The sequence below is a fragment of the Orcinus orca genome, chromosome 6, assembly GCF_937001465.1.
Source record: "Orcinus orca chromosome 6, mOrcOrc1.1, whole genome shotgun sequence".
Lineage (NCBI taxonomy): Eukaryota > Metazoa > Chordata > Mammalia > Artiodactyla > Delphinidae > Orcinus > Orcinus orca.
The window spans coordinates 16,456,293-16,600,471 of NC_064564.1; the positions used below are offsets into that span (position 1 = coordinate 16,456,293).

Sequence of the window (144,179 nt, forward strand, 5' to 3'; positions counted from 1 at the left end):
CTACATCTGTTCCTGTAAAGGCAAAGAGTTATGAAGTGACTTGCTCTAGTTTGCAAGCTGACTCTGGGGTGTTTACCTTCTTTGGACTGAGCTGCAAATCCCTCTGCTATTGGGTAACTGTGGTATGTTTCAGGGAGCAGAGAGGTTGAAAATCCCAGGAAAGGCGTCTATGGTTCTCACTGAACTCCACAAAGATTAGCTCAAAGAATGTCCTCAGAAGACAGCCCACTTTCCTCAATGCATTTTGATTCATCCCTTTCCCATATTCATCTTGAAAGTATGTAATAGACAAGCCTCGCCTTACATTGACAGCCTGCCATAAAAATGAGTTGGGATAGGGCTTCCCTGGTGGCGCAGTGGTTGAGAGTCCGCCTGCTGATGCAGGGGACACGGGTTCGTGCCCCGGTCTAGGAAGATCCCACATGCCGCGGAGCGGCTGGACCCGTGAGCCATGGCCACTCCTGTGCGTCCGGAGCCCGTGCTCCGCAACGGGAGAGGCCACAACAGTGAAAGGCCCGCGTACCGCAAAACAAAACAAAAAACAAACAAACAAAAAATGAGTTGGGTTAAGTTGACTTGAGTTGGACATAATAAAAAAGCAAAGGGGATTTTTCACTTGTACCTCTGAATTTTTTCCTCTTCAATAACCCTACACCTGAAATCATGGTTCCTCTGTCAACAGCCATCACTGTGTCTCCCCACAAGTACAAGCTGTTTGCAGCACAGCATGGGGATAAGCTTTCTCACAAACTGGGATTGGAACCTATTTGCGTTTCTCCCTACAAATATGAAAATTCCAAAATGTCTTTGATTAGTTTTGCTTTTACCTTTGAAATAGAGTCCACTTACTTTTCCAGCTCACTTAGTTCCATGTGGTCTTCCTTGCAGTGGAGGACATTCTCAGTGGGTACATGCTGCACCCAGGGTTTGCACCCAGTAAATATTTGTTGGGTGATACAGTGAAGGAAACCTTCCTCTAAATGCTTCACATAAACCTAAGTTTTCATTGGCCTAAAAGGAGAATGACTATTTCCATTTGAACTTGGCCTGGCATCAATACTTTCGGCTTCTCTGGTTTTGATACCACTGCTCCCTCTGCCAATTTCTCATAGTTCATCTGGAAGCCTGGGACAACTCAAAATGCCTTGATAGCCAAAGAAACTCCAGAGCGTGAGAGAGTAATTCTGTGAGCACCAGTCAACAACATCTAGGGACTTGAGGCCAGTTTAGATTGAAGCAATGCTCCTTTTGGAATCTCTGAGTACAGAGGGGAAAAAAATTGCCATGGGTAGGTTTCGTTTTGGTGATTCTTTTGCTCCAGTGTAAAGTAGAAGCCGTGACATCTGAAAGGGAGAAAGCAAAACTGGGAAGTGAAAAAGCAGAGCCAGTCTGCAATGGCAGCAGATAAAGCTTATATGTGCATGGGATTCAAAACACTGAGAACAGAGCCTGCCCAAGTAGCTGTCATGTAGCACATGTATCCATGGGTCAATGCCTCAGCCATTCCCTCTGCCAAACCCTCTCACTTTCCCAAACTCGCTTTGATTGCTAGATGTGAATTACCACTGGTTTCCTTAGAACTTTCTCAGGTTGACACAGCAAACAGATTTTGTTGCTGCCAGCGCCTATCTGAGTTGCCATTCGGCAGTGGTGGGATTCCTGGTTCCATACTTCCCTGGAAGCTTAAGTGGTTTTTGGTGTTGGTGCTACTTGCCATTTTATTTGTAGAACTTTCTTAGGTGGAAGGACAAAAAGCCTTCCTGGTATACAGTATGTTCCTAGTAAATGTTTGCAAAATGTCCTGGACTTCCACTTCCTAGTCATTGATATAAGGCTATCTCTAAATTTCATTTTAGCAGTAAAAAGCTATGGGTATTGTCAAGATCCAGGCATATTGGATATTAAAAATGCATTTATCTGCTTCATTGAATTTCTCTTTAATACTTACTATAATGTGTTAATGCAGTTATTTACACGTCTAACTCCTTCTCCTGTCCGTGAAGTCCCGAGGGCAGGTATAGCTGTTATTCATCTTCATACTCCTAGCTTTGGGTACAGTGCCCTTCCATACTAGGTACTCAATAAAAGTCTGTGGAAAAGCCATCTTTAGAAACTACCTTTCTCAATTATGAGTCCCATGTTAAATATTTTAAATGATATATAAAAGGGGGAGGGGGCTTCCCTGGTGGCACAGTGGTTGAGGGTCTGCCTGCTGGTGCAGGGGACACGGGTTCGAGCCCTGGTCTGGGAGGATCCCACATGCCGCGGAGCGGCTGGGCCTGTGAGCCACAATTACTGAGCCTGCGCGTCTGGAGCCTGTGCTCCGCAACAAGAGAGGCCGCGATAGTGAGGGCCCCGCGCACCGCGATGAAGAGTGGCCCCCGCTCGCCACAGCTGGAGAAAGCCCTCGCACAGAAATGAAGACCCAACACAGCCATAAATAGATAAATAAATAAATTTTAAAAAAAATTAAAATTAAAAAAGGGGGAGGGATAAATTGGGAGATTGGGATTGACATATACACACTACTATACATATAAGATAGATAACAAATAAGGATGTACTGTATAGCACAGGGAACTCTACTCAATACTCTGTAATGACCTATATGGGAAAAGTATCTAAAAAAGAGTGGATATATGTATATGTATAACTGATTCACTTTGCTGTACAGCAGACACTAAAACAACATTGTAAATCAACTATACTCCAATAAAAATTTTAAAATAAAAAAAGATTCAAATAGAAGGAAACCTTTTCAACCTCTTTATCGCCCCCCTAGTATGAGAATGGGAAAACTACCCTGTTTTTGTGCTCATTATTGGAAAATACTCCTTAGGCTACCACCTTCATGTAGGGTTCTAAGCCAGACGTTCCAGAATATCATTGGATAGTTTGAAATATAGAATGACTCGAAAATTGCTCCTATCCTCACCAAAGGTGGACAGCCAGCCTGCCCTTGAGGCAAAAGCCTAGGGAAAAGCCAGGCCCTTTTCCACTGGGGACCAGTTCCTTATCTTCAGAAGTCACACAGGTCAGTTCCTAGAGACTTTCTGAGAAGTACAGGCCAGAGGTGCCCTGAAAACCCCTAAGACTATCCTCCTCCCAAAGTCTTCAGGCTAGAGGAGCATTTGCAGTCCTAATACCAACCATGCCATAAAGCAGGGATCAGTAAAATTTCTCTGCAAAGGATCAAATTTTAAGTATTTTAGGCTTTGCAGGTCACATACATATCAGTTGCATATTCTTCTCTGTATGCTTGTTTTCACAAACCTTAAAAATATAAAAACATTCTTAGCTGGAGGACATCTACAAAAAATTTTAAGGAGCCAGACGTGGCTCATGGGTTCACCAACCCTGCAAAACGCCAAATGGATATGCTTGATGTTAGCACTATTCTTTCACTTTGTTGATACCTCCAAACCAACAATAAGTTCATTTTCTTTTGGACCTTTTCTTATTTAAATGTGTTAAGGATTTAGGTTCTGAAAACCTAGGTTTCTATCTCTAAGACACTGTGTGATTGGGCCAGCTCATATGACTTCTTAAGCTTCAGTAACCTCATCTTAAAAATATGAGTAATAAGTGAGTATCATATAGGGCCGTTCAAACCATACGTGACAAACCCAGTGACAAATCATACGTCAAAGTTCTTTGTAAACTATAAACTTTATTTAAATTTTAGCTATTATTACTCTTAATGTTATTGAACTCTTAGGAAGTAGAATCACTCTGATGACATTATGGTTTAGTTTGTATATATATAGTTCCAATGATAGAGTGTGGGAAAAATCCCAAAGAAATATTTGGTTTGAATCATAAATTATTCAAAAGCTTCAAACTTTTCTTAGAAGCTATTATTTGGTTTATGTGGGAAATTACTTGCATGGAAAAGAAATTGTGGTTTTTTAACCTTTCACACTCAAAGTAGAAAAACCACAAAAGAAAAAAATATATTTTTCCGAAAACTATTTGTAGAGATTTGTTTTCAAATGCCAAAGCGTCTATCCTCCTGAAGTTAAAATGAGTGAAGACTCATTTCTTTAGAAAAAGAGAAATTCAAAATTTTGCTGCAAATTAATATGATACGTTTGGTAAGGAGAAAAAGCACATTCAAGTAAATGCTGCTGGCTGCTTGTGACCACAATGCTACCTTGTCTAATACATTCAGGAATTGAAGAGCTTTTAAATGTCACCAAACTTGGCAACAAACAAACAAAACAGTGAAATTATATTCCACCCATGAGCCTCTTAAGGTATTTCTGCCTCCTCAAAAGTTAACAAATTGTGGTAAATGGTGATAGCAAATAGTGTGTCCATTTCCAAAATGTGTATAATAAATTATCTCTAATGCCTCAGTCTTTCCTTTTGAGCCTTAGCATTTGACATCAGATCATGCTTTTTTTAAAAAGCCTGAAATTTTTGATATTTTATTCTCCCAGCTTTTTATTTTTCCCTGGCTCCGCTTCCTTACTGCACCCTGAAAACTTGAGTATTTGCCAACATTTTTTGATTGACCCAATTGTCTCCTCAGCTGCGTCCTCCAGAAAACAAAATCACTCATACTTATAAATAGTTGTCTAATGCACCTATTCCCGTTAGATTTTTTTTTTTTTTTTTTTACGGTACGTGGGCCTCTCACTGTTGTGGCCTCTCCCGTTGCAGAGCACGGGCTCCGGACGCGCAGGCTCAGCGGCCATGGCTCACGGGCCCAGCCACTCCGCGGCATGTGGGATCTTCCCGGACCGGGGCACGAACCCGTGTCCCCTGCATCGGCAGGTGGACTCTCAACCACTGTGCCACCAGGGAAGCCCCCCATTAGATTTTAAGCTCCATGAGAACAGGAACTTTGTTTTCCTTCCTGCTAAATCCCTATGTAAGAAACATGGAAGGTGGCTCACAGTAACAACACCCAGTGTTTTAATCACCACTGTTACCCAGCATTCTCTGTAGAACTGTATTCTGCCCCATAGCTCACTAGCAACCTCAAACTCATCATATTCAAGCCACACTTATCAGCCACCTCCTAAATCTTCTCCTCCTGACTTCCTTCATAAATGTCACCAGCTATTTTCTCAGTCACTTAGAGGTATTTCCTTTTATCAAACAGCAATTTAATTTCTAAGTTACTGTCAATTCTGTCTTCTGAAGGGGGGGAGCTTCTAATATGGGTAGAGAGACCAAATAGTGCCACATATACACTAGGACAATGTTGAGAGTAGAAAGGAGTGCTAACTAGTTGGACCATCAGGACGACAGCAAAAACATGGGCTGTCCTGAGAAAATGAAGCATGTGATCACCTTAGCTATGGACGAAGAACTATACTAGAAATCATACATAATACAAAGCTGTATACAATACAAATAGTTCCCGCCTCACAGACTATAAGCCTTATTACAGGAGATAAACACAAGTAACTCTGAAATTAAGTACAAAGTGATAACTACCAAAATTCTGGAAGTTTAAGAGCAAGATTAATTTTGGCTGGGTTTATTAGGGGAAGGGTCATAGAAGATGTAACATTTGAGTTTTGAAATACAGAGCTGATTTGCCCATGTAGATATGGCAGCAAATAAGGCTGAATGAACACTGAAAACAAAACTTTGTGATTGGCAAGTAATTCAACACAGCTGATGAGAAAAGGGCAAGAGTGAGAATTAGGGCAGGGAAAACATATTGTAGATTTCTAGTCAGACTGGCACTGTGAGTTTCAGCTTTTATTTGCCCTTCCTCTTCCCCACTGGTATAAACAGCAACAATATACAAAACATTAAACATTTTAAAAGGCTAAAAATAAAAAGCCATACTCTAAGAGAAATACCTTTATGGATCTAAAAAACAGATATGGTCAAAGTAGTAAGTAAGCTTTAAACAGGTTTGTTGAACCCAGATTTTAGAGACATGGAAAGGCAAAGCTTTTATTACGCTAAAGAATAAGGAACAAAATGCACCAGAGCCAAGTTTACCACTTGAGTTTTTTTGTTTTGTTTTGTTGTGTGTGTGTGTGTGTTTGTTTTTTACGTTTTTTCCCCAGAAATTAGCAAGGGATTCCAAAGTCTATATGGAAGTGTGAAGGGGCCAAATGTAGTTAACACAATAATGAAAGACAAGATCATAGAACTTTCACTATCAAAGTTACTGGAAAGATGCAGGAATTAACCAGTTTGATATGGTGCAATGATAAACAAATAGACCAGTAAAACAGAAGAAGACCAGATGCTAGCCTTACATACTCAATTTATTTAAGACCAAAATGACACTACAGAGTAGTAGAGAAAGGATGATCTTTTCAATAAATGCTTCCGGGACACTGAAAAATAAAAAAATAATTTGGCTCACATGAAAAATAAGTCACCTTGATCCATACCTCACACCAAACACAAAACCTATTTCAGGTGGATTAAAGACCCAAATTTGAAAGGCAGGTAATATAGCTTCAAAAGATAAGATGAGATAATATTTCCACAGCTTTGGGGTATAAAATATATGAAACATAAAGGAAAAGACAGATACATATGTTAACATTAAAAAAGGAACCTCTGTCCATCAAATGACACCATTAAGAAAGTAAAAAGACAAGCCATACCTCAGGAGAAGCGATCTGCAATACATATAACTGCTGAAACACAGATATTCAGAATATATAAAGAACTCCCACAAATCAATAAGAAAAATACAACCCATTAGAAAAATGGATAAGAGATTTCCAAAATTAGGATATTCCAAATAATTAAAAAGCATTTTTAAAGATGTTCAACCTCATTATGCACTAATTAAATGCAAATTAAAGTTGCTGTGAGAGACAATACACATCCACTAGAACGACTAAAATGATAAAGATATTTGAGGAGGTGAAGGAACTAGAATTCTCATATTCTGACCTATGAGAATAAATTAGTATGAGCTACTTTTGAAAACCATTTGACATTTATCCACTAAAGCTTAATATACATGTATGCTAAGATTCAGCAATTTCATTCCTAGGTATATACTCAACAAAATGTGTACATAGGTGTGCCAAGAGACTTATGCAAAAATGTTGCCGGCAACTTTTTCGTTAAAGTAATCCTTACATCCATAAACAGTAGAACTGATAAATAATTTGTAGCATATTCATACAAGGGATTATTTTAGAGATGTGCTAGATATGGTAGCCACTACCACATGTGGCTATTTAAATTTAATTATTTAAAATTAAATAAAATTTTAAAATTCAACTACTCAGTCACGCTAACCACATTTCAAGTGTTCAGTAGCTATATGTGGCTAGTGGCTTCCGAATTGGACAGCACAGAATATAAAAAAAATTTCTATCATTACAGAGGCTTATTGGAAAGCAAAATATATATAATATATCCATATATTATATATATATATGCTTGGGACTCCAATCATATAAATATTAAAAAAAAATAGGGAAAGTAACCTCTGGTCTTAGAAGTTAGTATAGTTGTTAACTTTGGGAAGGACAGAGATAATAATAATTGGGAGTGAGCAGGAAAGATCCTACTGGGATTCTAGTAAGAAAGTATTTCTTAATCAGAATGTTTACCTTGTGAATATCTAGCTAGCTGTACACTAACGATTCTACTGGGTTTTTTTCACATGTTATCCCTCAATAAAAATTTTATTTAAAAAATAAAATCTCATAAGAAAAGAAAATTAGATAACTCAATAGAAATTTCAGAAAGAGACCTGAACAAACACTGCACAAAAAAGAGAGTCGACCAATAAACATATGAAAAGTTTCTCAAATTCATTAGTAATCAGGAAGACGCAAACTAAAGCCACAATAAGCTATTTCTACATACACACCAAGATGGTTAAAATTAAGAAGACCGACAACAGAGACTCTTGTTCCTATGTTAGGAGTGTAACTGGTACAACTATGATGGAAAAGTATGTGTCAATATCTACTAAAGTAGAACATCTAGGAATTACACTTTGCCCTATGATCCACTGATTCTATTTCTAGGAAATATACCCAATGGAAATTCTGGCCCATGTGCACCAAGAATCTTTACACAAAGTTCATAACAACATTATCCATAATAGCTAAACAGTGGACAAAGAAAGGATAAATAAATATTGGCTTATTTATATATTGACATACTATAAAACAGCATCAATAAATGATCTACGTGATTTATGCGAAAAGCATGATTGAATCCCACAAATGTAATTTTGAACTAAAGAAGCTAGATATGATTGAATATGTACTGTATGATCTACATAAAATTCAAAAATAGACATAAGTATAAAGTTAGACATCAAGATAGTGGTTACCTTTAGGGAAGAAGATAATTGCCTATGAAAGAGGCGTCTAGGGAATTGGCACTGTTTTTGTTTACAACCCGGGTCACTGTGATAATCCGTCAAGTTGCACATTTACAATTGGTGCATTTTTCTGCATATGTGTTTTATTTCAATTTTAAAAGTTTAAACAAAGAATAATAGATAAGAATTGTCCAGAAATGATTACATGAATCTTCACTTTGAAAAGACAAAATAGTACCCAACAGAATAGAAACAAATTCACATTTTTATGAAACTGCAGAATATAAAAGCTAAAAATAAAAACTACTAAAGAGATAAAAGATTACATACAAATGCCAATTAGACTGATAGCAAAATTATCAGCAGCAAAAATGAATAACAGCATAAAAAGTATTAATCTTCTAAATACTAAAGAGAAAATAAATGTTGACTTAGAATTTTATCACCAATGAAACTATCTTTCAAGAGTAAATATGAAATAAAAATATATAGTTTTATATACACAGATATACACACATGAAGAAAGTTTTATGTCATTACAAAACTTCTGTGAAAGAACTATTAGAGATAATATTTTAACAAGAATTTAAAAATCTATAGAAGAGGGACTTCCCTGGTGGCACAGTGGTTAAGAATCTGTCTGCCAATGCAGGGGACACGGGTTCAAGCCCAGGTCTGGGAAGGTCTTACATGCCGCAGAGCAACTAAGCCTGTGAGCCACAACTACTGAGCCCACGTGCCACAACTACTGAAGCCTGCGTGCCTAGAGCCCATGCTCTGCAACAAGAGAAGCCACCACAATGAGAAGCCTGCTCACCGCAACAAAGACCACAATGCAGCCAAAAATAAATAAATAAAATAAAATAAATGTTTTTAAATCTATAGAAGAGATTTTTGTCTCCTTTGATCATTGATATTTTTCAACTGCCTAAAATAATGCATGGTACAGAGGAAATTCTCAATAAATATTTACTGAATGAGGAAGAAAAATGGACAGGAAAGAAAATAGATAGCGATAAAGTGAGGAAAAATTAGGAAATATGCTGGTAAGTTCAATTATAATATTGTTAATTTTTATTTGTAAAATGTGGAATTAAATTCTAATTGGCAAGAATGCAGAATTGGGAAGTGTAGTTCAATGGGTAATTAAAGCACAGAAAATGGTTAGTTTTAGGGGAGGAAGAGAAACACAGCATAACTCTAGCTTTTGCTTGAAAAACATATATTTAATTACAAATAACAAAAATTTGATAGTAACTACTAACAGAATAGGAAAAAATATACCAAAAAAATTAAAAAAAAATTAAATGAAGGAAAGAATAAAGAATAACTTTATTAATGCAGTAGAAAGAGGGAAAACTGGGGAGGAAATAGAAGTGATGATAATCAGAGAGCAAAATGATATGATGGAAATAAATCCAATTTTGAAAACAGATAAAATAATCCAAACAATCTATAATCATAATGCATGTGAACAGATGAAACTTACCTATTAAAATACAGAACTGTCAAATTATATTTAGAAAAAAAGTAAAGAATTATAGCATCTGCACAATTAAAATACCTGTACAGAATAGTCCAATAACAAAATGACTCAAAAAGCTGAAAATAAAGGTCTTGAAAAACATAAACCAGAAATAAGCTGCTTAAAACAAACGCTGTGTTATAATATTAATATCAGACCAAATAAAATTTCAGGTAAAGCTCCTTAATAGGAAAAATAAAGGGGCATTACATTATGATGTGGCAGGGAATTTTTCTTGCTCTACCCCTCAATACTATGAATATTATGGAATGAATAATCATGAATTGGATGAACCTGGCTACAATATCAACATACACAGTGTAACAACTGTCAGAATTATGAGACAATATTATATCCATAATCATAGTGGAAGACATTAAGTCACTTACATCAGAAACTTTTAGACCGAGTAGACCTAAAATTAGTAAGGGTCAGTAGAATTTTCATAACAAAATTAATGTGTTTGGGATTCCTGTGCCCAAGAAATAGAGAATATACATGCTTTTCAAGCACATATGAAACCTTTCAAAACTGATCATATGCTAAGTTACAAAGTTAGTCTGAGGAATTTCAAAGATTCAGTATCATATATATTTATTTTCCTAGGTATCATGTAATCAAATTAGGTATCAACATTAAAACAGTAGCTTAAAATTTTGATACAAAGAAAAATCACACTCCTAATTAATTCACGGGATAAGAAAAAAAAATGTATTGGAAAGTGTGAAATGTTTCAAACTAGATGACTATGAAATCACTATAAAACAAGTCAAACCTTGTGGGAGTGTTAAGTGGAATTGAGAGGTAAATTTCTTACTGTAATGGTGTTTGGTTTGAAAAGAAACTAACAAAATGTCCAATTTGTGTATGTCCAATGTGACAGAAAAAATAACATCAGAATAAAACCAAATGAAGTAGAAAAAGAAAAAGGAAAGGAAAGAGCAGAAATTATTGGAACAGTAAGCACAGTAACATGTGTTATGATTCCAAAGCAATTAAATTTGAAATCAACAATATAAAGATAAGTTTCTTTAAAGAGACAAAACCAATACTAATGGAAACTAAAAGCGTGATGTTTAAAAACTGAGTTAAAACTATGAAACTTTTAGAAAAAAAAAAAAACATAGGAAAGCATCTCTGGGCTAGGCAGAGTTCTCAGACTTGATGACAAGGGAAAGTTGACATAGCGGATTTTATCATTAAGAAGAACTTTTGCTTTTGTTAAAAAGTAAAGCTAAAGACTGAGGAAATTCAGAATGGATCAAAGATTTAAGACCTGAAACCATAAAACTCCTAGAAGAAAACATAAGGAAGAAGTTCCTGGACATTGGTCTTGGCAATGATATTTTGGATATGACACCAAAAGCACAAACCACAAAAATCAAAAAGTGGGATTATACCAAATTTCTTTTTTTGGGGGGGTGGATTATACCAAATTTAAATGCTTCTGTACTGCAAAAGAAACAGTCGACAAAATTAAAAGGCATCCTATGAAATAGGAGAAAAAAATTGCAAATCATGTATTGAATAAAGGGCTAATAATCAAAATTTATAAAGAATTCATACAACTTAATAACAACAAAAAAAATCTGATTGTAAAATCGGCAGAAGAACTATACAGGCATTTTTTTCCCAAAGAAAACATCCAAATGGACAATAGGTGCATGAAAAGATGCTCAACATCACTAATCACCAGGGAAATGTCAATTAGAACCACAGTGATATATCACTAACACACCTACCAGGATGGCTAAAATAAAAGAGAGTGACAATACTAGTAAGGAGGCAGAAAAACTGGATCACTCATACATTGCTGTCGGTAATGTAAAATGGTACTGCCACCCTGGAAAAAGAGCTTGGTGGTTTTTTATAAAACTAAACATATACTTACCATACAAACCAGCAATTGCACTTTTTGACATTTATCTCGGAAACGTGCAAACTCGTGTTCACATAAAAACCTGCACACAAATGTTGATAGCACCTTTATTTGTAATAGCCCAGAACTGAAAACAATGCATATGTCCTTCAAAAGGTGAATAGTTAAACTAATGGTGGTACATCTATACCTTGAAATACTGTTCAGCAATAAAGAGGAATGAACTATTGTTACATGCAACCACTTAGATGAATATTTAGGGTATTATGCTGAGACATAATAATCAACCCAAAAAGGTCACAAACTGCATGATAATATTTTGAAATGACATATTTTAGAGATTAGTTATTGTCAGGGGAATGGGACAGGTGAGGTGGGAAAGGGAATCTGAGCAGCTATAAAAGGGCAACATGAGGGATCTTTGTGGGGTGAGGCTATTCTGTATCTTGACTCTGTCAGGGTCAACATCCTGATTGTAATATTGTGCTATGACTTTGTAAGACTTTATCAACGTGGAAACTGGGTGAAGACTGCATGAGATCTCTCTGTATTATTTCTTACAATGGCATGTGATCTACAACTATCTAAAAGTAAAAAGTTTAACTGAAAAAACTAATTAAAGAAAATTCCGGATGATATTAAAGTATAACTAGAACTTAATAAAAAAGTAAGGACATCAAACCTCTAGAATATAGCTAAAGTGACATTTAGAAATAAATTTATATTCTTAAATACATGTCAAAATATAAAGATTAAAATTAGTTATTCAACACCAAAAAACTAAGGTATTAATTGCAGTGTAAAACCAAAGGTGGTAGAAAGAAGGAAGGAAAGAATGAAGATAATGGCAGAAATTAATAGACTACAAATAAGCAAAACAACAAAAGAGATGAACAACAAAATCAAAACCGGTGTTTCAGAAAAAAAAAAACCAAACTAAAAAACACTAAAAATAGGCTTCCCTGGTGGCGCAGTGCTGAGAGTCCGCCTGACGATGCAGGGGACACGAGTTCGTGCCCCAGTCTGGGAAGATCCCACATGCCGCGGAGCGGCTGGGCCCGTGAGCCATGGCCACTGAGCCTGCGCGTCCGGAGCCTGTGCTCCGCAATGGGAGAGGCCACGACAGTGAGAGGCCCGCATACCACACACACACCAAAAAAAAACACTAAAAATAGAACTACCATACAACCCAGCAATCCTACTACTGGGCAAATACCCTGAGAAAACCATAATTCAAAAAAAGTCATGTACCATAATGTTCATTGCAGCTCTATTTACAATAGCCAGGACATGGAAGCAACCTAAGTGTCCATTGACAGATGAATGGATAAAGAAGTTGTGGCACATATATACAATGGAATATTACTCAGCCATAAAAAGAAATGAAATTGAGCTATTTGTAGTGAGGTGGATGGACTTAGAGTCTGTCATACACAGTGAAGTAAGTCAGAAAGAGAAAAATAAATACCGTACGCTAACACATATATATGGAATGTAAAAAAAACCAAAACAAATGGTTCTGAAGAACCTAGGGACAGGACAGTAATAAAGACGCAGACATAGAGAGTGGACTTGAGGACACAGGGAGGGGGAAGGGTAAGCTGGGATGAAGTGAGAAAGTGGCATGGACGTATATACACTACCAAATGTAAAATCGATAGCTAGTGGGAAGCAGCCACATAGCACAGGGAGATCAGCTCAGTGCTTTGTGACCACCTAGAGGGGTGGGAGGGAGATGCAAGAGGGAGGAGATGTGAGGATATATGTATATGTATAGCTGATTCACTTTGTTATAAAGCACAAACTAACACCATTGTAAAGCAATTATACTCTAATAAAGAGGTAAAAAAAAAGAAAAGCTTTCCTGAAAGACTGATTATGAAATAGGACAGAAAGAGTATTTAAACAATATTAGGAATAAAAAGACATAAATAGAAATAAAATAGAATAAATATTTTAAAAGTTGTATGACAATATCATGAAAATGCATATTGTCATAAAAAGTTAAATTAAAATATAATTTAAAAAAGTTAAAACCAGAGTAAACTATAAACTAGTAAAGAAATAGAAATAGACAAAGCTTTCCCCTCTAAAAAGATATTAAGTCAAGTGTTTTGTACCTGAATTAGCACAACCTTCAAATAACAGAAGTTCTAATTTGTTTGTACTGTCTCAGAGAACAGAAAAAGAGGGAGAACCAGGTATCATTTTCTGCGAGTACAATTATAATTTCAAAGCAGAACAAAGAAAACATAAGAAAAGGAAATCATAGTCCAATCTTACTGGTAAATATCCCTAGAAAAAAGTATAAATAAATTACAGAAAATGAAACAAAAAGTATATAAAAGAAAATACTATATTAAGACCAAGCAGCGTTTATATCAAGAGCAGAAAAAAATATTCAATATAAAAAAATCAATCCATATAATTCACCATACTAATAAATTATAAGTGAAAAATCATATGATCATCTTAAGAGCGAGAAGAATTTTTAAAAGCCTCTTAACAAATTAGAAATATATGGGAACCAATTTAACAAATTATTAGCAAAAGATATATACACATCATACTAAACATTGCAGTCTAAAAGCATTCCCATTAAAGTAAGGATTAAGGCAAGAATGTCTATAATTATCCCTAAAATTCAACATTATACTGGGGCTATAATTAAATATAAAAGGACTAAGAATAGGTATAAACATTTGAAAGAAAGGCATAAAATTGTTACTAAATATAGATAATTGTCTCTGTAGGAAATCCAAGATGATCCAGAAATTTTAAAAATCAATAATAATTTTTTGAAAAGGAAAAGAAATAGAAGAAATTCAGCAAATAAGATCAGTGTACAAAAATTAATGCCATTCCCATATGTCAGCAAAATCTAATAGGGAAAAGACACTGTTTATAATAGGAACAAGAAACATAAGATATCTAAAAATTACTAACCAAAATCAGGCCAGATGCTTACGAAAAATTGTTTAAAAATTATTAAAGAATATATTTTGAGTAAAAGGAGAAATAGACCAATGTAGCTGATAGGACTATCATAAATTCTCATTCTCCACAGTCTAACTCTTGCAATTACAATTAAAATTCCAATAATATTTTTGTTGAAAACCAATGAACTCATTAAAATTCAAATGACATTTCTACCTTCTGGAAATGGTGGAGTATTTTTGTCATAGTTATCCCACACATAACAATTACAAATCCTGGATTATCTATATGTATGTGTGTGCATATGCACACTGTGTACAGTCTGTGTGTGTGATACAGACATACCCAGACAGACACACACAGTTTATTCACACTGGTGGTAGTTATATTCCATACAGTCACTACAAACACTGAATTAGTGAATATGGTACCATTGCTCCTACGGGAAATACAAGGTTAGGTTCTTGCAAGCCTCTGGTCACATCTTCACCAGCTGATCAACGTGAATCAGCTAGAAAAAACTGTATATTATCTACAGTGACAGAATGATATAAATTTGTCTGACTTCTCAGAAACAATGAAGGTTAGACAGTAGAACATACATACTCTGGAAAATAATTTTGGTGTGTTATACATTTTATAATACTTGCTCCCAATTAAAGTTATAATTTAGCCTTGCCCTTTTGTCCCTTTTATCATACTGAAAAGTATTGAATATTGATGTAAATTTGTCAGTTTTTCTAAAAAATTCTATTCTTTATGCTTTATTTAAAAATTCATGAGATGTTTTCCTTTAAATATCTGTGAATGGAAGAAATGACAACATATATCACAAAGGGCTAACATCCTTAATGTATGTGTTAATTTTGTCCTCCAGTAAGCAGACATCAAGACATAATTCATCATACAAAATACATAAGGGGGAAATTCCTGTGAAGGCGAAAGGAAGAGCTGGAGAAGGAGAGCCTTCAGACCATGATCCAAGTCAGAATCCTATGAAGCAGAGAGGACGAAAGGAATACTGGGAAAGAAAAGTGTCAGACAGTTGCACAGTTGGAAGAAAGTTTTGGCCAGCTGATGGGGAGCACTTGAGACAAAATCCCCCGTTCAAGAAATTCCAGGTCTTGGGCTTCCCTTGTGGCGCAGTGGTTAAGAATCCATCTACCAATGCAGGGGACATGAGTTCAAGCCCTGGTCTGGGAAGATCCCACATGCCGCGGAGCAACAAGGCCCATGTGCCACAGCTACTGAGCCCGTGTGCCACAACTACTGAAGCCCACGCGCCTAGAGCCTGTGCTCCACAACAAGAGAAGCCACCACAATGAGAAACCCGCCCACCGCAACGAAAGAGTAGCCCCTGCTTGCCGCAACTAGAGAAAAGCCTGCGCCCAGCAACTAAGACCCAATGCAGCCAAAAAAGAATAAGATAAATAAAATAAAATAAATTAATTAAAAAGAAATCCCAGGTCTTGTAGTACCAGGCCTGCTTCAGAACTTCTGCTATGCTTAGCCATCATTAGGGAGCAGCCTAGAGGAAGTGTGAGATCTGATGGCACATTTGCATGGTTGCCATAATATATAAAGAGTACTTACAAAGCAACAAGACAAAAGGGGGAAACACCAATATAAAAATGGCCAGTGGACATTACACCAAATTACCCATCAGCCACTTAGAACTATTTTCCCCCTTCTATGCTCCTCTCTGCATTGCAACGGCTGGAAGAATCTCTGTCAACCAGATTTGGGGTTACAATGTACTAATAAGAGGAATTCCTGTAAAAGAGAAGCAGAAGCCATTGTGTACCATGTAACTCTGTCGTGTAGGAATGAAGGCTTCAGCCCACAGCACATGCGAGGATTTGCCAGAAGATTCTTTCTGGGTATCCTGCACGTTATTGATGCTTCAGGCACCTGAACTCACCATTATGATTTCGATATTCCTGTACTTACAGATTTCCTGAAAGAAAATAGCAGCTCTCCCTGATCTGTTTTCCAGTCTTTCTTAACTGTCTTATGAGCCTCTAATTCCTTGTATTAAATCACTCCCTGCTTGAAACACCTACAGCAGTTTCTGACTAAATCCTGACTGATAGAAACATGGACAAGCAAATCAGAAAAGTATAAATGAAAATGTCAAATCAGTGCATAAAAATACACTTATAACTACAGAATAAAAATTTTAATGAGATTTTTTTACTTGTTAAATTGGCTAAGGTTTATTTCATTTATATTTATTTATGTACTTATCGATTTTATTATAAATACTCAAGGTTAACAAGAGGAAAAGAAAGGAGGTTCTGCCATACACTACTCTTAGGAGTTTACACTTTCCATTTGCATTTGTAAAACCTTCTTAGAAGGCAATATGTATTATAACCTTTTAAGTGTTCATAATTTTCGATTCTTTAATTTCACTTATAGAATTTATTCTTAAGAAAAACTTAGAGTACAATGTTATATATGGGTATTTATCACAGTACAAGTTATAAATCAGACATCTGTTAAAAACATAAATATCCAAGTATTAATTATCCAAATATTTAAATTTATCATGACATATACGCACAATGAAATTGCTGGGCAGCCATTATAAGTCATGTTTGGGCAGAAATTTAATAATATAGGGTTAATAATATTAAATGAATAACCAAGATATATAACTGTAGATACAGTATGATCGTAGTATTGTATATAATGTATATTTACACACATAATATTGTAAATACATGTATGTAATATATTTCATATATATATCTATGTATGTCATTTATACACGTGGGTTTAGAAAAAGGGAAAATATTGCAAATATTTAACAGTGTCTATTTCTCCAATGACAGAATTACAGATTAGTTTTATTTTTATATATTTCTAACTTTTTAAAATGTGCTAGTCTGAGCATATATTTTATAATGAAATTCAGGTCAATGAGAATTTCAATGTGCCTGTAAGAGCAGGTCAGCAGATGGAGAAATGAGATAAAGAATTTCTAAATTTGTTACAGATATTGATTTAGGTGTTTCAATTCCCTTTCTGTTGTTATTGGAGAAAGGTATTGAAAGAATTTGATTGATATGCCTCAACTAATATTTGCTATGCAAAGAGCAGAGTTTTATTCTTTTAAAAGTATAATTGGCTACAGGCTGGCTTGACTCCACATTCCCACCATAACATACACTGTAGGGATGGAACGCTGTGACTCCCATAACTTGAAGCAAGTAATTTTCTCAGGGCGACGAGAACAATCGGGATGAATGATGCCAAAGACAGAATCATTATCTCATCCTCGGCTTCCTTCAGCAGTGTCTGTGCACTGTGAGTCTTCTTGGTTCATTAAAGGATCAGAACACAATGTTTGTTTGGAGAATCATGACTTGGATACTGCATCAGTATCATTCTGAGCAAAGTTTTTCATTTCCCTCACACTTTTTTTTCAGCCTTAGGAGAATTCCTGGAAAAGCCAGGTCTTCTTGGTGGATACTAACATTAAACCCTCTACCCTGTCAGTGGAATTATAAATTCCAGAAAGCAGTTCCTAATTTCATTGTGTATTGTCTTGTAAGATAATGATTGACAGATTCTTTTTTTTCTTCAAAGCTTCCCACACTAGCTGACTTTCTCACTAGTCACTAACAGAGTCCTGCCAGTCTAAGGCATCAGTGTATGTCGATTGCAAGCCCTTCTTCTCCAGTTAGGTTGGTTCCCCCAGTGTCTGTGAACACACACACACACACACACACACACACACACACACACACACACACACACTTTCTTAAAGTGAAGCGAGAACCCAATTCACCCAAGGCAAGAGAAAAAAAATACTGCTGTGCGCACTGTTCCTGTTACCTCAGAGTAATACGGTAACAGCAGGAGATTACGGTACTAGCTGGGGCTACTGACTGTGTTACGTCAGCGAGAGCTGCAAAGTTCCCTGCCATTCTTTGCTGATGTCGGGGAGCTGAATATTAAAAGGGTGAAGGTGGAGTTATTGCCTGGCTGTATTTGGTTTTTTCTCTTTCTATTTTCTCTCTTTATTTTTAAAATCTCCAGGTAAAGCGTCTGTGAGACAGGCGCTTAAAGACGTCTGTGGTAGAGAAAGGGGTGAGTCAGCGGGTGCAAAAGGACTAGAAATTGGTTCGTCGGAAACGGCTCCCTCTCCCCCGAGGGAGGAGGCGGCAGGGCTGCTCCTGGGACCGAAAGCCCGACCAGTCCCCGCCACGCGCGCGCGAGTGGCTCTGCATCCGCGCTCCAGGTGAGTGCGCTGCAGCGCCGGGCGCCGGCGTCCAGCAGGGCCGGGTGGATTAGGGAAAACCTCCCTGGGCCTCAGGGTGAGACCCAACTCCCACTTTTTCCCCCAAGCTCCTCCCGCTTCTTTCACCCGCACCCTACCCCACCTCGTTTCCCTTATATATTCTGGGAAGTTATCTCCTCGTTAACAAGTGTGTTTTTTAACCCCGTATTTACCGCTCCGCGGTAGGGGAAACGGGTTTCTGCAGTTGCTTGCTTTTTGTACTGCCTGTGAGCTCTAGAACTTGTGATGTTCACAGCAGCCTTTGCCCGGGAATCCCGCCTCAAGGCCCAACCACAGAGTCCTTACAAGGCAAGGTGTGTCCCCACTCCCTGCATTCCTGCCTGAGTCCCTGCGGTCGGCCCGCAGCTGTGGAAACCTAGCTTTCGTACGCAGACCGTGGTCCCCAGCTCGGAAAATACGAGGCGTCCCCTGTCCGCCGGCGCGCGGACTTGATTTTTACGCCTACTGTACAAAATCCGCAGTGACCACCGCCTGCACAGCCCCTTAGACAGAATGACGCTCCCCGCTCCCACTCTTCTTGGACCCCCCGGAGCCCGCCTGGGTGTGGCTTGAGGCTCGAGTCCTCTGGGACCGCTGATCCTCTGGCTAGGAAAAGAATCCTGGACCGATCTAGGTCGCATTCAGCCCTCGTTGGGTCGCGAGGGCTTTGCTCTGGACGCGGCTCTCAGGCCGGCTTGGCTGGTCGACAGACCGACGCTCTCCGCACACTCAAGTGTGAATTCCTCGAGCGTGAGCGTGCGCGTGGCACTGGCCCTGCGGTCTCCGGGTCGCAGCGGCTCCCTCTCCCAGGCCGCCTCCTCCAGGTGACTGCGAAGCAACCTGTTCAAGTGGCAACCGGGTAGATCCTCCGGGTTTCCACCGGCTTGGCTCGGCGCTGCATGCCCGTCAGCCGCAATCGCGTTTCTCGGGCTCTGGGATTTTAATTTCACTGCACGGCTGCTAGCAGTCCGACCGCCGGGCCCTGCAGCTTGGGGGGGTGTGTGTTTCGGATCTCGAACCCCGCGAGAGGCTGCGCGGCGGAGCGCGCCAGGGCAGATTCCCAGCGGCGGGGCACGGCTCGCGGTCCCCTCCCGCGCGCTCGCCTGCTGCTGGGCGAACCGCTTCGGGATCGCAGAGTCGGCGGGACTCCCCGCCGGGTCCGACCGCCAGTCGAGGCAGGGCACAGCCTCGCTCCCCGGGGCGCCTGGCTTACACTCCGCATTTCTTTTTGCGCTCTTTCAGGAGGACGCTGGCAAACGACGCTCCGCAGCCGCCTCGGTCTCGGCAAACATTTCACATCCACGTCCCCCGGCCTGCGCGGCTAGAAGCTGGATCTACCATGAGTCCAGCCACACTGACGGTAACTGCGGGTGGAGAGAAGTGCCCAGATGCCAACGGTCCCCGCCTTTGAGAGTCGACGGCAGACCCGTACGTGCTTGTGGTTTGTGGGAGAGACAGGCGCTGGATTTTTGAGTTCCAAATTATGTGCAGAATGCTCAGTCTTCACACCCGGACGGATCCGACAGTACAGGAAAGGGGACTCGCGTAATTCTGGACTGCATTTTGCATCGCGTCTCCTCGAGCTCCGTGCTGAGTCTCGCGTAGGGAGGGAGTTGGGGCCCCGGGCCAGCGTTGCTGGTGCAGAGGGTCGGCGGGCAGCCCCGCGCGCCCATGGCCATGTTGCCTTTAATGCCCTGCCCCTTTGCGTGGCCTTCTGAGGGTTTCCAGGGCTGGCCCGGATTGCTTCCCACCCGTACGCTCTCTCTTACCCCCAGACAACCCCAGCAGGCAAGGCTCCCCGGAGCGGAGACCTTTTGACTTCCTGCTCCCTCGCTCCCACCTCCGCCCAGGCCCGGAGTGGCCCTCAAGAGCCGGACCTCGCCCGGCCCCGGCTGGGACCATGGTGTTTCTCTCTGGAAATGCCTCGGACAGCTCCAACTGCACCCACCCGCCGCCACCGGTGAACATTTCCAAGGCCATTCTGCTCGGGGTGATCTTGGGGGGCCTCATCCTTTTCGGGGTACTGGGGAACATCCTTGTGATCCTTTCCGTGGCCTGCCACCGGCATCTGCACTCGGTCACTCACTACTACATCGTCAACCTGGCGGTGGCCGACCTTCTACTCACTTCCACGGTGCTGCCCTTCTCCGCAATCTTCGAGATCTTGGGCTACTGGGCCTTTGGCAGGGTCTTCTGCAATATCTGGGCGGCGGTGGACGTCCTGTGCTGCACTGCGTCCATCATGGGACTCTGCATCATCTCCATCGACCGCTACATCGGCGTGAGCTACCCGCTGCGCTACCCCACCATCGTCACGCAGAAGAGGGGTCTCATGGCTCTGCTCTGCGTCTGGGCGCTCTCCCTGGTCATCTCCATCGGGCCTCTGTTCGGCTGGAGGCAGCCGGCCCCGGAGGACGAGACCATCTGCCAGATCAATGAGGAGCCGGGCTACGTGCTGTTCTCCGCGCTCGGCTCCTTCTACGTGCCGCTGACCATCATCCTGGTCATGTACTGCCGGGTCTACGTGGTGGCCAAGAGGGAGAGCCGGGGCCTCAAGTCCGGCCTCAAGACCGACAAGTCGGACTCGGAGCAGGTGACGCTCCGCATCCATCGCAAAAATGTCCCGGTAGGAGGCAGCGGGGTGTCCAGCGCCAAGAACAAGACACACTTCTCCGTGAGACTCCTCAAGTTTTCCCGGGAGAAGAAAGCGGCCAAAACACTGGGTATCGTGGTCGGCTGCTTCGTCCTCTGCTGGCTGCCTTTTTTCTTAGTGATGCCCATTGGTAAGTCTTTACAGCACCTCATTTTAGCATTTAGGAGTCTTCACCCTCTTCCCATTATGCTACCCCAGACTCACAGTCAGGGGTGGAAGAAAAAGGATCTGCATTTCAAACAGCAAAGCTAGGGAGGGCAGTTGAGGAAAGGCTCCTATGTAGAAAAGTACATTTTCATTCCCTTTCTGCTCTGGTTTCATTTATATAACGTCCTAGGGCACTTTTTCAACTACTGCAAAGTGGCATCCTACTGAAGCAGATTAATTGGTCTCCTTAATAAGAACGTCAAGTTTTCTTAATGCCTTAAAGCATGTGTTTAATTTAAATACATCCATCCTCGGATTTCAAGTCTCAGTCTCCACCAGGCACTTAGGCAGGGACCATGGAATGCCACTATCACCTCTGCTGCTGTGGACTGCAGATTCTTGTGTCCTAAAAGTAAGCACCATGCTTATTCTGAACAAACGTGTAATTTTATTAGTAGATTAGATTATTAAGGGTTAGTTATAACGGTCTGCTTATGTTCTGTATCTGTGTTCATTTTGTTTTCTGGATTCAGTGTGGAAGAAAGCACGGTGAGTCACTGACAAGAAAAAAATAATAATAATGTGTCCAAACCAATTTAACCTTTAAAGAATTCAACATAATGTTTCCGATAAGTAAATACATTCCACTTTATTTTAATACCAAGTATTAAAGCAAACACTACTCTTATCCAAATTCATTCAGGAAGCTTCAGAGGACACTGTTTGAAAGTAATACAGTAATGTTACAAATCCAATTTTCGCAAATGCTAAATTAGCTGTTGTCCAACTAATTAGTTCAGTATAAACTAAGCTGATCCACTTGGAATCGTCGTCTATCTCTGGAAGGCCTTCCTGAGATCCCAAAATGGTTGTTTGCTATTTTTAGTTTGTGAGCTCAAATATAGACCCACACGTTGGTTATCCACTAACTCTGGCAAACAAAAAATTACACTAAAAAATGAAGAGAAGTCTGTTTCTGGACTTTAGAGCCAATTTACATGGCACGCACTGAAAGTAATTTGCAACGCTGTGTAGTAACAGCAGCTATTGTTTTTTGAGGGCTGACTATGTTTTGGATATGGACAATTTCCCATCATTAGTCCTGTCAGTAACTCAGTGAGGGGGGAAGGGATTCTTCGGGTTCCAGAGCTTTGCTGTCTAACGCCATAGCCACCAGCCCCACGTGGCTATTTAACGTAAGTTAAAATTAAGGAAAATTAATATTCAGTCCCACCAGCCACACTTCAAGTGTTCAATAGCCACATGTGGCCAGTGGCTGCTGTTTTGAACAGCAGAGATACAGAACATTTCCATCACTGCAGAAATTTCTACCCAACATGGCTGCTGGAGAGGCCCTTCCAAACCCACTCCCTGGCCTTTCCTCATTATTGCTTTCTCTGCTCCTAGAATGATATCAGAGTTTTGAATTTATTTAAATAACACTCTTTACTTGAGCCACTGGCTGCTTACCTGCCTGTCTGCATACCATCCCCTCCTCCTGAAGTTTGCACGTTTATTCATGCATCTATCTGTTCACTTGTCGAGTATTTATTAAACACTTGCTCTAGACACTTAGGATGAACAAGGCAGAAGAACCCTTGCAGTAAGATGTTTGCAATCTTTGGGGGGAAAGAGACAAAAACAAATAAATATATCTTAAGAAGTCAATGACTAATAAGCAGTATTTTAAAAATGAACAGAATAAGAGGATAGAGTGGTGCTCTATCTATCGATGTGGCGAGTGGGCAGAAAAGTCCTCTCTGAAGAGGTGATATTTGAGCAGAGACCTGACTGAATTGAGGAGCAAGCCTTGTAAAGTCTGGAAGGAAGAGCTTTCCGGGCAGAGGGAACGGCAAGTGCAGAGGTGGGAAGGAACCTGACCTATCTTTTAAGCCAAAGTAGAATTTGCATATTCTTCTAATTGGGATGGGAAGCCATCCAATCAAAGGGGCTTGAGCAGGTGAGTGGCTGGTCTTATATTTTTAAAGGATCGTTCTGGCTTCTGGGAGGAGTGAGGGCTATTTTGGGGTGAGAGTGGAAGCAGGGAGACCAGTTAGGAGGCTGTTGGAGACGTCAAGGAGAGAAAGGTGAGGATGCCCTGCACTCAGGTGAGACAGGTGGGGGTGATGTGAAGTGATCACATTCGGCACTTATTTCAAAGGTAGAGCTGACAAGTTTGGACATGGGATACGAGAAAAGGAGAGGACTAGAGATAAGTCCCGGGTTTGGAGACCTAACAACCGGGTAAATAGTAGTGCGTTTTACTGAGATTGGGAAAACTAAAGGTCATAAGGGGCTGGTGGGAGTGTGAAGTACAAGTGCCTATTTTGTACAGACATGTTGAGAAGTGTCTACTAGATGTCTAAGTAGAGATGTCAAGTAGGCAGTTAGATACATGAATTTGGTACTAAGCTGGGCTTATGATATAAACTTGGGACACATCACCATACTTAAAGCCACAGAAATGGAAGGATCTGCAAGAGAGAAAGTCTGGAGAGAAAAGAGAGATAAGGACCGAGGCTTGGGGCGTCCTGATATTTGAAGGTCGGGAAAAGGAGAACCAACCAGCAAAAGAAATTGGGAAGGAGTGGCCAGGGAGGTAGGAGAGCCTGATGTCCCCGAAGCTGAATGGAAATGTTTCACCAAGGCAAGAGTCATCAGCTGTGTCACATGCAGCTGCTAGGCCAAGTCAGAGGAGGACGGGGAATCAACATTGGACTTGGCCATGTGGAGGTCCTTGGTGATATGAGGAGGTGCTTTGAGGATAGTAGTTTCCGTGGAGTGATGGAGACAAAAGCCTGACGGTGTGCTTTCTTGAGAGAATGAAAGATGAAGTGGGGACAGTGAAAACAGGCAACTCTTTGGAAGGGTTTTGCTAGACAGTGGAGCAGGGAAATGCAGTGTAGCTAGAAGGATCTAGAGAGAATTTTCAAAGGTGGGAGACAGGATATCATATTTATATTCTGTTGGAAATGATGGAATAGAGAGATCCTGATGGTGTAGGCAAGGAAGGAGACCAGAGGGTTTAGAAGTGACAGGGAAACCATGGTGTATGAGCACAGAGGCAGTAGGTATGGAGGGAGAAAGGTAAAGCTCTCTTCCAAATATATGTATATCCTCAATGAGATAAGAATCAAGATCATGTCAAAATTTGATGAATTTTATGTATTTTTAAAACTAAGTTATTTTTAAATTTCATAATGACCAAGAGAATAGAAAACATGCGAGTTTTTAAAAAGCAGGTGTTCCTCACTACCAAGCCAAAAACATTGTTGTGAGAGTTAAATTTTAGATGTGGGTAATGGCAATTGCTTGTGCTTTGCTTTGCACCTCAGGAGCAAATTGGAGTCAGACAGATAAAACTAGACATCAGCTTAATTCCTCTTTCTTCAGGTTCCCTTCTGTATCGTTCTGCTCATTCTTAAAAAGAAATGAACCAAGTATCTAAATGTCTATGAAACTGTCCTGTGATATCTATATTCCCTATCTTCAGTAAATCGAGCTGAGTTGAAAAGAAAAAAGCAAGAATTAAGATCATCACCTAAGAGTGGGGAAGGAATAGGAAATGAGGGAGGTTTGAGGAGCAAAAGAAGATGTGACAGATTAATCTTTGAGATGACGGAGAACATAGATCATGGACATTTAGGAGGCCCTGAGGATGTGTTTGAGACTTAGGGTCATAAATTTAAAGGAGGGCCAGTCAGGAAGGCTGGATACTGCTTTCTCACAGCTAAGAGGCTGAGGGTGATAGGGAATGTTGCTGATGGCTGACTGTATCTAGGGACCCTGGTAAAGAAGGGGAGTGTGCTATAGCTGATTCACTTTGTTATACAGCAGAAACTAACACAACATTGTAAAGAAATTATCCTCCAATAAAGATGTTAGAAAAAAAAAAAGAGGAGTGTGTGAAGGGACATAGGCTAGATCAGATTAGGGGTCATACAGAGTTAGATGGTGGAAAAAGTTTAGGTGATTGGGAAAAGATAGGTGATTGGGAGTTTGGGACTGCTGATGGTGGCTTAGCTATCCAAGGAGAAGAGCATGATAGAATGGGTCTCGAGGTCCTCCAGGGGAAGGGAGACTCTGGTCTAATCATAGCCTCCCTCTCGGATCTGCTGTCTTGGAGACCTGGTAATGTTGAAGTGAAGATGGGCACAAGATCACCGAACCTACCACATCTATGGTCCACGTTTTCTTCCTGACACTAAACTAGTAAGACACTATTTCTTCCAGGAGTTATGGCTGTATAATAAATTCCAGGCACTGCGTTAGACAGAACAGAAAAATGACTAAAGCACATTCCCTGCCCTCAAGGGCCTCATAATCTAGTTAAGGAGACAAATTGAAAAAGATTATCACAAATCGGTGAGATTGGTCCCCAAAGTGGTATTACAAGTGCTGAGGAATATAACAATGAGCTGTGTCTGGAGATCACTACAGAAGCTTCTAGAAGTATTGCAGTTGACTAAGCAGGGACTTGAAGACAGCACGACGTCTGCTGGGCCATCAGTGAGATGTTATTTGTTTTTAGTAACTATCTGAAGTACATAGTTCATGCAAAATGTGAATAGAAGGATAAACATGCCGTTATTATACACAAGGGACACGAGCTCTTAAGTATAACAAGTAGTCTCTTGGGAAGAATAGCTTATCAGTTTGTGCTAGGCTGCCAGAGAACAGCGGGATTGGAAACTAAAACCAGAGCAGGGATGAGTGACTGCAGTGTCCAAAGCTGAGAGGTGAAGCACCCACCTGTGTAAGAACCAGACCAGGATAATCAGGTGAGTGAGGACTTTCCATTTCATTGCTGAAGGTCCCTCTGGATTTATGAGAAGGTTCTGTCTCCTCCTGGACTCTACACTTCACTCTCTCCCCAGCTCCTCCCAACCAGGGCTGGGTTGGTTGCTGGATTTAATAGTGTGATTTCAGGTAGGAATCTAACTTGTCTGCTCTCAAGTCTAAGCCTTGCTAGTCGTGTTTTCTTTCTGCATCCTAAATGTTTGTTTGAAATTGAGAACCCCTTCGGCGGAGGGGGCGGGAATCATGCTTCACGTCGTTATCAGTCATTTATACCTTAGACTGAATGTTTTTAAAAACCAAGTTTTGATCATGAAGCTAAATAAAGAGAATTTGAAGGTGTTAGCCTTCAACAGATGAAAGAAGGAAGGGTATACCTGTGCCTCAAGGAAGCTTGGGCACCTGAAGTGCGTGCATCATCTTTGCTTATTTCATCCTTTTGTCTAGAGCCCAACAGTACCAAAGGCAGTGTGCTGGGTGGAAAAAGTGTTGACCTGAGATTTCAACCCAGGCTTTCTTTTTCATAAAATATGCCTAGCATAGCACCTAACACAGAGCAAATGGCAATAAATGTTAATCTTATCTGAATTAGTATGATTCACAGACCATCACTGACATATGTTTTTTTTTTTTATAAATTTGTTTATTTATTTTTGGCTGTGTTGGGTCTTCGTTGCTGCGCACAGGCTTTCTCTAGTTGTGGCGATCGGGGGCTACTCTTCGTTGCGGTGCGCAGGCTTCTCATTGTGGTGGCTTCTCTTGTTGCGGAGCACGGGCTCTAGGCGCAGGCTCAGTAGTTGTGGCTCGCGGGCTTTAGAGCGCAGACTCAGTAGTTGTGGCGCACGGGCTTAGTTGCTCCGTGGCATGTGGGATGTTCCTGGACCAGGGCTCTAACCTGTGTTGCCTGCACTGGCAGGCGGATTCTTAACCACCGCGCCACAGGGAAGTCCCCACTGACATATGTTGATGCAGGATGTTGCCATGAGGAGTGGATGGACTTGGAGGTCTGAGAAAAAGAAAGCATCAGAAAGAAAAAGGATGAAGGGGGGCAACATCTACTGAACATATGGTTATGTGTCGGAACTCTGGGCACATTATCTGATTTAAATACAAAACAGGCATTATCGTCAGACTGAGCCATTGCTATTATCTCTGAATGAAAGGAGACAGCGTTGGGCTGAGCTGTGGTTCAGGTGGAAATCAACTATTTGAGAATTAGTTTAAAATAAAAAAGGCAGCAGATAGCACATGGTAAGGAAGGAGAATAAGTTTTAAGATGGAGTGTTCGGGGAAAGGCAATACTGGGAAGGAGATTATCAGGTGGAAGCAGTGAGGCAGAGAATGATTCCTTCACTGAATCTGCAAAATTTCATTGAGTGTGTAGTATGTGCCAGGCAACTAGAGAATCCCTGGAGATAAAGACAAACAAATCCCTGCCGGGACTTCCCTGGAGGGCCAGTGGTTAAGACGCTGCGCTCCCAATGCAGGGGACGCTGGCTCGATCCCTGGTCCGGGAACTAGGATCCTGCATGCCGCTCCTTGGCGTGACCAAATAAATAAATAAATACTCATCTGCTTTATCCCACAGCATACATACAACACTCTTAGAATAAAAATAACGGCACAACCAGCAATATGATTACTGTAAACATTAAAAAAAAAAAATCCCTGCCCTAGTGGAGCTGAAAATCTGCACAATTAAATACATAGCAAAGTCTCAGATGCTGACGTGAAAAAAAGCTGGGAAAAGGGGCGAGTACATATAATGACGTAATGACTCTGACTCTTGTGCACGCCCAAGACAACGCGAGACTATGTTGCTTCGCCACAGGTACAAAAGATCAGGCCCCTGATATCTATAGAAAAGGTTGACTTCTGAGAGATAACGGGGTGGAGAGAATCTAAGAGCCACTGTGATTTTAACATGAGACCAGTTTTTCAGTTACTCTTACTGTACCACCAGTCATCTCAAAACATAGTAACTTGAAGCAGCAGTCACGTTATGGCTTGTGACTCTGTGGGGCAGGGATGAGTCCAGGTCCAGTTCACTGGGCTGTCTGGCTGGATGTCAGAATCGGTGGCCGCTCTTCCTCCAGGGGTTGAGACTCGCTCTCCTGCAGTGTGGCAGTTCTCTCTCCAAGAGGGCAGGAGCTGCCGGGCTACTGAAGAGAGCGGCCCAGACCGGTCCCAGTGTCACTGCTGCCTCATTCTGTGGGAAAAGCAAGTCATGAGGCCAGTATACGTTCAAGGGGGGGAGAGAAATAGACCCACCTCCTGATGGGGGAGCAGATCCACAACGGGATGAGGGGATTTTTGTGGCCATCCTGCAGCACCTCTTCCTCACAAGCATGTCAAATAACATTTCTCTTTCATCCTCCAGTTATTTATGGAGAACTCCCCATACGCTGGGATTTACACATGCACCATGTAAACACCAGTCTGGGTGCTTGCCTTCCTGCAGGCTTCTAATCTCCACAGAGAAATAGACATTAATCAGATATCCACATAAAAAGTGCAATGAAGATGATGGGGTTGTACCTTGGAAACCTACGCTGTGGATAAGGGTGACCCTGGGCACGAGGGCAGAAGAGTCTTGCTAGGAAGGAGAGCTTGACCTTTGAGCTGAGATCTGTAGAATGAGGAACTCTTCATTGGCTAAAAGGAGGAGGGAAGGAATGGGATGGGTAAAAACTCTGATAGGACTGGCCTGATGCTTAATGAGGATTTTCCAGGAGGCCAGTGTGGCCAGAGATGAAAGGCTGATAGAAAACTAGTATCGAATGAAGCTGGACAGAAAGAGATCTGACCAAATAAGCCTTTAAAGTCATATTATGAGTTTGTGATTTTATCTGAAGAGAGCCAGGAGCAGAGATGACATGATCAAGTCTATATTTTAAACTATCAAAGGCTTAGTGAAAAGAGGACTGTATATAGACCAGTTGGGAGACATTTACACAGGACAGTTGAGAGGTATCCTGCCAAGTAGGATTCTTCTCACTCGTGATTGAAAATATTTATTTCTGTGAGCTGCCACATAGCTCTTGAATGCCTCTTCTGTCGTTGCCTCCAGAGCAGATTTACGAGAAAAGTTTTCCCTGATCACAAATAGTCTGACCAGACTTGGCTTTAAGTTAATTGTGGCTCTTTTCCGCAAGACGCGTGTGTCAACAGAGATTTACCGTCATATTCAAAAGAATGTGCTGCAGGCTCAGAAAACGTCTCCTGTAAGTTCTAACAAAGCTTTGAGCAACAGCCACCTCTTTCAGACCAGCTGCACACTGGCAAGTCATTACTTTGAAGGAGACGATACTTAGTGACCTAAGCATTGCTGTGTTTTGTTACTTCATAGTCTCAGGTTCAGATGCTGGGATGTTTTAACCTGAGGCATTTTCTTTGGTGGTTTCACTGTCTTTTAGCCCTTTTACTTGGTTTTCCAACTGGACACTTACATAGTGGCTTCTCATTTTGAAACTGCATGTTTCTTTACTGTTTGAAAATTTCCCCCCCCCCATGTTTATATTTCGATTTTGTGATGTGAAATTGCTCATCGGTGCTCTTGGGCCACATTTTATTAAGTCATTGATTTTCTTTTTGTAAGATTATTGAATACATTGAACATTTATCACTTCATATCCTGGGTTGCCAGCTTTCTCATGCTATATTCAGACATGCTGAGAAAATGTACTTTCTTTATTTTTCAAAAACTGATATGATCTTTTTCATGAACTCCAGCGGACACACACACACACACACACACACACACACTTTTAGTTGAATACAATAAGTTCAGTTAAATCCAGTCACTTAAGCAGCGTCTCTATATACTCAGCCCCCCTTGGATAACTCAGCCTTTCAGGTTTGCCTGCTAAATTGTTAATCAGGGGCACACAAAACCTCGTGGTTATTGGGGTCGGGGAGAGAGGAAATTGTCGGGCCCTCAGTTGACCTTTCATGGTGATTTTTAGTTTCCTGCACTGGGGATGTTAACTTAGTCTAGTGACCGGTCCCCAGGCGCTAGTCCCCAGCCATCACGCAGCTGTCTCCCAATAAGTCTGAGGGTGCTCCCCCATGGACCATTGACCCACCTGATGACTCAGCCCCACTCAATCCTTGCTGCGACTACAGACACTCAAATGTTTATGTGTGTCTCCATTTGGTTCCTGGCTGGGGTGACAATTGCTCTGTGGGCATTAGCCAAGGAGTCACTTTATCCATAACAGCCCCCATGATCACCTTTCACAAGCTTCTGAGCTAAACCCTCAGCAATGTTTCATCCCTGTCTCAAGGTATGGAGAGCCCTGTGGGTTCCTTCCACACCCCTCCATGCCACACCATCTCATTCCACACCCAAGCACACCACACCAAACAGGTGTGCCAACCCAGACTTACTCTCTGCCCACCCACATTGGCTGGCACTTTAATGGGTGCTAGAGCCCTCCTGGGTCCTCTCCCAGATGCCCAGAATGGAGAGTGGGGAAAAGCACCTTCACTACCACCTTTATCTTCTTAAATGCCTCTGTGGTCCTCGTTGAGAGGGGAGCTCAGAACAAACACCAGGCTGCCTCTTTTCACTACCTCCTTCCCCACTTTTCCCCACAGTCCACCTGTGGAGGACGGATGTGGCAGGCTTTCCCTTCCTTTTTCTGGCTAAGTGGGACCCTCCTCAGAACCATGTCTTCTTCCTTCCTGGGGGCATCCATCTTCTATGGAATCGCAATGGCAAATGGATGCAGGCAGAGAGAGAGAGATAGGTTCACTAAAAAGGGAATAAAGACCAGGAGTATTTAACAATGTTATAATCTTTATACATATTCAGCAACTATTTTTCCCATTGGTTTTTTTTGCATTTTATCCTTTTTGTGGCTTTTACAAATACATAGACATTTCAAATGTTTATGTAGTCACATATTTTAATCTGTCTCTTCATGGATTGTGCCTTCTCAGGGATGCTTGGAGAGATCTTCCCCCACGTAAGTCAGATAACCTCTATTTTCTCCTCGTTCTTTTAAAGCATCATTTGTCACCTACCTGGAATTTACTTTTGTATTTTGGTAGGCGATGTCTGACTGTATTTATGTAGAAATGGTTAACCAGATATTCTTAAAAGATTTATTGAATAATGTATCCTTTCCCATCTTCTCTGGAAAACTACCTTTGTTGTATTAGAGAGAATCCTGAATCTAGTTTGGAACTCCCACTTCTGTTACATTTATCTATCTCTCTAATATTGGTGCTACATTATTTTAACTACTGTGGTTTCATAATACATTTTAATATTTTCTAGGTTAAGACCCTTGGATGAATATTCTTTTTTAAAAACTAAATTTATTTATTTTATTTATTTATTTTTGGCTGTGTTCTTCGTTGCTGTGCGTGGGCATTCTCTAGTTGTGGTGAGCGGGGGCTACTCTTCGTTGCGGTGTGTGGGCTTCTCATTGCGGTGGCTTCTCTTGTTGCGGAGCATGGGCTCTAGGTGTGCGGGCTTCAGTAGTTGTGGCTCACGGGCTCTAGAGCACAGGCTCAGTAGTTGGGGTGCACGGGCTTAGTTGCTCCGTGGCATGTGGGATCCTCCCGGACCAGGGCTCGAACCTGTGTCCCCTGCATTGGCAGGCGGATTCTTAACCACTGCGCCACCAGGGAAGCTCTGGATGAACATTTTTTTCAAAATGATTTTGTCTGTCTTTGCACGTTCTTCCAGGAAAAGTCTGGACTCATTTTGTCAAGTTACATCTCTTACCCCCACCAACACCAACACACACACACACATGCACACACACGCACTCACACACACACACACACACAAATCCTGTCACATGTTAATCATAATTTTTAGTATGTATAGATTAATTTGAAAGGAGACATCTTTATCACATTGAGACCTCCTGTTAAGAAATATGACATATGTAAATCAACTCTACTTCAATAAAAAATATATGACATGTTTCTCCATTTACTTCCCAAACTACTTTCGGACTATTGTTTAAACTTTACTGGCCTCTCACTGTTGTGGCCTCTCCGTTGCGGAGCACAGGCTCCCGACGCGCAGGCTCAGCGGCCATGGCTCACGGGTCCAGCCGCTCCGCGGCACGTGGGATCTTCCCGGACTGGGGCACGAACCCGTGTCCCCTGCATCGGCAGGCGGACTCTCAACCACTGCGCCACCAGGGAAGCCCTAAACTTTACTTTTAATCACACTTACTATCATGTCCTAGAAAAATGATTGTTACAGTGAAGTCAGGAAATGCTGCTTTGGTATTTCAACGTTAGATACAACACGTTGGTTTTTAGATCAGTACCCTTCATCATGTCAAGGACATATCTTTCTATAGTTTATAGAACAATTTTATCAAAAATGAATTTTTAATTTTATCAAATGCTTCTTTTTAAATATGCATCCGTATAATATTTTTCATTGATACTGATTTGATAAATTTTATTTCCTAATATTAACCTATCCATATATTCTTGGAATAAATTCTATCTGATCAGTGACATTATTCTTTTGTATGTTACTGCATTATACTAAGTATTTTATTTCTGCTTTGCATCTATATTTCTATGTGAAAGGAGTATATCGTTTTATTTTACAGTGTGTTTTTGTTGCATGTTGGTTTTGAGTTTATATTAACTTTATAAAACGCATTGTGACACTCTCCGTTTTTTTTTCTACCATCTGTACAATTTAAATAACGTAAGAATTATGTGTTCCTTGAAGGTTTGAAAGAACTTGCCCATAAAACATTTGGGCACAGCTCCTTTTATGGAGGCAACTCTCAGAGACTGGTTTCTATTTCTTCCACGGATAGAGGTCTATTCTGATTGTCAGATTTGATAATCTTTGTTTTCTTATTTTCTATTTTCCTTCTCATTGAGGTTTAACATTTTAGCACAGAATTCTACATGAAACTCTGTTATTTTTCATTTCTTTTCTATCTTTCTCATTTCCCACATCATATACTTGTGTTTTGTTGCTTTTTGTCTTCACTGAGATATCTTGAAAGATTGTCTATTTCATTAGTTTTCTCAAAGAACCCATGTCCTAGAGTTATTAATCACTGTGCTCTGTTTTCCAGTGCACTCATTTAGTCTCTAGAAATTTATTTTTCTGGTTATATTTTGTTCTTTTATATTAACTTGAGGAAAATGTTTGGTTCACATACTTTAATTTATTCCTGTCTAAGATTAAAAACAACCAAAGTTGTACATTTCCTCCAAGCAGACTTGAATTCTTTACTTTATGTTTTGCTAGGCAGTACTCTCATCCAGTTTTTGTTTTTCCTCTCTTAGTAGCTGCTTAGTCCTATGTGGACAGAAGAGGATTCATTGTATTATTGTTGTTTGTTAATTTAAAAAATAATTGGTGTTTTTATCCCCCCATTTTTAAAAATTAATTTTGAATTTACTGTATAGTGGTCAGAGAATGTGAATCCAATAATTTCTAGCTTATGAAATGAATTGAGGCTTTTTAATGACTTGATATATGACCAATACTTAGCACATTTAATAGATTTAATGTTTGAAAGATATATATTAATTAAACGTTAACAGGGGTGTTTTTAAGATCATCTTTATCCAGTATTCATTATCTTTACCTTTATCCCTGATCTACTTTATTTGTTACATATTGAGAGAGGTATGGTAAACCTTCCTACTGGGAATAATTCTTCCAATTATTTCTTATATTTTTAACAGGTTTTACTTTATATATGTTGATGCGGATGCATTTTACTTAAGAGATTAAGTCAATAATACCTTCATGTAAAGTATTATTTAGATTTATTTATTTAATTAATAGACTTTTTGTCCTATTTATTTTTCCTTGATATGTACATTTTTGAAAATTAATATTGCAATCTCTAATATATTTTTGTTTGCATTTACCAACATACTTTTGCCCGTCTTTTATTTTTAAATTTTATTTGTTTAATATATTTATTTTGGCTGTGTTGTATCTTCGTTGCTGCGCATGGGCCTTCTCTAATTGCAGTGAGTGGGGGCTACTCTTCGTTGTGGTGTGCGGGCTTCTCATTGTGGTGGCTTCTCTTGTTGTGGAGCATGGGCTCTAGGCACGCGGGCTTTAGTAGTTACAGCACACGGGCTCAGTAGTTGTGGCTCATAGGCTCTAGAGCACAGGCTTAGTAGTTGTGGCACATGAGCTTAGCTGCTCCGCGGCATGTGGGATCTTCCCAGACCGAGGCTCGAACCCGTGTTCCCTGTATTGGCAGGCGGATTCTCAACCACTGCACCACCCAGGAAGCCCCTGCCCGTCTTTTTATACATCAGCTTGTGTAACTTGCATCAAATGGATTTTTCAGTGTCTACGTGTCTTATATGGGTATTTGTCTCTTAGTAAAAATATAACTAATTTCCACTGATTGTAACAGATATATTTGGGTTGATTTTTGTCTCCTGGTTTTATGTTTCCTTCCTTTTCTTTGTTTTCTCTTGCAAACTGGACCATTTTATCCTTTGCTTTTTAAATTCTGCAGTATTTGGGAAAGGTGGTTTCCTATTTTTAATTCTACTAGAGATTATCTTTGAGCTTTTCAAAAGCATTTTTTTAAACCTTCGTTTCTCTCTTAAACAACCATCCCTATCACCCACCTTTGCCCACATAAGGGAGGAAGTTTATCACACTCTTATTTTCCCTTCCTCCAGAAACCTACATCTTTTGGTTAATAAAATTTTGTGTTTTAAATGTCGGTTACCGCTATTAAATGTTTATATTTCCTATCCTGTCTTTTGTATCTTTCTGTAATTTAGTTTAGTAATACAAATAGCCTTCTGATTATATACTATGATTTACTCACTCATGAGCTCTGGATTTTGCTTTATCTACCGTGTGAAATAGGGACCAGCACACTATGGCCTGTTTTTATAAATAAAGTTTTATTGGAACACAGCCATCTACATTTGCTTACAAATCATCCATGGCTGCTTCCATGCTACAGTGGCTGAGTTGAGCAGTTGCTGCAGAGACTGCATGGCCCACAAGGTTTAAAATGTTTGCTATTATATTAGAGTATAATGCCAAATAAATTTTGACCAATAACAACATAAGCCAAACGCGTTTTTTAAGCGCGTATATGCCTGAGTCTAAATACACGAAAGACAACTTTTCTGAGTATAGAACTCGAGTTATATATTTTTTTAATTTCAAAATACTGTTGTTGTTACTCCTCTATCTCTTGGTATTTAGTGCTTTATAAATGACTTGAGGCCAACTTGATTATTGTTTTCCTTTTCTCATGTATTCTCTTTATTTATGTGTTTATTTTCTCACCAAGCTGTTTATAGAATTTTTTCCCAATCAAATTAAAAAATGTCCCCTGGACATTTCTGGTTGTTGGGTAACTTTTTCATTGTGATTGCCTGGAACCCCGTGCACATTTTTTTTTTTTTTTGTCCTGAAGCTAAAGATAGCATCCTTTGGTGATCACTTCATCTGCTTCACTCTTTCTCTTGGAATTCATATTAGCTCTGTTTTGGATCTCCTGTACCTGCCCCCTTTTTCTCTTGCTCTTTTACTCACATTAGTCATCTTCTCACTATTTTCCTCTGACTTCCAAGTTTCTCACGTTTCTCCAGTGTGTGTTCTATTTTACCTATTAGCCTTAGTAGCTACCTCCACCACCTTTGCTCCAGTCCACTCCATTTTATTGGCATATTGTTCCATCTTCATTATCGCCTACACTGAATTTGTAAACCCAATAGCTCCTTAAATCACATTTCAATACAACATAGAGATTTTCTTCCATATCACTGTTTTAAAAATGGAGTTTTATTTTTTATTTATTTAAAATATTTATTTAGTTGCACCGGGTCTTAGTTGCAGCATGTGGGCTCCTTAGTTGCAGCTCACCAGCTCTTTAGTTGTGGCATGCAAACTCTTAGTTGCGGCATGCATGTGGGATCCAGTTCCCTAACCAGGGATCGAACCCGGGCCCCCTGCATTGGGAGCATGGAGTCTTATCCACTGTGCCACCAGGGAAATCCCAAAAGTGGAGTTTTATATTTGAGGATCTCAGATTCCTCAGATCGATCTCATCTCCTGAACAGCTGAATCTTTTCACGGGAACAGTAATTCTTCTCTTTTTGTTCAACCTCACCGAGAGTGACATAGGGATAAAATTTGAAATGGGTTCTGTTTGGAGCTGGTTGGGTCCTGGTCCAAATCTTTCAGACCCATATTAAGGGGAGAAGGAAAGAATTGTCTTTGTTGTAGTTTATATTTGCCAGAGTATACCGATCTGTTCACCCAGAGTGAGCAGAGAGGAGGTAGAAGGACAAAGATTTCACTGTGGCACAGCAGAAGAGTCCTTGTCCTGTTTGGTTGACACAGTGGGTGCAGTGATCTCTCCTCCAGGTGGGATGACCGGCCCCCTGGGATCCATGTCCCGAAGAGCCTCCCTGTACTTGTTTGCTGGTGTTGATGGGAAAACCGAGGGATTTCCCACCCTGTGTGGACCTCAGCATCAGTACTCTCCGCAGACGCTCGAGTGCAGTTACGATTTATCTTTGAAAAGCTACCCCTGAGTCTGCCTGTATCTCTAGCATCTGCTGTTCCAAGCCCCTGGGGGTGTCACCTGGCAGCAGTTGGGAGCCATCTTCCCTTCACCCCTTTTCTTGAGGTAAACTGAGGACTCATTAGTCCTTCATTCAGGCTGGTGGTGATGGAATTATAGTTTCCAGACGTCTCTGAGACGTTCCAGCTTATGGATATGGCCCTTCCCTAGTGTTTTTAGTAGTGATGTAAAATTTCACCTATATGTGTATTCTTTTAGATTCATTAAGAATTTAGAAAAGGGATGAGGAAGTGCAGCTCTACACATCACTGCCTCAGCCCTGGCGGCTTTTCAGGTTGACATCAAAATGTGAAGCGGAAATGAGAAGAGCCTGACATGTGATCATTTCCTTTGGTTTCATGGAAGCTTGTGGTTCAAGACAAAGCAATCCGAGGGAGATACCTGTGGAGTCAGATGGGGCAGGGTCTGTGTAGGTAGGCAGGCTGAACTTTCTCTTGATCACAAGTGGGTGAGATGAAATCATGTGAAGAACTTAACAAGTCTTCTTCTAGGATAAAGAAATGAAGGAGTTTACGTATGGGACGTGAGGGGTGGTTGCCCTGGTCAGTTTAAGCTGCTGTAACAGAACACCCCAGACAGGATGTCTTAAACAATGGATATTTATTTCTTACAGTTCCGGAGCTGGGAAGTTTCGAGGTCAGGGTGCAGCGTGGTCAGGTTCTCGTGAGGACCCTCTTCCTGGTTTACAGACGGCTGGTTTCTCGCTCTGTCCTCACACCGTAGAGAGCGAACCAGCTCCGGTCCCTTTAGCTCCTTATAAGAACACGGATCCCATCATGGGGACTCCACCCTTGTGACCTCATCCAAACCTAATTACCTCCCAAATTGGAGGCTCTGCCTCCAAATACCATCACAGTGAGGGGTAAGGCTCCAACAGATGAATTTGGGGTGGGGGACACAAGCATTCAGTCCATAGCAGTGGTGCTTGCAGGCCACTTTTTGCATCTAATTTAATTCCTAGAAAAAGCCTGTAAGATAGAAATCGCCAGGCTCATGTAGAGAAGTGGAAACCAAGGCACAACAAGGAGGAAATGACATCTTGATGGAGCTACCTGGCTGCTCTCCCTGGAACAGAGGATAGTGCTCTGGCCATGAGTTAAAAACCCTGGGGGGCTTCCCTGGTGGCGCAGTGGTTGAGAGTCCGCCTGCCAATGCAGGGGACATGGGTTCGTGCCCCGGTCCGGGAAGATCCCACGTGCCACGGAGCGGCTGCGAAAAGCCCTGGGTTCCAGCTACTCATCTGTAGAAAAAGGGGCTTGCATGGGACCAGTAGATTTCCAGCTTCTCAGCTTCACAATTCCTTGTTCCAATGATATCTTACTCAGAAGCCCAAGATATGAAATGGATGAAAGTGATGCTGCACCTATGGAAGCGGCCAGGGAACCCTGAGTCCTGGACACTGAGTCCTCGCCTTCCCACTGGCAGTGGCCGCTGGGGGCGTCTGGAGCACAGGTTGCTCTCTGTAATAGTATCTGATTCCAGACTCACTCAGTAAAGGGTATCAGAAGAAGTTCGGTTTGCATTTTCAAAGGAGAAGGAGGGAAAGTTGACAAAGGGCACATTGGCTGTCATTGTTCTGGAATGCTGGCAGAGCCGTAGTCTTTGCCCAAAAAGGGTTTGAAAAGGGAACATTGCACACTTTATTTTTTTGTGTACTCTCCGCATTTAGCTTATCGCTGGGGCATTTAGTTGCCAGTGAGAAACCTGCTGTTTACAAATTGGTCATGTAGTTTGATCCCATATGATGAGAAATGTTTTTGAAGGTTACCTGCCATCTGCAATCATTTGCTTTGTAAAATGATTTTGCTGTCATCAAGAGATAACTAAAGGACAATCTCAGAAATGGAATTTTTTTTTTTAAGGAAACTCTAGGAGAGGGTGTAAGTGCGCACATGCAAGGGACAGCCATCGAAGACAACATTGACCAGGCTTGGCGGACGCCATTCTCCTGCGTGTCTTATTGAAAACCAGACAAGGATTTTGGCCTTGAATTAAGAAAAACTGGGGAGCCACTGTGAGTAGAGAGCAGGGAGGTGACATGGTGGACAAGTGTTAGAATAAGATGAGATCAACAGTTGGGGCGAGACCCAGGCTGACTGCCTATGTTTGAATGAGAACCTGAACAGGGGTGAGGCCATGAGGCACAGAGAATAGGGATATTTCAAGGTAGAATCTATGGGAATCAGAGGCTGCATGTGAAGAATCGGAGTGGGATAAACAGAACGTAGCATTTGTGCTTTGAGTGTGGAGTGGGGTTGTAGTGCCAAGGACAGTGACACTGGGAGGATGAATATCTTCTGCAAGGCCTTCAGTTTTGACCACGTTCAGCCTGAAATGATGGTGTTTAAGTGAAACTATCAAGAGCTGTGCTGTTCAATACAGTAAACTCTAGCCACATGTGGTACATTGAAGTTAAATTAGAATTCATTGACTTTAGATAACGTTAAAAACTTAGTTCTTGTAAAAACACATGTAACATTTTTCCCATGTGGTTCCACTCTAAATCCCATTTCATACATCCCCTCTCCCCTAAATTTCTCAGTGCTTTGGAAATACCCCATACTAGATATAAATGCCATGTCAGCTGGAAACACAGTTCCATAAAAATAAAATAAAAACTTAGTTCCTCATTCAGGCTCACACATTTCAAAGGCTCATTAGTGACATATGGCTAATGGCCACCATATTGGACAGTTGCAGGTATAGAACAATTTCTGTCATCTCGGGATGTTCAGTTAACTGGACTGATCTAGACATCAGTAGCAAATATCGGCATTTTGGTGATGGGGTAGCTCCTGGGATGGGAAGGGTAAATGGTGACGCTAATTCAATGGGTCATCTCTCAAGGAGCAGGGCCTAGGGATGAATCTTAGGACATACATGAAGTTGAGAGAATGAGGCATAAGAAGAACAAACGAAAATTGCCCTAAGTTTTAGAAAAGTGGGAGACTCAGCGTAGCATAACATCCTGGCAGCAAAACAAGGAGAAAACGTCAGTTAGGAGGGAGTGGTACCAATGTCAAATGCTGCAGAGACGTCATGGAGAGAGAGAACCAGAAAAGAAATCGTGTTTAGTAATCTGAGGTCATTGGTGACCTATCAAACTCGATGGCGGAGGGAGTGAGAGATGTGATTAAATAGGAATGTTACCCTCTCTCTCTGAGACCGGGGTAGGATTTCGGGAACTAGGAACAGTTTCAGGAGAGTGGTGGGACCAGGGCTTGGTAAGGAGGAGGTGGAGGAAGAAAATAAATGTGGGGAGCAGAGCCAGCAGCCGGGAGAAGGGAAAGGAAGGAAGCAGATGGAACTGTCACCACCAAGGGCGTCACAGTCAAGTATTCTTTCTTTCCCCAAGAAAAGGAAGATGGATACAAAAGAGAGACTCTTCAGGGATTGGTTGAGAGGATTAGAAGAAGAAGGTACCTGTGAAAACCAGACACCTTTACTGTTGGGATGGAATGAGAAAGGGGGCATGAGGAGAGGGTTTAGACTTTGGGGGGCCCAGGGGATGGGGGAGCAGGGGAGCCGTGGGTGGGCTTGTGGCCGTTGTCCTCTGAGATCAGAAGAGTTGCACGAAGCCGGGGAATTGCTCAGTTTGGTCTCGCTCTCCTGTCTTCCCCACTTCCCTTCCACTGGATTCTTCCTTCATATCGATTTAATTCTGACTTTTTTTTCTAATGCATTAGACCTTAACATTTATGCATAGTATTACTCCCTAGCTTTCTAGATTTCTCTAAAACGCTTGCAACTCTACATGTACACTTATTATTTGTCCACGTCAGTGTCATCTGTTTTATAAACTTTATTTATCTATTTTTGGCTGAGTTGGGTCTTTGTTGCTGCGTGCAGGCTTTCTCTAGTTGCGGCGAGCAGGGGCTACTCTTCGTTGCGGTGCGCGGGCTTCTCATTGCGGTGGCTTCTCTTTTTGCGGAGCACAGGCTCTAGGCACGGGCTCAGTAGTTGTGGCTCGTGGGCTCTAGAGCACAGGCTCAGTAGTTGTGGTGCACGGGCTTAGTCGCTTCGCGGCATGTGGGATCTTCCTAGATCAGTGTTTGAACCCGTGTCCCCTGCACTGGCAGGCGGATTCTAAACCACTGCGCCACCAGGGAAGCCCGTGTCATCTGTTTTAGATTGTAATGACAAGGACGGGCTCAGTTTAACTTGAGCTGCACAGGGCTCATCACACTACTATGAACATAGGGGCAATTAATTCAATACTATTTAATTATAAAAATCAGTAATTACACTTGTGTTTGAAGAGCTGCTTTTAAAAATAGATGTATACAGGGGCTTCCCTGGTGGCGCAGTGGTTGAGACTCCACCTGCCGATGCAGGGGACACGGGTTCGAGCCCTGGTCTGGGAAGATCCCACATGCCGCGGAGCAACTAGGCCCGTGAGCCACAACTACTGAGCCTGCACGTCTGGAGCCTGTGCTCTGCAACGAAAGAGGCCGCGACAGTGAGAGGCCCGCACACCGCAATGAAGAGTGGCCCCCGCTTGCCACAACTAGAGAAAGCCCTCGCACAGAAACGAAGACCCAACACAGCCAAAAATAAAAAAATTAAAAGAAGGCTCAACATTAAAAAAATAGACGTATACAGTTGAATACATGTGCATGCGTGTGCACATATGTGTTGGCAACTCTATTGGCCAGACAAAGATCATTTGTCCTCGTTGCCATTAGGGTAAACAGTTGTTAGAGACTGATTTAGTTTGGGATTTTAGTTTATTGTGGGCCAATAGTAAATGCTTTGTGTGCATTATTTCATTGAATCCTTGCCAACGTTTGGAGTAACAGGTACTCTGATTCTCATTTCAGAGATGAGGAAGTTGTGGCAGAGGCTGGTTAAGTAACTTTCCCAGGTTCATGCAGCAAGTGCACGTGGCAGAGTAGGTATTGGAACATGATTCTCTCTGGCGCCCAACCCTCGTGCCCTTAATGTCCTCTGTGTTCTCAGGCTAGTGTGCTAAAGCGACCAGTCTATTCCTGCTATCATGACCATGTTGACCACAGCTGTGATCATGCCCACATAAGGATGTGTCTGCTCTCTAGAGCCGTAATTCTCCTCTTGTTACTGAGAGGTGGAAAAATGGCTATGGGGAATAACACAAATAACACCTCCTGGTGTCAACCCAGCCTCCATGGGGGACAAAATGCTTAGCAACTCTTTTCGAAGTATCCAAGACAAAACTTGACCTTTACACAGTTTCTCCATTTAGAGTTAAATTTGTTTTAACAAGTATGGTTTGAATAAATAAGACCTCCTGTTTTAGCTATTTAACTGGGAAGGTAATATTTTCAATACGATTTAAAATTTTTCTGTTGCCAAATTCTGCAGGGCAAGGGGAAAAAAAGGAAGGCTTAAGTTCAGGATAAAAAGAAACTTCCCAGGAAGTGCGCTGATACAAACCATAGCTGTGGTCATCCTAAATATCACTTTTACCTTCCAAAGTAAAGTTGGGGGTTTCCATGGGAACTGCTTTTACCCCAGCTGGTTTGCATCATGTTTTTTGTATAGACGTCAGTGGAGCAGAACCCAGCTGTCACAAGGTTCAGGTGTCAATATCAAACAGGTCTCCTGGGACAAACACCAGCGAGAAGAATATTGCACGCACACCTTCTCCACCCAACCGCTGCCTCCCCACACCCTTGTACCTTGCTGCTGTGCTGACCAAGTGCCCAGAGCTCCCCCGGGTCAGCCGTCCTCTCAAAGTCAAATGGTCAGCTGCGTCCAACTGTGACTTCTCTCTCTATCTAACTGTGTTCATTGGATGGGAGTTAGAGCCACACGCTTAGATTTACCAATGTTGCATCTGTCAGTACTCTTCGGGCAATCGTGTTTCATAAGGGTTAGAACGTGGATTCGATAGTCAAGGCCAATTGCAAACTGGAGAAATTGCATCCTGCCCTCCTGTGACTCACCCCAGCTTCCAGAGGGAAGTGATTTCCCAAGGTCACTACAAAGCTCGGTACAAAGGTGTCTCGTATGGAGAACATATGGCATGACAGTGCAAAAGAAATTGTACAGAGAGTCAGGAATGCCTTTCCTGTTCCCACCCTTGAACCTGGCAGAAGAGCCTGCCTCTGAGAACTCCCCTCCAATCGTGGGAGACTCATAGGAACAGCGAATGCCTTTCCTCTTCCTCACGCCCTTCTCACCACCCTCATCCCACACCTTGCTCCTATTTTCTAGGCAGAGCGAAGGAACCAACAAAGAAATGTGCCTCCTTCCACCAAACCTTTTCCATTTCTTAAAATAAATCCCAGCATTCCTCTTCTGGGAAGCCACCCCAGAGTGGACTAGGGTCTGAAAATATCTTTTTTTTTTTTTTTCAAAATATCTTTTATTTACTTTATGCAAGAAACATATTGAGAGCCTCCTGGGTGGCGGATGCAAGCAGACCCTGACTTCAAGGTGGAGACCTAAGTCACTGAGCCCAATAAAGGGCTGTGATTATTACACAGGTACCGTTGGAAGAGGTTCCTTTTCCAATTTGGGGGCAGCGTGTCAAAAAGGCTTCCTAAGACAAGTGACTTGATGAGTACGATCTTTTTAATGTAATTAGCATGCACATTTCATAATTAAAATGTAGATTTTAAATACACACATCTTCATGCAAGTCTGTCTCGATATGTCCTTAGATGACAAAAATCTTCAGCATGAAAACCTGGTTTTTATTACTATGGGTTAAATAACTGACGTACCTAGAATAGAGCTGAGGACGTAGTGAGAGTCATTGTGGCCTTGACTCTGCCTTCAGAACTGAGGGGACGGATTGGAGAATCTGCGGGCAGTTTATGTGAAGGGGTGGCCGGCTGGACAGCTGCGTGTGTAGCGTCCAGCTGGGAAATGGATTGACAACTAAGCCCCAGAATACGGGACATGCATACACTACTCTTATTTTCTACCGCTTCTTTTTATTTTCTACCATTTCTTTAAAAGTAATGGCACCTACATTTTAACCATGATTTTGAACTTTTGAATTACCTTGGTTCAGAAGCATGACTTTTAAAGGTTCACACTTGCTACTATGTGGCTCTGGGAAGGTTCCTTCTCCCCTGGCCTCAATTCTTTTTTTTTTTTTTTAATATAGTTATTTATTTTTTTTATGTTTTAGCCGCACTGTGTAGCCTGCAGGATCTTAGCTCCCCGACCAGGGATCGAACCCATGCCCCCTGCATTGGGAGCACAGAGTCTTAACCTGTGCTGGACAACCAGGGAAGTCCATCATTTTTTTAAATTAATTTATTTATTTTTATTGAAGTATAGTTGATTTACAATGTTGTGTTAGTTTCAGATGTACAGCAAAGTGATTCAGTTATACATACATATATATCTTTTTTTTTCAGATTCTTTTCCCTTATAGGTTATTACAAAATACCGAGTGTATTTCCCTGTGCTATACAGTAGGTCCTTGTTGGTTATCTATTTTATATATGGTAGTGTGTATCTGTTAATCCCAAACTCCTAATTTATCCCTCCCTACCCGCCTTTCCCCTCTGGTAACCATAAGTTTGTCTTCTATGTCTGTAGACCTCAATTCTTCACCAAAAGAATGATGGGCCTGGTTTAGGTGATGTCTCTTAAGCCCTGTATTATATTCTACAGGTCTCACCTAAATCTGTCTTAATCAGCTTTGACTCCTCATGTCCAACGCACAGTAGTAAGTACTGAATAAATATTTGTTGAATTAAATTAAAGAGACTCAAAGCCAGTTCTACATGAGATGATAAAACAGGTCTTAATGTAGAGTTCAGAGATCCTGGGGCATATTGTATATACACAGAACCAAGAGTTTGGGTTTTCTCCCTGTCACAGAGACTTGGTGATGACTTGGTCCAACTTTAATCTTCAGATGTAGCTTCAGGCAAAGACTGGCCCGAGCCTCGTGTTGTTAAATATTTAAATTTAAAAGAAAAAAAAATTCAATTATCCAAAACACTTATATGTGATCTTGTAAACTAAGAAAGTCTCTAAGTTTTCTTTTGGTGCTAGAAAAGTAAAACACCAGTAAAATAAAAAAGTAAACGGTGTGAAACATCTGTACGATCCGAGGCCTGTTCTGGTTCGTACTCGGTTACTTGGCTTAGCTACATGGCCCTGAGAAACAGGAGTCTTGTGATCAGTGTCTACAGCCGACTGGAACAACTGAAGCAAAAAAAAAAGAAGAAAAAATCGGCATTTTCCTAATTGTCTGTTGTAGTGCTTCCAGTAATTGAAAGACAATTCTATTTCCCTGTCCTGAGTTGCCTTGTTCGAGAATAAAGTGTTAGGACAGGAATCAAAGCCAGAAAAGGTGGAAACACTGAGCCATAGATGATATACCTTCTCCTTGTGTGTTAGATCCTTGGGGTGGGTGTCAGAATAGCCACTGCAAGTAAAGCATCCCCACTGTGGACTTTGATCAGCCCTCCAGCTATCCATCTGAGTACCAGTGGCTAGTGCAGACGTCGATGCAACCCTTACTGCTTCTCCTTTTGACTGTGTAGTTTCCTGTAGATTCCACACTCCACCTGAAGCTATTTTAATACTATAGAATCTGTGTGGGACCAAAATAAGTCAAAAATCTTTCAGAAGGGTCCTTTGGAAAAGATGCAGGCAGACGCCTGGTAGAGGAAGTGAACTCTACCTGCTTTTTTCTTTCTATTTACAAAGACAAGTATTTTCCAGCACTTATGTGCTAAGCCATTTCCACGTACCTTTGTTTAATAATTGTTGTTCTATTAGGCCCATTACCCAATAAGGAGTGGCAGGGTTGGGATTCAAACCAGGACCCTCTGACTCTGGAACCAAGGCCTTGCCCCTGCACTGCACTGCCTTCCAGAGCTGGTCATGGGCTTCCCTGCAGCTCTTTTGGGCTGCGTTTAACTGCACGAAGGCTGAGGTGACGTGAGCATTCACCTTTGCTATCACCCACACCAAACACCATTACTGGCACCTCCTGCAGAAGACAGAGAAAAGCATCCCCTTTTGAATAATGAGCAGAGATTTTGTTTGAAATTTCTGAGATTTCTTTGTAGTTTAATTTGCAAATTTGGCATACAAGAGTCTACTTACCTTGCTGTTACATAAAGTACCTGCAGGTAGGAAAAACAACTAGGAGGTGAGCATAGCCACCTTAGTTATGGCCACGGAGCCTAAATCATTTGCTGTGCTTCTCAAAGAGTTTAATGAGAGCTTTTAGTTTTTAGTGCCATTGCTGCAGTTTGATTTTGCTATTGTTTTTGAGAACTATGGATGTTTGAAATTTGTTTCCTAACACAGTGTTGCAGTATAAGAACAGTATCATTAGCCCTAGGGCTCTGGACAATTTGGTGGGCTTTCTCTTCGAGGATATGGGGTCAAGAAAGGTAGAGAGGGACTTCTGTAGTGTGAGTACTAAACATGCTCTGTGGACCAGGGCCATGAGATTAGACTCGTTGCGTAGACCAGTAACCAGGTCACTGCCACGTGTCTGGCTCCTGTAGGGCGTGGGAAGATCTTGGGATCATGAATCAGAACACTTCAGGTGAGTGAATATAGCTTCCTCACTAACCACTTTGGCCGCGTCACTAAATATCTCTGCCAGGATCTGAATTTCTTGCCTGACAAATGGGGTTTGTTTAAAAGCTGCCTCAATTACCTCAGAATAATATTTCTGGAGAGTCATCTGAGGGAGAAGATTTGAGTGCTATAAAAAGTTGTGTTATACAAATGTAAGACTGTCTTGTTACATAGACCGCAGGGCGTGAATAATCCTTGTCTAAAGTGGTAGCCAGTTTGGTGGTGACGAGGTTTAGAACGTGCAGTCTGTGGACCGGGTGCCTGGCCAGGGACAGTTGTCACTGGTCTGTGAAGAGAGTATTTAGAGACATTTATAGCAAGATGACAGAAATTTTATGTCTGTTGAATATCATAAAAATAGGAGCTTGTATTTGCTCAGTCTTTTTTTTTTTTTTTTGCTCAGTCTTTAAGGTATTTTTCTCCCTTTTTAAAATTTATTTTTCTTACATTTAAAAAAAGGACTGGTACATGTTGTATTTGGAAAAAACTGGCCCTGCACACAGATTTGAGAAACTGTAGTATGTGGGGCGTCAAAAATCCAGAAAACAAGTGAAAAATTAAAAGAAGGGTTGCATGTTTTACCTATCCCTTAAGAGGCTGACAGGAAGTGGAAAATGTAAGAGTCTGTTCCAGCTGGATGGGTCACTTCTCGAAGATGTCTGGTGTCTTGTAAACACAACCAGAGGACGTGCTCTAATGTCCCAACCTCGGAGTCTGACCCAGTATCGTCAAAAGGGATAAAGGCCCAGAGTGTAGGGCTACAAGCGCTTTTCCTAAGGTGGTGTCGAGGACCACAGGGCCAATGGGACGTGGGTGGAGGTGGCCAGGAGAAGAAATCCCATCCACAGGACGCCACGGTCAGCTGAGGAAGGAGAGGATGCTAATTTCCGTAGCCGGACCATCAGAAGTGGCTAAATGATCAGCAGACAGCCTGCTTTCCATTCTGGTATTGATATTTATAAACTGATGCACAGTTGACCCTTGAACAACAGGGGTCTGAGCTGCACAGGTCCACTTATATGCAGATTTTTTTAAAATAAGTACCTCCTACGTACTACACAATCAGAAGCTGATTAAATCTGCAGATGCCAACCGCATGCAGAGAGCCAACTGCAGAGTTATTCACGGATTTTTCCACTGCGTGGGCACTGACGCCCCTAACCTCCATGTTGTTTGACAGTCAACTGTAACTTTGAAATATATTTTAATATCGAATGGGACAGTCCTCATCTGATTTTGGCTTTTCATCCGTATTTATTCTTCTAGATGAAATTTAGAATTGCCTAGTTCTAAATAAACTCTAATTTGGAATTCTGTTCACTTGTATATTAAAATATATGAAAGTGACATTTTCACAATATAAAGACTCCCCATCCAAGCATGTATCATTTCATTCAAGTCAGTTAATTTTTGTAGCTCTCCCTTTGTTTATTCTATACATTTCCTGTTAAATACATCCCTAGGTATTTGAGATGTTTATTGTTACTGTGAATGGAATCTTGACCTCATTGCATTCTAATTCTAATGATTGCTGGTAGATAAGAAAGCTATAGATTTTAATATTCTTTAGGTTTAACCAGTCACCTTCCTGCTCCCTTATTACGGTTCTAGTAATTTTTTAGCTAATTCTTTGGGGCTATCCAGGTATACAAAAATCATTTGCACTTACTAACTGTGGTCCTCTTTTCCAATATATATAATTCACCCTTTTCTTGGCTAATTGCATTAGCTATTATTTCTAGAACAACGTTAAATAAATGAAGATATCCTGTTGGGACGATAGGCTTTCTTTCTTACCAGCAGAAACATGGAACTTCAAAGCTCTGTGTCAGCCTCCTCCTCCTCTCCATTGTTTGTCAAACACTTGGCTGATAGAAGTAGAATCTCATTCAGATGACTGTGAAAGGCAGTCTTGCGAGAACTATGCAAGTTGAGTGATTTCTCTTGGCTTTGCCTTAATAATAACGGGGCAAGAAGGAGAAGGTGGGACTGAAGGACTGATTCTAGTTTAATTATGAGGTTCCTACATTTTATAGCCTCTTAATTAGTCTCAAGAGGATGCTTACCTGAGTCACCGCGGGGCTCCCTGGCGCGGGCTGGGTCAGAGCAATTGCTCCACTTGACAGCACCCTATATAGCTCTGCCCTTTAGGGAGACAGTGGGGGTTCTTCTGAGGTCTTTACTTTGCATTTCCTACTTGACTTCAATTCAAACCCTTATGCAAGGTACCCACCCCTGACAAGCAAAAGGAAGATAAAATTTATCCCTTGGTTCTATTTCCAACCCATTCAAAAATAGAAGGCAGGCAGAGTTCTCAGGAGTGGAAGTTGGTTCAGCTGGGAGACTGGGTGCCTGGTTTCCACTCTGACAAGGTCAGAGGAGATCACTAGAACTGCCCAGGCTGGGCATCTCCTCTGTTTCCCCTTGATACGGAGTCTGGTTAGGCTTCAGAATTGTCAACGTTCGAAGTACAAGATAAATCTGAAAGTCAAAGAGGCTGCTCTTTTCTTCTGCTTACGCTTTTCCTTTATATATCTGCATAGACACGATATCTGTAGTTTCTCAAATACACATACATGTGATCATATCCCATGCAGTGGATGCTGTGCTGGGCCATCGGGTCCCTTGCCTCCGGGACCGAAGCAGTCATCCTCTCGGTGCTGGAAGTGCTGATGGCCCACAGTTCACAGTTCAGTCTCACCTCTGCTGATGGGAGCAGCCCACGTCCAATGACAGTCTTCGTCCTAATTCAGGGCAACTGTCCAGAGCTCTCCCAGCTCCTTTGGGATTGGCTTCACTGCCCTACAGGTGTGACCCCGAGGGCACATCCCATAAACCTCCTGTACGCAAACCTCCATCTCAGAGTCAGCTTCCCGAGGAGTGGAGTCTACTGCCCAGAGTCTATACCTCAATCCATTTCCCTGACCTACACAATCTGCTTGAATTTTTAGTGTCATTCTTTTGCTCTTTTTTTTTTTTTTTGGCCAACTCCTCCCTTATGTACACAGGTGCTTTGGCTTCTAGGAGATAGGTCCCTAAGGGGAGGATTGCTGGTTTAAAGGGTATGTGTGCTTTCAATTTTAAAAGACGTTGCTGGATAACCTTCTTAAGACTCGGGGACATCATTTCACCAGCAACGGAGGAGACTTCCCAGCTGCTTCTGCTCCCCACTGAAGATCAAAGGGCTCATCCTCCATCAGGGCTTTGTTCAGGCCTTTGTCATTTCTCACTGCAGACCCAACCTTGTCTCTTCCCTGTTGGAAAGAAGGAGAGTTTGGTGAGGGAAAGACAAGGCTGACGGGCTTGAGAGAGTCCCGAGGCCTCCAGGTGACTCCTTCCTCTAAATGGATGGAAGACACAGTGGGCCCAAAAGGGTCCTTAGCTAGTACCCTGTGAGTGGAATTATGCTCTTCTTGTCCCTAAAAACAAACAGGAAAAAAGCTGGCGTGTTGCTGATGTACCCAGGCTGGACAGGGGAAGACCAAGGTGAGTATTCTTAAACTGAGAAAAATCCATTTAGGATATTTGGGCACAGATGCACCTCCTCCCATGTCTAAGATGCTGGATGTGACCTGGCGCCTCCATGACCTCTACACCCTTTCCAAACCGGCCATGATCAGTGATGGAGTGTGGTGGGGGGCTTGTTGCCAGGCGGGTGTGTCTCTGCCTGGTCGGGCACTGGGCACAAAACATATCCCCTGGCTGGTCTTCTTTGGCACCTCCTCTCTTCTTTCTGGTGTGTGAAACTGAGCTGACCCTATATGCAATTATGGTGACACAGGATCATTACCCCAATAAGCATTTCATAACTCAGTCTATTTTTGCCAATTGTTTTAAGTCTCTTTTATTAGCTATGTTAGGCATGCTGTTATCTTAATCTTCTTAACGTCCATGTGAGAGTTTGACAAGTCAGCAGGGGATCTTGCCTTAGCTGCCAAGGATACATGATTAGGTTACAGCTCCAGCGACCCCGCCCGCCGGCCTCCTGGCCTACGATTGATCTTCCCAGCATATTTCTTTATAAAAGACCTCCGTCTCCCGAAGTCTGGGAAGTAAGGATGCATCAGTGAGAACAAAGACCTTATGAAGACCAATATCTTGGGCTTCATTCAAATAATTCAATCCTATGAAAATAAGTAAAGAGGAAAAAATGTGTGTGTGTGTGTGTATGTGAGAGAGAGAGAAAGAGAGAGAGGGAAAGAACCCAACCAGCTCCATCTGGGAGGCTACGCAGCTGCAGAATCAAATATATATATATACACATATATGTGTGTGTGTATATATATATATATATTTAACTTAAAAAACTTTATAGAAGCACAATATACCCATAGAAAAGTGCATCTAAGTGTCCAGCTTGATAAATCTTTACAAAGTGAGCACACCTGGGTATCCAGCACCCAGCTTAAGAACCAACATCACCAGAACCCAGAGGCCCCAGTGGCCCCCTTCCTCTCAGCCCAAGTAACTGCCCTCTCAACTTCTAACCCATAGATTCGTTTTGCCAGGCTTTGGCCTTCATATAAATGGAATCACACAAGACGTGGTATTTTAGACATCTGTGAGCTTTTCCCATGCAGTCAAGGTCCTTTTAGTCTCACTATGCAGAATCATATTTTAATCTTCTGAAAGGGTTAACACGGAGTCCAGAGGGAGTAGCTGACACTGTGGCAGAGCTTGAGCGATTCTTTTCCTAAGATCATTTCAGGGTAGGAAAATAATTGAGGTTTTGGCAGCTGAGATGACCTTGGGCAGAACAGCTATTTCTCAGTTAATTCCTTAAGTAAAGCATCGTCTCTGCCAACTCTCGCTGTAGCCACTCTGAGGAAGGTCCGACTCCGCTGTCCCTCCAGCCAAACCATCTTTGGTTTTTACCTTCTGTTAACTCTTCCCCTTTTTGAGTTGAAAGAATACCGTCCAGAGCTTCATCCTTTCATGGCCATTTCCCTGTGGTCCAGACGTGGGTCCCGAGAACTAAGTTGGAGGTTCTGGAGACAGCAAAAGCAAGCAGGGCTTGGAACCGGGTCGACAATAGTTAGATCGTAAAGGGCATCCTCATTTCATAGCCATGTTCCTGCAGGTCCTCCCCTTTCTTTAAATGCAGGGTATCGGGCTTCCTGGTTCACAGTGGTTGAGAGTCCGCCTGCTGATGCAGGGGACGCGGGTTCGTGCCCCGGTCCGGGAAGATCCCACATGCCACGGAGCGGCTGGGCCCGTGAGCCACGGCCGCTGAGCCTGCGCGTCCGGAGCCTGTGCTCCGCAGCGGGAGAGGCCACAACAGTGAGAGGCCTGCGTACTGCAAAAAAAAAAAAATAGGCCATGTTGACCCAGCCTCTGCTCCTCACTCCATGGGACCACTGGGCCCTGCCCAAAAGCAGCCGTTGGTGTCTGGGTAGCAGGTGCTAAAGTGGTTGTTCTCAAGCTTTGGTGAGCATAAGCATGACCTAGAAAGCTTAGTAAATGTACAGATTCCCAGCCCCACTCCCAGATATTGTGCCTCATGAGGGCTGGGCCAGGTCCTCGCGGTTCTGACACAAATAGTTGAATTGAGTCTATTAGACGTTTGTTCCCACACACCATGTTCTCCTCAAGCTTTTGACATTTCTTCTCCCTGCGATACCCAGTCCACCATCGTCTGCATTTCGGAATGTACAGCCACTATTTCCCTAATGAATCTGCCTCAACTCAGCTTGCCTGCATCTTAGGTGAGGGTTTTCAGTATCTCCTCTGAAGACCCTTACCAGGAGTACGTGTTATGGAATTACTTATCGTTTTCTAGGTTTCCATGTTCTGTAAGGTAAGTCTTCTGAGCCCCGACACTAGCTGTTTGCCCACGTTCACAATAAACTCCAAATGCAGGCTCTGTACGTTCAGAAGTGGGATCAAAGATTACGTAGCTGCACTTCTTTGCTATGTGATTGAGCCTTTTATCCTTTTGCCTAGTGTTCTTCTGTTGTTGTTTTCTTTCTCCATTTATTGAATTGTCATCTTTTCCTTGCCCTATTTTCTTATGGGTGAAATTTATAACATAATTTTAAGTGCCGATGAAAATTCCATTAAAAGTAAATTTATTAAAAATAAGGGGTGAATTGGAATCTTTGCAATATTGCTCTTTGCTTTAAGAGACATGCATAGCTCTTCATTTTCTCATTTTTTTGGAATGTTCTGGAACTGTCTTGTCTTCCTGTTCCTTCCTTTTTTTTTTTTTTTTTTTTCTGTTGCTTCCTTTTAATGGATACTACTGGTAGCCATTAGAATTTGCCTTGTTTTGTGGTCATCTTCTTGTCAGCCCTATATTTCCCCTCTTGTCACCTGGTCTTGAATCTAGCAGGGTTCATCCAGACCCTGGCTTTGCCAGCAAGTGAGACAGGCAGGTTACCTGTGGCTCTACAGGTAGGGGTGAGTGATGGTTTGATCCCCGGCTCAGGTGGAAGCTGGAAGGCACCATGGTTCCTGGTGTGTTTCCCAGCTTCCAGCAATTGTTTGTGTACCGTGGCTCTGCTGTACTGAGATACAATGCTTCTGGCAAAATTATGTGCCAGACACCGTAAGCTTGACCTGAACTACCTCATGTGTACAGCCCTGCAGGTACTGCTATGATTCAAATTTAAAGGAAGAAACAGAAATGGAGGAATCCCATGATTCAGTGATGTGGCTTGTATGTGGCAAAGGCAGGACTGGCATCAGGCCCTGGGTTCTAACCAAGGATACCCTGCGTGTGGTTATGATGTGTCCCTAGCAAATATTAATGCTCACTAGGCTACAGGCATTTCCAATGTTTAGGTCAACTGACTCTTGGCCACTGACCACAAAGACTTGAAAGAATTGAAATGTACACCCCACGACTTCATTTATTAGAGAAGAGGTCTACAGGGAGAATAGTCACTCTAAAACCAAGAGGATTTCATCATATTGTGGTCATGCCAGTATCCCAGAAACAACAGATGCCTAAAGAAAGGAACACAGTCAGTCCTCAGCATCTCGGGCTTTAGCCCCCAGCCCTGCGTGCTGAAATCCTCCCTCCCTCCACCAGCTGCTGGAGCTGCTCTCTGGAGACGAGAAGCACGTTTATGTTAAGGTGTTAACAAGCGATGAAGAACTTGGGCGTTCACCCCTTCCAGGAGTACAGTGTTTTTATTTTAACAGGGATGGGACAGGGAAGAGGACCTAGTATTCTTGACCTTTGTACCGAATCTCCTGGTCTCCCATGAGGACTTGGAGGCTTTCGTAACCACAGGCAAGTAGGAGGGGTTTTGTTAGACTAATCTTCTTCCTCAACAAAAAAGTAAGGCAACCTGGTGGCAGGGAGACCCCGGATGGTTTTGTTTTGTTTTTGTTTTTTAAACTGAACAGCAAAATGAGCTAAGTGGGTTTATTTTTTTAATTTTTATTTTATACTGGAGTATAGTTGATTAACAATGTTGTGTTCGTTTCAGGTGTACAGCAAAGTGATTCAGTTATACATATACATGTATCTATTCTTTTTCAAATTTTTTCCCCGTTTAGGTTGTTACATAATATTGAGCAGAGTTCCCTGTGCTATACAGTAGGTCCTTGTTGGTTGTCCATTTTAAATACAGCAGTGTGTACACGTCAATCCCAAACTCTGGGACGGTTTTTTTTAGTACTTGCAAAGCAACTGGTATTATGATTTGATTTTATAGATGAGAAAATGAAGTCTCGGAGAGATTAAATATGTCACATGTCACCCAGCTGGTGAGTGGAATTCAAATCTATATCTGTCTTATTCTAAAACCTTTTGGTTAAATCTCAACATTTTCCATAAACCAGCTTTGGCTGCAGTGAGACATGAAAACCGTGGCCACACAGTATCATCCTGTGGTAGTTCTTTGAAAACCCTAGCATTCTATAACTACGAGTTATCGTCGTATTAAATCATAATGATAACGAAGTTAACATTTATGCAGTGCTTACCACGTGCCAGATTCTGTGTTAAGCACGAACCGTCTCATTTCATCCTCACAGCAATACCATGAGAAAGATTCAGATCTTGAGCTCCATTTTACAGATGAGGAAACAGAAGTTTACTGAGTCAAGGAAATTGTCCAGTCGTGCACAGCTGTGTCATCAGTAACACATAGAGCCCTAGCTCTGGACCAAGCACTGTGCAATATGCTGGAGAGCTAGCAAGAGGCCTAAGACCCTACTGTCTGTCTGATGTGTCCATATCACGTGGGCAGAGCAAGTCCCCACGAGCTGGTTGCCAAGGGCATGGGCAGACCAGCACCATGGAGCTTCAGACCAGGGAGAGATGACCACAGACTGGATAAGAACCGTACCTAGGAACCAGGATGCTCTTAAGGCCTCACGGAAGGTTTTAATTTCTTTAAGATCAGAATCGAAACATAAACTTTTAGGTCAAAGAAAAGGTATTCATACATAATATATTCATCTTTATACCAAGTCATAAAATATAATTTTTAATATTTTGTATGGAAGAAGAGCCATGAAAGTTGTAATGTGGCCCTACTGCCGCCTCCTGATCGCAGGTGACACCATGGCCTTTGGGGGTGGCAGAACACAGGTGGAAGGAGTCTACTGAAGAGCTGCCTGCCAGTCAGAACACCCAGCCACCAATTGGAAATAGATTCAAAAGATCATCTCGTGGGGCTTCCCTGGTGGCGCAGTGGTTGAGAGTCCGCCTGCTGATGCAGGGGACACGGGTTCGTGCCCCGGTCCGGGAAGATCCCACATGCCGCGGAGCGGCCGGGCCCGTGAGCCATGGCCGCTGAGCCTGCACGTCCGGAGCCTGTGCTCCGCGATGGGAGAGGCCACAACAGTGAGAGGCCTGCGTACCGCATTAAAAAAAAAAAAAAAAAAAAAATCATCTCGTGAGACAATCATCTTAGTCAATTATTCTAACATTCCTCATTTCATTTCCTTGGGGAAAGTGAAGGTACTTACGGTTACGCAGTCTGAGGAAAGTCACAGAAGGAAGTCCAGCTTGAGCTGAGCCTTGACAGACATGAAGTATTGGCTCAGCTGTAAGGCATCCTGTTTCCATTATCTTCGTGATGAGAATAAGGTCAGTTTGTAGGGTTGGCCATCTCCTGAGAAAGAAGTGGTGAAGACTGCATTGCACAGAGTGTGTTTCTGATACGACCAGTGGCCAGCTCAGTACCTGGAACACTGGGGGAATTCAAAAAAATATGTTCTGTGTTGAATTGAACCCTAGCACCGTGGAAAGCTGTCTCTGTGGCTTACCAAGTTCGTGCCCTCATGCAAACACCAGCGTGTGGAAGTTGGAAGTGGGTTTTCTGTTTTAAGCAGGTATCAAATAGGCAACCAGGTCTGTGCCTAGCATTGAGCCAGGACACCCATGTGGGATACAAGAGTGATGCGAGATTTGGTCTCCTTCCTTCAGGATCATTAAATCAGGACAAGGAGTCTACGTTACACAACAATACAATTTGTATATAATTATGAAGTACGCTTTGTGTTTTTCTAAAGAAGCAACAGGAGTTGTATGAGGGCTGAAGCAGCTAAGGAAGAAATTTTAAGGAGGTGGTACTTGACCTGGACTTAGAGAATAAATAAGACTTAAGTAGGAGGGATTAGGACATTTTGACAAGAATGGTTGACAGCTTGCAGGTGGGGTAAACACAGCCTTTGGGGGATGAGAGACCCAAGGCTGACCAGTGAGAAGGGCTTTAGATCTCCTTGCAGGTAAGGAAGTGGGGCAGACTTAGGAAGTGAAGGAAATCCATCCTCCTCCTTGCTTGCCTTACGCCTTTTGTAATGCAGCCCAACTGTCTGTCTTTGGTGTTGGATGGATATAGGGTTAAAAGCAGGAAGAGAGAAGAAAGGAAACAAAGGTACTGTTGGAAGGTGGAAAGCCAGCTAGGGGTTGGGGAGGGATGATTCACGGTTGCCCTAAAACCCTCTCATTAAAGAAGAGGCTCTCTCCTCCCCCGCTCTCAGCACAGAAGTGGGCAACGAGGCCCTGGAAGGGCCTCAGGGTAAGAGGTGTGGGTGTGGATGGCTTCTCTGAAGCATCCTTGTTTCATGCACTGCTTGAATGCAGAAAAATCAAATGCTCACAGAATGGAGCTGGCACATTTTTGTGATGATAATTCAGTTCCACGCTGTACATCTGCCCACTAGCTTAAGAACAATTACCAATGCAATCGAAATCTTATGTCCAGTTGGAAACGGAAGCCGCCGTCTTTCTGTAGATTAAGAAGCAAGTATACTCGTGGATCAGAGAGGCTTGCTGTCTTTTTCCCCAGAAATAGTGTTGGGCTCATTTAACAGGATTTCTACCTGTTGTTCTGCAATTAGTGTTTAAGTGACCATCTCTGGGTATTAGTCACTCCCAGGAAATGAAATGATGCTGCGGTAATTGGCCATGTAGGTTTCTTCGCATCCCTGGGGATTTCACTTGGCTCCTAGAGCATTTTTACATAGACCCTGTCTGCACTCTTTATTTAGCTAATTAGATGGCTTAAGAGAATGAGCTGGCACTGGGGTAGGAGGGAGGGAAGAAGGGGGGCAGCATATTATAATAGGAAGATCACTTGATTGAAACAATATCTGGGCTCTAGTCCAAACTAATAAATCTTCTCTTCTATTATGTTCTTATCTTGGACAGCTGTGTTACATACATTATCTCGTTTAATCATCACAATAAACTTATGAAGCGGTTTCACAACCCCCTTTACAGAGATGAGAAAAATAAAATTTCAGAGAAGCTGCCCTGACCAAGCTTTCCCAGCTGGAGTGTGGCAGAGCTGAGACTGGAACTAGAATTGGCCTTAATTCCCAGGCTCTGCTGTCCATTATTAGTGTCCACTTACTAAATAAACCTCTGTCGCCTGAAACAAGTCACTCCACCTTCCTGTCTTCCCTTTCTTTAACTGTTCCTGATTCTATGAAGATGCTGGCTCTCATGGAAACTCTAAGTGCCTTTCTTTCTGAACCAATGGAAACTATTCAGCACCTTCTGTACTTTGTTTGGCTCCCTATTTCTTTTGTTCTGCTTTTATCCTCCTTTCTACATATCTGAACCAGGGCTGGTGTTAACAGAAGTAGGGGTTGAGCTACGAAGGCAGGGGAAGGAGAGAGAAGCAGGTATATTCACTAGGCATTCCATTTTCCAGCCCTGAACAGTACTGTTTTCTAACTGAGCTCAGAGGACTTCCCTGGCAGTCCAGTGGTTAAGGCTCTGTGCTTCCACTGCAGGGGGCACAGGTTCGATCCCTGGTCGGGGACCTAAGATCACACGTGCAGCACAGTGAGGCCAAAAAAAAAAAAAACAAACAAAAAAAAACTAGTAAATGAGCTCAGAGCACCATAGTATATGGCAAAGACCTGAGGGCTTGGAGTTTGAGGTTTTCATTTCCAGTTTTGCCACCTTCTTGTGAGGCTTTGACCAAATCGTGGTCCTACTGTACCTCTGGTTCCTCATCTATACAGCTGTAACTGTGATATACATCAGGGAGTGATGTTTCCTTTTCCTTGTAGTCACAAAAATGTACACGTCAGGTGTAAATAATGGAATTGTGGTCCTGGTGGGGATCTTGAGCTATTGAGTTCTGATCCTTCATTTTACACAGGAAGAAAAGGAGCTGAATTTCCTGGTGCCACATACATAGTTGGTGGCACAAATATGTCGAGAACCCGGGCAGCCTCACAGCATTCCCAGTGCTTCTGGAGCCAGCCCACTTGTCCTCATTTCCAAGATGGAAGAAAAGTTCTTTTTCTTCAGGAATTTATACCTGTCACAGGGAAATAATGAACTATCTGTCAATGAACCTCATCTACTTTCCTTGTACACATTTTTGAGAGGGGGGAATCAGAGCTGGGGCTAATCAGGGACAAGTTTTTCATGCCAGAGCACATCCCTGTGGGGGACCTATCTCCATAATGAATTCCGTGAGATGATGCTTTGTGAGGAAGCAGAAGAAAATTGCTACCCGTGCCCAGCCCCCAGCAGAGAGCCACCATGTAGGGTGGAACTCATCAGGTGACATTGTGGAAGGAAGCTGCCATGCTGTGCGGGTGTCTGAGTGTGTCACAGAGAGGGACACACTTTGGAGAAGACTAGCCACGCATTTTGCTTCCTGTTGCCATCCTCCTTCACTTTGTCCATTTCTTGCTGATATTTATTTTTCTTTTTTTAAATTTTATTGAAGTATAGTTGATTTACAGTGTTGTGTTAATTTCTGCTGTACAGCAAAATGATAGTTATACATACATCTATTCTTTTTCATATTCTTTTCCATTAAGGTTTATCATAGGATATTGAATACAGTTCCCTGTGCTATACAGTAGGATCTTGTTGTTTATCCATCCTATATATACTAGTTTGCATCTGCTAATCCCAAATTCCAATCTGTCCCTCTCCACCCCTTGGCAACCACAAGTCTGTTCTCTCTGTCTGTGAGTCTGTTTCTGTTTCGTATATATGTTCATTTGTGTCGTATTTTAGATTCCACATATAAGTGATATCATATGGTATTTGTCCTTCTCTTTCTGACTTACTTCGCTTAGTATGATAATCTCTAGGTCCAAGTATTTATTTTTCTATTCATGCCTATAATACAACAAGTCAGTTCTTAGTTGGAAGGCAGAAAAAACCTTTCTCCTTCTGTACCCAAAAAGTCCTTGATGATTTATATTGACTACAAATATCATTTTAGGTTACATACTAGAATGTCTTCAAAGCAGTTTTATTTTCTGTATTTCTATTTACTCTACCTTAATCCTGTGAGGATTAGTGTTATCCTCATTTATAACAGTTAAGTCTGTGTTGTCTAATATTGTAGCTACTAGCCACATGTGGTTATTTAAATGACTTAAAATGAGAAGCTTCACTTCCTCAGTCATACTAGCCATATTTCAAGTTCTCAGTAGCCACATGCTAATAACTTGTATGTGTAATCTCCCCTTAAAACAATGTATGAGGTAAGTACAATCTTACAGATGAAGAATGTAGGTCTTGGAGATAGTTGTTCACTTGCCAAGGTCATATATGGTGGAAGCATGGTGGATATTGGCTAGTCTGACTCCAAAATCTCCTCTCTAACCCACCACAGTGTATTTTATTTCTGATGGATAAATAGCAACAAAAAATTCTTACAAAATGTGACTAGTGACTTCTTCCAGAAAGATGGAGTATATGTACTTTTGCCTATCCCTTCCACTAATTTCAACTAAAAATCCTGGACATTATGTATAAAGTAAACATAAGAAGATTCTGAAAGATGGAGAAAAGGTAGACCAGCTAGAGACCTTCAGACCTGAGGAACAACACAGTGATAAGTTTCCTGTGTTGTCGTTTTTTGCCTCATAAATCACAGACTTGGCAGAGTAGATTTTAAAAACATGACCCATCTATATGCTGTCTACAAGTAACTCACTTCAAATATAGTGATATATATGAGTTTGAAAGTGAAACAATGGAAAAAACAGACTATGCAAACATCAACCAAAAGAAAGCAAGAATGTTTATATTAATATCAGATAAAGTAGTCTTCAGAGCATGCAAGTTACTGATAAATAGGTCAGTCCACCAAGAGGACATTTAGCAATCCTAAATGTGTATGCACCAAACAACATAGCTGCAAAAGATATGGAGCAACTGAGAGAACTGAAAGGAGAAACAGAGAAATCCATAGTATACGTGGAGATTTCAACACCCCTCTCTCAACAATTGTTGAAACAGCCAGACAGAAAATCAGCAAGCATTTAGAACTCAACACACTATCAATCAAGAGTGTCTAATTGACATTTATAGAAGATGTCACCCAACAACAGCAGAAAACACACTTTTCAAGGACTCCTAGACTATATATCATTTTCTAAACCAGAAAACTCACATCAACAAATGTAAAATTAAAAGCATACGTGTACAGGTGATCTCTGACCACAGTGGAATCAAACACGGAGTCAATAACAGAAAGACAACAGGGAAAAACCCAGACACTTAGAAACTAAAAAACATACTTCTAAATAATCCATGGGCCAAAGAGGAAGTCTCAACAGAAATACATTGAACTGAGTGAAAATGAAAATCAAACATATCAAAATGTGTGGGACACAGCTAATGTAGTGCTAGATGGAAATACTTACATCCTAATGAAAAGTCTCAAATAATCTAAATTTCTATTTCAAGAAACTAGAAAAAGGAAATCAGAATAAACCCAAAGCAAGAAGAAGAAAGGAAATAAAAAGATAAGAGTAAAAAATCAATGAAATTGAAAACAGAAAAACAATAGGGAAAATCAATAACACAAAGAGCTAGTTCTTTGAAAAAAATCAATTAAATTGACAGACATTTAGTAAGACTGACCAGGAAAAAAAGAGAGAAGACATAAATTGCCAATATCAGGAGTGAAGCAGGATATCACTGCAGATCCTGCAGACATCAGAAGGATGAGGTAGTACTACAAACAACTCTACACACATCAATATGACAGCTCAGATGAAATGGACTAATTTCATGAAAAGTGCAAACTCACACAATATAAATAGATAATTTAAATAACCCTATAACTATTAAGGAAATTGAATTTGTTACCTTAAAACTGTCAGAAAAGACATCTCCAGACCCAGATGGTTTCCATGAAGAATAATATCCAAAGAAAATAGAAGGGGATGGAATACTTACCAACTCATTTTGGAGCTAGTACCAGAAAGGAAGGAAGAAAGGAAGGAAAAGAGGGAGGGAGGGAGGGAAAGAAAGGAAGATAGAAGGAAGGAAGGAAGGAAAAAAAAGAAAAAGAAAGAAAGGGAGAAAGGAAGAAAGAAGGGAGGGAGAGAAAGGGAGGGAGGGAGGAAGGAAGGGGAAAAGGAGAAAAAGAAAACTACAGTCTAGTATCTTTCATGAATGTATGCAGAAATTCTTAACAAAATAATAACAAATAGAATTTAGCAATATATAAAAATAATTGTATATCATTGCCAAGTGGAATTTATTCCAAGGATGCAAGGCTAATTTAATATTTGAAAATCAATCAGTGTAATTTATCATATTAACACACTAAAGTCACATAATCATATCAATTGATGTAGAAAAAGCATTTGACAAAAGCTAATATGCAGATATTATGAAAACCCTAAGAAAACTAGGAGTACATGGTGAAACTTTCTCACCTTGATAAAGATTATCTACAATAAACCTACAGATTACATTCAACATAATCGTAAAAGAGTAAATGCTTTCCCCCTTAAATCAGGAACAAGGCAGTGATCTTCACTCTCAGTACTCTTTTTTTTTTTTTTTTTTTTTGCGGTACGCGGGCCGCTCACTGTTGTGGCCTCTCCCGTTGCGGAGCACAGGCTCCGGATGCGCAGGCTCAGCGGCCATGGCTCACGGGCCCAGTCGCTCCGCGGCATGTGGGATCTTCCTGGACTGGGGCACGAACCTGTGTCCCCTGCATGGGCAGGCGGACTCTCAACCACTGCGCCACCAGGGAAGCCCTTCACTCTCATTACTCTTATTCAGCATATTGCTGAAAGTTCTAGTCCATGCAGGAAAAGGAAAGAAAAGACATGAAACTGTTGTTATTTGTAGATGATATGATATATACATTGAAAATTCAAAGGAATTTATTTTTTTAAAAACCTTCTAGAACTAGCAAGAGAGTTCAGCAAGGTCTCAGAATACAAGTTAAACAAAACAAAAAAATATATATATTTATGTACCAGTAATGAGCACATGGACATCAAAATTAAATATATCAATACTATACAAAGACTTAGGTTTAAATCTCATAGTGCATTATACAGTATCTGCATGCTGAAAACAATAAAATGCTGATGAAAGAAATCAAAGAAGATGTAAATAAATGGAGAGACATATTGTGTTCATGGACTCAATATAGCAAATATATCAATTCTCCCCTAATTAATACAGAGGTTTAACACAATCACTATCAAAATTCTAGCAAGATTTTTTTTGTATCAATAGTTATACATAAGACTCTTCTAAAATTTATGTGAAAGGCAAAGGAACTAGAATAGCTAAAACCACTTGGAAACAAATTTAAAGTGAGAGGAATCACTCTATCAGATTTCAAAATTGATTATATAGTGACAGTAACCAAGCAGAGGGACAGACACGCAGATCAATGGAACAAAATGGAAAACCCAAACATAGACCCACACAAATATGCCCAATTGATTTCTGACAAAGATGCAAAAACAATTCAATGGAGGAAAGATAACTTGTTCAACAGATAACGCTAGAGCAACCGGACACCCAGAGGCAAAAATTGAACCTCAACCTAAACCTTACAAACTAAACAAAAATTAACTCAAAATGTATCATGGATGTAAGTGTAAAAAACACAAAACTATAAAACTTTTAGAAAAACAAAGGAGAAAATCGTTGACATCTAGGTTTAGACAAGACTTGGCACTAAAAGCATTATTCATAAAAGGAAAAATTAATACACTGGACTTTATAAAAATTTTAAAATTTCGCTCTGCAAAAGACCCTGTTGAGCAGATGAAAAGATGAGTTACATACTGGGAGGAAATATTTTCAAATCCTGTATTCAGCAATCCTAAGACTGCTGTCTAGAATATCTGAGGAACTCTCAAAACAAAAGGAATAAAGCCAATCCAAGTAGAACATGGGCAAAAGACATGAACAGACATCTCAATAAGTACACGAAAAGATGTACTTTTGAATGATAATGAAAAGCATCACTAGCCATTAGGGAAATGCAAATGAAAACAATAGTTAGATATCATTACACAACTATAGGGATGGCTAAAATAAAAAATAGTGACAACATCAAATGCTGGCAATGATGCAGATGAGTTGGATCACTCATAAATTGCCAGTGGCAATGTAAAATGATACAGACACTGAAAAAGTTTGACTATTTCTCCAAGTTTGGATATATTTAATTTTTGTTATGGTTCAGTTCTCAACAAAGACTTTTCTCTCCCACAGTCAGGATCCAGGCTGAGACTGGTAAGGTTCCTAGTCATCTACCTTTTCATTGAAGGCCTAGCCCTTTGAGGATTCCAGGTTTCATGCAAGGATCTTAGTTTATATTCCCCCCACTCTTGTGCAGACCCAGAGCTTCATGTTCTGTCCCCATGTGGTTCCTGAAACTCACATCTCTTGATAATCAAGAACAGTAAGTGCCCATAAGGCAACATTAGGTCAGTGTTATGTTGATACTCTGTTTTCAACCACCTCTTGTTGTTGGGCCTTGGAGAACTTTTTGTTATCTTATAACTTAGCTATCTACATACAGGGGGTCTTATTAAATTTTATCCATTATGTCTAGGTATTCTGTTACAGGAAGTTTTCAATATATCTCATCTATCCTATTTCCAGAAATGGAAGTCTACATGTTATCTTTAAGTCTCTTTAAGAGTATTATTTTACCATCTTGTATCATAGAAGTTAATCCAGTATGTCTTGATGAGAATTTGGTAGTGAAAATTTTTGACATTTTGGCCCATATGTCTAAATGATATTGACCAATAAAAGGAATAAAATACATGTTTTTCTAAATTATTAAAATGAGTTAAATAATAAGGGTTGGTATTAGAGGTAAAAGCTACCCAATAGAGAAACTCTGGATTTTAAGTTTTTCTTATAATCTGAAAAATGATGTTTATTATTAATTTAGATTTCACTAATCATATCCATTAAAAGTTCAGTTCAAGAGATAAAAGAAAAGAAATATATTTGAATTTTAAAGAAATGTGTTAAGTGACAAGACTATTACTATATAAAAATATGTGTTGAATACTAAAAATGACAGCAACTCAGAAAAATACAAAAAGAAAGTTAAAGGCCACCTAAAATTCTACCATCCATAAATAACAGCCATTATCACTTGGCCAACACAGTCTGAAAATGGAAAAATTGTTGGATGGATGGATGGAAAGAAACATAAAATGGTGACATATATGCTTTTTAAATTTTAAGGTATTAAATTTATTTGGCAGGAAGAAAATACATTAAAGCCAAATTAAAGGAACCATTTCATTCCAGGGAGTGTTTCTTCACTATATCAGATAGTAATCACTAAAGATATTCTTTTCAAGTTATGAAAAAGGATCATGAAAATCATGAAGCGTCCTCTTTCTGTTAGGATAAGCCAGACTCAAGTTTTTTATGTGAAATAGTCTAATGTTAAAATTTAACAATGTATTCATTATTTTAGAAATATGGTGCTGGCCAAAACAAAGCAAATGTGTGAGGCCCCACACGGCAAAGCTGAGAATCAGGACCTTGTCACTTGTAGAGAAATCATTCTCCTGCTCCAAAGCTTATAGAAAAACTTGAGCTCTAAGACTTGCCCTTCATTTTGTCTAGGTTTTAGATCCCAGTCTTAAAAGACCTTTACATACGAAATTGCCTTTTGTTTTTAATGTCCTATGGCACGGTGGCTGAAACGATGGTTATAGCCATGGAGAATAAAATAAACAGAACACAAGAATGCTAACTTACCAAAGCTACTTGTTGACCTTGTTACTTTGTCAGGAATAAGCTGGCTGCTTGGTTTGTGTGCGTCCTGTATCACTGGAAAGAATGAAACACAGACCGGATGTCCACATTGTGGAGTACTGCTCTGGGATCTAAGCATCAGATGGATAGATGGGTGGATGCCTGCATGCATGCACAGATAGATGGATGGATTCAAGGGTAGTTAAGATCCCTTTCAGCCAAGGTTCCCTTACAGGGAGAGTCTTCATTCATTCACTAAGTCTTCATTAACCCGTGGGGCAGAACGTTTGGGAGGGGTAGGGCTGAGAAGGGCAAGACAAAAGAGTGCCAAATATTTATTATGCCTTCTTTCTAATCTTGCCTTTAAAAGCCTTGCACCAGGTATGTTACTGAAAATCATTTTACCTGATCTTTTGGTGGCTTGGATAGGTTGCCTGCCGTGGATATAACAGGAGGAAGCCAATATTTATCAGTTTCTGCTTTTTCAGAGCAACTGAACAGCTTTCACTGAAAAACCTTCCTCTACTATGTTTAACTATTAAAGCGAGTATAATCTTTCATTACCTGTCCTTCGGCTCACAATTTCTAGAAGTATATGGTTGTAATTAATGCTTAAAACTTGTAGTTACACTATGTTTCCTTTGTTTCCTGTTAATATGCATGTATCATCAGAAGAGTGGTGTCATTATTATTTAAGCCTAAGTATTAGTCACTTGATTATATTTTTTTCTGAGTAGATGTAAGTTGAAGGCATGTGGAGAAGGTATGGAGAATGCCCCAGAATAAGAATGGGTGAGTAAGAGTTGCCATCCTTAGGAGTGGATGCAGAAGGGGAGGAAGAGGCAGGAGTAGGGATATCTAAGGCAGAAAAGACACAATTTTGCAGAGGTTACCTCTGGATTCATTTGATCAGAGTCCTGTTTTCTCAGCTTCCTATTGCAGCAGGTCACGTTGCCTTTTTCTTCCAAGAGAAAGTACATTAAATATATCTAATTTATCAAATCAGACATTTTTTTAAAAAGGGCTTTTGTCTCCCAAATACATTTATAAGTATGTTCATAGCTGTCTTATTTGGAGTAGCCCAACAACAAGAAACAACACAAATACCCATCCCCTATTAAATAGGAAAATGCATTGTGTTGTATTCATATAGTGGAATACTATACAGCAATAAAAAACCCAAACTACTGATATATATATAACAGTATGAGTGAATCACACAGAGAACGTTGAGTGAACAAAATCAGACATAAAAGAGAACAAACTGCGTGACTCTGTTTATATGAAGTTCAGAAACAGGTAACATAAGCTATAGTGTTAGAGGTTTGAAGAGCCACTACCTTTATGGGGAGCGTTGACTGGAAGCAGGCATGAGGGGGCCTTCTGAGGTGATGGAGATGTTCTGTATTTGGGTCTGGTTAGCAATTTCCTGTGTGTTCACATCCATATAAGACCATTGAGCTGGATACTGAAGATCTGGGCACTTTACAAATTTTCAGTTAAATCTCAATGTTTTTCTAATGCAAGAAATTTGAAGTTAGAGCCCCACTTACATACTCTCGTGCGCTGGAGTTAGCTCACGTTAACTCACGTTAACTCCAAAACCTAACTGAGCACAGAAACACATTTGGAGGAAATCGTGAAAGAATAAAATGCCATGCCAGGTGAATCTTGATTTTTTTAATTTTCAGGTAACTTGTCAAATAATTGGTTAATCATAGTTTAAATTAACGCAACTCTCTTTTTTGTTGTTGTTATTTTTTCACTTTCAAACTCTTTGGGGTCAGTCAAGTAGGAAGCACACGTATTAAAAACAATTGCAAAACCTGCCATCCAAGGAACAAAGATGTGTTGTCCATATATGATTCACAGGAGTGGGTATGTGGGATTTGGAAGGTAGAAATGAAATATAAGTTCTGGTCTCTGCTAAAGTCTTCATCCTATCTCTCTAATGAACTAGTTGGTTTTCTGCAAGGAAAAATCACTATGCATCCTTTAGGCTGGAATATGCCAGGTCTGCCTTGCCAGTGTGACTTAGGAGTGAGATGTTAATAAGGGCTTGCCTTCTTATTTAAGTTGCTTCAGAACATCCCATAAATATTCAGTTACCTTTAACTGAGCTTCTTGAAATATTCTCCACCATTTCCTTCCTTAACACACTGTTAGAAGATTCTAACATATGGTTTCATTCAGAGTACATGTGCAGCCTCTCTCCCTGTTGAAATGGAGCAGCTGTTTTAAGCTTGTTGCCTGTCACCAACTCCTAGGATGGAGCAAGTAGAAAAATCTGCAATCACAATTACATTCAGTAGAAACTGCAGAGGGAATTCAGAAATTCAATGTGAAATTAACCCACAGTGCAAATTACCTGAATTACTAGAACTACATGACTGCTCTTTTGTTTAAAAAAAAAAAAAAGTTACTTTGGTACTTGAGACAGACACATTACAAGATGTTGGCTTTTATTGACTTGACCTCTCAGTTTAAAGCGTTAATGGTTAACAAAAAAAAGACATGTACAAGCCAACGGAGCATAGTTAAGAGAAGGGCGGCCAGTTTCCAAGGGAAGGTCTCCTTCTTGGAGAGTTCAACTGCTGTGATAAAATTTGCAAGCTGAGACACAGGAAAGAGTTTAATAATCTAAGGAAGAAATTTTATTAACCATCTAGGAAATCTGAGGACCAAATTGCTGGAGAGACTTTGCCAAAATTATACAGCAAGTCTTTTACAGAGATAAGCCATGTTCAGGATTGTCACTCTTTCATCTTCCTTTGAGTAGGTGACATCACTTTGCATTTTATGAGGCTAACTCAGTGGCCATGACTGTCCCTCAGCTCTCTGAGGGAACAGGTCATCCCTGCATTCCATGTATAGCACAGTGCCCAGCATATAGTAGAGGTAAAAACTGAATACATGTTTGTTTACTTATTTGAGTTTAAGTGTCCTTTGTGCATCACTAAAGTAGATAAGATTTTGTGGGTTTTTTTTTTTTTTTTTTGCGGTACGCGGGCCTCTCACTGCTGTGGCCTCTCCCGTTGCGGAGCACAGGCTCCAGATGCACAGGCTCAGTGGCCATGGCTCACGGGCCCAGCCGCTCCGCGGCATGTGGGATCTTCCCGGACCGGGGCACGAACCCGAGTCCCCTGCATCGGCAGGTGGACTCTCAACCACTGCGCCACCAGGGAAGCCCAGATTTTGTGTTTTTACAAATGGTTACTATCTATTATTTCATGGGATTCTCCCTATTTTTCAATAAAAATTGTAAGGCAAGTATCGGTCTAGGACCAGATGACACTGAAATAGAAATGAGTCGCTTCCAACAGCAGAGTCTCTTACTGTTTCTTGGCTCATGGAAGCTGAGATACCAGAATTATGGTTCGGTTTTCTCTACTAAGTAGCATGCTTCCTTTCGGGCCTCAATATTTTTAGGATAATCAGAAAGTACTTCTCAGAGAGGCTGGACCTTGGGGGATAATGGGTTTTCAGTATGTGGCCAGAGGGGTGTATGAGGAAGAGCGAAGACTGTTCCAGGCAGAGAGAATGGCATAACCCAAGAAGCCCAAAAGGCATCTTTCACAGTGTTCAAGGTGGCTTTGGTTTAAAGTTCAGTCAGAGGATTAGTGGGAGGTAAGATTGGAAACTCCCACTGAAATTATTTTGTAAAGACAAATTCAACAGTTGTATACTTAGCACATTCCATATGCCCTGCCTCATGAGACATGAGGGGGTAGGATGGTAAACAGGCAGACAGGTTCCCACTCTTACAGAGCTCACATCTAAGTGTGATTACAAGCAGCGATATAAACTTTCTTCACCAGCAGGGGGATATGCGTGATGACAGGAAGTAATCCCATCAAAGTTGTGGTGATCTGCCCCCCACAAAGCCTTCTGCATGGTTATGGTGGAAAAACTAATTATATATTGGTTTTTAAAATGTCTCCAGGTATGAGTTAACAAGAACCCGAACGAGATAGCAGCGATCAGAACCAAAAGAAAGGACGTATGTCCAACATGTTGTACAAGGGGGAAAAAAAATGAGGTTTCTTTGCCCCACTGGATGTAGAGGTAAAGGGAGGGAAGAAGTACCAGGCAACAGAAGTTTTAAATCTTAGTGAGTAGCAGAGCGAGCATGACATCTCAGTGTATATACCTTTTTAGTAGGAAAACCTGCTAAGCAGAGGAGGGCGGAGGAGAAATGAGGGCAGTTTTAGAGTTGCAGTTGAGATATTTCTGAGATAACAACATTGTAATATTCTGCAAGCAGCTCGAACCGGGGAGAGGGCATACATGCGCAAAAGGGCTTTGTCACCAGTGTGGAAGTCACCTGTGGAGTTCTAAGAATGGCTGAGATCACCAAGGGACAAAGGCAATAACAAGTAAAAGACCAAATTCAAAAACTCTTCAAAATTACCAGGTCATCCATTTCCACAGTGTGTATAGTAAGAAAAATAGGGAGGGGTCAAGCCAAGAATTCAGCAATAGGGGACTGGTTTAATAAGCTATGCTAAATACACACAGTGGAATGCTATCTAGCTAGGACAAAGGATGAAAAGATCTTTACACGTTGATAAAGAAATGAGTACCAAGATGCATTAAGTGAGAAAAAGAAAGGAGTAAGAGTATATATAGTATGCTACATTTTGTGGAGGAAATGTAAGCAAATAAGACTATATAGACACACTTTCTTACGTTTGCAGAAAATAAAGCTTTGGAATAGTAAACAAGAAAGTAATAAAAACGGTTTCCTGTAGGGCTGAGGGGGAATAGCATAGATGGAGTCTTTTCTTTTTTTTGGTAACTTATTTTCCATTTTTGTGGGATTTGTGATTTTACAGGGGTTCAAACCAGTGAATAAAAACCAATTTTTACAGAGAACTTGTTACTCTACTATTATTTTCAGAATCATTGTAATAAGAACTCTACCTGAAAAGGCTAATACAGAAGACAACTTTAAGGTCTCAAAAGATTGTGCAAAATTTTAACAATTGGGGCTTCCCTGGTGGCGCAGTGGTTGAGAGTCTGCCTGCCGATGCAGGGGACACGGGTTCGTGACCCGGTCCGGGAAGATCCCACATGCCGTGGAGCGGCTGGGCCCGTGAGCCATGGCCGCTGAGCCTGCGCGTCCGGAGCCTGTGCTCCGCAACGGGAGAGGCCACAGCAGTGAGAGGCCTGCGTACCGCAAAAAAAAAAAAAAAAAAAAAAAATTAACAGTTGGCATTAAAAACAAACAACCACGGAAGGCTCTGATATTTGGCCTCACATCTCTCTTAGAACAGTGGTTTTCAAAGTCTGTTGTGTGTCAGAATCAGCTGGAGAGCTAGTGGAACCTCCAAAAGCCAGGATCATTTCCATACGAAAGGACTGGATCTCTGCATCTTTACCAAGTTCTCCAGCAATGGTTTCCAAACCGGGCTGATCAGAATTGCCTAGGGGTATGACATCTCTGTGCACACCTCGTTATATTGTTCTAATTTTTGAACCAAGTAAATGTATTAACCATTCAACTGTGAACTTAAAAAAATAAGGAATTGCAGAGGACGTAGCATAAGGGGCTTGGGAACTGGGTCTGTGTCCTGAGAGGAGAAGGAGGTGATGGTGGAGAGAATTAGCCATCTTGTGAGGCAGTGAAAAGGAAGAAGGGAACAGAATTTCCAGGAGCAAAAGCAGGTGGGTCCTGGCATCTCTGGCGGATCTATTTCTCAGTATCCCCAACCCCTGTCCTCCAGCCAGGCCACCGTCCCCTGCCTCTTCCTGAATATTCTAAGTATGCTCCTTCTTTTGTTCATGCCACATTCCCACCAAAGGGAGTACTCTTCCCAATGTTTCTCACCAACACAAATTTTCATTCATTCCTTTATTCAGTGAATATCCAAGCACCTCCATTCACTAGACATGCTGGCAGACCACACACCTGAATGAGGCACAGTCCCTCTCTTGAAGGGATTCACTGCCTATTAAGAAGAACAGACACTGAGATTAATGCTGTAGCATAGCATTCCAGAGCAGCTTCTCAGATAGGGGACACTCTTTTTTCCCCCTAACATCTTAATTGTAGTATAATTGCTTTACAATGGTGTGTTAGTTTCTGCTTTATAACAAAGTGAATCAGCTATACATATATCCCCATATCCCCTCCCTCTTGCATCTCCCTCCCACCCTCCTTATCCCACCCCTCTAGGTGGTCACAAAGCACCGAGCTGATCTCCCTGTGCTATGCGGCTGCTTCCCACTAGCTATCGATTTTACATTTGGTAGTATTATAAGTCCATGCCACTCTCTCACTTCGTCCCAGTTTACCCTTCCCACTCCCTGTGTCCTCAAGTCCATTCTCTACGTCTGCGTCTTTATTCCTGTCCTGCCCCTAAGTTCTTCAGAACCACTTTTTTTTTTTTAGATTCCATATATATGTGTTAGCATGCGGTATTTGTTTTTCTCTTTCTGACTTACTTCACTCTGTATGACAGACTCTAGGTCCATCCACCTCACTACAAATAACTCAATTTCATTTCTTTTTATGGCTGAGTAATATTCCATTGTATATATGTGCCACATCTTCTTTATCCATTCATCTGTTGATGGTCACTTAGGTTGCTTCCATGTCCTGGCTACTGTAAATAGTGCTACAATGAACATTGTGGTACATGACTCTTTTTGAATTATGGTTTGCTCAGGGTATATGCCCAGTAGTGGGATTGCTGGGTCATATGGTAGTTCTATTTGTAGTTTTTTTAAGGAACCTCCATACTGTTCTCCACAGTGGCTGTATCAATTTACATTCCCACCAGCAGTGCAAGCGTGTTCCCTTTTCTCCACACCCTCTCCAGCATTTATCGTTTGTAGATTTTTTGAGGATGGCCATTCTGACCGGTGTGAGGTGACACCTCACTGTAGTTTTGATTTGCATTTCTCTAATGATTAGTGATGTTGAGCATCCTTTCATGTGTCTGTTGGCAGTCTGTATATCTTCTCTGGAGAAATGTCTGTTTAGGTCTTCCGCCCATTTTTGGATTGGGTTGTTTGTTTTTTTGATATTGAGCTGCATGAGCTGCTTGTAAATGACACTGACTCTTGATAGTGAAAATTAGTAAGAATTGACTAGGGGAGAGAGACCCTGCAGTCAAATCAGAAAGAAAGAGTCGTTTCGCTCTGGTTCTAACTTAATGGTGCCATCATTTGTATTTCTTTCATTACTTAACTTAATGTTTTAACCACCCTCCCTGATTGTTGCACGTACACTGTTATTTCATTTTGCTAAAAGAAATCCTGTGAAAATAGCTATGCTCATCCTCATTAGACAGATAAAGAAGGAAGACTTGGAGAGGTAAGTGGCTTGCCCAAGGCTGGAAGCTAATTCCTCTTAGGAGGCTGTGCTTAATGGGAGGCAGGTAAGCTTGTAATCTTTATGAGGGAAAATAATTATTGTTGTGAAAACTATTACAAGGCTCTCTCTTCTTATATCGATTGCACCTGGTTATAGGACGTTGTTGAGCCACGGGTTCTGGGAATTTTAAGCTCATTCATTGAACACATTTTCTTTGTAGTGTTTCCCCTACATAAGTTTCACATTATGAACAAGGCCAAAGTCAAGCTCTGCAGGCCCTCAGTAGAGAAGGAGATGGTCCATACGTATCCGAGCCCCGGCTCTCCCCCCACTGACCCATCCTCTCTCAGTGCTCACAAGGTCTGCTTCCCCTACTCCCATCCACTCTGGTGACCTGAAGCGGAAGGCTCTGCCCTGTTCTCCTTTCACTTCTTTTAAGTGGGGTCTAGATCGTCACTTTCCTTTCTGCGTACCTGGCGGGTGCTTTCTCCTTTTCTAGGACTTTCCCTCAGGCCATATCTAACCAGGGCCAACCACACTGTCTCTTCCTGTTTCATCCTTCAAGGCATGTGGCTGCTTTATATAGTGACTGAGCTCTCAATTAATCCAGAGACTTGCTCCCAAAGACGCTTAGGGAGCAACCCCGATTCTCTGGCAATAGCAACAGCTCTACTCTAAACTCTAAGCTATTTTCACTTACTGCCCTGTGTAAAGCTTGACATCTTCCCACTAATTAATAGTGACCCTCTCAGTGATGAGTTACTATCTGGATTCCCATGCACCATCTGGAGAAGAGCCTGGACACCAGAGAATTTCTATTTTTATCAGGCTCTGGCATTGTACTTACATTCCGTTAAAACTGAGTCAGAAGCCACAGAAAACTTGAATAGTGCTTCTTTTTTCCACCTAGGGCCACTGTATTAACTGATAAAGAGCTTTTTACACCCTCTTCGCTATTATCCTTCAAAGGATGAGCAAAACAGAAGCCTGGTTTCAATTTAAAAAATAAACTCTTATGCATAAACACTCAACTTCTGGGGCTGGTTTCACCGTATCCAAAGGAAAGCTGTGGTGGAAATTATTTTGATACAAACACAGTTAGGAGGCTGAATGAATTGCAGCCAGTTAAAAATAGAACAGTAATAATTCCCCACAGTGGTTCATGCTGGGGTTGGGGGGAGAGCAGAGGTGGGGCAGAAGTGGCGGCCTGATAGATAGAGGTTTTCCTTCTTCCTTCCGAGGAAGAAAACTGTTCGATCAACATGCCAGCTCATTCTTCAAACAAAAAGAATGTGGTTGCATGTGGTAAGGCCAAGGGGTACAGGCTGAGAGCATAGGTTCCAGATCACTGGGTTGCGTGAGTTCAAATCCTCTTCCTCTATTTCCTTCTCGAGTGGTGTCAGGCAGGTTCCTTAGCCTCTCATGCCTGTTTCCTCATCTGTAATAATACTTTACTTCATAGCATTTTTGGAAAATTAAGTGAGATAATATATGGAACACATTTATAAAGTTCTGGGCACATAGTGAACATGAAATAAATGTTGGGTCTTGGTTGACCTGGTCTTGGGCTCCCTTCATTACAGCAAATCATTTGCCTCATCTTTAAGGTAGAAATGATATACCCACCTTGTTGATCCTAACCAGCAAATACCAATTCATGTTAATCTGCTGTCCAGCCCGTGACACTTTAGAGAATGAAAGAGAGGCTAGGAATAATTATGCCAAGACAACTGGCATGAACTGCTTCTGCCCTGGCCAAACTCGGAAGGTGACTTTAAGTAAAAGAGATAGGTAGACATATGTGACCCCAATTTCAGTGGTCACAATGAAGGTCCATCTAACTGATCTTTTAGGATTTGAATCCTAGCCTAAAATGAACATCCAAATCACCGGTGGCATTAGAAAAAATTTCAGAGCTATGCCCCAGATCCCCAGAATCAACATCTGTGGAATCCAAGTGTGTGTGTGTGTGTGTGTGTCTATGACTCCAAAGTTGATTTTAATATACACCCATAGTTGACGCTCACTGATGAGCTATGGAATCCCAATTTCATGACTTCTCTCTAGCTGTTAATAACAAAACAATAAGAATAAATTAAATTTCTATCAGACCTTATAATTGCTATTATTTTTCATAAGTCATCTCATCTGATCTCTAATACAACCAACCTCTAAGGTGTTAGATATTCTTCCGATGGGTTGCACAGAGGTTACCTGACTTGTCAGTGGTCATTCTGGAATTAGCCCCCAAACTTTTAGTTTAGAGATTCTCCACTTTATATGAGCATTTGTTCATTAAACAAACAGTGACATATGTTTGAGTAATTCAGAACACAACTCTGGAGTCATGGACTTGTGCCCCCAGGCAAACACTAATCTGTTTTCTGTCACTATATATTAGCTTGGAATTTCTAGACTCTTGTGTGAATGGAATCATATAGTATGTACTCTTTTTTTGCCTCTTTAATTCACCATGATTTTGAGATGTGTCTATGTTGTATCAAGTTAGTTCCTTTTTGTTGCTGAGTATACTTTCAACTATTGCTGAACATCTGGACTCTTTGAAGTTTGGGGCTATTACAAACAAAGCTGCTCTGAACATTTCTATCTAAGCCTTTGTGTGGATATATGTTTTCATTTCTCCTGAGTAAATAGAAATGACTGGGTCATGTGCTCAGGGTGTGTTTTAACTTTTTAACTCCCAAAATCTTTTGCAAAACAATTCGACTATTTTACATTCCCACCAACAGTGTATGAGGTTTCCAATTGCTTTTCACCAGCATGTGCTATTGTCAGGTTTTTTTGTCTATTGTAATGGATATACAGTGGTATCTCATGGTGACTTTACTTTGTATTTTACTGATGACTAACAACGTGTATTATCTTTTCATGTGATTACTGGCCATTTGTTTCTTTTTTGGTGAAGGATATCTTCAAATCTTTTACACATTTTTTGTTGTTATGTGACATATATTGTCTTATTATTGAGTTGTAAGAGTTCTTTGTATATTCTGGACACATATCCTTTATCTGATATATATGTTGCAGATTAGTTTCTTCCTGTCTTTTTGTTTTTTTAATAGTGTCTTCCAAAAACAAAAATTTGATAAAGTCCAATTTATCAATATTTTTCATTATACTTCATACTTCTGGTATTCTATCTGAATAACCTTTGCCTACTCCAAGGTCACAAAGCTGTTCTCCTATGTTTTCTTCTAGAAATTTCATAGGTGTAGGTTTTACACTTAGACCTATGATCCATTTTGAATTAATTTTTATGTATGGTATGAAATAAGGGTTAATGTTCTTTTTTTTCCCCATATGGATAACTAGATGATTCAGAAACATTGTTGAAAAACACTTTTTTTTAACCATTAGATATGTATTAGTCTACTATTGCTGCTATAACAAATTACTGCAAACTTAGTGGCTTGAAACAATACAAATTTGTGGTCTTACAGTTCTTGAGGTCAGAAATAGATCTTACAGCACAAAAATCAAATCAAAGTCAGCCAGACTGTGTTCCTTAAGGTTCTAAAGGTGAAATTGTTCCTTACCTTTTGGAGAATTCGATAGACTGTGTGCCTTGCCTCATGGCCCTCTCCATCTACAAAGTCAGCACTCACATCACTCTGACCTCTACTTCCACTCTAACCCCAGCCCTCCTGCCTCCACTTTTACTTACAAGGATCTTCATGATTACATTGCGTCCACCTAGATAATTCAGGATAATCTTCCCATCTCAACATCCTTAACTTAATCATGTCTGGAAAGTTTCTTTTGCCATGTGAAGTAATATATTCCACAGATTCCTGGGAGTAGGACATGGAAATCTTTAGAGGGTTGTTATTCTGCCTACTACATGTTACCTTGGCATCCTTGTCAAAAATCAAATGACAATATTTATGTAGGCTCTTGTTTGGACTATAATGTGTAGTTGATCTACATACCTAATGTCTTGCAAATACCAAACTGTCTTAGTTCTCTAGCTTTCTACAGTGTTGAAATCAGGTAATATGAGTTTTCAAACTTTGCTCTTTTAAAAATTGCTCTGTTTATTCTAGATGTTTTGTATTTCCATATAAATTTTACAGGTTCACTTGTTAATTTCAACAAACAAAAAAGCCTTTTAGCATGAGTTTGGAAATGTTTATTCTTCTTCAATATTTTGAAAAAATTAAGAAAGATTGGTATTTATGCTTCTTTAAATGTTTGGTAGAATTCACCAGTGAAGCCATCAGTTCCTGGCTTTTATTTTTTGGGAGATTTTTGATTCCTGATTCAATCTCCTTACTCATTATTTGTTCAGATTTTCTATTTCTTCATGATTCACTCTTGGTAGGTTGCATGTTTCTAGGAACTTATCCATTCATCTCAAGGCCAAAATTATTCTCATAACAAATTATTCTCATAGTCAGACAAGTATACTACAAGAAAAAAAATTAGGGACCAATATCCTTGGTGAACATAGATGCAAAAATCCTCAACAGAATACTAGAAAACTGAATTCAAAAGCATGTTAAAAGGATCCTACACCATGATCAAGTGAGATTTATCCTTGGATACAATAATTGTTCAACATATGTAAATCAATAATTGTGATGCTCCACGTTAACAGAATGAAGGATAAAAATTGTATGATCATCTCAATAGATGTAGAAAAGCATTTGACAAAATTCAGCACCCTTTCATGATAAAATCTCTTTACAAATTAGATATGGAAGGAATGTACCTCAACATAATAAAGGCTATTTATAACAAGCGCACAACTAACATCACAGTCAATGGTGAAAAGCTTTTTTTCTAAGAACAGGAGCAAAACAAGGATGCCCATTCTCACCACTTCTATTCAATATAGTACTGAAAGTCCAAGCCAGAACAATTAGGAAGAAAAAAAAAGAAGGACAGAAAAGAAAAGAAGGAAGGAAGGAAGGAAGAAAGGAAGGAAGGAAGAAGAGAGGAAGAAAGAAAGAAAGAAAGAAAGAAAAGAAAGAAACAAGAAAGAAAGAAAGGCACCCAAATTGGAAAGGAAGAAGTAAAATTTTCTGTTTGCTGATGACATGATTTTATATGTAGAAAACCCTAAAGACTTAATAAAAACCTGCTAGAACTAATAAATGAGTTCACTAGAGTAACAGGACACAAAATCAGCATACAAAAATCAATGGTATTTCTATACACTAACAGCAAATTATCCAAAAAAGGAATTAAGAAAACAATCCCCTTTACAGTAGCATCAAAAACAATAAAATACTTGAGAATAAATTTAACTAATGACATGAAATACCTGTACATGGAAAACTGTAAAACATTGATTAAAGAAATTGAAGTGGACACAAGTAAATGGAAAGATATCCTGTGTTTCTGGATTGGAAGAATTAATATTTTTAAATGTTCATACTACAATCTACAGATTCAGTGCAACACATATCAAAATTTCAATGACATTTTTCACAGAAATAGAAAAAAAATAAGTTGGAGGAAACACACTACCTGATTTCAAAATATATTACAAAACTATGGTAATTAAAACAACATGGTACTGGCATAAAAATATACATATAAACTAATGGAATGGAATAGAGACCCCAGACATAAATCCAAGTATTTATAGTCAATTGATCTTTGACAAAAGTACCAAGAATACACAGAGAGGAAAGGATAGTCTCCTCAATAAGTGGTGTTGGTAAAACTGGTTTTCCTCATGCAGAAGAATGAATCTTGTCCCTTATCTCACTCCATATAGAAAAATCAACTAAAATAGATTAAGGACTTAAATGTAAGACCTGAAACCATAAAATTATTAGAAGAAAACAGGAAAAGTGTCTTGACATTGATCTAGGCAACGATTTTTTGGATATGACCCCAAAAGCACAGGCAACAAAAGCAAAAATAGACAAATGGGATTGTATCAAGCTAAGAAGTTTATGCATGGCAAAGGAAACAATCAAGAGAGTGAAGTGATAACCTACAGAATGGGAAAAAATATTTGCAAACCATTTATGATAAGCAGGTAATATCCAAAATATGTAAGAAACTCAACTCAATAGCAAGAAAACAAATAACCTGATTTTGAAACGGGTCAAGGATGTGAATAGTCATTTTTCAAAAGAAGACATACAAATGGCCAACAGATATATGGAAGGGTGCTCAATATCATTAATCATGAGGGAATACCAATCAAAACCATAATAAGATATCACCTGTTAGAACGGGCTATTATCAAAAAGAAAAAAGATAAGTGTTGGCAAAGATGTAGAGAAAAGGGAACCCTTGTGCACTATGGGTTGGAATGTAAAATTGATACAGCTACTATGGAAAACAGTATGGAGATTCCTCAAAAAATTAAAAATAGAACTACTGTATGACCCAGTAATCTCACTTGGTATCTAACCAAAGGAAATAAGAGCAAGATCATGAAGAGATAACTACACGCCCATGTTCATCGCAGCATGATTCACAGTAGCCAAGTTACAGAAGCAAACCCAAGTCCATTAACAGATGAGTGGATAAAGATGTGGTATATATACACCATGGAATATTATTCTTTCATGAGAAAGAAGGAAATCCTGCCTGTTGTGACTGCATGGATGAACCTGGAGAACATTATGCTAAGTAAAACAAGCCAGACAGAGAGAGATACATACAGTGTGATCTCACTTATATGTGAAATCTACAAAAAAAAAAAAAAAAAAAACCAACTCATAGAAGCAGAGGGTAAAAGAGTGGTCCAGGGGCTGGGCAAGGATGGGGCGGGAGAGGGTGAGGAGATGCTGGTTAACGGATACAAAGCTGCAATTATGTAGGATGAATAAGTCTAGAGATCGAATGTATAGACATGATTACTATACTTAATAATACTGTGTTAAACACTGGAAATTTGCTAAGAGAGTGATTTCAAGTACAGTTATCACACACAAAACTGTATAGAAGTCTTTGACAAAGTTTTAGATGTATTCCTAAGTATTTTATGTTTTAGGTGCTAGTATAAATGGGTTTACCTTTATATGTTACAAACGTTTCCTGCTAGCATATAAGAATACAGTTGATTTTTACATATTAACCATGTATTCTATGAGTTTGCTAAATGCATTTCCTAGTTTCTGTAGTTATTTTGTAGACTCAGCCTTTGCGATTTTCTATATACATAATCTTATCATCTGCAAATAAGGATAGTTTTCCTTCACCTTTTCCACTTCTATGCCTTTTAGTTCCTAATGTCCTGAGCAGATATCAGGGGAAAACAATTCAATATTTCACCATTAGCTGTAGGTTTTTCATAGGTGTCATTTATCAATTACCATTCTGAGTTTACTGAGAGTTTTTATCATGATTATTTACTTTCATCAGATGATTTTTCTGTATCTATTGAAAAGATTATTTAGTTTTTCTCTTTAATTCTGTTAATATGGTGAATTTTATCATTTGATTTTTTAAATTTTTTTTTAAATTTAAAAAAAAATTTTTTTTTTTTGCGGTACGCGGGCCTCTCACTGTTGTGGCCTCTACCGTTGCGGAGCACAGGCTCTGGATGCACAGGCTCAGCGGCCATGGCTCACGGGCCTAGCTGCTCCACGGCATGTGGGATCTTCCCGGACTGGGGCACGAACCCGTGTCCCCTGCATTGGCAGGCGAACTCCCAACCACTGCACCACCAGGGAAGCCCTATCATTTGATTTTTTGAAGGTTAAACCAGGCTTGTATTACTGGAATAATCTATAATTGGTCATAATAGGTCGTAACATGAAAGGTCATATCCTTTTCATTTATTGTTGGAAATTTGTCCAATTCGTCTAAGTTGTCAAATTGGTTGACACAGAGTGGCTCTTAATATTCTCTTATTATCCATTTAATGTCTATATAATATGTAGTGGTAGCATCATTCTTATTCATGGCATTGGTGACTCCTATTTTCTCTCTCTCTTTTTTTCTCTTTTTTTTTGTCAGGGGAGGAGAAGAATCAGTCTAGCTAGAGATTTGTCCACTTTATTGATCTTTTCAAAGAACCTGCTTTTGACTTGTTAATTTTCTCTACCATATGTCAGTTTTCTATTCCATTGATTTCTCCTTTTTATTATTTTTTCCTTCTACTTATTTTTAATTTACGATTCTGGTTTTATTTTTCCTTAGTTACTAACGGTCTAAGCTTAGGTCACCGATTTTAGATCTTTCTTCTTTTCTAATGTAATCATTTAAAGCTCTAAGTTTCCCTCTAAGCTTTAGCTGTGTCTTTGCGTGCCTTAGCTGCATCCCATTCATTTTAGTGTGTTTTATTTTCATTACCTATTGGTTCAAAATATTTTCTAATATCCCTCCTGATTTCTCTTTAATTCATGAATTATTTAGAAATATATTGCATAATTATAAGATAGTGTGGGTTTTCTTACATATGTTATCATTATTAATTTATGTGGTCAGACTTTGTATGATTTCAGTACTTTTAAATGAAATGAGACTTGTTTCATGAAGCAGCTTATGGTCTATCTTGGTGAGTGTACTATGTGAACTGAAAAAGAATATGTACCCCACGCTCCTTGAAAGTAATGTTTTATGTAAATGACAGTAGATCAAGGCAGTTGGTAACATTCAGAACTACACGCATTAAATAAACAAATGCAACATAGGTAAGTAACTCTTAGGATTTTTTAGCTAATTAAATTTAACGTCCATTACTGAAAATTGGCACCATATACCACATTGTTGAGAATCAAATATGAATAAGGCAAAGTACCTGCTCAAAAAGACCTCCCTAGGCAGGGAAGCAAAGGAGAAAGTAGTGTAATAAACTGTAATATACAAGAAATTAATAAAGGACATAAGATGAAAATCAAAGTGCTCAGAGGAGCACAAGGGAGTATTTAATTTTGACATGGGGTTGGTGGTGGGTGAGAAGTGTCTTGGAAAAGTTTCTTAAAGAAGTAACCCTCCATTTGGGTTTTGAAGAATGGTAACCTACATAATTCCTAAAATATACTCTTCTTGTAAAGTTTAGAATATTTTACAGTTTTGTGTCTTTTTTGCAGGCATATACCTTTCTAGCCCTATTTTTCATTAGACTCCAGATAATCAAAGAAGTTGGCTTTCCCTACCCATGCATTAAATGATATGTCAAGAAAAATGAACTAGTATCTCTGAAAAATGTCCTTGGAACAAAAGTACATGAGAATAAGCAGGAGGTAGGTGAGAACTGTTAGTGTTGATGACTTGTATAAGCAAAGGGATAAGTGTATTTGGATCTGCTGAATATATTAGGAGTCCTTTTTAGAACACGTTCTTTCTCCATGGGTTAGTAAAGCTACGCTTTTCTTAGTGAGAGATGTTCAAAGCTTTGCCCATCCACTCAGCTAAAAGAGCAGATAATTTGGATCATCACTAGGAATTATTGAAAGCTAACTTCCTTGTCAATGCAGATAACGATTTGTGTCTGACTTGGAATCAGACAGCCAGCTTGACAGCCTGAGGATAACTTTTATCCCTCCAGCTTCATTTCAGTACTTTGGACATAGTGTTTAATGATTATTTACTGAAGTAATTACTACATCTTGACCACTTTTCCCTTGACATTTTTCCTTTTTTTTCTCTGTATCCTTAATAAACACTTGAGTACAGCAGTTCTCAGACTTTTTGGTCTCAGTCCTCCTTTACAATTTTAAAAATTATTGAGACCCTCCAAGAGCTTTTGTTTATGTGGATTACATCTGTTGATGTTACCATATTAGAAGTTAATCAGGTAAGAAGGGAACTGTTTTGATAGTTATATGCTTTCATTCTTTTTTAATTTTTTAAATTTTTATTATCAAATTATCAAATACAAATACAAAAGTAGAGAGAACAGGGTAATGAGGCTGCCCTATCACCCAGTTTTAACAATTATAAATAGAGATGTAGACCGTTCGTTTTATTCAAATTCCCTACTCCATGCAGATGCTTTTGAAGCAAATTCTAGACAGCACATTGATTCATCTGCAAATTTTTCACTATGTACCTCTATATAATACTCATTTTTGAAAAGCATAACCATAATATCATTATCATTTCTAAGAGGAAAGTCAACAATTATTACTTATTATGAAATATCCAGTCAGTGTTTACATTTCTCCAATTTTTTTATAATACTATTATAATCTTTTTGTTTGAATTGAGATCCAAATAAGGTTCATATATTACGGTTGGTTTTATGTGTCTTAAGTCTTTTTCACCCTACAAGTTCCCCCTTCATCTCTTTTTTTTCCTTTTCCTTAAAAATTTTATTTTTATTTTATTTGAACGCACAGTTTTCCATAGTCTAGATTCCGCTGACTTCATCCGTTTGTTGTCATGTTCCTTTTCTCCTTGTATTTCCTGGAAATTGGTCATTAGAACCAAAAGCCTTTATCAGATGTTTGATTTCATTTTAAAATGAATGCCCTGATGGTGTACTTCCATCAGGAGGTACATAATGTTTATTGGTTCTATCGATAATGATGACCTCTGCCTCGATTCGTCAATTTGCTTTATTTATTAGAATCACAAAATGGTTACATTCTGTTCTATTCTCTGTCATTCTACCTTCATTTATTATTAGCTGGAAAACATCTAAAAGGAGCAACTTCCACTCATCAACTATTTGAGTAGTTGAGGTATAGATTTTACAAGAGAGGCAGGATAAATGCTTGATTCAAACTTGTAGATTGAAACACATTATTAATCCTTACTGTGATGATTAATACTTTTTTAAAATCCTTATCAAGCCTCAAAGTGTGCCAACTTTGGCCGGTGGCAACTTCTTCAGGTTAGTTCCTGAGTCCTTTTGACATGATCCCATGGTTTCTCATGACTACCATATTCGTGTCTGTTTTTGTCTGTTTCCTGCCCAGACCCGATTTCTCCAAGAATCCTTGGTTCTTTTTAGTGGGAAACAGTATTTGAGGTCACAGTCTAGTAGGAGACTTATTACACTGCATTGTTCATTGTTTCTAGGTCTTTTTAGTAGTCAAAGCTAAGAAATATGATTTTTTAGGATAAAATACACCATTTGTTTTCCAGGCAACAAATCATTAGTATGCAGTATACAAATAATAATAAGTTGTCTTTTCCATGATATCCCCTGTTTCTTTTCTTCTGCCATTGCATTGACTGTGCCTTCTAGAACATTGTTCATTAATTATAATTTTAGACACCTTTGTTCCTAAAAAACATTTTTAATAATCAAGGAAAGAACAGAAAAAAATATTTCTAATCTCAAACAAATTCCCCTTAAAGTGAGGGATAAATCCTTCTTTAGGTATTAGCAAGCTGTGGCCCATGGGCCAAATACAAGCTGCTTCCTTTTTTTGAAGGCCTGTGAATTAAGAATGATTTTGACATTTTTTAAATGATTGAAAAAAATCAAAAGAAGAATATATTTTATAACACATAAAAATTATATGAAATTCAGATTTCAGCATTTTCTAAGTTGTCTGTCACTGCAGTTTTGATTTACTCTTCAACTGAAAAATTATCAATAGATATTTTGCTGAGTTTATATTTTAGTCATTCTACTATGAGTACAGCTTTATCAATTTTTTTCTAAGAGCATTTTAATATCTATACATAAACACACATACATATATATTTGATATCATTTGATACATAAAATTTAACAAATATAGCTCTATTGGGAAGTATGCCTTTTATCAACATAAAATAAGCATCTTTATCCCATGAAATGCCTTGCACTTTGAATTCTGTTTTGTTTGATACTAATAGTGCTACCCCATGTTGGTTTGTGTGTGTGTGTAATTCCAAACTACATTTTTCTTGTAGCCATATAATGATACTTTGTTTTTTATTTTGGTTCTTTCACAAACAGTACATATTTAATTTTTTTTAACTCTGAAAGGCTTTGTCTTTTTCATATAAAAGTTTTAAACAGTTTTTGATTTACAGCAAAATTGAGAGGAAAGAACAGAGATTCCCCATATACTCCCCACACACACACAGCCTCCCTCATTATCAACATCCCCGACCAGCATCCTACATTCATTACAATTGATGAACCTACACTGACATGTCATAATCACCCAAAGTCCATAGTTTACATTAGGGTTCACTCTTAGCGTTGTACGTTCCATGGGTTTGAACAAACGTACAATGACATGTATCCACCATTATAGTAACATACAAATGTTTCACTGCCCTAAAAATTCTCCATGCTCCACCTATTCTTCCCTCCCTCCCTCCCCTCTAACCTCTGGCAACCATGGATCTTTTTACTATGTGCATAGTTTTGTCTTTTCCAGAATATCATATATAGCTGGAATCATACAGTATTTACCTTTTCACATTGGCTTCTTTCACTTAGTAATATGCATTTCAGGTTCCTCCCGTGTCGTTTCACAACTTGATAGCTCATTTCTTTTTTATCACTGAATAACATTCCATTGTCCAGATGTATCACAGTGTATTTATCCATTCACCTACTGAAAGACACCTTGGTTGCTTCCAAGTTTTGGCAATTATGAATCAAGTTGCTCTAAACATCCATGTGCAGGTTTTTCTGTGGAGATAAGTTTTCAACTCCTTTGGGTAAATATCAAGAAGCATAAGTTACTGGATTGCATGGTAAGAGTATGTTTAGTTTTGTAAAAAAAACAAACCACCAAACTATTTTCCAAAGTGGTGTACTATTTTCACATTCCCACCAGTAATGAATGAGAATTCCTGTTGCTCCACCTCCTCACTAGCATTTGGTGTTGTCAGTGTTTTAGATTTTGGCCATTCTAATAGGTGTGTAGCCATTGTTTTTGTTTTATTATTGAAATACAGTTGATTTACAACATTGTGTTAGTTTCAAGTGTACAGCAAAGTGATTCAGTTATATATATATATATATATATATATATATATAAAACAATATATTGAATATAGTTATTCAAGATATTGAATATAGTTCCCTGTGCTGTGCAGTAAATCCTTATTGCTTATCTACTTTATGTAAAGTAGTTTGCATCTGTTAATTCCATATGTTATATGTCTTCCTCTATGTGACTTACTTCACTTAGTATGATACTCTCTAGGTCCATCCATGTTGCTGCAAATGGCAATATTTCATTAGTTTTTTAATGGCTGAGTAATATTGCATTGTGTGTGTTTAATATATTATACCACATCTTCTTAAATAAATCACCTGTTGATGGGCACGTGGGTTGTTTCCATGTCTTGGCCCTTGTAAATAGTGCTGTTATGAATATTGGAGTGCATGTATCTTTTCAAATTACAGTTTTCATCTTTTGGGGACCCATGCCCAAGAATGAGATTACTGGATCATATTATAACTCTATTTTTAGCTTCTTAAGGAATCTCCATACTGTTCTCCATAGTGGCCCTACTAGTTTACATTCCCACCAACAGTGCAAGAGGGTTCCCTTTTCTCCACATCCCCTCCAGCATTTATTATTTGTAAACTTTTTGATGTTGGCCATTCTGACCGGCGTAAGGTGATACCTCATTGTAGTTTTGATTTGCATTTCTCTAATAATTAGCGATGTTGAGCATCTTTTCATATGCCTGTTGGCCATCTGTATGTCTTCTTTGGAGAAATGTCTATTTAGGTTTTCTCATTTTTTGATTGGTTTTTTTGACAAGTTCAGTATTACGGGGTGCAGTGCAGGATCTGGAGTCAAACAGAGGTGGATCTGAACACAGCTTTACTCTTACTAGCTGATTGTTCTGTGGCAAGTTATTAAACTCCCCAAGTCCCATTTTCCTCATCTGCAAAATGGGGATAAACAGTATAACCTTATAGGGTTGTGATGAGTTAATGAGGTGATTCATGAAAAGCACTTAACACAATACTGGACACTTGAAAGTGCTCAATAATTAACATCTATTTTTATTGTTATTATTACGAGAACCGCCATCGTCACTCCCATGGTCTCTGAAGAATTCTTGCAGGTTTTATGGGATTGTGAAACTTTAAAAACTTTGAAGACAAAACCAAGAAAACTATGCCTCATTCCTAAGAGCCTTTTCATCTAAAACAGACAAAAATAAGAAACAAAGTGCCAGGTGGTAGAAAGGCCAGGTGCTCCTTCGTGAGGAGGGGATTCAAGAGAGAAATGCAATGGAATGAGCGTGTGGCTCTAGCCCTAGTCTGGACACAGCACAACTTGGAAAAGCACCTACTATTTATGTAATTAGACTCAACCCAGTCCAAGAAAATTCTCAAACGGACAAAATTATACCTTTCCTTTTTGTTGCCAAAGTTAGGTTTTATCAGGCAGCAGGCTATCCAAGAAATGGGAACCCACGTCAGTGTGAATGAACTTTTCCCCCCAATACAGTGAATAAGAGTCAAAGTTCTCTCCAAGTACCTGGGAATTCTCAGAGCAGCTGCTTTGATAAAATGACAGGTGAGGTACCTGGCTGATCACAGTTTAAGGAGATAATCAAGTAGAAATGTTGTCAGGGAGGGCACACAGGAGACCAGAGCCCTACTGTCAGAACAAGAATCCCAGATGCATCTCGATAGGAAGATATACTCATGGATAACCAGAAGGTCTGGTTTCTGACCTTGGAAAGTATCCCTGAAGGTTAAAAATAGACAAGATCAGCACTAATGAATGAGGGAGATACCCTGAAACTAGATGCAGAACTGACATATATGCAAGAAGAAATCGCTCAAATGTAATGTGTGCTTACAGCCAGGCACTGTGCTTACCTGTAGGAGGAAACTGAGGCACAGAGAAGGTAGGAAACCTGCCCTTAACAGTAGACCAGTAAGTGAGCATTCAGGATTTCCTTCCCAGGAACAAGGAACAGCTCTAAAGAGTCTGTAGCAGGAATTGTTTTTCGTTTTTTTTTTCCTTGCGGTACGTGGGCCTTTCACTGTTGTGGCCCCTCCCGTTGCGGAGCACAGGCTCCGGACGCGCAGGCTCAGTGGCCATAGCCCACTCTGCGGCATGTGGGATCGTCCCGGACCGGGGCACGAACCCGTGTCCCCTGCATCGGCAGGCGGACTCTCAACCACTGCGCCACCAGGGAAGCCCAGGAATTGGTATTTTTATGCACCACAATAGATGGTGACTATTTTCATTTTGCTCTCCTTCACTTTTTCCTACTCTCCATGTTCAAGAACTGAAGATTTCAGTTCTCCTTTTAGGCCTGAACTCTAATTTTTTTTAATAAATGACGAATCATACCTTCTGACCTAGTCTAACCTGATTGTTTTCTAAGCCTACTTTATTAATAGAGTTTTGTCAAAGGTTTTTTGACAGAATATAATGTTCACAGTTTTTCACGTGGCCAATCATATCTAACCCGAACAAACAAAATTATTAACTTGGAGGAATTTATTGTTGTTTCAATGATTTGAATTATACATTTCTCTGCTTTCTGAAAAATAGTACATAAGATGTGTGATTAATTTTCTTGGCCACTCAGATGATTGTTTTTGTTTTGAACTTTGAGCATTGTAACAGTGAACACTATTTTCATTAGAAAGCCCCCAAAGCAGAGACCTACTCTTAGCGTAATCTGGAGGTTGAAAGCATAAAATTTGGTGTCAAACAGGACTGGATTTGAAGCTGAGCTCAGCTGTTTCTTTAGTTGTGAATTAAACTCCTTAAGCCTCAGTTTCTTCATCTGTAAAATGGGGGTGAGAATATGTCCACATAGGGCTGTAGGGAGGAGTTAAATGGGATAATGTTTGCAAAATGTATTGCACGGTGTCTGGCATATGAGTGCTCAGTGAATGTGAGTATTTTTCATGACTATTTACTAAATGCCTATGCTGTGCCAGGCACAATTCCTATCTTGATGAAATTTATATAGGGAAAGACATTAAGCAAATCATCATACACGTCATCATATAAGAACAGTTGTGACAAGTGTTAGGAATGAAGAGTATAGGATGTTTTGGTTGCATTTAACAAGAGAATTCCTAGGTGGAATCCGGAGTGTGTAGGTGGGTAGAGAGAGATCAGAGATAGTTTTCCTGAAGAGCTGGAATTTAATCTTAGACCTAAAGGATGAGGAAGAGTAAGCACCACAAAGCGGATGGAGATGGAGAGAACATTACATGTAAAGGGAACAGCAGGTGTGAAGGTCCTGGGGCAGAGAATTGAGAGAAGGTGAGGATGATTGGAGGCGTCATGGAAGGTATGCAAGGCAGATTAGGAGAGAGAGGCAAGACCAGATCATATGGCCTGATGAGCCGTGTTAGTGATTGTGGATTTCATCTGAGAGCACTGGAAAGCACTTGAGACATATAGGCAGAGATGTCACGGAATTGGAGTTAGTTGCATTTCATAAAGATCATCCTAGAGAAAAAGGAGGATGACGCATGCAGGAGACCAATGAGAAGACTCTCTTGCAGATGATAGATGGTGGTGGCTTGGATTGGGCCATGACAGTGAGACAGAGGGATGTGCAAAGACTTGGGCATTGTTAGGAGGTATAGTCTACTGGAGATATCAAGAAGGTATCAGGATTGACTGCCATGTTTTTGTCACAAACAAATGAGTGAATGTTAAATATCATTTATAGAGATGGGGAATACTGGAAGGCAAACAGATTAGGGTGTCATTTTGGACAGATTAATATTGAGGTTCCTGTGAGACATCTAAGTGGAGATGCATGTATGGGTCACGACCTCAAAAAATAAGCAAGGGTTCAAGCTATATACTTAATATCTAAATGCTAGCTACAGATAATAATCTTGATGGCAACCATATTTCTTAGAGCAGATTCTCTGAGCACTCCCAAATAATCAGAGATATTTCTACTCTTGCAATTGAAAAATTCAGGGTATTAATGAATAGAAAGGTTTATGAACCGGGAGTCTGAAGACAAGAATTTTTAATCTATAGCCCTTCTGCTCACCAGCTGTGTAACCCTGAGCACGTGCCTTACTCTTTCTGCATATTCACATCCTTCTCTATTTGTAGCCCAGATGTCCGCTTGGCTCTAGGTGCCTCAAGAGTTTATGGGAAGTGGATATAAATAATTTCAACAACAAGTTAGATCAAAATATGTATGCTGGATCCCAAATAGACTACGAAGAAAATTTACAGCTTATTGAAATACATGCCATTCCCAGAAAAAGTTAAATCAGCTGAGTAAATTGTCAGATCCAATAACATGTCCATATTCTTATGTGTATGTGCCTCTTAAAATCCTTCCAATGCACAATTTCTTTATTGCAGTATTAAAAAGGAAGCAAGACATTCACAACAACCAATGTTTTGTCCCCCAGTACTACTGTTTGCTTTCCTAGGGAGTTCTAAAACTTCCGGGTTAGAAGGGTCCCTTAAGAGTGTTTTAATAGGATGCTTTATGATGCTTGGGTCCCCAGTATGATGCTTCAGTGAGTGGTTATACATCCTATCTTAGGATACTTTCACTGATGCTAAGACTTATTTTCAGGACAGCCCAAATCTGATTTCCTACAGCTTTTAGCCATTGGTCAGAAATCTAAGACAGATTAATGTACTAGTCTCCTAGTTGGTCTCCCAGCTGCTAATAGCATCCCTCTTTAGTTATTCTTAGATATGTAAGCTTTCTGAAAAAAACCAAACTACTAGGAAAATGGAAACCTGCCAGAGCCCCAGGTTCTAGCATGTTCCTAAGCCAGCCACTTGCTAACACTGATACCATCTCGAGACGTAAAGTGGAGCTAACTTCTAACTCACCAGAATCAAATTGGAATAAGAGACAACAATAAGTATCATTATTTTCATGTTGACAAACTGTAGCTTTCTCCTCTTCCCATGGAAATTTTTCTGTGAATGAGAGAGACAAATTGACAACTAGTCCAGGTTAAAGTTCTGCTGCTTCCACACTTGCCTGGGGACTGAACCCAGCTGGGCTGGAGTTGCTGAGGGAAACTACTTTTTCTAACAGTGCATCCAAAAACTATTGTTTGTGATTATCTAGTGAGTTCTGAATTAATCACCTGACGAGCAGATATTGGGTGGGCATTTCAGAGGGGAACCACCACAGTGGGGAACAACCTTTCCTTAGAAACATGACTGGTTTTGGTAACAGAAAATCACACCATGCAGCAGGGATTAGTTCTTTTCAGGAAGCCTCGAAGGCATTTGTCTGTGCCTTTGCTTTTTCGTCACCATTTTCCATGTTTATCCTCCAGGCATCTTTATTCCCAACTCAGACCTTCCAGATGTTGCAAAACTCTCTGAACCATTGTCATCACTACCACTGGAACGGCTGGAAATTCATAAGTGCTTTCTATTCCTTGACCTTGAGAAGACTTTTTAGTGGGCATGATTCTGCCTGGAAGCCAAATATTTGTTCCTTAGGATTAAGGACTCCTTAATGATACCTCTGTAACCCCAAACCCTATCCTAGCGAACAAAAATGCTCTATCACTCACTTGAGGTAACAGTCACACACCGTTATTCCTGTTGGTTATAATTTTCTACTTTTCTATAATACTAACTAGAGTCTTTGAATGGCACTGGGATCACCATAGTCTACTAACTAGTTATCTAGCAAAGTGGATTTTCACTCTCCCAGACCCATGAACCTACTAAGTCCTAGTACAGGATTTGTGCTAGGTCTTGAATTCAGTGAGGAGTCACTGAAATGAGTTAATCAAGGAAGATGAAATCAGCCTTGTTTTCTCAGACTCTCTCCGGCTACAATGTGAAAGTAGGTTGGAAGGCAGCGAGACGAGAATCAGGAAGCTTAGTCGGTAAGCTGATGCGGGATCCTAGCTAGAAATGATGGCGGCCGGAACTAGGATGGATGGTGACAAGAAGAATGAAGGTCCTGTGGTCTGCACTGGGGGGCTGGATGGAGTGGTAGAGTTGGGAGAGTGAAGGGTTGAGGATGACAGTGGGTTTCTGGCTGGGACAACTTAGGGAAGGGGTGCCACCTACTGAGGATGGACCAGAGAAGGAAGAGTAGGTTTTGTGAGACACAGTGAACTCAGTTTGGTTATGTTAAAGGATGAGATGGTTCGGGAACACCAGGAAAAATGTCTGGTAATAGCTGTGTGTACAGAACCGGAGCTTAGGAGCCAGCTTAGGGCCTCAGGATAGAGATTGGAGAATTCATCAAGGCAAAAAAAGAAATCGAAACCATGGAAATGGATGCGCTTCCCTGACCTCCATCTCCCCCCTTAGAGTGTCAGACAGTTCTCAGTTGAGACTGCAAAAGGCTTGGTTAAGTTGGAAAAGAATGAGAATGTCTCCTGCAAGCAAAACTGAGATGTCTCGGCATTGCATTTATTATGAAAGATGGAGGCATAGTCATTTCTTTTTTTCAAAGGTGTCTATAATCAAAACAGGGCCATACTCTATTGACTTTTAAAATTAAAAAGTAAATTTTCCCAACCCTTTTCTGCATTTTAAAATTAGTTTGCCCAGCTATATTTAGAAGTCAGATTACAGCTTCCCCAAAAGCACCTTTTATTTTGAAAAATAAGCTAGTAAAATGCCTATGCGTGTGTGTTATGTCAGTTTGAATACCATCTGCTTTTGATGGAGGTCAGGCATTCTGCTGGTCTGGTCCAGCTTGAGTCTAGGGCTGGGGAGAAGTAGCAGGGGCCAAAGGCAATCTCCATCCCTGGTGTAACCCAGGCAGGGGAAAGGGTTGTGCAGGAGCTCCCGGTGGAGAGCAAAGTGTTTTTCGTATTCTACCTTGAACTGAACTAGATGATATCCCTGGAGGATGCCTACAGCATCAGGGGACATGCCTCTGGGTGACCCAGTGGCTAGTGAGAGGACCTGGGATGTCATTTCCAAGTAGGGACTTGTCCAGAGAACTCAGATTCCATATCTTTATCATCAGTCCAGAGTCAACAGTCCCTGCTGGCTCCCCTGGTCACCTCTGACCTCTCACCTCTCACCTCTTACATGGACAACTCCCCCATGTCCCTGGTGGCCAGACTCTGGAACAGAGCCTGCAGTAGTAGCCTTTAAGCTGAACATGAAGGCACACCATCGTGAGGAACTCCCATGCTTCCTCCCTGGGCGACCGATTTTGGTTGTTTCTGTCACTGTTTCGGATTTGTGGTGTTTGGCCTTGGATTCACATCCCACAAATATGCGAGACTGTTGATGACTATTGCATCTTAATGACAGGCTCTGACCTTTCCTACAGGGCCCTATAAAATGTCTTTATAAGTACTGGAAGTAATCATTTGATGAAGTGTCTACAACTTAGCTGTATAAAATTATTTGTAGAATGGTTTTATTTTTGTGTAAATATGAGTGTCTTGAAGATCGGGAAGATAAAGTGTTGGAATGGGAGTTAAGACAGGCTCTCCTCCATTTAAGAGTGTATTTCCACCTTTAAGTGGTTGAAGCAGGAGTTTTATACAAAATGTCATTTTCTTCCATCAACAAATGTCATCCATTGATTTGATACACATTTATTGAGAATTTTGTTCGTCACTGAAGGAAATTTAAAGGAAGGATAAGGAGTCGTATGTGTCTTTAGAGAGACATTAAAAGTAAGGATTGTGGTATTTGTTCAACAGTATTTGTTGTGAGCCTCCTCTATGTTATAAACTGTTGTTGGCATTGCGGACATAGCAGTGAAATGAAAAGACAAAACCCTCTGTCTTCAAGGAGTTCGTATTCAAGGAAAGGGACAAAGAAGAAATAAGCATAGAAGATGGTAATGAGTGCTATATAGAGAAAAGGAATTAAGGTCGAATGCTTAGGGGAGGTAAGAAAACAAGTTACACTATCAAGAAGGAAAGGTTCACGGATGAGCTGGATTTTAAGCACAATTTTGAAGACAGAGAGATTTTGAAGGAATCCAAGTTTGACTAGGGGAGAGGGACAGGTCACTGAGAGAGGAGCAGGAGGATGAAGGTGACAACCGTGTGAGCAGAGGCCATAGTCACCTTGGTAGATTAACAGAGTTACAGTGAAAAGTCAACCATGGCAAGAAGATAGCCTTGCTGTTGGAAATTCACAATTCAGTTCAACAGGTATTTATTGGAAATACTTATAAAATGTAAACTCCAGGGGCAGGAACCTTGCGCATTTTCCTGATCATTCTATCTCCAATGTCTACAACAGTGCCTGTCTCGTAGAAGGCATTAAGCAAATTACTTGTTAAGTGAATGAATAACGGGAGAGAATGTCGTGTTAAGGCTGGTGAAACCAAATGATGAAGGGCCTTGAATGACAAGGTGATGAGCTTGAACTTGATCTTATCAGCAACAAAAAGATCATGTACAACACATATCTTGGCCGATCTCACTATTACGAGGTTCCCTCATCCCCTTGAAAAACCTCCCCTGCCTTTGGTTGTTTCTGGGAATTTTCCCTCATGGCTTCCACTGCTTTCTGTCCCATCCCCTTGGATGTGACCAGATGACGTCTTCCATAGCACCTTAGGCCCTAGATGTGTGTGTGTGAAGCCCCCACGTTGCCAAGGAGCATGGGTACCCTGGAGCCACCAGCAGCCTGGACCACAGAAGAGCAAATGCCATTCCCACTCGGTGTGACTCACTGTCATTGGGCCTCAGAGTGTCACACATGCCTCTACACAGGTGTGTCTCATGACAACAGCCCTGGGATTTCTCCTCCCAGCCCTTCTTTCCCTCCAGAAGACACAGATCTCCAGGATGGATATCAGGATGTTTTCCCTAAAACCTAACCTAGGACCTCGGGTTCCCCCCTTTCAATCTGCCCTCTTCCCTTCTGGCCATCTCCCCACAAGTTTCTTTAATCATCCCTCCTGGCACAGACTTGGGTATCGTTTTTGACAGTTTTGGTTTTCCAAAAGAAAACCATTGGAGTGCTTATTAGACACTCTGGAGAATGAGACTGTCAAAGAAAACAAGTAAACAAGACGACTTACAGGGTATGAAATGGGTGAATGGATCAAAAGATAACAAACTTCCAGTTATAAAACAAATAAGTCCTGGGAATAGAACGTGCAGCATGGTAACTATAGTTAATAATACAGTAGCATATTTGCAATTTGCTAAGAGGGTAGATCTTAAACATCCGCATCACAAGAAAAAGGAAAAGAAAAATTTTTTGAAAGAAATCGTACACTCACAGGTGTAGGCTTGAGGATACCTCTTCTTTACACTGGGTGGTAGGAGAAAGCTTTTGTAGAGATGATAAGAAGATGCTTCTAATGTGAGACTCATGAAACAATGGTGACCTTAATGAAAAAAGGCAAAGTTTGGAAAATAAGTTGGTTTATGAAAGGAGATTGCTTTTGAGGAAACAACCTACAAAAGAACACGTGACTTAATTACTATCGTTCTCCTGAATCAAAATATATTTTGTTAAGTAAAGGAGAAAAAAATCTTGCAATCTGTTGAAATCGTTTGAATTATGTATTCATTTCAAAAGGAAACAGGCAACACAAAGAGCTCTTCTAGGGAAATGTACATGGTGGGTCGAGTGCACCTGGGTCAGAGTCATTCTTTCCCGAGTCATCGTGGGTTTGGGGGCCTCACATGCACGTTCTGGGAGACACAGTCCTCTTTGCTAAAAGGAGAAATACTGTTTGGGGCTTCAGTAACTGGAGAGAGGAACTCTTTGAAGAGCTTTACTTCGAGCAGCTTGGACTCCTCCAGGATAAAATCCCTGATTCTGCAGAATGACACTTGACCAGCCAGAAAGATCCCATGAAGAATGTCTCCCACTTGCAGAAGTATGAGGTATGAGAAAATGTCTCCCCAACCAACCTTTTTCCCCACCATGGTTGGAAGAAGCAGTGGTTTTTGACAACAGTAACCATAGGCTGATATACCTCAGTCCCCAGAAAAACAGAAAAGGGGCAGTGCTCCCATCCTCCACTGGGGCCCCACAGTGCTCCAGATTTGTTCTGTTCAATGCTATATACCCAGCAAACAATGTGCCTCTCTTCCCCTGCTCACTACACCCTCCCACACCATCCTTCCTCACCTTGATTACTATTCAAGTTTCCCTCCAGAAAGTTCAGAAAAGACCCAACATATTAACTCTCTCCAGGGAGCAATCAGATGACTGCCCTCAGAGGCACAAGATGAGAGCTGTGCTATTTCAAGTCCCAGTTAACTAGGAGAAGAAAAGAGCAGGTCCTTCTAAAGAGGTGTAAACTGGCATCCTCTTACCACGTTCGTAAGCTGGATGCTCTTATCAGGACATATGGGCTAAGTGACGTGCCCCAGCCAGAGGTTCAGCTTTTGCTCAGTAGCTGGGAGGCAGGCTCCGCCATCTTTTGCGTCTCCAAGACCACTGTGTGCAGCTGACAAAAGCTGAATTCCTGTTCTCAGGAAAATCTCTGTTCATACACAGACTGTATTTCATTTCATGGGAAGTCTATCCATGAATCTTGGGTTGACAGCCTAGGGTTCTAGTCTGCAGTTAATCCGGTCAGCATTCTTAGAGATTTCTGACCACCATTCCAGGGAGCTAACCTAAATATTCTTGTCTGGCTGAAAATTGCCCAAGGGTGGCCCCTGGATAAACCTCAGGAGGGCTCAGGCAAGTCACTGTGACACAGGAAAACCAGCAGCGAAACATGGAGGCGTCTGGTAGACTCCAGGATGACAATAAACTTGGGTCTGTCTGTGCTCGTACTCTGATTCCAACAGCTTTTCTCTGGAATTACATCAATGGGACAGAACTTTTTTCCTGGCCAGAAGATGCCAACTGATCTGGCCTGAATATTGCTTGGCACTGGAGCTCCTTGGCCTGGGGAACTGGCCACCTATTTGTGTAACAGCTTGTGTGTCTCCCCTGTTCATTAGAGGTATACCGGCCACATTGGACTGGTACCAGACATGTGAAGAGACTACTGGTTGGACAAAGAGAAACGATTAAGGGTTATTGTCTCCTATGGTCACATAGCATTAGCTTCTGCTTTGGAGTCCGTATTTTTTTTTAAATTGCAGTCATTTAAACTCCAGTCTTCAGAAAGTGATACCCTTCAGATAAGCCCTTCCAAGATCATCACCCACTGCTTTTTTTCCCCAGTGTTTGAACAGTACAACTTTTTAAAATGATGTAGTTATTGATGATACTACTCTCCTCCCCCTTCTTTCTCATCATCTCTGCAGAACCTGTTGTCATCCTGTGACAACAGCTAGACATATTGCCATTAACACTTCCCAGCCATTCTGGGGTTGCCACATGGTGCACAAGGTCAGGAGCAGAAATGGGGGAAGCAGAGCAGGGTCTGGGTCTCATTCTGACTGGACCACAGATGAGCAGATGATTTTGTGGGAACCACTTTCCCTTCCCATCTGTACTACCTTCATCTGCATAGGACAGGTTGACAGTGCCTGCTAGGTTTCTGCCACTCTTCACACCCTAGCATTCTGTGACTCCAGCTAATTAGGGTTTGTCATAACCCAATGTCTCTCAAGGTTGTCATTAAGATGTCAAGTTTTCAGGTAGGTGAAACGAAGCTTAGAAGCTGGGAGGTTAGAACCCAGAAGACTGACTCTGCTTCTATACTGAGTCCCCGATTCTGCAAGAGCTGAACTGAAGAGGAACCTTCTATTACCAGTGCTGGGTTGGAATTTGACAACTCCATTTTTATCCTCACTGTGTCTTAGAGTGAACTGGAACACTGGTGCAGAAAACTCACTTAGGAGACCAACATTGGCCGGAAAATGGTTTTCTTTGTATTGGGGGCGTTGAGAGCAAATTTTGCTGTAACTTTGTAGCTAAAATGTGACTCTAGTGGCACAGCCTTCACTAAGATGGTCCCCAGTGTCCACCATCATAAGCCTACAGATAAGCCCCAGATCAGAAACAAAAAGTCAAATGCTTCCAATGGAGGGGACATCAAGTGATGAGACTTAAGTGGCATCCCTCAAACACATCAGTTTCAATTTCTCATTGGAATCTAGGGACCCTGACAACGGAAGCCAAGATTTTGACTCTCCAAGGGTGAAGATGTTGATGGCGTTCATGGATACCATGAGATGTTCTGCCCATCTCAGTCTGGCCAAGTTTTAGTTGATCAGGGAGTTTGAAGGGTCCTGAAAAGAAGAGTCAGAAATTCTGCAGCAGGATCAAATCGTGGAGGAAAACTCAGTGAAGGGAAGAGTCCCCAGGGCCTTGGGGATTCTCCAAAGCTCAAGAATTAAATGAGGCAAATTTCATATGCAAAGGATGACCGGGCCTGCAGGGCGAGGGGTTCCCGGGAATTAAGCCGGAAGCTATTTGCTCCTCTTGAAGCAGAGTCTGGACAGAAGTTGTTGAAGAGCACAACATACCTACGGTGACAAGAACAATAGGAGACCTTATGCTTCTGTGGGTAATTCAAAAGTCTGGCTCTTCCTGTGAAGCATGGGGAGAAAAACTAGAGTGTTAGACACCAGGTGATGCAGCACGGAAAAATAAAATAGTGTAATAACAGCCCAGAGAAAAGCAGCGGTTTGAGCAGAAACTGGGCCGAAGAAAAAAGAAAGACAACAGAAGGAAGGCAGGGGCAGGAAGAGAAATAAGAGCTATGACCCAGGCAGAGCAGAAACCAGGCCACACTGTGAAGCAGAGTCGTGCGGAGGACCATTCATTCATTCGGTAGGTCATTCAAAGAATTGGCTATTCATTCAGCAAAAATTAGAAGGATGCCTTTGAGATGCCAGCAGTGTGCTGGGTCCTGGAGCTCCATGAGCAAGCAAAACTGACATGGTACCGGCTCAGAGGGAGTTTACAACCTAGTGACTGGGTCTGAGGTGCCCATCCCTAAGCCAGGCAGGTTCAACCCTGGCGCTCCACGCCATGATGGGTGGACGACAGAGAGAAGCACGGTCCGGCTGCTTTCCTAGTCTAAAAAACACCATCATCATCAAGAAGAGAGGGATCTGAGAAGAAAGTGAGGTTGGGAATAGAAATTGTGAGGAGTTCAGAGAAGATGGTGCCTGAGTGGAAAGATTTGAGCAGGGAAGTGGATACCGAGATGAGCACACCCTGATCGAGACCAGGAAGCAACAACTCTTTTCCAAGCCTGATCCCAGCTCAATCTTCTCTTCCTAGGAGAGGCAAAATGAAGGGAAGGAAGCTGTCTAAAGATGTGAATAATATAAATAAGGATGGAAACAGCCTTGTGCTGTCTTTTCTTAACTTTTGGAAAGCCTCTGGAAGAAGCACAGTTATGAGTCTCTCTCTTAACCCCAGCTGGGAGCTGCCAAGAGAGAATCACCCCCAAGGGAGGAAGGACACAGTGGGCAGGAGAAATAGGTCCCATGATCCGCCCCTGTGGGCTCATCAGATTGGGAGTGGGCAGATCATGCTAGGTTTAAACACGTCTAGGTGCTGTCACACACCTGGTGGGATAAACCAAGTGGCTTCATTTATGGGAAAGCCTCTGGCCAGAAGACTCTCCCATTCACTATCTGAAAAGGCAAAAATCTAGAGATTTGCTTGCATTAGCAACACAGTCTTCCTGCAGGGTTAAAGCTGGACTATCTGACCTTCAAATCTTAGTGTAAATTCATTTTAACCATCTCCTTTCTCACCCTCTGCCTCAGCTGCAGTGAGGAAATGGGTGTCTTGAGCAGGGCACATGAGGGAAAGGACCAGTATTTACCTCTGAAGCTGTGGACAACAACAGGAAGGCCAGAGTGACCTGGCGCTGCGTCGGCCAGACCTGGCATTAAGGGGGCCTCGAAGGAGAGAAGAGAAATGGGAGGAAAGGGACTGAAAGGAAATGTTGAGATGTCTGAATGCAGAACGGGGCTCTGTGAGCACAGAGAGTGTCCCTGAAGGAATTATGGGAAATTCCAAGGATCCCAAGTCACCTCACTAGCATTCACATTCAGAATTCATGTGTTTTTTTTTCTTTTTCTTTTAGTTTAAGCTCTTCAAATAAGGGAAATACACTTCCCTCTCTAGCTGATTTACAGAATAGTGAAATTCCAAGACAAGGTAACTTGAGGCATTGCCCTGCTCATATATTCTCGTTAAGCCTGAGCCAAGGTCTGCCTTGTGAAGCAGGTTCCCTTAATCCTGTCACTGTTACTATCAGGAAGAAATATTGGACAACATGTAGGCATCAGAATGAAGATGAACTTTTTCTGGAACTGACGACATTCACACAAAACCACCATTCATGTTGGTATTGGCTGCTTTCTTCACCTCTCTGCTTAAGTTTGAAAAACCATCTTTCCAATTTAACACCCCCAACTGTACACCTCATCATTCTCTACACACCATCCTCATTCCCTAGAGATGTATTATTCTAATATATTTTGAGACTCGATAAAGGAACAAAGGCCCCAAAGTCAGACTTCCCAATTACAAATCCCAGCTCTCCCAGTAACCATCTGCTGAGTGACTTTAGTTGAATTATTCAATCTCATTAAACCAGTTTCTTCATTTGTAAAATGGGGATGTTGATACGAATCATATAACTTTTAAAAAATTTTTACTGGAGTCTCGTTGATTTACAGTGTTGTTCGTTTCTGCTGTACAGCAAAGTGCATCCGTTATACATATACATATATCCACTCTTTTTTTTAGATTCTTTTCCCATATAGGTCATTACAGAGTATTGAGTAGAGTTCCCTGTACCATACAGTAGGAATCATGTAACTCTTGATGTTACTAATGATGATTAAATTGTATGTAAAGTATTTAGCCTGTTCCAAACCAGACATTCCATATGAGTAACTTATAATTATAGGAAAATGTTAAAAGCTTTGGAGCTAAAGAATAATACTTTCTCACTTAACATCATCATCATCTGTGTGTGTGGTTGTGTGTGTGTGTGTGTGTGTGTGTGTGTGTGTGTGTGTTTTAATTTCTTTGAGACACACTGAATTTATCAGGGAGTGTGTTTCAGAGAGAAAAAAAAATGCTCTCATTAATCACTGTACCATTTTGCCTTCTCTGGCTCTGCAATATTTAACTTTACTCTTTGTTTATATTTATGAGAGTCTCTGCAAAATTTCAGGGCATTGCTTGCCAGAGTAGATTTTTAAGCCTACCCATCAGTTTTTCATGACTCTGATGGGTCTCTAGAGCAGAGACAAAAAGAAAGACATAAAATCAGGACCTTTATTTGACTGAGGCAAAAGAAAAAAGTTGTGCAGAGAATACAGAACACTGGGTTTGGAGTTCTATCTTTTTTTTTTTTTTTGGAGTTCTATATCTCTTTATCCATCACTATGTTAGTACTGTAGCTATTAAGTTTGTGACAGCCCCTTTAATCATCATTTTTTTAACTTGGAAACTGAATAATTGAATAAAATAACCTCTAAGACAGTTCCTGCTTTAGGGTTCCATGCTTTTGCCATTCTGCTTCCAAGAGCTATGAGATAGTGACCACATAAGATGTAAAGACGCCTGAAACTTGATCCCTGCCGCGTAAATTAGCAGATTTCACCTAAATCACCTAAAATAGGTGAAGAGGACAGGAAAGAGCGTTTTAGACATCTGGACCCAACTTAAGAGAACAAAAAAAATGAGCAATGATCTGGGGAAAAGTTTGTAGTGAGTCTTCTTAGAGTGGAAGTATTAATGTTAGAAATCTAGAGTAGGTTTAGCACTGTGGAGGACCCTGCATGTCAAGCTATTGACAAGCATTTTGTTGCTACTGGAGTATTTTGAGCAGACAAGTATACTGTAATGTCAAAAGGCATCATCAAAGGAAAATTGTCAAAAGGCATCATCAAAGGAAAATAATCAAAAATCACTGGCCAAAGTTGGCCAAGTCAATATTTTATAAATTTGGGATTCTCAGTAAAATATACAACTCCAATATTCAGGAGAGAAAGAATTCATAATTATTTAGGCTGTGCCTGTATAATACTGCATCAAAGAACAAAGGGAACATTCAGGTAACCCTATTTTATTATGAATTTTTGAATGGATTTCAACTTATTTTTAAATTCAGGAAAAACAATTTGCATATGTAGACTCAGGCTAAATTTCACGTTTTCATTTTTTAAAGCTTTATAGCAGACACCAAGTAATGTTTTATCACTAAGAACCAGCACAGCCCTAACCCTTTGGGTCTTTTCCCTTAAATAATATTGCACATGTGGACCAAGTGAGAATGGCCTTTGAGGATATTACCAAGGGGTTCCTAGGGGACAGTCAGTCAAACGTGAAAACTCAAATGCATTGGGAATCATTTGAAACTTTTTAAAGATATAATAAGGTGTTTGTTTGTTGGTTTGCTTTACTTTCCTAGCCAGTTGGCCCGTTGGCTTGCAAATAACATGTATGAATCTGTGTGTTTTCTTCCAGGGTCTTTCTTTCCTGATTTCAGGCCCTCAGAAACAGTTTTTAAAATAGCATTTTGGCTCGGATACCTAAACAGCTGCATCAACCCCATTATATACCCATGCTCCAGTCAAGAGTTTAAAAAGGCCTTTCAGAATGTCTTGAGAATCCAGTGTCTGCACCGAAGGCAGTCTTCCAAACATGCCCTGGGCTATACTCTGCACGCACCCAGCCACGCCCTGGAGGGGCAGCACAAGGACCTGGTGCGCATTCCAGTGGGATCCGGAGAGACCTTCTATAAGATCTCCAAGACGGATGGGGTCTGTGAATGGAAATTTTTCTCTTCCCTGCCCCGTGGATCTGCCAGGATTACAGTGCCCAAAGACCAATCAGCCTGCACCACTGCCCGGGTGAGAAGTAAAAGCTTTTTGCAGGTCTGCTGCTGCATGGGGCTCTCGACACCCAGCCATGGAGAGAATCATCAAATTCCAACAGTTAAGATCCATACCATCTCCCTCAGTGAAAATGGGGAGGAAGTCTAGAGGACAGGAAGGATCAGGACAGGGGCATGATCTTAGGCACCCACTCCACTTCCTACTGGGAAGGCCAGTTCACATTTTGTGGGTGATGAGACAGGACCATTAAACCAGGGACCATCTGGGAATGGGCTGGGGAGGAGACCCAACTCTTGGGCAGTGGGTAGGGCTTAGGGAAGAGGGAGGGTGTCACACAACCATCCCGTTCACAGTGATGATAAACAGCATCTCCTTGAGGCTGATGCTCTCTGGGTCATCCTCTGAGCCCGCTTTCCATGTCTGGCCCTTTCAGCGAAAAACACCATGGGAAACAGAATTTCATACACAATCCAAAAGACTATAAATATAGGATTATGATTTCATCATGAATATTTTGAGCATGCACTCTAAGTTTGGAGCTATTTCTTGATGGAGTGAGGGGATTTTATTTCCAGGCCAAACTTACTGAGAACCACTTTGGGTTTTTACGGGGAGAGGGCCTGGAGAGGAAGAGACTTAAGATGGTGGCCGGTATCCAGACACGTTATTTTTAGAGCAAGTTTTAAACTCCACCATTCCTGACACATCCAGTTTCTCGGCTTGGGTGAAACTTGACAGTGAGAGTTACCTTTGGCTACAATGTGACTGCTTCTGATTCCCTAAGGATGAGAGTGAGGGGCACTCATTATGTCTCTGATATAATGGAGGTATACCATCTACACTTGGGTCTAGAAAGAGTCAGGGAAAGATGGCTTTTCTAATGGAACACAGTAAAGATGAGGGTCAATGTTTCAACTTAACTTCTAGGGACAGAATTCCATTAAGTGGCTCAAAGATCGGGTGGAAGAAGGCTTCTTGTGTAACATATTTAAAGATCAAGAGGTTGGGTTGGGGTATGCTAATTTCATGCTAAGATAGAGCCTGCAAAATTACTCCACAGCCTTTTCAACCTGGCCTAGGAAGGCTTTTCTTGGCAAATCACTTACCTTTTCCAGAACTCCATTATGAAAAACCAGAGCTTCTAACACTTTGAAAGGCACATCACGACTCCCATTTTTTCTCAGCTGCTTCACTACTGCATAATGAGTGAAGTCCACAGTCCCCGGGGCACATGGGACATGTTGGAATGAGTCTGATGATCCAGAACTTTGAAAGATACACACGCTCAGCTTGGGAGGATGCTTTCTGGTCACCAAAAACCCATCAGAAACAGAAGTTTGCAAACGGTTTTGGACAGAAGCCTGTTTATGCTGATAAAAGATCCAATCGTCCGTTTATTTAATCTATCCCTACTTTTTACAAGAACTTGGGGAACACACTGTTTTTTGCTTTATGTATACCAAATTTCGGTCAACCTTAATAATTCCTATATTACAAAGACACAGATGGTGACTATATGTAAAAATTAAAATATTTTCACATTCCACAATAAGAATTTAAAAGAAGATTTATGTTTTTGAAATAATTCTTGACTAGAATCACTGGTCTTAAACTCCTGACCATTTCTGTGGCCTTCTTCCCCTATTGGGGGTAATTCCCTCTAAGAATTTCAGGGCAGATTGTAGCCATTATTTAACCTTCGCAGCAAAGGTAGTGTCCCCATCATCCTTTCCTTCTTTTCTTGCAGCAAAATGATAATTTCCTGAAATCTCTCTAAAAGGCTAATTTCTCTGCATAGTGCCCTGGAAGGTATGCTCGCGTGTGGATTTGAGTTTGGTTGTTGGTCGTGTATTGACCTAGAATGTTACTGCTTTCTCAGCCCTTTCTGGAAAGTGTCTCATGGTTGACCAGATAGACACTGTGCCTTGTGCTCGTAACTTGGATTCTGGCAGTAGATGTTGGCTGGATTTTTAGACTCTTCTGGTCTGTCTGTCTGTCTCCTGACAGCTCTTCCAGATGTAGGTGTCCTATTATGCCTGTAGGCATCAGGGAAGGACTTGACTATGCAAGCCTCACTTCAGTTTCATTGTTGAGAAGAACTTCTTTTAGGATCTGAATTTTTAAATCTTACCAGGCTCCCCCTTACAGGAAGTGTGTCCCCATGAAAAGAAGGGTAATAGCTTTTCTTCAGCAGAACGTGGCTCCACATTTGAGATGTTCTTTAAACACCTCTACAGACAAATTTAAATTTTAGATACTAGAAAGCTTAGGATCGCCGGAAAGCTAGCTTTAATGCCGCTTCTAATCAAAATAAACAACTCGAGGGCTTCCCTGGTGGCGCAGTGATTGAGAATCCGCCTGCCGATGCAGGGGACGCGGGTTCGTGCCCCGGTGAGGGAAGATCCCACATGCCGCGGAGCGGCTGGGTCCGTGAGCCATGGCCGCTGAGCCTGCGCGTCTGGAGCCTGTGCTCCGCAACGGGAGAGGCCACAACAGTGAGAAGCCCGCGTACCGCAAAAAAAACAAAAAAAACAAAAAAAAAATAAACAACTCGAAAATCTTTCGGTCATCAGATAAAAGCCATGACAATTGTATTCATGTAAAACTATCCATAAATAATTGTCTGCTACACCCTTCTCTATACCCACTCCCTCCAGGGAGGCAAACTTTAACATTTTTTTCCTTTCCCATGACATGATATTAGGTATAAACATGCCAATTTTACAAGAAATTGATAATGTCACCCAAGACTTAGTCCAAAGCGGGATAAACAATGTACAAGTTATATTTTTACTCATCCACAAAAATCTCTGTACCTTTGAGCATGCCAAAAGCTCTCTAAAATTGTCACAGTTAAATAAATGATCGTCATATTTATACTCACATGTTTACTGCTTCTATTTGGAGTTTGAAGAACATACCCAGAGTAACAGTGGTCAAAATATCTTCTCTAATGTGTTATAAAAAGCAGTTGCTTTGGGATCGTCTAAACATCACCAAAAATCAACTTGACATTGTGGGATAGGTGAAATTTGAGTTTCTCCTGCAATTCAAATTGCACGCCTTAAGAGAGACCTTGAATCTCTTTACTCAAGAATTTCCCCAGACCTTTGCAGGGATTTCAGAAAAGCACTTTACGCAAGTTTTCTTCCTTTTACCTCCCTTTTGTCTCATTTAAAGACCGCTTCTGCCTGTTATCACTTGGGATCTGCTAACACGCCCCAAGATATTAAGGTTCCTAACGCTCTGAGCCACCTACTTGGATTGGTCCATCCGTAGTAGACAGTGATGTTTGGGTAAATAACTATTTTCTTAAGGCTTTCTGGTTAGATGCTACTGTATGCCAGGCATTGGCAGAGCGCTTGGCACCCACTGCCTCTAAATGTCATAGCAATTCCATTCTTCTTCTTTGACAGATAAAAAATGTGATAGTTAAATGTGACTAAGGACTCACCCAAGGCCAAGGAGGAACCATGATTCGACCCGAGGTCTTCCAAACCCTAGAGCCCGCATGAGGGGAGAATGGCCTGGAATGTTCTTCAGGCTTTGCATGAAGGACAAATGATATCAAACTGGGTGAAGATGGACATGTAAGAGAATGCAGAAGAGGCTGGCTTGACTTAGAACAGCCAACACAGTTGTGGATGCAAAACGCATTGTGCAGTGTGTTGAAGTTATTGACGCGCAGCCACCGTTCATCAGCACACTTTCAGGAAGCATATCCCTATTTAAAATAAATAAAAAGCAAATGCAGTATCACTTACATTCACCTGTACTCCAAAACAAAGGGTATTTCTGAGTTGGAGAGAGAGAAGGAATTATAGCTATTTCACCAGGAATTACACAAAGCCCAGAGAGTGTGTCAAATATGTGAATTTCGTATCTGTCACCATGAGGAAATGGTTCAGAATGCTGGTCTTCAAGTAGCCAGAGACCTTGGCAATCTTTGAAAATGAAGAATCAGTTGGCAGCTATGTCTGCTTCTTAGATGACATCCTCTTGTTCCTGGATTTCACAAAGGAAAGCTTTAAGTCCTGAATGTCTCAGCTACGTGAACCATCACACAGACCTTCTGGCCCAATAGGTTTCACGGTTATGGCCTGGGAGTGATAACTTGTTAGGAACTATCTCCTTGGGCGGGGAATTAGTCTCTCTTTAATCACAGCTGCTTAATCACAGCTTGACAAACATTCTCACTTGCTTCTGGGGCTGCTTCTGCTCAGATCCTCTTGCCAAAAGAGACGCTGCCTCTGTGTCTGAGTACTTGTTGACTTAATTAAGAGCTCTGCTTGTCAGCGAAGGGAGAAGGGAGCCCAAGCACATGGAAAGTAAATTCTTCAAGCAAAACCAGGGAGACTAAAAAGAAGACAGCGGTGGTAAATATGGAGGCATCCGAGGTATGCTCACTTGTTACTCTGATTTCTTTTTACACTACTAGGACTTTTAACCATGAAACTACCTGCACACAGCTCCGGTCGAGCCCGGTTGGAACACTGTTGGCCTCATGCTCCTTGTCTACAAACTGCTGTGGAGCAGGGCTGAGCCCTGGCTGCTGTGGGGTCCGCCGTCTTCAAAACGCAATGGCAGCAATGGCCTCTGGTCCTCCGAAGTTCCTGCAAGATGAGTGTTGTGGGTTTGGGCTGGCGAAAGCCAGCTGGGATTTGAGCAGAGGACACCAGCCCTTGCCAGTGATCCCATCAGCATTACCTCTTTCATACTTCCCCAGACCCAAATGTCATGGGGGCTGAGGATGGACCTTGTCTGTTCTGTATAGGAAAATGTCACTTCTTTGCTACTGCAACACGGACTACTGAGTCTCCCGCCTAAAAGGAAGGTCATGACGTTGGAAGGGGGCTGTTGAGGAGGAAGAAGATTCACTGTGGACATTGCTTGGAGCTGTTCGATAATGCGTTGCAGCAACTGATAAACGAGGAACTTCCCTAAAGCTGATGCTTATTCATTTCCAAAGACAAAACAGTTGTCTTTCTAATACTTGTGGCTCAGGAGTTACTACAATACTTTCCCTCCATTTCACAGTCAACGTTGCACGTTGTGAGCTGGAAATGATTATTGCAAAACTGTAAGAAATACATACTTAATTAGGTAAAAAAAAAATCTAGGAGCAAATTAATACTATATTTGGCAGGGAAAAAAATAATGAAGGCACTGACCTATTAAAAAACCTGAGGGGCTTCCCTGGTGGCACAGTGGTTGAGAGTCCGCCTGCCGATGCAGGGGACATGGATTCGTGCCCCGGTCTGGGAAGATCCCACATGCCACGGAGCAGCTGGGCCCGTGAGCCATGGCCGCTGGGCCTGCGCGTCGGGAGAGGCCACAATAGTGAGAGGTCCGCGTACCGCAAAAATAAAAAACAAAACACAAACAAGCAAAAAAACCCTGAATATAGTAGTTTCATTCCGATGTGATAGAAAAGAAGCTACAGAAAATCCCGACATGAGTTTAATATTTTCTTCTATTTATTTAATATTTCATATGGGTCCAAAGTAGTTTTGCCTATCTCGAGTTATCCCCGTGAGGCAGAAAGAGAAGGAAGGAATTATTATCTTTACCTAGCATATGAAAAAAGGGGAAAGATGACGTGAGGTTTAAGGATTTCTTTGAATATCTTCAAATCCAGCCTCTGACTTCTTTTTCCATGATGCTCTCAATATCCCCAAGGTCCACTGCGTTTCTCGAGACTCTGACATTCACATTTCACTCACTCACCTCTTGAACCGTATTTTCAGCTCTATTTGTACCTTCTCCTGCTGTCTCTCTGCCAGCGGCTGGGCTGATCAAGATTGTTCTAGGGGCTGAGTGCATATTCGTCTAGGGTTCTCTCACTGACTAAAAGACAAGCAGATGTAATCTGTTTCTCCCTAGATAGGCAGCAAGAGCTAAGGAAATAAGCAAGGTGGGGGGCTCTTGGGTTGCTCATCGGGGTGACATGTAAGGCGAAGCCAGCAGTGATTGACACCTTAAGGACTTCAGGAAAGGTCCCAGAGAGAGTTTCGGGAATGTTTGTTTTACAGTGAGCCTGAGAACTGTATACACCCCGATCATCACCATCAACAAGCTGTTCACTTCTTCTCTTGCACCAGGCACTGCACTTGGCACAAAAAAATACAGAAAGGCACAGACAGTCCCCAGCTTATGATCTGGGTGTGTTCCAAGCTCATCTGTTGCATTTTTCCAAGAGGCATTGTTCTAAACGGGGACAGGGAAGGATGTTCCCAGATGAACCAAAAAATAAAAATCTATTTAACGTCCACCAGGGATTGGTCAACTTTTTCTGCAAATGGCTAGACAGTAGATATTTTAGGCAGTGTTGGCCATACGGTCTATTACACACTCTTCTTTGTTTGAATTTTTTTTTTTTTTGACAACCCTCTAAAAATGTAGAAACCATTCTTAGTTCACAGGCTATACTAAAAAATAGGCCATGGGCCAGATTTAGCCCATGGGCCACAATTTACCATCCTTGATCTCTGCTATTACTAGTTAACAGTGTAGTACAAATAATGCTAAGCAGTGGATTTAGGTGTTCAACATACAAGCTTTTTTTTTTTTAATATTCCATTGCCACATCTGCACTTGACTACGTTAACATTCCCGAACTGTATGAGTTGTTAGGTCAAGTGACAAGTTCACATTCAGGGCTGGCTCCTGCCCCATATGACCTGCCCACCGAAAAGATAACTTTAGTATGTCATTGTGATTTTCGATCCCCCCTCCCACTGCTGTATTCTGCAGAACAAGCAAGTCAGCAGAAGCCCAGGGGGCATCCACGGGGGTCTTGCAGCCCTTCCCCTCATTGGCAAAATGCCCCAACACAATCTGGCCAACTTTGACAGAAGCAACAGCCAATCAGAGCCATCTGACCAAGGTCGATGTGAAATCCCTCCCAGCCCCATGGAGCCTGCTGAAGGGAGGTCCCCAGAGGCTTTAGGGGCCGCACTTGGCTCCTTGGGAAGGCCTTCTCACGGCAGCGCAGGCACCCGGGCATCTGAGGGTCTGCCCTGGAGCTCACGAGGACCTGGGGTCCAGAGGAGGTGCCGGACGGGAGGACAGCAGCCAAAAGACCGGTGCTAGTTACTAGCAGGCACTCTCCTCCGCCTCCTTATCTTGTTCTTCTCTTCCTTTTTGTTTAAGTCTGAAACGACCTAACTAGCCTCGAAATGGCGTTACTATGGGGAACATATTTAGACCTCCCCTGGGATGACGGAGCCATATTTCTCTGAGCTGGGCGCTTTGTGGGCGGGGCTTCCTTCCCGGCCCCTCCCAGTTCTGATGGGCAGTCAAGCGAGGAAGGCTGTCCCAGCTGGGAACAACGTGTGCCGTTCCCTTGGCCCAGGACCGGGTGTGCACGGGGCTGAGAGATGAGACTCCGCTGGGGTGGGGCATGGGATGGGGGGAGGGGCAGACCTGATCGGGAAGGACCTGGGAGTGTCGAGACCAGTCAGTAATAACACCACTGCCCGTCGTGGGCACAGAAGGGAAGGCTCTGGGGCAGGCGCTGTGTGGCAGCTTCCCTTCCCTCCTCCCGGCCCTGTCTGTCTTCACCATCTCCTTCCCTGCCTTCCCGTCTCCTTTCTCATCCCTTCCTCTCTCTCCATCCTTTCGCCCTCCCTCTCTTGCCAAGCTTACAAGCAGTGGTGATGCTGGGGTAGGTGCCCTTGCTCCAGAGGGGGCCAGTTCCCACGGGGTTCAGTGCTGACAGCTTGGGGCTTCCCTCAGCTGCTCTGTCCCCTCCCACGGCAGGTCCGTGCCCTCAAGTGAGTCCAGGGCAAGAGACACTCCTCCCCCTCCCCCCTCCCCCGCCCACCGCCGGTTCAGAGTGCAGGTGAGGCCTCCACAAGGACCCTTACCCTCTACCCGGATTGCTGTCTTTGTCTTCTTATACTATTAGTTCCAAATGAAGGCTACAAACACCATGTGCAGTCACATCTCAGAAGAGAGTCAGGAGTGGTATCTATTACCTCCCCCAGGATGTGCGTTTCTCCTTTTACCAACTGCCACCTCTCACTCTCAGTTCGGAAGTCTTTAGGGACCCTGCAAAGTCCCCTTCTCTTTCTCTTCTTCAACTTTCGTCTCTTGCCTTTGTTGTTGCTGCTGCTTTTCCTTTCACTTCCCTCTCAGGTGTGCCTCAGGGCCTCTGAGGCCTTGATTAATCTTGTAAACTTGGTTTCATGTTAGCAGGAAGCAACGATTATTCCCCCAGAAGAAATACTGTAGGCAAAACTCAACTGGGTGCAAGGTGTTCCTTCTCTTCTGGTGCTGCTGTGCCCCGTCTCTATCCCACCAGCCCATTTGCTCCTGGACCTTGTTCCTGGACTCCTCCTATTCTTTCATCATATCCTTGCACCGGGAGACTTTCTACTGCAAGCAAAGGGTCCTCTCCTACCAAACGTGCTCCTGCTTTTGCTGAGGCAGGTCCTAGCATTTGTAATCCCTCCGTCTGCTCAGACCATCATAACAAAGTACCACACACTGAGTGGCTTAAACAGCATTAGTCTATTCTCTCACAGTCTACAGGCTGGAAGTCAAAGATCAAAGTGTCGGCAGGGTTCGTTCTTCTGAGGCCCCTCTCCTTGACTTACAGACAGCCACCTTCTCCCTGTGTCTGCACACGGCCTTCCCTCTGTGTGTCTGTGCCCTAATCTCCTCTCCTTAGAAGGACACCAGTCCTGTTGGATCAGAGCCCACGCCAATGACCTCATTTGACTGCAGTTACCTCTTTAAAGACCCTGTCTCCAGATACAGTCACATTCTGCAGTACTAGGAGTAGGATTTCAACATACAAAATTTAGGGGGGCCACAATTCAGCCCGTAACACTCCCCTTCCCTCTGTCTTCTTTCTGCCCATAAAAATTCTTCCCCAATTCTTTTCCCAAATCAGGAGTTCAAATGCAGCCCTTCCTGATCAGCCTCTCCAAGTTCCTACAGCAATTGTCTATAAAATATATTTAACTACTTGTGCACTTTACTGTGACCTTTCTGTTGCTTTTTAAAATCTATAACTTTTTTCACTTTAAAACGTACTTTACACTCTACCTATATAGGTTTCGTCTTCTCAACTAGATGAAAACTCTTGGAGGACAGGAAGTGTCATATGGCTTCATATTCCCACAGCAGTCCTCAGCACCTGGGTGGTCATCTCTGAGAACTGGGACCCCTCATAAGCAGGCAAGGAGAAAGCAAGGGACCACTAATTCAAGCACTAGTTACAGGTATCTTGGGAACACCAGATGCTCCACCAGGAAGGCTCGGGTAATAGCTGATGACGAGAGGCTTCCGGTTCTAATCAGGGTTCAGAACCCAGCAGTGGGCAATCCCGGGCTAGTGACTGTCTCCAGACCCACAGGCACGGAATCCCTCCCCAGAGCCATCAATGAACGGGACAGACTCTAGACCCCGAGAGAAGGTGAGACAGAGCAAAATGGGATCAAGAACCAAAGCCAGGGAATTTGCTGGTGATCCAGTGGTTAGGACTCTGTGCTTTCACTGCCAAGGGCACAGGTTCGATCCCTGGTCAGGGAATTCAGACCCCACATGCCTTGTGGCCAAAAAAAAAAAGAACCGAAGGCAGAACCCAGTCCTAGGAGTTGGGTCACTGAGGAGCACGTGGGAGACTGTGATCACCACGGGGCCCCCATCCCAGCAGTGGGTGAGTGCTATTTCAATGACGCCTGCCCTGCATCAGGGTTAGCTTGGAAAATGGGTGCCAACCAGCCTCCAGTTAGTTTTTACTCTGCTTTGTCTCACAGCCTAAGAGTCGAGGAAAGGAAAGTACACTGACCTGACTGGATATGAGGATGTAGACAGCCATTGCCTGCTCAGAGGCCTTTTCATTCAGACCTTCTGAAGACCACCTCCCACTCTCACTGCCCACACCCTTAGTGACTGTAGTGGTACAATCTCAGCTGCTGTAGCTCCTGCGTCTTGGGTCCCGCTGCCCATTCAGTGTGGCATTACAGTACCTTGGCCTGGTCCCATTTCTGTTTCATCAACCCCCCCCCAAGCCCCTCACTGTAGACAAATTTATTACCTACGTGGTGCTTCCCTGACAGCCCTAGAGAGATGCCTTCTCTTCTGCCTGGATTTTGCTGAGAAGCACGAGCATTTAACCTCATTTGGAAGAATCAGCGAAGCATCTGTTGTCATGCTTTCTGGATGAAGGACAATGCCACTTCGGTTCCCGTCCCCCCGTCTCCTCCCCAGAGACTCTCATATTGGAAGTGTGCCTGGTTCCACAGTATCTATCACAAGGGAACACGGTTTTAGTCTAGAGTAATGTGGTGTACCAGCTTCAATCCAATCTAGAAATTACAGGAGGAAAAATCACATGAAAAGGCGGGTCCTACAAAAGCATTAAGTGTATTTAAGCCAAACCATCCAAAAGTAGGTTTGAATGTGTGTCGCAAGGGCTTATTGATGTATCCAGTAAAAACTATCTTTTCCTCCCCACTCTGGTCCCCATGCCTTTTGCTAAACCCAGCCTTACCTTAATAGTGAAAAGATTTTAGCCCTGCAGCTTGGCTAATTGAAGTCTCAAGGGTGGGAAGGCCCTGGGCATATTAATCAAAAGCTGAGCATCGGTATAAATGCATCTTAGCTCCAGCATCCTCCCCACGCAGGCCCCGTGTCATAGCAGAGGTGACAGTGGTTGTAAAGAGCTGGGAAAGAGGGAGCACTGCTGACTGGGTAGATGAATGAGCAGACTTAATAAAAAATAAGGATGCTCAAATTCAATCTGATAAGTAGGAAGGCTGTTAAAAAGTAGGCTGATGAAGTATTTTTAAGTGCAAAACAAGCAACGATTACAAATATTTACATAACAAGTTATTGCGCGTTTTCTACATACTTTCATAACGGAGTTAAACATTTATTAGGGAGTCACTGAAGAAAACAGTGGGGTCCCCTTCTTGTCTCCATTCCTAAGAGCTCCCCTGACCCTCTGCCTCTTTATTCCAAACGTCGCGTACAACCTTGATCCCTAAACTTCAGCACACGAGAGCTGCCATCCTGCAACAGAAATTTTGCTTCAGCTTGTAAAGCCTGAGTCAAAACACATGCTTTCTTCATCAGATGTGGAGGGAAGAAAATAGCTACTTTTGTCTCTGGGGTATAACAAGCCATAAGGCATCCATTCTCCAGTATTACCACACCTACTTAACCCAATATTGCAGACAATGAAACGAGTCTGCTCCATACAAGGCACTGTGATGGAATATGTAGAGATAAATTCTGAAGAGGAAAAATTACATTTTTCCAGCATCTGCTATGTGTCAAGCCCTCTGCACGTGTTTGATATGGTAAGGTACAAATTTTTACAGTCGCGTTACCAAAGAAATATTTTCACAGGGAACCACCACAGTGACATGGGTGTGAGAAGAATAAAAACAGTAAAATCATAAGGGAGTTCAGGAAAAAGAGAAAGACTGGAAAAAGTTGAGCTCTCTGTGCACCTTTTTCTGGGGTTCACCTGTGCGGGCGGGCACCCAGTTTGTTGAATCCTTGGCCTGATTTTACCCCATAGCCCATCATAGGAGGGGAACTGGTGGATTCCGTAAGCAGGGGCCTGGGAGCCACAAGGCCTGGGCTTAATTTCAAGCCCCAACTCTGCACCTAACTGAGTGACCCTGGACAAGTCATGTGACCTCTCTTGGCCCCTCGGTCTTCCTCATCTGTGAAATGGGTAAGCAAATGAAATGGTGGAGGTGAAAATACCTCATGTGCTGATAAAACGTATGAAATCACAGTAGGCCCCTGATAAATGCTAGGCCTCTTTCCCTGTCATTTGCCCTCACAAGTGTTATATAAATAAAACATTATTATAAATTAGATCACCTTTACGGTATCTTAAAGCACTGAAAACTCCATGTGCAGGAAAAGATGGAATAAGTCTTTCCATTTCCTTTGTTCTTCATCCTAGTTCAGGTTGGTCCTTTCTAGATGTTGGTCATCACCAGTTCAAGACACTAGTGACTCTTTCACTAGAAAGGAAGTCACAGAATAGGTGTTTTACCATTGCCCTGGGTGCCGTCATTCCTACATTTAGTGTGCTGGCCACCAAAATCCAAGTTTCAGTTACTTCTCCACACCCCCATCCCTGACACCTTCCACGATCCTATTTTCTTCTGGTTGGAAATATCCCCACCAGAACATTTTGTTTTGAATTTTAAAAGTCAGACTCACTGTGCTACTTTGAGGCTTTCCACCCAGCTTTCAAATTACAGACGACCCAGAACAAGAGTACCCAGTGCTGGTGTTTATAATCCTTCTCACACTGACGACTTTCTTGGCAAATAGGAAGTATTTTGTTATCATCATTGTTCTGTGAAAGACAGTCTATAGGATGCAGTCATTACATAAAAGATGTGTATGTGCCTACATAACCAATGTTACAAGAAAGAGAAGTAATTTTGACCTGTGGAAGACAGCAGAGCAATTGAAGTAAAGCTTGGGTCTAAAATCGTCTCAGGAAATAGGGCTGGACACCACCTGGGCTGGGGAACTGTCAGAAGTAAGTGTTTACAAGACAAAATAGCAAATTCCAGTCATGACCCTCGGGCAGTTTAGATTTCAGCCGGAATTAAAACCCACATCATGGGAGCACCAACTCATAGTCTTAGCTCTAATTTCAAGTTCTGCTCGTGACAGGCTCGGCATTTCCGTGGACCCCTTTAAATGATCTCCAGGACCCTTCTGGGTAAGTGGCTTGATAGGCGAGTCCACGCTGCAAGCTCAGCTCACCACGACTCAGTCTGCCCAGGGCAGTCAGCTGGACTCAAAAGGCGGTGTTTGGCCGGGGAGCTGCCACCATCTCCCTGCCAAATGGCCTCTCGTGACTCAGAATCTCAAACTTGTTTTAAACAGAGGGGAAAAGTCACTTTCAGGGATGAGGTTCTTGGCCCAACTCTGCTTCGTAGAAATACAGTCTATGTCTATTATCGGTGTTCTGGGTTTTTGAAGCAGCTGCGGATTTGTGGCAGGGGTGAGTGGATTGGTGTTGGCCCAAATTAAGAGTTTTCCATCCTTTCAGTGCTGGGAGATGGAAAACAGAGCATCACCTCAGAGGAAGCAGAATGCAACGGGGCTGCGAACAGGGAAATAAGCGTGGGCTTCGATTTACAAAGAACCAAAGTCTGAACTTGTACAAATGAAGACATGGGTTTGGAGGAGGAATTCTTACTCTACAGGAGGATAAAATTTTCATCAATTTGATGCATAACTTTAGTATATTGAGTATTAATATAATTCATTAAAGGTTAATCTGCCTTGTTTTTTGAGGGGGCATACATCCATTACATGAAGCCAGCTTCACGTTCATGAGTGTGGTCCTTACCACCCATTGAAGGGGAGGCTGGGTCTCCATCCCAACCACCTTTCCTGCTAGCCGCTGTCTTCTGAATCCACCTAGGAGCTTGTACGTCTTCCCTGCCACGTGGATTTCCTTCTTTATCCAGCATTTATCTTGACTAAGGCACAAACCTTGCAGATTACTCTTGTCAGTGCTGGGACAACAGTGATTTAGGAAATGACTTTGAATGTAAAGAGAATGAAGAACACAGATTTGAGGAACAATAGCTCAGCGTTTTGAGAGTCAGCTTAGTACAGCTCCCCCTGTTCTGTTCTGAAAAGGTAAACACTGAAGTTCCTTTTGTGTCCCTCAAATTCTAGCACATCGATAAGCAGAAGTCATACTGCAAAACAAAATCACCTTCCTGCAAAGGAAGCTGCCTTTGCACATGCAGCTCCTTCCTTCATGTATCTGTTCGGTAATATCCGGTGAGGCACCTGTGGTCTGTGGAGAGTCCAGACAAATCAGTGAGAGCAGACAGTGGTAAGGCTAGAGCACGAGCATTCACGGGGTACCCTGGGAGTTTGGTAGAAGCCTTCTCGAAAATAGTGACCTCTTGGTGGGATCCTGGAGGACAAAGTGGGATTGGGAACAGCGAGAGTTGTTCCAAGCAAGGAAGGGATGCAGCCATGCAAAAGCCGAGGGGCTGTGATCCCCAGGCGTGTGCTGGGCTGCCTCTTCCTCCAGTGGGCCAGGGCCAGTGGAAGTCAGCCTTGCTTATCGTGGCGGCCAAATCCCCAGCCCTCACGTCCTCTGCAGGCAGACCACGCTGGCTGTTCTTCTCACTCTTCTTTTAAGCCAAGGAAGAACCAAGGACGAGCCAATAAATCATGAGTCTGGGGCCTTTCATACCAGAGCTCCTGCGTCTGGCGTGGCTGAAGGACCTTACTTTCTCAGTCTTCTGATTATCTTAGGTCTCAAGGCTTAGCGCAGCATTACAGGGGGATGGCTAAACAGAAGAAAACAAGTCTAGTTCTCGTCGTGCAAATAAACATTTGCTTGAACATGAAGTAGCTAACCCGTTAGAATAACCAAACACTTTGTTAGTCTTAACGAGCAAATCTTAGATGATGCAATTAATGTTTTTAAAAAGGGGGGAATTGTTTTTAGCAAGAAAATGGCCATGCAATACGTTTTCAAAGAAAGAGTTTTTCCTACCAAAAAAATGCAGAAAATAATTGGATCACTACAGTACCCCCGGAGGCTGCCTTTCCCACCGTCCATCAGTGAAGGGTGGGTATCTTATGCTGGCTGTATCAGGGCACATTATTATTGAAGGGTGCCTAGGGTTTTATTCCACACCCAGTGCAGCAGAGGTGTTGGGAGAAACTGAAACGGAAATGAAGGGCTTGGAGCTGCACTTTTACAATCAAGCAGCCATGAGGAGGGACTTGACTTTCTGGGACTAAGGAAAACAAATCTGGAGGTTCCTTCTGTCTATGAAAATAAATCTGAGTTTTAGTAAATAAAGCTGATGCCATTTAAGCATGAACCCCGGGACATTCCCGGCTTACGGCAGCTTTATGGCTTGTCGCCTCATTAGATCTGTTCAAAACACAAACTCGGCATTTCCACATCGCCAGGGAAGCAAGTGTGAGCTGACGGGCTGAGCGGAGCTGCTATGGTTTTCCTATAACCCCTACTATTGCCGTGACAAATAAGATCCCCACGAGGTGTGAGTTCCACTACGCACTGCTCGCGTACACGTCCATCTTCTCCAGGTTTGCTATTTGGTCGGTTGAGTTGATCTCACCAACCTTTCCCGCCATGTAACAAAGTTTGTCTGAATCATGCTGGGAGTTCGGTCTGTGCTCTGTGCTACAGGAGGGAGGATTCTCTCTGATGTCAGATAAACATGCTCACGTGTGTGAATTGTTGTACTTGAATTCGTTGCACCATTGTGTGTGGATGCATGTGTATGACTCCCAGGCTGACGACAACGGCTTCTAAAGCATTTACTTCCTTTTAAATGGATTCAATATCCACAGAATGTGCTGTTTAAGTGTTTCTGCATTTTCTACATGGCATTTTTACAGATCCATTTGTTTCTGATGTGACGTGCTGAACAATCATGTTGGTTACTTTTTTTTAAGAAAACAAAAGTGTATATAAAGCAGATGAATAAATTATTGAAAAAATGGACTTTGTGAATCATGTAACCCACTCTTCAAAAGGGATTTATTTTATTTGTTTAATAAAGTGTTCAAATTATAAGCATTTATACTATCCTTCTAAGTATGGATGCCATAATGTTTAAATTGTGTTGTTCAATATCTATGTATATTCTCTAATAAAATATTTTAAACCTCTTTTTTATACACACAGTGCCCTAGTTCTTCAATCATAAGGCATTGTTAATATGTCTGTTGAGAACTGGAGTGGATAACTCTTAAGAAGGAGAGTTGATGCCTTCGGTCAGCTATATCGGGTAGATTGTACATCAGATATGCGAGTTGGCAGTATTCAAGGCACAGACAAAAGCTGAAATATAACTGCATCATCAGGTTTAGAGGAAGGGGAAGTTGATACTGAAGCCAGACACACAAAAATGTTGAGTGTGTTCAAGGATAGACGTGCTAAGTAACCCAAAGCCAAGGCAATAGGTGAGGGGGGCTAGTGGTCAGAGAAGATCTTGGGAAGCACAGTTCAAGGAGAGTTCTTTGATGGTGATTCTTGTCTGACCATGGTCTCCGAACCTGGAAGCCCCAAGACAACACTTTAGCTCCATTCCCTCAATGGAACTCCTTGGCAACATGATGTCACCATTGGGGACATGAATTCTGGAGTCAAATTGTCACGGGCTCCAAATTCCCTCAACCTCTTGCCACCTATATGATCTGAAGCCAGTTATTCAACATCTCTAAATCTTAGTTTCCTCTTCTAAAAAACGGGGACGCTTACTGTACATCGCTCAGAGGGTTGCTGGGATAAATAAAACAAAGCATATACAATGCTAAAAAAATGCCTGACATCTAGTTAGCACTCAGCAATTATAGGCTGTTCCTTTTCTCATTGATCTTGATGTTTTTGTTGTGGCCATTGTTTTTGGCTGCCCACAAAGATGAGCATTCCCTTCCTGGTGATAAGAGACCATTACGTTTTTTACCCAAAGTCCTTAGCATCTCAGTCAAATGACAGTACCACATCCCCTATACATGCTGACTCGAGTTTTGCCAAATGATGTCATGTCTTACGGATGCTCTGCTGGTCACAATCCAGCTTCACTCCCTGGGGTCCCACAGAGGGTGTGGAGTGCAGGGCAGAGGCAGGGTGGGAGGTCAGTTATTCAGGCTTTGTTTTCATGGAGCATGGAACTGGCAAAACGGGTTTGTAAACTAACAGCACAGATTATCCTGATGACTTCTCTCCTTAACTCATTTATTTTTTGCCCCAGGATATAGACTCTGGAAGAGGGAGAAAATGGAGATATGGTCAGTTTTGCCATTCATTAGTTCCTATGAAGGTAGAGAAATAGTTTGAAATTGATGACCGCAGTGACGTTAGGGACATATCTCTGCTGGGCATTCTTCTGTGGCTAATATTTACTATGGGAAGCCCTATTCTAACTAATTCAAATGCATCATCTTATTTAATACTCATAACAACTCTATAAGGAAGTGCTAGGAATCAATTACTGTGCATTTGTCTGGAAGTAACAGAATACCCAAATAAAAGTGGCTCACGCAATAGGAAATGTGTAATACTATTAGCAATAATTTGGCATGAAAACATTCATCTTTGCCAAAATGCCCTGAAATCAAACTGCCTGGGTTAGAATCCTATCCAGTGATGTGTCAGTAAATGTTTAGCAACCACGTCTCAGGGAAAAAAAATAAACAAAAAAACCCCCCACGATGTACAGCATTTGCCAATTCTTGGGGTGTAAATTCTCCCACAGTGACCCATATCAAGCTGTCAACATGAGGTCATTGAACATGGTGCTGGGGAGAGACGAGCATCATCGTCTCTCTAGAGCCATAGGTGCCAACTTTAGCACACCTGGGATCCCAACCTTGCCCCCTTAGTAGTATGTGACCTAAGCCTACCTGTGTGTTCATTTCCTCAGCTGTAAAATGGGATAACGACAGTACCTTCCTCACTGGATTTAATACATGTAAAGAATTTCTGTGCTTATTTCACAGTAAGCAATCAGTGGATGTTAGTTATTATTGCTATTGTCATTGTTAATAGAATACTGCTTCACATAGACACAAAGCAGAAGCCATCTCAGAATAACAAAAGTGTTCATCCTTACTCAATTCCTAGAGGAGCAACTCTTCCAAAATATATGTGACAATATTACCATCCCATTTTAGACACTATATAGCAACTGATTCCTCACCCCCCATTCACATTGAATGTGTTAGTGTCTGTTTCAGACACCAAAGTTTTTCAGTGGTAATTCTACTTCTTGGCATTTTTATCCTAACCAAAGTATTTAATGATTCTATGAGCCAGTTTTCTCAAAGAGCCTCTTCATACCGAATCATTCTGCCAACCGATTATTATGATCTCTTCTGTTTATAAATACAAATTGCCTTCAACAGTGTTTATGAAAAATAATTATTCTGTTGTGTAGGGGGACCAAAAAAACCCGTTATCCCTTCTCACTTTGTTATTATCTTCTTATCCATACACTCTTTTCAAAGATAATATACGCACACGGCAGACTAAGTAAATAAAAGCACTACAGTGTCATAGGATTGGGATGAGTTTTGGGTCCCTGAATGCTACCACACACCACCCTGTAGTCTCTTCTCCAGGAACTGTACACAGAAACGTAAGAGCCAAGTGGGAAACAAAGTACAACTCTCATTAATCCCCAAGAGAACTCTGTTCCCACGTGAGTTTTCCTACACCGACTTGTCTGAATCTGAAATGTCCAAGTTTGAGGAACAGACTCCGGTGTCTACTTGGATCCAGTCCCACGAGCAAGGCATTGGTAGGAAAGCTGAAACCGAGAGTCTGATTTACGGCCACACCTGCTTTCAGAAGTGAGGCCTGATCATAATGCAGTGCGGCTGGGAAATGGACAAAAAAGAGTGGATTCCTGCCCACTAAGAATACAAGAATACCAAGCCAGAACATACATTCCTCCTCAGGGTGGCCGGTGTGGGAGATGTGGTTATAAGGGCAGAGGACAGCAGTAGAACAAGAGCAGATGTTTCTTCGTCTTCTGTGGGCAGAGGTACAAGGAGAGGAGCAGACATTCTTCCCACCATCCCCATACGAATAAATCCCACTGTGGGTATAAAGCTGGAAAGTAACAGTTCCACCAACCCCCAGTCCCACTCCCCAGAGGCAACCACCTTTCCACTCAACACATATCTGTTGAACATCTGTTATATGCCAGGCATCATCACGGGATACATTAATAAACAAAGCAGGCGAAAAAAGATTTGCCCCATGAAGTTTCCATTCTAGAGCCTCTTCCAGAAATGCTCTACACATATGCAAATATATGGACCCTTTAAAAATGTTTATAAAAGGAGAATGAGCCAGATATTCTGATTGGTTACAGTAGATGCATTTTTATAGTTCAGGGATTGAGCAATTGGTCGATGCTTGATTATCTTAGATCTGTAAAGTTTTGCCTTAACAAATACCTGACAAAGTTAAGAGAGCAAAGTCTAGTCTCCTGCCCTTGGCAAAGTTCCTGTTTGATACTTTGAATTCTGGAAGTCTAAAACGACTTCAAGAGCCATAAACTTATTTCAACAGCGTTGTCACTGCTTAAAATATTTGGGGAACTCTTTTTTTTGGCGGTACGCGGGCCTCTCACTGTTGCGGCCTCTCCTGTTACGGAGCACAGGCTCCGGACGCGCAGGCTCAGCGGCCATGGCTCACGGGCCCAGCCGCTCCGCGGCATGTGGGATCCTCCCGGACCGGGGCGCGAACCCGCGTCCCCTGCATCAGCAGGCAGACTCTCAACCACTGTGCCACCAGGGAAGCCCTGGGGAACTCTTTTGAGAGTATCTTTGGAATCAATTTATATGTGGTACCTCTTCCTCCTTCCCGTGTTAGATACTTATGACCGCGAATATCCTAGCCTTGACACGCTAGGTCTTTCTGGAACTTCTGGGTCCCCTCTGTTTGACTCTGTGTGTGACTGGTGCCAATGTCTCCGCCAGATTGCGCTGTCATCTTGGTGGCCAAACACAAGCTGGAAGAAGGGTTGAACCACTATAAAAAGTTATTCTGAATAAATTCAGTGGAAAACATTAGGTCGATGGTGTTCAAATTTTTTTTACAAACAGTGCAGTCCTCTCTGTGGATAGAATCCTACACAGAAGGCCGACATGCAGAACAAAGAAAAGCAGAGCCTGGAACGACGTGGAACGTTCTGGAACGACGTGGGAGGCAGGGTAACACCGCAACCACTCAGACACGCCCACTGCACACACACTCTTTCCCTGGTGGCCCCTGAGGAGCCCCCGCGGGACCCTTAGGACCCCCAGGAGCAGGGTTTAAGCACCACTGAACTACACATTCTTCTGGGCCAGGGGGTAGCTCACCTTCTCATAGACTTGGCACAAAGCAATCAGCCAATAAAGGTTTCCCAAGTGAGGGAGGGAATCAGGTAGTAAAAGGCTTTTGGGGTCAAAGTGTCTCCCTAAAGAACTTAGTTTTTAAAGAAGCCTGCTAAAGATAAACAGAGGGCCGATAACCAAAGATAATTGCCAAGCAGGGGTCCATATCTGCAAGAACGATTTGCTGAAGGTTGAAATCCAGAGGCAGCACAAGTTTATGAGGACTGCAGAGGAAAGGGCGCTGACGACTCTTTTGAATCCACGGCCTGGGTGGATGGTGTAACGATAACTGATGACAGAGAAGACAGACACTCAATTTCCAGCAGAGAGAATAGTCTACTTAAAAACTGGAAAAGTAGCACAGTGGAATTGAAGCAGGATTCGTGGGAATTACAGCCAGGACAGGTGGGGTGGCCAGGAGATGCTGGGGCTCAGAAACAGTGGCAGGGGTGCAGGGGAGCCGTGGAAGAGCAGAAATGGGGATGGGAGTCTCTGTGGGGCCCAGGGTCCACCATCTGCCTTCCCTGAGCAAGTTCTGAATAAACTGCTGACTGTGACCAGGGACTAGCAGTTAGTTAACACTTGTTTACCAGGTACTGTTCTAAATGTTTTCCATATACTACTGACTCATCCAAAGTTCCCAATAAACCTATCAAGTAGGTTCTATTATTTTCTCCCTTTTATAGAAGAGAAACTGAGGCCCAATAGGGCTTAGGGGGTTGGAAATTTTACATACCAGTAAGTGGCAGAGCTAAAATTCGAAGCCAGCCAATCTGACTCTGGAGACCAATCTCTTAATCAATATGCCATGATGCTTCTGGAAGCTAGGCTCTCAGTTTTATTACTAATAAATCTTCAAGTTGCAGGAGACAGCTTATACCCGTGGACAATTGAGCTTTGTGAGGGGCTGCCCCATCTGTTTTTTCCAAATTGTCCAATCAGGAAACGTCAGGCAAGCAATGAATTCAGGGCAGTACGAAGACCCGGCGACCAAGCAAAGCCGAGGGGCTGATTCCCTGCAAATGGTGGCAAAAGGTAGAGCCATGGGCCTGGGCAAAAAGTCAGCAACTATGACAGTCATTATATGGCTTCAGACACCCTTATATGACAGGCACTTAAGACACACTGCCCAAGCTCCTCTTCACAGCCAGCTTTTTAGAGCATGTAGTAAGCTCCTTTTACAGATGAGGAAACCGAGGCATAGCGAGGTCAAGCCCAGCTCACAGTTTCCCAGCTGCTGCATGCCAGAGTCACGTTTCCTGTCTGCCTCTAATAAACCTCACTTTTTGGCAAAGATGGAAGAGAAACTTGCTGCAATGCAGAATATTCAAACGCTACCCTAAATTAGTACATTGCCTTTAAAATTCTCCACTGCATGTAGTCAAGCTTTTAATAAAACTTTGACTATGGCTTCGCTACAAAAGTGTATTCACTGTTGACAATATTCTCTCATTCCAACATCAGGACACGCGGTTTTCAAATTCAGACAAGATATTTAGAGGTGGGGCATCCCTAGACCTATGGTTGCTTAACCACACTAATCCCCAGTTCCCCAAGCAAGCATCGTCAGTTTAACACTCTCCTACACGCAACTGCATTAAGTAGCCCCTAAACTAATTTCATGGTCCCATGAGTGAGCTGATACAATCTGACTTCCTGACTTTCTGATGAGAAAGCCCGGCCCGGCACCAATAAAACGTGGACACCAGCATCGAGGCACCAAAAATTATTATTCCTTTTGCAGCCCCATTCGGCCTTGCAGCTGGAAGCCTCCCTAAGGACTCAGATCTCGAAATTCTCCAGATAGTAAATATTGCTTCCAGAAAAATTTCCTCCTAGAATTCATCTCAGTAACGCTCTTTTTAATTACTTGCAAAGACAGCAGCAGAGTTAATACCCTTGCCCCCAGTTAGCTGGTAACTGGAGAGTTGCTGACTTAATCACTGCCTGCTACCCACATCAAGGGCGAGAGGGGTCCTGTCACATTAGGATCAATATTTAGGAAGGGAACAAAGAGTCTCTTTTCTCCAGGCTCAGTACTCTGCAGAAATTTGGGAATACTGAGGTGTGAGAAGAATTCACATTCATACTTGGAAGAGACATCTTCAAGTTATGCCTCCAGCTGGAGGAGAAATACTAGATACTAGAATACCTAGAAGAGAAAATACTAGAACAAAACAGGAAAGACAAGATTCTCATGTCTCTGGTACAAGATCCCTGTGCGCTGCTTTGGATCGCAGTCACCTGAGAAATGATCAGTAGAAATGAAGAAAAATGTCACTGATCAGCTAGCATCACTTTCCCACCTGCTTAGGGTTAAAAGCTGTGTAGGGGGCTTCCCTGGTGGCGCAGTGGTTGACAGTCCGCCTGCCAATGCAGAGGACACGGGTTCGTGCCCCAGTCCGGGAAGATCCCACATGCCGTGGAGCGGCTGGGCCCGTGAGCCATGGCCGCTGAGCCTGCGTGTCCAGAGCCTGTGCTCCGCAATGGGAGAGGCCACAACGGTGAGAGGCCCACATACCACACACACAAAAAAAAAAAGCTGTGTAGGCAGGCAGGAGAGTCCTCCGCCTTGACCTTCAGAGGCCTCATTTTGGATATGGCAAGAAATCCATGAGGCCAAGGTGACCCTTCCAACCTTCTAGACCACATCCCAGGTACCCTGGAATGCCCAAAATGCCCTGCCCAATTGGTCCTGAGATTGTTTCCAAAGCTTGCCCAGCTTCTTCCCCAGTCTGTCCATTTAAGCCGTGGCCAAGAAGGGCTGTTTACAGGGTTGTAGGCAGAGCTTGGACCTGCAGCCCAGGGAGTTCAGACACAGGCACACACAGAGCTGAAGGTGGCAAGCAAGTGAGCTGCAGGCCAGGGGCCAGCTCTCCAGCACAGGTCTGGTCATTTGAACCTGCCTTCCAGGTCATTCTGAATGTGTATTTGTCATAGTAGGAGGAAGACCATACAGTCATTCTTGTTATGGTCCATAATGTGGCTGCAAACCTGAATAGCAAATACGGAACCATTGCTCTTAGGGGAAATACAGGGTTAGGTTCCTGGAAGCCTCTGGTTACAACTTTTGTCAACTGATCAAAACATACCCTTGTTTTATGTGTGCTTCTGTTTGAAGAGACCTTATTTAATATATATTGTTGGTTCACGAACATTGAACTCATGGCCAACAGCGCTGTCAGATGTCTGAATGAAGCTTATCTAACACAGGTGTTTTCTTCATAAGGCACAGCCCAGCCCTCTTGCACTTAAGAACCCCAGACAGCACTTCAGAATTAGACTTGGAGTCATTTTAATCAGTGAAATCCCCAACAAAAAGCAGAAAATGCAAAAAACATGACACTAAATAAACTACAGAAAGGGACCTCGATTACAGTTGGAGTTGAAACAAGAGGCACACTGTTGCTTTGTTCGACCTCAGATGGGGACGCAGGAATGATGGTGAAAATGTCATGACTATTGATTTGGGAGTTATAAATAAATTTTAGCAAGTAGACAAATTTGCAAATCTGAAATCTGGGAATAATGAAGATGACTGCATTTGATTTAAGATGCTGGCATTTGGGCCTCCACTGACACTCTTGCCTTGGTCCAGAAATGCTACGGGTAAGCCTGTAGACAAAAAAAATAGATCCTTCCAGAACTGTATTCTAACTAGTTCCTGACCAGAGGAAAACCATCAGTCCATTTGTGCAACTTGAAAAAGGTGTGGCTACAAAGAAAAATGACATAACACGGAATTCCCTGGCATCCCAGTGGTTAGGACTCAGTGCTTTCACTGCTGGAGCCTAGGTTCAGTCCCTGGTTGGAGAACTAAGGTGCCACAATCCACACAGCGTGGAAAAAATAAAATAAAATAATTTGAAAAAAGAAAGAAAAATGACATGATAGGTGGTTTGAGTTTCAGAACTTCCATCAGTGAAAGGGCAGAGTGGACTCCTGGGGCCGGGGCTGAAGTATTGGCTGGTGAGGCAAGTTGAAGCCTACATGGATGACTACTAATGTGCTTGGCAATATCAAAAGAATCAGGCCCATATCCTTTGATGGCTCCATATCTGACCCTCCACTTCATCCTACTTCTTTCCTCACCATGCCTGGAGCCCTCAGTCCCCTGGCTCAGTCATTCTTCCCTGCATAGCCCAGCAAAACCAACCATCTGCTACAAAACTAATCCTTGCTACCACTTATGGAGTCCTCCCCACACGTCAGGCAATATGATAAATGCTTTACATGTGCTATCATTTATTGCTCCCAGCAATACTATAGATGGTTATTATTAATCCACGTTTTACCTATTAGAAAACAGAGGTTTAAAGAAGTTAAGTAATTTGCCCAGGGTCAAGCAGCTAGAGAATCAGTGCTGTAAAACGATACATATTGATTGATGAGGTCCAATATTATTTAGTCCCTCAGCCATATTTGTCCTTGATCAACCTCACTCTCTTCAGCTGCTGCTGCAATCTTGGACATATTTTGGGTCCCAAGACCCTTGCCCCCTTCCTACAAAGAAGTCCTCACTTCCTATTTCAACAACAAAGGTTAGAAGGTAGGTGCTTCTTTGACTGTACCCCCAAACCTACAGATTTATAGAAGTTATTCCAGGAATAAAATAATAACAACTACCATTTATCAATTGCTAAGAACTTTACAAGTTATGCCTTATTATCTTTACAAAAAAACCCTGCTGGGAAGCTGGGAAACACTCCATAGTGTTTTCCATAGTGGCTGTATCAATTTACATTCCCAATAACACTGCATAAGCTTCCCCTTTTTCCACATCCTTGCCAACAATTGTTATTTCTTTTCCTTTTGATAATCACCATTCTGAAAGATGTGGAGTGAGATCTCATTGTGGTTTTGATTTGCATTTCCCTGATGATTAGTGATGTTGAGCATCTTTTCATGTGTCTGCTGGCCATCTGTGTCTCTTCTTTGGGAAAACGTCTATTCAGGTTCTCTGCCCACTTTTAAATTAGATTGCTCTCCAACAAAGTGTGTCCGTTTACTTTTCTGCCAACAATGTTCAAAAGCACAGATGTCCCCCATACTCTCACACCACTCATTCTACTATTATCACTCTCACACCACTCATTCTACTATTATCATCCTATTGTATTCTTTTTCAGTCTGACAGACCAAAATGACATCTTGCTTTGTAAATATATGTGATTCCTGGGAAGGTGAAACCTTACTTTGTAAGTTTATTGAGAATCTGTATATCTTCATTTCTTTTTATATCCTTTGTCTCTTTTTCCACGGTGGTGCCTGCCTTTTTAAATTAAATTTCAAATCCCAGCCCTGCCACTGACTAGCAGTAAGGTATCCACTCTGTGTCTTAGTTTCCTCAACTGTAAAATAGGCATTCATCTATTCAGTAGGTTGTTAAACGGATTAAAGGAGCTAATATATGTGAAGGGCTTAGACACACAGGTGACCTGACACATAAGAACCACTACATGAGGGTAGGCTGTCATTCCAGTTATGCCCCTAAGTAGACAACAAATCCTAAGGTTGTCTAAGCTATACCCTGCTTCTGTCCCAGGTGCTACCAAGCCCGTGCCTCAGGCTCTATCGTCTAGTTAGCCATGCTGCTCTCTGAGTTCGAGTCCTAGGATAGACATCATTAGCTTACCGGAAACATAAACATCTATTTCTTTAAACTTCCTTACTACAATAATACACACCTAAATCTCTTCCCTCTGGAGTGCCAGGTTAAGGAACTGTCAGCCAGTTTAAAGGACCGGATAAGAAGGAATAAAGAGACAAAGATGATAAATGCCAGATTGGGACTGACATATACACACTACTCTATATAAAACAGGATACTAATAAGGACCTACGTTATAGCATAGGGAGCTCTACTCAAGGCTCTGTAATGACCTATATGGGAAAGAATCTAAAAAAGCGTTAATATATGTATAACTGATTCACTTTGCTGTACAGCAGAAAGTAGCACAGCACTGTAAATCAACTAAACTCCAACAAAAATTTTTAAAAATAAATAAAATAAGGGTACCAAGAAGCAGCTATAACTGATCAATCTGATATTTCCATATTCAAGAAAATTTTGTATTAATCTGCACGCTGCAGTCATTTCATATGTAATATTCTAGTAAACTTGTAAATATATTTTTAAAATAAACTTTATCTAGATTCTAAAAAAAAAAAAAGAGAAAAAGAAAGGATGATAAACGCCGAGCCAACTCCAACCTGAAAAGCCCACACCCTTGAGATCATTTGAGCTGAGTCCACCACTGTGGCCTTTGAATTAATCTCTAATTTCCCTGGGGCGAGATCTCACCTGCTTCACTGGGGAAATGTCCTGTAAGAAGTGATGGTCCAGACTGACTCTGCTCCGACCCTAGAACTGATTGCTTGTCTCCAGTAACACCCATTCCTCCTTTGAGAACTTCCCCTACCACAAATGCCTGTTCTCTATGGATGGGAACTCACTAAAGAGAGGAGCGTCTGGTTCCACCCCGGCAGGACCTGGAAGAACAGTATTGAACACATCACAGGTCCCTGGGCAGATGTTCCAGACACCCAGCAGTGTGGGTTGAGGTTATGATTCTGATGAGAGAGTGGTCAGGATCCAGAAAACTTGCATCCTATTTTATTTAAAGCTATTCCTGCCAGGTTTCCAAGCCATTTAGGTAAAAAAGGGCAAAGGCAGGCAAGTGACAGCTAATCATAACTAATAAGGATTTGGCCCAAATCCCTCTCTGGTCTCCCGCTTAAAATCCTCCCTGGACTCCCTGCTTAAAATCCTCTACCCTGACCCCCAAGACTAGCTCAGATCCTCTTCATATACATTCTTGTAGCATCCCATACTTCTTGGTAGCACTTATTAAATTATATATATACATAACTCATTTGTAATTATGCGACCAACATATTTAGTAAATTTCACTAAATTTAGTAAAACACAACTGTATTAGTCAGGGTTCTCCGGAGAAACAGAACATTAGGATGTTTTAATATAAATCTGTTTAATATAAATCTGTTTTAATATAAAGATTTATTATATTTACTATAAAGAGATTTATTATAAGGTGTTGGTTCACACAGTTGTGCAGGCTGAGAATTCCCACAATTGGCTGTCTGCAAGCTAGAGACCCAGGAAGACCAGTGATGAAGTTCAAAGGCCTGAGAGCCAGAGATGGTGTAGATTCCAGTGCAGGTCTGAAGACCTGAGAATTAGGAGAGCAGAGGGCATGAGAGGACCTGTGTCCCAGCTCAAGCAATCAAGCAAAGAAAGTGAACTCAAATTTCCTCTGCTTTTTTGTTCTATTTAGGCCCACAACAGACTGGAGGATGCTTACCTGCCTTGGTGAGGACGACCTGCGTTACTCAGTTCAACTCAAATGCTAATCTCTTAAAGAAACACCCTCATAGACACATCCAGAAAACAATGTTTAACCAGATACCTGGGTATCCCATGGACCACTCAAGTTGACACATGACATTAACCATCACAACAACAATTACCAATTTTGGGTTATACCTTTTAAATTTTCTTTTGGGATTTGGATTTTATGATACCTAAAGTTCTGACAAGTATTTTTTTGCAACCAATTGTTTTCGTATCATGTAGACAGAATTTATGAGAAATCAACACAGGGACACTGCATGGTCCTTAATAAAGTGGAACACGGAGAAATGACTTGGGTTGTCAAAACCTCCTCCTACTAGCTAGCTACTCCATTTCTAGGCTCACTGCCCTATGTAATTTACCTACACATCCCCACAGGATTAATATGCTAGGGCTGCTGTAACAAATTACCATAAACTTGGTGACGTAAAACTATAGGAATTGTTCTCTCATAGTTCTGGAGGCCAGAAGTCCGAAATTAAGGTGTGGGCAGGGTTGGTTCCGTGTGGAGGTTTTGAGATAGAAATTGTTTCATGCCACTTTCCTAGATTCTAGTAGTTTCTGGAAAATCTTGGCAGTCCTTGGCTTATAGCTGCATCCCTCCAATCTCTGCCTTCATATTCACATGGCCTTCTCCCCAGTACCTCTGTGTGTCCTCTCCTTTACTGTCTCTTATAAGGTCACTTGGCATTGAATTTAGGGCCCAACCTAATCCAGGATGATTTTATCTCGAGATCCTAATAACATCTGCAAAGACCCTTATTCCAAATAAGGTGGTCACATTCTGAAGTTCTGGATGGATATATTCTTTGCAGGGGATATCATTTCACCCACTATACCCACCAAACTAAATTTTCTCAAGTATCATATGGAAGGCAAATCTTCAGTAGCTATATAGAGCTATAAAATTAATTGCAGATCATTTAGCCTGGTCTTTGGTGCCTTCCACAATCTTACCTCAGTCTGTGTTTCAATCTTATCTTTCCTTCTTTCCATACGTGAAGTTAACACTTCTGCCAGAATTTTCTACTCATTGACAATCTACACTTTCTTCTCCCTCGTCCACACTGAGTAAGTCTTCTCTTGTTTTCTTCATCCTTTGTGATGCATTTTTAACCTCAACTTCTGCAGAAAGGCTCCTCTGAGGATATCTGCGTGAAAGATAAGTATTTATTGTTTGCACTTTCCATTTGAGGGACTCTTGCACTGTCTTTTGACATCTTTTTGTTAGTATTTGAGCAGCTATTTAAATTATATTGTTATTTAGCTTCTCATATGTTTCTGCTTTGTCTTCCCATATTTTAGGTTCTGTGCGATAGGATAACCTGTCCTTAAATTCCTAGCATCCCTCCCTCACAAGGAACCTTTGTTACTTTGATTTAGAGTTCTCCAGAGAAACAGAACCAGTAGGATGTGCATACATATATATACAGAGAGAGAGAGAAAGAATTTATTATAAGGAGTTAGCTCACGTGATTATACAGGCTAAGTCCCAAGATCTGAATCAGGAAAGGCGAAGACCCAGGAGAGCTAATGTTTCAATCTGAGTCCAAAGGCCGGAAAAGACCAATGTCCCAGCTCACGCCCTCAGGCAGGAGTTTCTTCTTACTCAGACTTTTTGTTCTTTCTATTCAGGTCTTCAACTGATTAGATGAGGCCCACATTGAAGAGGGCAATTTGCTTTACACAGTCTACTGATTTAAATGTTAATCTCATCCAGAAACATTCTCACAGACATACTCAGCATAATGTTTGGCCAAATATCTGGGCATTCCATGGCCCAGTCAGGCTGACACATAAAATTAACCATCACAGAGAGATACAAAGGAGTAGCAGTTGGCCCCAGCTCTGCTAGTGAATAATGCACCACTGATCTCTAAAATCAGACTCAGCAACTTGGAACCACTACATTTTACTGCAGGTTCATTCCAGGTTGAGTGAGATGTTTTTCTAGAACCTCCTCTTTTTAATTAGAGGCAGGTGCTCTTCCTTTAGTGGCTCCTGAAACAGGATTAATGAAATAGAGCAATGTTTATTAGCAAACCAAATAACAATGTAAATATCGGCTGGCTTCTTATCTTCCCAACCCATATCCCACATGCCGTCAGTTCTGACGACGTGTGCTTGAGAGAGACAGAAATCAAGTTCATGGGGTCCACGAGGAATGTTTTAAGATTCCCTCGCGAATCATCACATTTACGCTGATGTACTGTATCTGAAAGGTCACTTGGGCTCTACTTTGCCCGTAACAGATAATAAATATTGTTGAATCAATGACTGCGGAATATTCATTTTTACATTTACGCTCACACTGCTAAAATAGTTTCCTCCTATGAATGTGATATTGTATGTCATTTCATCATTTGGGGAGATTTATAGAAGAGAATTACAGTGTGATACTGTGATTAATACTGTGAATGAAAATGTACTGAAAATAAAAAACTCTGTTCAAAATCTGTCTTCCACTGCCTCCACTTTTGAACTGTAGTAATAATGCCTTACCTAACACTAACGTTTTAATACTTAGCTTGAAAAAGTTTTCCTGTGACATCCCCTAGTGCCTTTTGTGTGTGTGTGCTATAGAAGCACGTTTTAATATTTAATAGACTTCATTTTTTTAGAGTAGTTTTAGATGCACAGCAAAACTGAGAAGAGAATTCCCACATACCCCCTCAACTCCCCACACATAGCCTTCCCCACCATCAACATCCAGCACCAAAGTGGTATCCTTGTTACAAGTGCTGAACCTTCATTGACACATCACTATCAAGCCAAGTCCGTAATTCACATAAGCGTTCACTCTCGGTGCTGTACATTCTCTGAGTTTGGAAAAATGTATAATGACACGTATCTACCATTATAATATCATACAGAGTAGGTTCACTACCCTAAAAATTCCGTGTGTTCCACCTATTCATTCCCTCCCCTAGTGCCTTTGAGTTCCATCTATTTTAGGATAATGGTATCCTGTGTCTGTACCTATGAATCTCCAGAAATAATCGAATTCATTTTAAGTAAGCATTTCTTATTCATCCATTACATGCTGAGCACCGGGCTGCACTCAGAGGCTTGTTAATCAAGAATATGTCACCGTAGCTGTATCTGTCCAGCTGTCACTGTCCTGCCAGGAGGATGCGCATCACTCTAAATAATGCAACAAGGAACACAATGCAGGGAATCGGTTTTAAATGTGTTTTAATATGTATATGTATAGCTGATTCACTGTGTTATAAAGCAGAAACTAACACACCATTGTAAAGAAAAAAAAAATGTGTTTTAAAGGCTGGAAGGGCAAAAGGAATAAGGATATGAAAGGGAGGCTAGGAGAACAAGAGAAAAAAGAGAATTGTCATCCAGATATCAGACAGCTGGCCTGGAAATGCCAAGCCCACACTAGGTGCTGGGCTACTTGAGGCATGCGCACTGCCGCTGGGGGAAAGCACTCTGCGTGGGAACCCCCAGATGCCTGTAGTCCCTTAGCCACGTGCCAGTGCCGCTGCCACTGTGCCAGGGGGTCCCTCATGTTCCTGTGTGCCTTGCTGGGTATGCCAAGGAGGGAAGACCTTGACAACCAAAACAAATATGGCGACGTCCACGCAATGTGTTGTGTCTGGACTTGCCAGATTTAACAAATAAAAATAATGATTTAGGGTTTCCCTGGTGGCGCAGTGGTTGAGAGTCCGCCTGCCGATGCAGGGGACATGGGTTCGTGCCCCGGTCTGGGAAGATCCCACATGCCGCGGAGCAGCTGGGCCCGTGAGCCATGGCCGCTGAGCCTGCGCGTCCGGAGCCTGTGCTCCGCAACGGGAGAGGCCGCAACGGTGAGAGGCCCCCGTACCAAAAAAAAAAAAAAAAAAAAAAATGCCAAGGCAGAAGTCACTTTTTTCCCCCCATGTTTCCTCCTCGCAACCAATCTCAACCCCCAAAATTTCCATTCACTACATCTCTTTCCTGACTCCAAAGTGTATACAGATACACATATATATACATAGCTACACACATTTTTAAAAAGAAAAAGGAATCCTGCTATTCAAAATGATTGCATATTACTTTTATATTATTTAATAATATATCTGGAATGAATAATATATCTGAGATGAATCAGGATGTCTAGATCTACTTTGGCCACTTTTAAAAAAAATTGTTATTGGGGTATAATTGATTAACAATGTTGTGTAAGTTTCAGATGTACAGCAAATTGAATCTGTTACACAAAAACATACATCCACTCATTTTTAGATTCTTTTCCCATGTAGCACTTTGGCCACTTTTAACGGCACACACTATAACTTATTCAACAACTCCTCCATAAACGGGCAACTAGGTGGTTTCCACTGTTTTGCTATCATAAGCTAGGCTGCAACAAACTGTCTTACGTACATATGTCTTTATATAATAGTGATATTATTTCTAAAAACATAGATTCCTTGAAGTGATACTGCTGAGTCCGAATATAGACCTGTCTTAAACTGTCTACTGTTAAAAATGTGTTTATCAGGGGTATTTTCTTTTTATTTTATGTACACCTGTATTGCTTAAATTTTTGTAATGAGTGCATAATTTTAATAATAAATAAAACCTCTCTAAAAGAAGATACGGTATAAAAGCCTTGGATCACTTTGGGTCATTCCCTATAAATCTTTCTTCCCAGAAATATTCTCTGCTATTCAGACTTCTCAATCGAGGCATGCGCACATGTGTGAGAGCAGGATTTGTCTGGTGGCTTTGTTGATTGGTTGGATCATTGTTTGTTTGGCTTGTTAGGTTTGAGGGAGGGGCTTCTACTGGCTCTTCGTGGGTAGGTATGATAACATCTTGCAATCCAAGGAGAGATTTCTACACAAAACTGCAACAGGACCTGTGCTGTCAGACTCCAAATCCTGTTTTAGAACATCAGATCCATTTCTTCCTGCTCTGGCTTTTGGTATCAGTCCTTTACCATAATCAATCATGGACATATGGGGCTGCAACACCATTTGCTCCTTGATACACAAGTGTACAGAGGACAGGAAAGACACTAAAGATCCAGTTTGCTGAACTAAATCTGTATCTGCCCAGGCCTACCATTGACAATGTGAATGGCTACACAGCCAAGAAGATTGCTGGCATCCCTACAGCGTGTGATTGCTTTTGTTGAAGCAATCCAATTGATGCAACCATTTCAAGTATTAATTCATTGCCCAGCGCTTGCCCATTATAATAATTTAAAAGTAAATGAATTAGAAATCATTCAGCCTGAACTTCAGTCCAATGGGAGACTCACACACAGAAAAGAACTAATTTTATTTCCTAATGGAGTAGCAATGAGACAATAATAATCCTTTGACCTTAAATATAGAGTCTCAGGACAGGAAGTCAGGACCTGTACTGAATGAACAGGCTCCCAACCCTGAAACCTCTTGGTGAAAACCAGGGCTAGTTTTAATAAAACTGTGTGCTCAACTTATCCTACTATTGATAGACTAGTATGTCTCTTGCCAGAAGGACACCTTTCACAGTCTCAAATCTGCAGTCTGGCTATTTTTAGGTGCACCACTGCAATATCACTGACTCCCCTGATGCCTTCCACAAAACCAAAGAGGCAGTTAAATTAAATTATGAAGCTTAGTTTTCTTATTCCTGGCCTCCTAGCATTACCCAGAGAGGCTTCTACTTCCATTAGAGAATACTCAACTATAAATCTCGCCCCAAAATGCATTTGCATGTGGCTCTGTAGTCACTGATGGGTCCCAGGGGCTTCCTCAAAACTACCCTCCACTCTTGTCTATATTCCAGTGCTCTGCCTTGCGCTGCCTGAGGATGGGGCTTGATAGCAAGAGGGGCATATCCACTGAGGGGACGGAAGGGAGGGAACACGGTCCAAGGAAGGAAGACGATCCTGTCCTCACAACCAGCTCATAAAAGAAGGAGATGGAGGCTGTCATTTTTCCAGGGGAACTCGTGCCTAAGCCCCTGACCCACGGGAATGCAGTAAAGGCCCATCAGTTTTAGCCTCAAAGCTTTCTGGGACTTCCCCCACGGTGAACTGCTGCCATGGTTAGATGGCGCCTTAATTAGAATCTAGCTGTTGTAATAGTCCTGGTTCAGTGATGGCCTGACGAAGTGTCACAAAAAGAGACAGACTTTATCGTTTGCTTGAAATTTTGTTTTTGCCTAGGGACATCTGGCAGCAATCATAACTTACTCATTTGGACTGAATGAATGGTGTCTTATTTCCTCCCCTATGTGCAAATCCTCAAGTATGGCCATTAGAGGAGGCTGAGTTCTCGCATGTCATCCGATGCTGCTCTATGCCAAGAAAGTCTTGTTCTCTATTTTTAAGCTCTAAGAACAATCCCATTTTAGGATATTTTTATCTGGACTAGCTTTTCAGTAATTTGCATCACCTGTTTTCCTTTAAAAATGATTTATCTTCTTTCCACATTGGTCACCTTTCTGGATCTCCTGGTGGAATGTTCTTGGGTCTCTGTCAAATATTACTGCTCGGGCTTCCCCGGTGGCGCAGTGGTTGAGAGTCCGCCTGCCGATGCAGGGGACACAGGTTCGTGCCCCGGTCCGGGAAGATCCCACACGCCGCGGAGCGGCTGGGCCCGTGAGCCATGGCCGCTGAGCCTGCGCGTCCAGAGCCTGTGCTCCGTAACGGGAGAGGCCACAGCAGTGAGAGGCCCGCGTACGGCAAAAAAAAAAAAAAAAAAAAAAAAAAAAATTACTGCTCGTTCTTAAGAAGGAAGCAACCTGGACTTCCCTGGTGGCACAGTGGTTAACAATCTGCCTGCCAATGCAGGAGACACGGGTTCAAGCCCTGGTCCAGGAAGATCCCACATGCCGCCAAGCAACTAAGCCCGTGCGCCACAACTACTGAGCCTGCGTGACACAGCTGCTAAAGCCCGTGTGCTTAGAGCCCGTGCTCCACAATAAAGAGTAGCCCCCGCTCACCGCAACTAGAGAAAGCCTGCGCGCAGCAACGAGGACCCAACGCAGCCAAAACTAAATAAATAAATTTTTTAAAAAAGAAGAAGAAGGAAGCAGCCCTCATCCTTACTGAAGGAAAAAGCTACAAAGAATGTCAGTGGTTCTCAACCTTGGCAGCCCATTAGAATCTCCTGGAAAGCTTTTTAAACTCCCAAAGCTCCAAAGGTGACATGCATGTAATTTCATTTAAATGATATTCTTAAAAGGGGGCTGGGGAGACTACAGGGACAGATCAGTGGTTGCCAGGGTCTGGGGCTGAGGGGGGAGCTGAGGGTCTGACCTCAAAAAATGAACCAGGGAAATTTGGGGGTTGTTAGAATTGTTCTGTATCCTGATTGTGGTGGTGTAACAAGAGTCTAGGCATGTGTTTAAACTCGAAAGGAGAAAGGTACGTCCCCCCAAAAGAGTGAATACCGCTGTATATATTTTATCTTAAATCCCAATGCCCAGGCTAAATCCAGACTAATTAATTCAGAACTTCTGGGTGGGACCCAGGCATCCAAATCTTTGAAAGCTCTTCTGTGGTTTCCTGTGTGTAGTCAAGGTTGAGAAACACTCATCTACGTGAGTCATGTTTGATTGACATGGAAAGTTGCTGCTTTGTCAGTAGCTGATTCCCCACTTCCCAGAGGCAAACTCCATCGGTCAGGACCCTCCCGCCTCAGGTTTGGGTGGGAGGTAGGTTTGTATGATTTGATCCTCAAAGAGATGCTTTTCCTCGTGGATAGTGCGTATCTCTGTCTCTGGGGCCCCTTCCCGATGCCCAGAAGTAGTCCCACGAGACACAGAAGGGACTGAGGTCCAGGGTTTCTGGACTATTGCAAATTCACTCTGGCCCCTCCCCCAACCACAGAACATAAAAGACATTAAAAATTTGGCACACGTGATCAGACAGAGGCAAGGGTTCCATGACGGTGCATTGTATGTGTCAACTTGACTGGGCCACAAGGTGCCCAAATATTACTCTGGGTGTCTCTGCCAGGGTGTCTCTGGATGAGATTAACATTCGAATCAGTAGCCTGAGTACAGCAGGTTGCCCTCCATAACGTGAGTCCAATCCGTTGAAGGTCTCACTAGAACACAAAAGCCAATCCTCTCAGGAGTAAGAATTCCTCCTGCCTGTCTGTGTTCAAAGTAGGACGTTGGCTTTTTCCTGCCCTTCACACTCAAAATGAAACATCAGCTCTTCCTGGATCTCAAGCCTCTCGGCCTATTGGCCTGCCATTCTAGCACTACACCAATAGCTCTACTGGTTGTCAGGTCTTCAGACTTGGACTGGAATTACACCCTTGTCTCTCCTGGCTCTCTATTGGTTGACTCACCCTGCAGATCTCGGGACTTGTCAGCCTCCATAATTGCACGAGCCAATTATGTCTATGTATGTCTATGTGTTTATGTAAATGTACGTAGGCGTATGTGTGTCTATCTATAAGTACGTGTGTATGTGGACGTATGTCTACGTGCACATATGTATATATCCTATTCTATTGGTTCTGCTTCTCTGGAGAACCCTGACTCATACAGATTGCTTAAAGTTCACAGCCACTGGCCAGAGAGGCCTAAGCTGTACCAGTTTAATGGTAACAAGAAGCCACTGACCTGGACCTTTCCAGAAAAACTACAGAAAACTTAAATCCCCTGTCTCTTATGCACTTCTGTTTCAAGGCTCCACCTTCAATCCCCAGAATATGGACCTCAGTTTCTTGTACCGCCTTACAGACCACTGCTCCAGAAAGGAGAGCACCAAGGAGAGGAAGGAAGGCTTCTCACAGCTTCTTTCTAGAACATGGTGAACATCTCCTCCTTGGAACAAACTCAGGAAGGTTAGTTCACTCGGATCTTTGATGATTGCTTCTATTTCCATTGTTTTGTTTCCTCCCTGGGAATATGTGAAATTCTGAAGCTGGCACTCCCCTTACTATCTTCAATTGCTATTATCCACTCCCACACCATCTTGGTTAAAAGTGCTTGTACTTTTCCTCTGCATTCTGGAAGAGATTATGACATTTGTTCTCCACTTCAGTGCTTCCATTGTTTTCTATCCACCCTGCAGTTTACTGCTTCAATGTGGATAACAATTCAGCTGCTGCCTTTTTAATTCCCTGGCAATTGTCCCTTAATTTACCCAACTGCCTTCTTGTTTGATCCTCTTATATTTTCATGGCAGCACCTTCTTTTATACATTTCTATCCCTTCATCATTGAAGCCATGTCTTCCTGCATCTTGTTATGCAAATGATACACTAAAATGCTTCTACTTCTGCCGTAGGTCGTTTCAGACTTTACTCTTCCACTGAATATCCAAAAAGATGTTCCCTCTCCTTTCTTTTGAGGGAGGATTTCATAAGCCCTGTGATGAAACGTTTTCTGTTGACTTAACCAATAAAGAGAGGATATCCATCTGGACTCAATATTTACCAAAATTCAAGGTGTGTGGACTGTCCTTGCCCTGAAATCTCTCCACTAGGGTGATGACGATTTTATTCTCAAATATATGGATGGAGAGCAGCTGATATATTCAGCTTCTGGATCAATTTTCATGTCCAGGAAGCTTTTATCTGATACAATTGTGTTAAGCTAAAATGTTATCAAATTTTACTTCCAGTACCTGACTCTCTGATGCTGTGAATAGATGAAACGCTTATAAAACTACAATCCCCAAAGTGTACTACTATCAAGTTCTCTTAGTCTCTGACACCCACATAGAGTGTTTAATTATGGGGAGTAAGAGAGGAAGTTTAAACTTCTCATGATGCAATGCAACCTTGCCATCTCCCTCCCTCTTCTTTGCACAAGGTTAGTGGAGGTAAAAAACAGGTCAAGCTAGGATGAGGGTGCCTCTAAAAACAGTAGCCACTCAGTGTAACAGTTTTCGTTTTTTCTGTCTTTGACTAGATAATAAACATCCACTCTGGGTCTGGCACTCCTGGCGGATGATGAGGATGCAAGAGCAAAACAAAGTTTCTCCCTCAAGGAAATTACATTCTAGTGGGTACAGAGTGGATGACCAGCCCAAGAAATTGATCAGATGAGTGAGGGGGTAGAAAATGACGAAGGACTTAAGGATTTAGGGAAGACATTTCATAAACTGAGTGTGGTCAGCCCTTTTTCCTCCAGAATAAATATTATATAGAATCCCAATATAGGGGCAGGACAGGAATAAAGGTGCAGACCTAGAGAATGGACTTGAGTACACGGGAAGGGGGAAGGGTAAGCTGGGACGAAGTGAGACAGTGGCATGGACATATATACTCTACCAAATGTAAAGTAGATAGCTGGTGGGAAGCAGCCGCATAGCACAGGGAGGTCAGCTCAGTGCTTTGTGTCCACCTAGAGGGGCGGGATAGGGAGGGTGGGAGGGAAATGCAAGAGGGAGGGGATGAGGGGATATGGGGATATATGTGTGCATATGGCTGATGCATTTTGTTGTACAACAGAAACTAACACAACATTGTAAAGCAATTATACTCCAATAAAGAGGTTAAAAAAAGAATCCCAATATAGAAAACACAAAATATCTAGTTAAAATGGAGCACTCAGCTTCCTTTTGACCCCTCCTGGGACCCCAGGGTATGTCCACAGACCCTAGAGCTTCAAGGGACACAGCTGGAAAACCACTAAAATGAGTCCATGAGGCGCATTTTCAATATTTTAGTGTTATGTTTTTATTTTTAAACAATCAATAGCCATTCAGAATGGACCTAATTCCTAAAGTGAATGAAAAACCTCGGGAATATCATTTCGATTTCAAAAAAAAGTGAGAAAATTTTAATTTAATAAAACTATTTTGCCTACAAGGCTTATAAACTGACAGTTTCAAATGGTAGCAGTTGTGAAAAGAAATCTCCAAATTGTTCAAACCATGGTCTCACTGCTGGAATAAAGAGGTGGACTTCTAAAGTGAGTCCTTTGAGAGAAAGCACTTATTTGAATGAATGATCTCTGATATGTTTATTAAAAACCAGTCCCACTGCTTAAAGAAATAGTGGCAAGTGGTGGGGAAAACAAACGTGTGTTCACACACACCTGAGTTTGGATCCCAGGTCTGTCCCATGATAGGTACTTATGTAACCACAGGCAAGATACCTAATGTCTCTGAGCCTAAGTTTTCTCATCTGTAAAATGGGAGTAAAGAGACATTTCATATAAGAGGAAATCCGCATAGTCAAAAAACATGTGGAGATGTTCAGCATCATCTTGTTCAGGGAAATGTAAATCAAGATTACAGTGAGATGCCATTTTGCCCCAATTTGGTAAGAAAAAAATGTAAAAGTCTGACAATACCAAATGTTGGAAAGCACAGGAAACCATTACATTTCTTACAGATTAATCATAAATACAAAAATTTGTGCAAATATATTGAAACAGTTTGTTGTGATCTTCTAAAGTTGAATATTTAGGGACTTCCCTGGTGGCACAGTGGTTAAGAATCCGCCTGCCAATGCAGGGGACACGGGTTCGAGCCCTGGTCTGGGAAGATCCCACATGCAGCGGAGCAACTAAGCCTGTGAGCCACAACTACTGAGCCCGCGTGCCACAACTACTGAAACCCGTGCGCTTAGAGCCCGTGCCCCACAACAAGAGAAGCCACCACAATGAGAAGCCCGCGCACAGCAACAGAGTAGCCCCCGCTCGCCACAACTACAGAAAGATCGCATGCAGCAACGAAAACCCAACACAGCCAACAATAAATAACTAAATAAAAATTTTTTAAAATAGATTCAAACAAAGTATATTAACTACCACAACTCAAACAGCCTGTCAAATCAATTGGTGCAGGTCCAGGCCCAGAAAGAGAAAGATACAGGATGAACGAAAGATGAGTAAGTGAATACAGGCGGAACCAAGGGGGAAAATGTAAACATTCAGGCACTTGTGAGGAAAAGTGAGAAGCCTGGTTTTACTGCAGAAGAGGACTGTGAAATTAGGAAGGAGTGAGCCCCTGGAGCAGAGGGAAGGAAGTAGGCCAAAGGGCACTGCAGACAAAATATGCCTCGGTTATCATTCTGTACATGGGATGGGGATGGCCCAGACACAGCACATGGACCACTGGCACACTGTCTCTCTCTCTCCCAGAAACACACAAACACACACACACACACACACACACACACACACAGTCACACACAAGGCAACTCTCTTAGACGACCCCCAAGCAGAATAAAATCTATCTGCAGAAGTTCATGTTCCCCAAGACTAGAAAAGTGCACAATGATATTTTATTTCTTCAAGATAGTCCCCAGGGCTTCCCTGGTGGCGCAGTGGTTGAGAGTCTGCCTGCTAATGCAGGGGACACGGGTTCGTGCCCCGGTCCGGGAAGACCCCACATGCCGCGGAGCAACTAGGCCCGTGAGCCATGACCGCTGAGCCTGCGCGTCCAAAGCCTGTGCTCCGCAACGGGAGAGGCCACAACAGTGAGAGGCCCGCGTACCGCGATGAAGAGTGGACCCCGCTTGCCACAACTAGAGAAAGCCCTCGCACAGAAACGAAGACCCAACACAGCAAAAATAAATAAATTAATTAATAAACTCCTACCCCCAACATCTTCTTTAAAAAAAAAAAAAAAAAGTCCCCAGTGGGGACATCCCTGCCGGTCCAGTGGTTAAGACTTTGCCTTCCAGTGCAGGGGGTGTGGGTTCAAACCCTGGTTGGGGAGCTAAGATCCCACGTGCCTCACGGCCAACAACCAAAACATAAAATAGAAGAAATATTGTAACAAATTCAATGAAGACTTTTAAAAAATGGTCCACATCAAAAAAAAAAATCTTAAAATTAATAAATAAATAATAAAAATTTTTTAAAGATAGTCCCCAATGGATATGGAAGCTATTTCAGTCACTAATTCAGTCTTTCAATCAGTTTTGCGATGTATTGACTGATTATTTATTATAAAAATATCACTATTCAACTAGCTGAAGTAGGCACATAAGGAAGGGAGTATAGCACCTGACTCACAGTAGATGGGACAGCAAACAGGAGGAGAAGGAAGAGGAAGAGGAAGGAATCCTCACATCCTGCTGGTGAAAGAGGAAGCTGATTTAATCTTTGTTTGTTTGTTTGTTTTGCGGTACGCGGGCCTCTCACTGTTGTGGCCTCTCCCATTGTGGAGCACAGGCTCCGGACGCGCAGGCTCAGCGGCCATGGCTCACGGGCCCAGCCGCTCTGCGGCATGTGGGATCTTCCCAGACCGGGGCACGAACCCGTGGTCCCCTGCATCGGCAGGCGGACTCTCAACCACTGCGCCACCAGGGAAGCCCCTGATTTAATCTCTTTGGAAGATAGTTTGTCATTATCTAATAAGTTTAAGATATATACACCCTACGACCCCAAAATTCCACTCCTGAGTAATTACTCTACGAAAATTCATGTTTATGTGCTCCAGAATATGGTCCTAATAGCATCATAGTTAGTGATAGTCCCAAACTGGAAACAAAATGCCCACAAAAGAATAGCTAAATTGTGGTGTGTTAATCCAATGGAATACTATACAGCAATGAAAATGAAGGAACTACAGCTACACACAGCAAAGATGACATGGATGCATCTCAAAAACATAATGTTGAACAAAACAAAAAGATTCATTCTGTATAATTCCATTTACACAGTTCAAAATCAGGAAAAACCAAATTAATCTTAGGGATGTATACATAGGTGGTAAATCATAGAGCAAAACATGATCCATGTGCTGGTTAATCCTATGTGTCAACCTGGTTAGGATACGGTACCCAGATATTTAATCAAACACCAGTCTAGACGTTGCTGTGAAGGCATTTCTTAGATGCGATTAACATTTCAATCAGTAGACTTTGACTAAAGCAAGCTACTCTTCATAATGTGGGTGGGCTTCATCCAATCCACTGAAGACCTTAAGAGGAAAAGACTGAGGTCCCCAAAGGAAGAAGGAAGTCTGCCTCTAGACTCAAGCTGCAACATCAGCTCTCCGCTGCATCTCAGCCTGCAGTCCTGCCCTGCCGTTTTGGGACTTGCCAGTCCCCATGACTGCATCTTAAGTCTCTCTCAGTCTTTCTTTCTCTCTCACTCTCACTCTCTAAACATGGATGTATGTGTGTGTCCTGTGGATTCTGTTTCTTTGGAGAACTCTAATACAACCATCTAGAACGGGACTTTGGATCGTTAGGAATATTCTGTGACTTGTCCTAGGTGGTAATTACATAGATGTCCCCTCCTCAATAATGCATTTAGCTGTACATTTATGTTTTATGTACTATTCTGTATATGTATTATATTTTACAATTTTAAAAAAGGATTTATAAGAGTCTTGCTTTCCTAGCTAGCATTGAGAGGTTCACAAAGAAATGCAAGATACTGCGTCTGGCATCAAAGGACATGCTTTGTAGCTGGATGGCTGGGGAGTCATGATAAAATATCAAGACATCTCCATGTCATATTTTCTTCCAGGGATTTATCTTTGACTCATCTCATTCTTTAAAAACTCAAGTGTCCTTCTTTTGAATCCCCACCATACCTTATCTAAACCTCTTTCTACCTTTTCCTGTCTCCTCGTTAGACTATAAGCTCTTTAAGAAAAAGATTTATATCGCTTTCATTTTCGCATCCACTTTTGAGCACAGGATATTTGCCGAACAGTGGGAATACCTACAGGGATGGGGCAGAACATACGAACTGAGAGGTAGAACAAAGCTGGTCGAACACACAAAGCCAGGCAGGGAGACCTGATTCTCTAAGAAACAAGAACCAGTTGTTATTTTCTTATTCTTTTTACTTTACATGAAGATCCTACTTTCAGAAAGGGGAACCTGCAAACTCCAGTTCTCCGTGTGGTGAGATTCTTCATTACTAAGAGGTCTAAATTCTATGTTAATGCAGTTCCAAAGCTACTGATGAAAGCTCCTCAAACACTTAGATTTGCTCTTTTTGGAGGGGAAGGGTTCAGTCAAGGAGAAATATAATTGTTACTAAGGCATTAATGGAGTACTTTAAAACAGAGAAATGACTGTCTTAGAATTATAGCTTTTAGTTTTTGTCATGTAAGGTTGGGACC

The 144,179-nt window shown here is 41.7% G+C and overlaps 1 protein-coding gene across 2 annotated transcripts; it reads left to right on the forward strand.

The window, feature by feature from the left end:
- Positions 1-18,551: 18,551 nt before the first annotated feature.
- On the forward strand, positions 18,552-103,987 carry ADRA1A (adrenoceptor alpha 1A). Of its 2 annotated transcripts, none has more exons than XM_004270686.3 (3): positions 18,552-18,868; positions 20,150-21,690; positions 101,547-103,987. In XM_004270686.3, the coding sequence occupies exons 2-3, from the start codon at positions 20,808-20,810 to the stop codon at positions 102,062-102,064; spliced, it is 1,401 nt and encodes a 466-aa protein (XP_004270734.2). In that variant the 5' UTR covers positions 18,552-18,868; positions 20,150-20,807; the 3' UTR covers positions 102,065-103,987. The 2 variants fall into 2 exon arrangements, with proteins under 2 accessions (XP_004270734.2, XP_049567712.1); XM_049711755.1 differs by lacking the exon at positions 18,552-18,868 and adding an exon at positions 19,510-19,731.
- The last annotated feature ends 40,192 nt before the right edge of the window (positions 103,988-144,179 follow it).

Bases quoted from the DNA above. Each gene is read 5' to 3' on its own strand.
- ADRA1A (XM_004270686.3), top strand. From the start codon at position 20,808: ATGGTGTTTCTCTCTGGAAATGCCTCGGACAGCTCCAACTGCACCCAC. The intron at 21,691-101,546 runs GTAAGTCTTTAC...GTTTTCTTCCAG, and splicing joins TTTCTTAGTGATGCCCATTG to GGTCTTTCTTTCCTGATTTC.